This window comes from Geotrypetes seraphini, chromosome 8 (assembly GCF_902459505.1).
Source record: "Geotrypetes seraphini chromosome 8, aGeoSer1.1, whole genome shotgun sequence".
In the NCBI taxonomy this organism is placed as follows: domain Eukaryota; kingdom Metazoa; phylum Chordata; class Amphibia; order Gymnophiona; family Dermophiidae; genus Geotrypetes; species Geotrypetes seraphini.
In genome coordinates, this window is record NC_047091.1 from 30,552,106 (window position 1) to 30,679,295 (window position 127,190).

Here is a 127,190-nt window from a genome sequence, read left to right on the forward strand (position 1 = left end):
TGGAGCTGGGGGGCGTAGCTGAGGGCAGAGCTGGGGCATAACGGGCCAGGGATGGTTGGAACTGGACGGGCCTGGGGGCGGGTCTAGGGGGTCCAGATTTTGCTAAGCGCACGGAGAAAAGAGAGGCAAAGGTAGAATATAGGACCAGGTCTACAGCGGTCAAAATGGCAGTTAGGGAGGCAAAACTTCGAGTGGAAGAAATTCTGGCAAAAATCATTAAAAAGGGGGACAAATCCTTCTTCAGGTATATTAGTGAAAGAAAAAGGAACACAGGCGGAATAGTACGCCTTAAAAGACCGGACGGAAGTTACATGGAAGCAGATTCCGATAAAGCCGAACTACTGAATGAATACTTCTGCTCAGTCTTCACCTGTGAGGCACCTGGACACGGTCCGCAGTTGAAGGCAACACAAAGCACAGAAGACCCGTTTCAGAATTTTGAGTTCACACCAGGCGAAGTTTACAGTGAACTGGCAAGACTCAAGGTGAACAAAGCCATGGGACCAGACAATTTGCACCCAAGAGTGCTCAGAGAATTGAGCGATGTCCTGGCGAAACCGTTGGCTGAGCTATTCAATCTCTCCCTAAGTAAGGGGAAAGTTCCCCTGGACTGGAAATTAGCTAATGTCGTTCCTCTGCATAAAAAGGATTGGAGGGCAGAGGCTGCGAATTATAGACCGGTGAGTCTCACATCAATAGTGTGCAAACTCATGGAAACACTAATTAAAAGCAAATTGGACACGATCTTGAATGAAGGGAATCTTCGGGATCCTAGTCAGCATGGATTCACCAAGGGTAGGTCCTGCCAATCCAATCTCATCAGCTTCTTTGACTGGGTAACAAGAAAGTTGGACTTGGGAGAGTCTTTGGACGTCGTGTACCTGGACTTCAGTAAAGTTTTTGACAGTGTCCCACACCGCAGGCTGCTAAGCAAGATGGAATCAATGGGGTTAGGAGAGACACTAACTGCATGGGTCAATGATTGGCTGAGTGGCAGACTTCAGAGGGTGGTGGTTAATGGTACCCTCTCTAAAACATCGGAGGTGACCAGTGGAGTGCCGCAGGGCTCGGTCCTGGTCCACTCCTTTTCAACATATTCATAGGGGATCTGACTCAAGGGCTTCAAGGTAAAATAACACTATTCGCCGATGACGCCAAACTATGTAATATAGTAAGTGAATGCAGTTTACAGAATTATATGGCGCAGGACCTGCTTACATTGGAAAGTTGGTCCTCAACCTGGCAGCTAGGCTTCAATGCTAAGAAATGTAAGGTCATGCACCTCGGAAGCGGAAATCCATGCAGGACGTACTTCTTGAACGGAGAAACTTTAACTAGGACTTCAGCAGAATAAGATTTAGGAGTAATCATCAGTGCAGACATGAAAACTGCCAATCAAGTGGAAAAGGCTTCATCTAAGGCAAGGCAGATATTGGGTTGTATCAATAGAAGTTTCGTCAGCCGAAAGCCTGAAGTCATAATGCCGTTGTACAGGGCCATGGTGAGACCTCATCTGAGATACTGTGTGCAATTCTGGAGGCCATATTACAGTAAAGATGTGCTCAGAATTGAATCGGTTCAGCGGACGGCCACCAGGATGATCTCGGGGCTCAAGAGTCTCTCGTACGAAGAGAGACTGAACAAATTGCAGCTCTACACTCTCGAGGAACGTAGGGAGAGGGGAGACATGATCGAAACATTTAAGTACCTCACGGGACACGTCGAAGTGGAAGATGATATTTTCTTTCTCAAGGGACCCTCGGACACAAGAGGGCACCCGCTCAAACTCAGGGGCGGAAAATTTCATGGCGACACCAGAAAGTATTTCTTCACAGAGAGAGTGGTTGATCATTGGAACAAGCTTCCAGTGCAGGTGATCGAGGCAGACAGCGTGCCAGACTTTAAGAATAAATGGGATACCCATGTGGGATCCCTACGAGGGTCAAGATAAGGAAATTGGGTCATTAGGGCATAGACAGGGGGTGAGTAAGCAGACTGGGCAGACTTGATGGGCTGTAGCCCTTTTCTGCCGTCATCTTCTATGTTTCTATGTTAAGGGAACCAAAGAAGAATTCACACCCAAATCTGCTTCCAAGTGCAAGACCTACTGTGGATGTCATGTCAGTCGGTTCTGAAGATGTAAGAATAAACGTTTTCATTCAAAATAGCATCACAGTGGAGGAATATTTATTTATGATTTTATTTTTAGCATTTCTATACCACCTATAGCCTAAATGGTTTACATTCAAGTACTCAGGTATTTTCCCCTATCTGTTCTAGCGGGCTCATGGGAGATTAAGTGACTTGCCCAGGGTGACAAGGAGCAGCATGGGATTTGAACCCACAACTTCAGGGTGCTGGCGCTGTAGCTCTAGCCACTGTGCCACCCCCCCCCACCTTCTTAATGGATTTGATATGCAAAGTTACCTACTGTATTTAAATTCCACTACTGCTCCTAGAGATCTTGGGTAAGTCACTTAACCCTCCGGTGCCTCAGATACAAAAATTAGATTGTAAACCCTCCAGGGACAGGGAAAAATACCCAGTGTGCCTGAATGTAGCTCAGTAAAATCCAAATCCAAATAAATAAATAAATCCCCTTATGTAAGTAAATGAGATGCCCAGTTTATAGATATTGTAACAAGCAGCATAAATTAGAAACGTGGAAACATTGACAGCAGATAAAGGCCAAATGGCCCATCTAGTCTGCCCATCTGCAGCATCCTCTATCTCCTCCTCTTCCTATTGGCTGAGGCTCTTAACATTTGCAACTCCTCTTCCTATAGGCTAAGGCTCTTTACACCTTCATTGTGATGTCATAGAGCTTTATGGTTATAGAAACATGATGGCAGATAAAGGCCAAATGGCCCATCTGCAGCATCCACTATCTCCTCCTCTCCCTATTGGCTGAGGCTCTTAACATTTGCATCTCCTCTTCCTATAGGCTAAGGCTCTTTACACCTGTATTGTGAGGTCATAGAACATTATAGTTATAGAAACATTGTAACATGATGGCAGATAAAGGCCAAATGGCCCATCCAGTCTGCCCATCTGCAACATCCACTATCTCCTCTCTCCCCCTCTCCCTAAGAGATCCCACATGCCTGTCCCATGCTTTATTGAGTACACACACATTCTTTGTCTCCACCTCCTCTACTGGGAGACTATTCTACGCATTTACTGTAGATTACTTCCTGAGCCTGTCACCTCTTCACCTCATTCTATACCCTCTAATCTGGAGTTTCCTTTCAATTGAAAGAGACTTGCCTCAAATAAATTTATGCCACATAGGTATTTAAACGACTCTCCCGCCTTTCCTCCAAAGTATACATCTGTAAGTCTGTCCCCATAACGCCTTATGACGTATGCTTTTTCTACTCCTCCCATTCACCACCTGCATAATACCTGTCTTTCCAGGCACCTGTCTCCTTCCTTGGAAAACTGACTGCTAAAACACTTTAACACATTCATTCTACTGATAATCTGCATCTCATTAAGCCTATCTAGCCCCCTTGGAAACTCAGCTATCTTTCACCTGGAAAGCAGTTTCTTCAGAGACAAAACTTTTTTTTCTACTTCTGCCTGGGACATTTACTTCTGAAAATACATACTGACTTCTTGGACTCCTGTAGAAATAGTTTCCACAACCACTTTGTGCTCACCGACCTGAGGCCTATGCCCTTCCACCATACCCCTCATCCTACCCATCCATAGGATCTCATTACACTTATACACCCATCAATCACCCCTACATGAAGAAGGACATGGTACTACTCGAAAGGGTCCAGAGAAGAGCGACTAAAATAGTTAAGGGACTGGAGAAGTTGTCGTACAGTGAGAGGTTAGAGAAACTGGGCCTCTCCTCCCTTGAAAAGAGGAGGCTGAGAGGGGACATGATCGAAACATTCAAAATAATGAAGGGAATAGACTTAGTAGATAGAGACAGGTTGTTCACCCTCTCCAAGGTAGGGAGAATGAGAGGGCACTCTCTAAAGTTGAAAGGGGATAGATTCCATACGAACATAAGGAAGTTCTTCTTCACCCAGAGAGTGGTAGAGAACTGGAATATTCTTCTGGAGGCTGTTATAGGGGAAAACACCCTCCAGGGATTCAAGACAAAGTTGGACAAGTTTGTGCTAAACTGGAACGTACCAGGTGAGGCTGCTCACAGCTACAAACCAGCACTAATTAATGCCCCATCCACTACTCACATCTAGAAGACAACTGCTTAAATAGCAAACACACTGCCTTAGTACCCTGAAACTAAGAGCTCAAACCCACAGCACTAACTCCTATGATTCCAAGTTTATTTACATTTTAATATAACGACCGTCATCATGTATCTGGCTGGTTTACAAGGCTAAAAATGTTAAAATAATTTTAAGAATGGGGGTAAAAAGAAAAGGATGAACATAAAATAGACCAATACGTGAAAAAACATCAGGAGAGGGGGGTCGTTTCTTAAAAGCGGTTTGTTTTGTAGACTGGACTCCTGATGGAAAGGGGTATTTTCAAACATTATGATATGCGTCTTGAAATAAGAAAGTTTTTAGTTTAATTTTGAATTTATCAAGAGAATTCATATCTGACTATATGAATAAGCAACCAAAAACAAGGCTTTGCTAAAATCCAAATACATCACATCTAGCGTACATTCACAGAAATTGATCAGATTTGTCTGACAAGACCTACCTCTAGGGAATCCTTGTTGCCTTCCTCAGTATGCATTTTTTTTTTCTGTCCCCCTAGAGCTTATAATTTAAATTTGTACCTGAAGCAATGGAGGACTGCATGACTTTCTCTAAATAACATAGAGCAGCTATGGGATTTGGACTTAGTTTTGTTGGGTTGCATCCTATTGCTCTAATCGTTAGTTTAGTCCTCCATTCTTCTGTAGTGTGGAAACAGATGAAGAGGGAAGAAGATTTAAAAAACTGGCCTTAAAGTCACCTAGGGAGACTGAACCACTTGGGTATCCTTGAGTTTGGTCTTCATTATGCACTTTAATCATTACATGGCTCAAGTTTTGCTTTGATAGAACCCTTCCAATTAGAACAGAGATGGACAAGTTCACCATATCTTCTTGGCTTGGATCCTGTAACCAAATTCTTGTATTTTGACCATATCATGATGATTAAAGTCAACACAAAAGATCAAAGCAGTATTCATAAAGCCTGTAAAACTGAAAGAAGTTGCACAAACTTTGATAATGCCTCTGAAAACAATAAATACATTTAGAAAAATATTAGAAGGAAAAACATGTACAACCCAAATTGGCAATGAAATAATTTTGTTAGTAATGAATACTGACAGACCCTTAGATTTCTCCATGAACCCTAGTGCCAAGTGCTTAACAATAAAATATGTGTTTCTGTTCATAAAAAGAGATAAAACAATAGCTTTACCCAGAACATCATATTATCTCTTCTTAAGATCGCTATAAAAGTGACTTCAAAATCGTAACACAACACAAGGCTTGTCATGTCCTATTATAGCCAACTTTGAACTACTTTTCCACAAAGGCTGCAGTTAAAATGTTTACCTTATGAGATAAATGATCCTTGAAATTTTAAAAATTGATAAAAATAAAGTTGAAAAATAGCATTTGGTCTTGCTCTTTCTTCTTACGATGAGCCAAGAGAGAGGTTTTCATTAGAGCTCTGGCAGGGTTGGTTATCCTGATGGACATAGGAAAGGAGGATGGAAAAAGAAATCTCATTATCCAAACATGGATGAAGTCAACTTCCTTGCTTCTATATTTAAATAATTTTTCTATCAGTTCAAGGGCACATCGTCCTGAAATATACTGCAGAATCGTTAGTAAATTTTAACACTACAGTACTGTCCCTGTGGTCTCAACTATGTAAAGCGTGTTTTGGGTTTTTTTTTAAATTCTTTATTCATTTTTTATATCAAATACAAAGTGCAAACACATGAACATTCAAGTAACGTACTACCGTATATTGCACTCTATTCCAACAATAAAATATAAAAGTGTTTTATCCCCCCTTCCCACCTGGATATGTATAATGTTCATTCATGAAACAAAGGGAAATAATAGTAGCAATAATAATAATGATAATAGTTCATATTCATAAGAACATAAGAACATAAGAAGTTGCCTCCGCTGAGGCAGACCAGAGGTCCATCTCGCCCAGCGGTCCGCTCCCGCGGCGGCCCATCAGGCCCATTGCCTGAGCAATGGTCCCAGACTATCCCTATAACCTACCGCTACTCTTATCTGTACCCCTCAATTCCTTTATCCTCTAGGAACCTATCCAAACCTTCTTTGAAGCCTTGTAACGTGCTCCGGCCTATCACAGCCTCCGGAAGCGCGTTCCATGTGTCCACCACTCTCTGGGTGAAAAAGAACTTTCTGGCATTTGTTTTAAACCTGTCTCCTTTTAATTTTTCCGAGTGCCCCCTTGTACTTGTGGTTCCCCATAATCTGAAAAATCTGTCCCTGTCTACTTTTTCTATACCCTTCAGGATCTTGAAGGTTTCTATCATGTCTCCTCTAAGTCTCCGCTTTTCCAGGGAGAACAGCCCCAGCTTTTTCAGTCTGTCAGTATATGAGAGGTTTTCCATACCTCTTATCAGTTTAGTTGCTCTTCTCTGGACTCCCTCAAGTACCGCCATGTCCTTTTTGAGGTACGGCGACCAATATTGGACACAGTACTCCAGATGCGGTCGCACCATTGCACGATACAGTGGCAGGATGACCTCCTTCGTCCTGGTCGTGATACCCTTCTTAATGATACCCAACATTTTGTTTGCTTTTCTTGAGGCTGTGGCGCACTGTGCCGACGCCTTCAAAGACGTGTCCACCATCACTCCCAGGTCTCTTTCAAGGTTACTTACCCCTAGCAGTGATCCTCCCATTTTGTAGCTGAACATCGGGTTCTTTTTCCCTACATGCATGACCTTGCATTTCCCTACATTAAAGTTCATTTGCCATTTTTTGGCCCATTCTTCTAGCGTCGTTAGATCCCTTTGCAGATCTTCGCAGTCTTCCCTGGTATCAACCCTGCGGTAGAGTTTGGTGTCATCCGCAAATTTAATAACTTCGCAATTTGTTCCTGTCTCCAGGTCATTAATAAATATATTGAACAGGAGCGGTCCCAGCACCGACCCCTGCGGAACTCCGCTCGTGACCCCATGCCAGTCCGAGTAATGGCCCTTCACTCCAACCCTCTGTTTCCTGTCCGCCAGCCAGTTTTTGATCCATCGGTGGACCTCCCCTTGCACCCCGTGTCTCCACAGCTTTTTAAGCAGTCTTTCGTGCGGTACCTTGTCAAAGGCTTTTTGAAAGTCAAGGTAAATGATGTCAATGGATTCCCCTTTATCCACCTGTCTGTTTACCCCCTCAAAGAAGTACAATAAGTTTGTGAGGCATGACCTACCCTTGCAGAAGCCGTGCTGGCTCGACTTTAGCTGTCCATTGTTTTCTATGTGTTCACAGATACTGTCCTTAATCAGTGCTTCCATCATTTTTCCCGGGACCGAGGTCAAGCTCACCGGCCTGTAGTTCCCCGGGTCCCCCCTTGAACCCTTCTTGAAGATGGGTGTGACATTCGCAATTTTCCAATCCTCCGGGATCTCTCCAGTTTTTAAGGATAGGTTACATATTTGGCGAAGTGGCTCTGCTATTACGTTCCTTAGTTCCTTGAGTACCCTTGGGTGAATGCCGTCCGGACCTGGCGATGTGTCGCTCTTTAGTCTGTCTATCTGCCTGAGGACATCCTCTTGGCTTACCTCTAGTTGGACCAGCTTTTCATCCTGATCCCCATTTACAATGTCCTCCGGTTCCGGAATATTGGATGTGTCCTCCCTCGTGAAGACTGACGTGAAGAACTTATTTAACCTGTCTGCTATCTCTTTTTCCTCTTTTACCACTCCTTTTTTGTCTCCATCATCCAATGGCCCCACTTCTTCCCTTGCCGGTTGCTTCCCCTTCACATATCTGAAGAACGATTTGAAGTTTGTTGTTTCTTATAATATTTTGTTAACAGGCCCCAATTTTCCTTAAATTTACTACGATGTCCCAACTGTAAAGAATTAATATTTTCAAACTTATAAATCTGGCATAGGGATTCTCACCAGAAACTATAATTTAAGTTATCCCAACTTTTCCAGTTTTTCATTATCAATTGCATGGCTACTCCTGTCATGTTGAAGAGCAATTTGTTTTGATTTGCATAATTGTTTTTTTGGGTAATGAAATCGTTCCAAATAATGCTATATCATATGATAATGCTAATGGAACGACCAATATTGTGATAATTTGACCCCAAATGGATTTCCAGAATTTGATATCTTCTTTTTCAAGGGACCCACGGCAACAAGAGGGCATCTGTGGAAAATCAGGGGTGGGAAACTACGAGATGACACCAGGAAATTATTTTTCACTGAAAGGGTGGTTGATCGCTGGAATAGTCTTCCACTGCAGGTGATTGAGGCCAGCAGCGTGCCTGATTTTAAGGCCAAATGGGATCGGCACGTGGGATCTATTCACAAGGCAAAGGTAGGGGAGGTTCATTAGGGTGGGCAGATTAGATGGGCCGTGGCCCTTATCTGCCGTCTGTTTCTATGTTTCTATGAGTATCAAAGGAAAATGATAGAGCAAATGATCTAATGTCCGTACATCAAGATGACATTGCCAGCATCTATTAGATTTAGAACTGTCTAACCTTTGTAACCTGACAGGAGTCCAAAAAGATCTATGCAACAAGAAAAACCAGGTCTGTCTCATAGATGCTGAAGCTGTACATCTCATTCTCCAATTCCAAATTCGTGGCTATTGAGACGCAGAAATCTGCTGCTTTGTCTTAATGCTCCAAATGTCTTTAAGACTAAAGCATGTTTTCTAATAGATGAGAGATAGGAATGAAAATCAACTCAACAAACAAATGGTTGGTGATATCTTTTTAGTGGACCAGTTTTCACAAATTCTCTTCCCTTCCTCATCTTTATCCTATACATCCAATGGGCTAACACAATAACTGCCCTACTCAAGAAGGAAGACACTGAATATAGCCATGTGAAGAGGCAAGAGAACTTAGGTTGCCTTCAACTCTGAAACTCCACATCTTGAACTCAAAATATTCTAGAAATGGAAGAGCATTTGAGACATAAAAATGAGGCATAAAAATGACAAGTCTAGAAACTGTGAATGTACTTATAAACTGAAACAAATATCTTGTGGGGACCGTATCTGGCAAAGGACATAAGAAGACTTGAAGTGGTCCAGAAAAAGGTAACAAAAATAGTAGGAGGTTTACACCAAATGACTTATGAGGAGAGACTGGAAGCCCTGAATATGTATACGCTAGAGGAAAGGAGGGACAGGGGAGATATGATTCAGACGTTCAAATACTTGAAAGGTATCAACGTAGAACAAAATCTTTTCCAGGGAAAGGAAAATAGGAAAACCAGAGGACATGATTTGAGGTTGAGGGGTGGTAGACTCAAGAGTAATGTTAGGAAATTCTTCTATATGGAGAGGGCGGTGGATGCCTGGAATGCGCTCCCGAGGGAGGTAATGGAAAGATATTTTTAGTAGATGTACTGTGGGTTGGTGGGGAGGAGTTTGAAGAGATAATGTGAGTTTTTTTGTGATATGTCTGTATGTATTTGACTATGTGTGTTTTACTGTAATCCACTTAGCCTTTCAGTGGAGAAGACATTTTTTAAAATAAATAAATGTAAACCATTATATATGGTATCTTTTTTTATTATTACCAGAAAAATGGTACGAGGATGGTTTGAAAAGTTTGATAAAAAAGCAAGTTAAACAACGTAGTCTCCATCGAAGGCTATCCAGCGAGTTTCCGAGTTTTTGTATTGTAGGAAAAATAGCTTAGATAAAATCTGAAAACTCGCTGGATTAAGGCCCGGATTCTGTAAACAGTGCTGTTCTCGGCGGCTGCTTTAAAAGTGGCTGCTGATCGCATGTCAGTCATGTGATGGCACCAGATACAGACTCATGCCTCAGGCAAAGGTAGGCTTCCGTAGGTGCCTAACATCACTTCCGGCATTAGCCAAGCTCACAGTGGCATTAGGTGGCCGAAAGCACATAACGAGGAGCGATTCCAGTGCCGATTGTTTTAGGCACCTTGAAACTCAGTTAAAAATGTCATTTCAAGTGCATTTTTAAAAAAATTGGTGCTGGTTGCAGAATCTGGGCCTAAGTATATAGCCCTCTATGGAGATTAACATGCATGCATTAGTGTTTAGCACGTGCTAATTCAATTAGCGCACCTTAGTAAAAGAGGGTCTATGTTGTTTAACTTGATTTTTTACCAGACTTTTCAAACCACCCTCGAATACCGTGATATGGGGGGACGGTCCGCCCCGGGCGCCATCTTGCTCAGGGCACTGGCAACCTTCTTCCTCTCTGCCCCCATTCCCACATCTCCCCCTGCTGCACGTGTCCCCTTTTTAACGTCAGCGCAAGCAGTCACCAACTTGCTGCCCGCATTGGTTTCAGTGCTCTCTCTGACGTCACTTCCGGGACCCGCGCCTAGCAAGTGACATCAGAGAGAACACCAGAGCCGACGCAGGCAGTAAGTTGGTGGCTGCTCATGCCTGTTAAAAATGATACAGAGAAGGGATGTGCGCACGCAGCAGACGGCAGGGGAAGGGCGCCACTCAACTTGCTACGCCACTGCTTTTCTATAAATTTAAATAAAATGCACCTGCTGGTCAGCGCATGCAAAATTTCTTCCAAAATAAATGCATGCCCTTTCAGAGGTATATGTCTAACTGCAAAACTCTGCCCCCAGGAATTTCTCTGCTCGGTGCAGGTACAATTCCCCAAACCCTCCCCCCCTAATTTACCTGACTAGCCCCCCACCTTTACTAATGCATAGCGTGGGTTTTAGCGCCGGCAGTGGCGGTAACTGCTCCGTCACTCACAGGAATTCTATGCGTTAGTAAAGGAGGGGTTATGTCAGAGGTCTCAAAGTCCCTCCTTGAGGGCCGCAATCCAGTCGGGTTTTCAGGATTTCCCTAATGAATATGTATGAGATCTATTTGCATGCACTGCTTTCAATGCATATTCATTGTGGATATCCTGAAAATCTGACCTGGCTCCGGCTCTTGAGGACCGGAATTGCCTACCCCTGCCTTAGAGCATAAATTCAAGGGAGGCATAAAACTATATAAGCCAGGGGTCTCAAAGTCCCTCCTTGAGGGCCGCAATCCAGTCGGGTGTTCAGGATTTCCCCAATGAATATGCATGAGATCTATTTGCATGCACTGCTTTCAATGCAGATTCATTGGGGAAATCCTGAACTGGATTGCGGCCCTCAAGGAGGGACTTTGAGATCCCTGGGTTATGTCTATTTATGTGAAAAGTTACTTTTAAAATGACCCCTTATTTAAATAAAATAGTCTATCTGTTTTCTTCGATCAGGAATATCTACTGTATATGAAGCAAGAATTTCTATGTTGGAAAAATACAAGTAAATGATAGAAATGCCAGGGACCTCGGTAGTTCCGAAAATTACTGTAGGTGTAATGAAGCCACTTTGGGTAAAATCATGGAGACTAAGCAATAACTCAGAAGCAAGGGAGGCATTTGTGAAAACCAGTCTAAGGGGTAATGGACTCTGGGACTGCTGTAGTCACTTGAAATGGATTACCTGTAATTGCGGAGGCACACTGCCATTGACGACCAAGCATCGCAACAGCTTTTGTTTGAAGAGTTTGTATGCAAGCATTAAGTACTGATCAAAGGGGAAAAGCTCCTTCTGAAGGCCTAAGTATCACTGTGAAGCAAGACTCAGCAGGGAACGCTAATGGCTTCCTCCTGTCTTCCTTTGGGTTCTCCGTACTCCAGGCTCACTCTTAAAACGTCTTTGAACAATGAAGCAATAATGCTTGGGAGCTTTCCTCCACTCGGTGAACACGAGAGGACTTTTCTTGGTATCTTTGAGGCTTGGGCTTCGGAGAGTAAAAGGCAGCTCTTTCAGCATGAAGATCATAACAAAGAAACGCTAAATTTACCATCGGATAGCATTTCATGTACGTATTTCTGGGCGAACATAAGGTAGGATTCCGAAAACAGCTTCTAGATGTTTACCTAAAGGGCTTATTCAATGTACTTTTATGGAGCTAGTAAACTAAAATATATTGGGCATTTCATTCATGACAAATTAGGAGAACCTGCGACTCGACTAACAAATCAAATTATTTTTAATCTCTGTGAATGATTTCTTTATGTCATCTTTTAATCATCCTTATTCAGTATCTCGTTATCTCTTAGCAATCCATCTCTTCACATTTAACCCTCTTCTCCCCACAATCCCACATGCTTCCTGCTGATGGCAATAATAGTATTAAGCAGGATAGAAAGAGTGGGGACATAACCCAATATGTATGAGACACCCCCTGCTTGGGAAAACTGAAGACACCAATATATAGATAATAAAAGATGAAGCTCAAGTCATACTTTTCTAACCGTACCTCCACTGTCTCGTTTAATAACACCTCTTCTTCATCCTTCAATAATAACTGGTATCCATACTGTCACCCCTTCTCTTTAACATTTATCTTTCCCTTCTACTCACAATATGTCAATCTATTGGTCTCACTGCATTTGCCTACGCTGATGACATTCAGACCATCTTTCCCATTGACGCATCGGATCCCACAAGTATCAACCTTTTCAATTCAAAACTAGATATAATAAGTGATTGGCTATGTGAAAACATGCTCTCACTCAGCATCTCAAAAACCCACGGTCTTCTTTTCCCTTGGAAAGACAATATTCAACTTACAGCCCCTATCTTCATTAACGGCAAACCTATTGTCTCAGTCGATCCAGTCAAAATCTTAGGAGTAATAATTGATGGTAAATTATCTTACTTGCTCCTAATCAGTGCAGTGGTTAAAAACTGTTTCTTTAAACTCGGAATGATCAGATCATTAGCCAACATTCTGGGCCCTCAATCTCTTAACATTTTGATTCATTCTTTCATCATATCTTAGCTCGACTACTGCGACTCATTATACAAAGGCTTATTCCAAAAAGACATCCGGTGTCTTCAACTTATTCAAAACACTGCAATTAAAATCATCACAAACATGAAGAAATATGACCATGTTACTCCTTTGCTTAAGAATGCACATTGGCTACCAATTCCGCACAGAATTACTAGCTTTCATCAAGTTTCAAGTTTTATTTTAATTTGATGAATCACTTAATTTAATTTTTACTAAGTGAGTTACAACATTGAAAAAAATAACATTTATTTTAACGTGAATGTTTAAAAATTTTAAAACAGTAGTTAAGACCAACAGACTTACAGACCAACCGAGACACTAGGTAAAAAAAGGGAAGAACTACAATTCAATATTTTTAGAGTACAGGAGAGAACCATAAATGGAAATAATATTAGATGGGGAGAGGTGAAAACCGAGAAGACAATATTAAATTTTTGAACCTAATTTATAGATTAAAAGCATCTTGAAAAAGAAAGCTTTTTAAATTTCTTTTAAAATGACCCAAATTATTTTCCTCTCTCAATTGCTGAGGTAAAGTATTCCAAAGTTGTGGGATAAATCACCGAGAACATATCTTGTCGTCGAGTTCCAATAATTTTCAGGGAGGGAAACATAAAGGGGTCCTTTTATCAAGCTGCGGTAAGGGTTTAAGGTTCAGAATAAAATGTCAAGAACTCCCAAGGCCTTGAATGTTTAAACTACAAATTGTGTCTGGTAGTTTTTTCCTTGGTCTCCTTCAGAGATGGAAGAAAGAGCTGAGGGATGTAACACCTGTTCATGTAGGTATTCAGAGCAAACACTGTTAGCAGTACTGCTATAACTTCAGATCCATGTTACTCTTTCCTAAAAACATAAAGAATCACCATACCAGATCAGACTACAGGTCCATCTAGCTCAGCATCCTGTTTCTAACTGTAGCCAATCCAGGTCACAAATACCTGATAAAATTCCCCAAAATAGAAAGATTCCATGCTACCAATCCCAAGGGATATGTAGTGGCTTTCCCCAGGTCTACTTAGATAAAAAATGTGTAGACTTTTCCTCCAGGAATTTGTCCAGATCTTTTTAAAACCCAGCTATACCAACTGCTTTTAACACATTCTCCAGCAACAAGTTTCAGAACTTAACTATATGTTGAGAGAAAAGATATTCTATACCGGTAACTCCTTAGTAACTTCATGATGTGCCCCATATTAGTTGTACTGAAACTAAACATTTGATTTACCTTTTACACATTCCACTTTGCTCAAGATGTTATACACCTCTCTCTTGTCTCTTCTCCAACCTCCCTAGCTTTTCGTCTTAAGAGAATCCCCTAAATCATTTTGATCAATCTTCTCTGAACCTTTTCTAATTCCATGATATCTTTTTTGAGATGTGACAACCAGAATTACACACAATACTCAAAGTGCAGCTGCGCCATTAAGTGATAAAGAGGCATTATTGCTATTTTTTTTCTCTTTTATTCTCTGTTCCAGTGTCTCTCAAACTTTTTGGGCTCTGGCAAATGTTTCTCGTGGCTCATTATAATTGAAATTATAAAATTGGGAAACCCTGAAAAAATTAAATTTGAGAGCTATTTATTTAAAATTCTTTAAGCTATATGTGAGTAATTGTAACAACAGTGGAACCAAAGTAACATAGAAACATAGAAGATGACGGCAGATAAGGGCTATAGCCCATCAGGTCTGCCCACTCTACTGACCCACCCCCAAGTCTACTATCCTAGGGATCCCACTCCTGGTGACAGGTTCCCTTGGCTTAACCCTCTAAGGGATCCCACATGGGCATCCCATTTGCTCTTAAATTCTTGCACGTTGTTTGCCTCGAACACCTGCACCGGGAGCTTGTTCCAAGGATCAACCACTCTCTCGGTGAATAAATATTTCCTGGTGTCGCCATGAAATTTCCCGCCCCTGAGTTTGAGCAGATGTCCTCTTGTGGCTGAGGAGCCTTTGAAAAAGAGAATCTCTTCTTCCGTCTCGATACGGCCGGTAATATACTTAAACGTCTCGATCATGTCTCCTCTCTCCCTACGTTCCTCGAGTGAGTACAGCCGCAAATTTTTCAGCCTTTCCTCGTATGATAGATCCTTGAGGAAAGGCTGAAAGTAGATAGAATAGAATTTAAAAGAGAGGGATATGGTAACCAAACTATCTATCCTGTGGTTCCTTGCAAGAACGGAACTTGCAAGGAATGACAGGATAGAGAATTTTGTTACTATATATGTTTTATTTAGTAATATTTGGCTGTATCAAATAAATTTTGTTATATCACTGTCACTTTCCCACTTTCTTTTTGTTGCGTATTTACTGTGGGTTGTTTTGCCTTGCATTTTTGGGAATACATATTTTTTTTTTTTTAAATTGGAGACAGATCAGGAATTTCTCATTAATGCAAACGAATCCCAACCTCTTGCACAAAGTTTTGGGAAACGTGAATGGTGAAATAACAGGACCAGTGGCAAAGTGTGATGTGCTGCTGTCTGTTTCTTAGGGAGGAAAGCGAAGAGAGGCGAAATTCCACCTAGAAGAACATTTTCACTTATCAGGGCAGAGTACCAAAATATCATCAATTTTTCCTATTTGCAGTATCATTCTGCCTGCTAACATTTTATAAATGGTCTCCTGGATTCTTTTCTGGATATACTGGTCTCATGATTTTACACCAGGGTTGAAGGTAAAGGAAAAAGTGACCTAATGGTACAACAGCTGGTGAAAAAGCCTTCCAGCATTAAAAGAAACAAAGATTCTTGCCATGAAACAGCGTAGACAACATTTCTGGATGAACCAAAGCACAGCTTCCCAAGGCAGGCTGTGTGTCTCTGAGCTTCCTCTCCTACCCTGGGTTTCCAAAACTAACCCAGGAGAACGCAAGAGGAGGTAGAACCGAGCTAAGGCAGCCCGCAGGGAGAAACGCCAGCTCCAGTGTGAGACCCGGGAGCCCGGGCCTTCCTTGCAAGTCTACCTTTCCCTGAGATGCAGGTTATTGGGTAATGGATTCCAGGTGTCTGAACCTGAGACTCGTTCAGCAGCTTCCCAAACTGCTTAAAGGCGAGATGCCGGCTGAGAGAGGAAAGGCTGTTGGTCAATCCATGATTCGTTTAGTTATCAAATGTCTATCACGGTATGCTAGAGACAAATCTGCCAAATTTATAGAACATTGCGTCAAGTTTGAAATCTTTTTATTGAGATTTTTAACACATACAAAGAAAAGTAGATTATACTGTCAAAATGTTACAATCAGAAACAGAGGTGCGACCAGGGAGCAAGAAGCGCCCATGTATAATAAGTGAACGAGAACATTTATATGAAGTCATAAAAATGAAATAGGAAGTTCAGAGGAAGACCCATGAGCAAACAACATGAGACGGTAAACAAATAAAAAAATGAAAAATGAATGATTGGTATTTTTGAAACAGTTGGAATATATATCTTTAATGAGAAGAAAACAAGTTTAATAAGGGAGGGGCACATTTTTATTTGTAAGAGAGTTAGCTTTACATTCAAAATTATGTATCGCCATTACGGTGGCTCACTAAAGGGTAATATTTAGGCCCTCTTTAACGAAGGCGCGCTAAGCATTTTAGTGTGGATTTAGCATGTGCCGAATCAACGTGCGCTAACCGCTAATGCATCCATAGGATAACATGCACGCATTAGCGTTTAGATTGTGCTTAGGACGTGTTAAGATTTAGTGCGTGCTAAAAAGCATAGCACACCTTTGTAAAAGAGGGGTTTAATAAGTGGGCAGATTTCCGATGATGGCTATGAGAGCATCTAGTAATTTGGATTGCCAAATATGCAGGGCACCAGGCAGGGCGAGTGTTCTAAAAAGGATTACACCAAAGGATAATGAAGACGAGATGGGTAGGATGTTGCAAAGAAATTTCCAAATTGAAGTCCAGAACATTTGAATAATTGGACATTCTTCGATTGTGGGTTTCAGATCACCTAACTGGCTATTGCAATGCCAACCTTTATTGGAGTCAATGCGCAGCGGCAGAGAAAAGGGCGAACAGAATGCTAGGAATGATTAAGAAGGGGATCACGAACAGATCGGAGAAGGTTATCATGCCGCTGTACCGGGCTATGGTACGCCCCCACCTGGAATACTGCGTCTAGCACTGGTCGCCATACATGAAGAAGGACACGGTACTACTCGAAAGGGTCCAGAGAAGAGCGACTAAAATGGTTAAGGGGCTGGAGGAGTTGCCGTACAGTGAGAGATTAGAGAAACTAGGCCTCTTCTCCTTTGAAAAGAGGAGACTGAGAGGGGACATGATCAAAACATTCAAGATAATGAAGGGAATAGACTTAGTAGATAAGGACAGGTTGTTCACACTCTCCGAGGTAGGGAGAACAAGAGGGTACTCTCTAAAGTTGAAAGGGGATAGATTCCGTACAAACGTAAGGAAGTTCTTCTTCACCCAGAGAGTGGTGGAGAACTGGAACGCTCTTCCGGAGTCTGTTATAAGGGAAAACACTCTTCAGGGATTCAAGACAAGGTTGGACAAGTTCCTGCTGAACAGGAAACGCAGGTAGGGCTGGTCTCGGTTAGGGCACATGGGGGCCACCGCGTGAGCGGACTGCTGGGCGCAATGGACCACTGGTCTGACCCAGCAGCGGCAATTCTTATGTTCTTATGTTCTTATAATTTACTTGGGGTCCAGTAAGCTTTATAAAAGAGAAAATACAACGACCGGATCCAAGATGGCAGAAGGGATGGTTAGCTGAGCGTCCTGGCACAGGCGTTCGAGCGAGTATCTGCTTTTTTCGTTCCTAAGAAGAATTTTTATACCTTGCAATGCCGAAAAGAAGAGGCCGTAGCGTTGCTGCAGCCTCGCAGGGTCCCGGCCCAGCAAGATTCAACAATATCGACGAACTTCTTCGCCGGATGCAGGAAGTGTCGGTGGCAGCGTCGGCATCCCCATTGGAAGCAGTCGGTAGCGAGTCAGAGGTGGTTTCCCCGGGACTGGAGATCTCGCTGAGCCCCGATGCCAGAGCCCCTCCCCCTCTTCCTCAGACTGCCAGCTCCCCGCGGGTGGAGGAGCAATCGGAAGGCGGTGAGCTCTTCTCCCGGGAGGCTTTGGATATCAGAGGGGGGAGTTTGGAGCTGGATTCCCCTTTGGAGAGTCCGGTGGAGCCTGCGGTTCCCAGCAACAAGAGGGAGTACTGCGTACGGGAGAGTCACCAGCAGGAGGAGAGGTCAGTTGAACTGAATAAAAAAACCGAGCCTGAAAAACTTTCCATAATAGAGAAACCTCGAGAAGAAACTCTAGATGCAATTTGGGATCTTGTGGCGGATCTGGCTAAATCTATTAAGCCTCAGTCGTGTCAAACAGAACAAAAATTAAATACTCATGAAACCTATATTAAAAATCTTCAAACTGAATTACAAGATCTTAAAAACTCAAATGTTGCCTCTGAACAGATCACAGAAACATTAATGAGAGATAATATAAATCTGAGAAGGAAATTATAAGCATTAGATAATATTTCTTGTAACAATAATCTCAGATTAATTAACTTTCCTAGAGTTGCAACAATACCACCGAGAGAAAATATAATGATTGCATGAGACTAGTGGAGCATAGAGAGGATACTTTTTTTATTTTATAGAACATTGTATCAGATCCCTTGACAGGCTCCTGAATTTTAGGAGAGCAATACAAACTTATCTCTTCACCTAAATCGCTTATCTAATGCCATATGGGTAAAAAAGAAATGCACCCCCCCCCCTCCGTATTCACGAATTCCGTATCTACGGATTCGCTTATTCGCGGTTTTAAACCAAAAAAAAAATGCATTTTCATTTTTCAGGCTATTTTAAGCCCTGTAAGGCCCCTCCCCCTTAAGCCTTACTTGGTGGTCTAGCAGGTTTTCAGGCCAGGAGCGATTTTCCCATGCTATTGCCCCGTGCAAGATCACTCACAGGAAATGGCTGCCTTGAGCTCCCGGTCCTTCTGAAGCATAAAAACATAAGAGCATAAGTAGTGCCTCTGCTGGGTCAGACCAGAGGTCCATCATGCCCAGCAGTCCGCTCACACGGCGACCCAACAGGTCCAGGACCTGTATAGTATTCCTCTATCTATACCCTTCTATCCCCTTTTCCTTCAGGAAATCATCTAATCCCTTCTTGAACCCCAATATCATACTCTGTCCTATCACGCCCTCAGGAAGCGCATTGCAGGTGTCCACCACCCGTTGGGTGAAGAAGAACTTCCTAGCATTGGTTCTGAATCTGTCCCCTTTTAATTTTGCCGAATGCCCTCTCGTTCTTGTAGATTTTGAAAGTTTGAAGAATCTGTCCCTCTCCACTTTCTCTATGCCCCCCCCCGATCCTCCCCTCCCCCGCCATACCTGTGCACCACTTCCCTTCCCCCCATACCTCTTTAATTTTCCCGGCACCAGCAGTGAATTTCTGGTATTACTGCGGACTTCAGGAGATCACTGGTTATCTCCCACGGTCTGAATATCGGGGGGGGGGGGGGGATTGTGATCTATTTTTAAACTCCTGATCTGTGGAACAATTTGCCTTTATGTATTCGTAGTAAGCTGCCGAAGTGCCGATAAAGAACTTCAAGATCGTGTTGAAAACGTGGCTTTTTCAACAAAATTACTCTCCTTAGCTTGTGGCACGGCAAACTCTGTTGTTAAAGTTTGACACTTCTGTTCGGATTGCGTGAACTTTCTATCTAAAATGTGGATTTCTTTCTTTATTATGTTTTAAGCCCTCTTTTACAAAGGCGCACTAAAAACATAAGAATTGCTGCTGGGTCAGACCAGTGGTCCATCGGGTCCAGCAGTCCACTCACGCGGCGGCCCCCGGGTCAAAGACCAGTGCTCTAAATGAGTCCAGCCTCACCTGCATACGTTGCAGTTTAGCAGGAACTTGTCCAACTTTGTCTTGAATCCCTGGAGGGTATTTTCCCCTATATAAGACTCCGGAAGAGCGTTCCAGTTTTCCACCACTCTCCATAGGATAACATGCAAGTGTTAGCATTTACTAAATAGCACCTTTGTAAAAGAGGGAGTTAGTCTGTAAACTGCTTAGTTCTGCAATAGAGCAAATCTTAAATAAATAAAAATCAATCAATCTAGTAGTAATCTGTGAACTCCTACTTTTAAAAATTATTTATATTCAGTATAGCCTACAATTGTACGTGGATTACAAATTATTCAGGTACTCAAGCACTTTTCCCTATCTGTCCTGACTTGCCCAGGGTCACAAGGAGCAATGTGGGATTTGAACCCACAACCCTAGGGTGCTGGGGCTGTAGCTCTGACCGCTGCACCGCACACTCCCACAATGGAAGTAAAACCCAGATGTCTTAATCCATATCACAGAGGCATACCACGACTCGCACTGGCTTCCAATAGAAGCGAGAGGGCACTTCAAATTCTACTGCTTACTTTACAAGGCTCTCAACGGAGAGAGCCCAACCTACTGGAATAACCGACTAAATCAATCCTCCTCAACCAAACACAGAAGATCCCACTCACTATTCACTCGCCCATCATCCAAAGATGTCAAACGAAAAAAACTTTATGATAACCTAATAGCCTCCAAAGCAGCTAAACTGGACAGACAAATCACCACTGTTATCTTCGACTACAGACTACAAAGCCTTCAGGAGAGACATTAAAACCATACTCTTCAAAAAACACATAAAACCTATCCAGCACAACCAATCCCAACCCAATATCCAACACTCTATTTACCCATAGATCTCTCTAATACTCTTCTATTTACCAAACGTTATCTAAAACCCATAATTTCACCCTATTCTTATCTCCTAAAGACCTCCACTTCCCTTTGGTAACTCTTTACCCAATATATATTACCTTAAAAATTCTATGTCATCGCTTATTCTATTCCTTCAAATTTTGAATGTAATTTTGTTTTAGTTTGGATGTAATCCGCCTTGAACCGCAAGGTAATGGCGGAATAGAAATCACTAATGTAATGTAATCCTTTCTCCTTTTTCTAGAGCCATATGGCAACCCTAGTGTGGTAGACAGAAGTGGTGGAATGACTAAGGACCACAGACTATGTGCTTCTCAGCTTGACCCTAATCTAATGAGATCCAGTGAACAACAATAAAAAAAAAAGAAAATCTTTTCAAAAAGGGAGGTTTCAAATGTTCCATGAACATCATTTGCCCCCATCGCCCTCTGTTGGCTAGTGAGGGGAACTAGTCTAAAAAGATCTGCTTCAGGGTCAAAGTTCCTGGTTTTTTCCATCCTGTGAAAAGACAATTTGAGGCGTCTCTTCGTGACAAGCAATCCATTTCACCTCAACCGAGAGAGGCTTCAAGAAGCATTCCGTACACTGACAGCAAATTAGTCGCCTGCCACCATAGTAGACGGCATGTCTGTCTTCCAATTTTCAATTTATTGAACTCAGTGGTAACACGGGATTTCAATCCGATTTGCAACAACGCAATTGCTATCAGTCACACTTCAAAGCTAAAAAGGCCTCTGAGGGATGGGAAACCTCTGACAGGCTACCAAGCCAGGGTTGCCACTTTTCATCACTATTTACCTGCAGAAATAAACTACTTTTATTATATCAAATATTATTATATAGAACCAAATGTGGAATTGGCAAAGCCATAAGAAGTTCTAAACCAAAAACCTCTTCCCACAACCCAGTTTATGCCGATAGGCTAAGCTACAGGGTGACTTGTAAAAGATGCAGGAATAATGGATAGCAGAACCAGGACATATGAATTGCCATACTGAGACAGACCGAAGCTCCGTCAAGCCCAGGATCCTGTTTCCAACAGTGGCCAACCCAGGTCCCAAGTACCCAGCTAGATCCCAAGCAGTAAAGCAGTGGATTTCCCCAAGCCATCTCAATAATGGCCGATGGACTTCTCTTGTAGGAAATTATCCAACCTTTTTCTAAACCCTGCTAAGCTAACCGATTTCACCACATTCTCCAGCAACGAATCCCAGAGTTTAATTACATGTTGTGCGAAGAAATACTTTTGCCCGGTGTGTTTTAAATCTACTACTTAGTAGCTTCATCGCATGCCTCCTAGTCCTAGTAATTTTGGAGAGAGTGATCGAGCGATTCACATCTACCCTTTCCACTCCACTCAGTATTTTATAGACCTCCAAGCTGAAGAGCCCTAGCCGTTTTAGCCTTTCCTCATAGGGAATTCATCCCAAACCTTTTGGCATTTTCATCGCACTTCTCTGTATCTTTTCTAATTCCGGTATATCTTTTTTGAGATACTGTAACTAGAACTGCACACAGTATTCGAGGTGCGGCCATACCATAGAGCGATACAAGGTCATTATAACATTTTCATCTTTGTTTTCCATTCCTTTCCTGATAATTCCTAACATTCTGTTTGCTTCCTTAGCAGCCGCCGCACATTGAGTTGAGGGTTTCAACCTATCCTCAACACTGACACCTAGATTCTTTTCCTGGGCGGTGACTGGAACCTAAAGCAGGGTTTTGCAGACCTGACCTGATATTCCCACTACCAGCTGCAGTGAGGTTAAGGTGAATATATCAGCTCTCCAAGGTATGACAATTGTATGTCATGCACATTTCTGAGGATGTGCATAAAACCGAAACACGAGGTCGGACAATAATATTTGCGAGCTTGCCTCCGTGTGCTTATGTCGGCAGCATTGTACAAACAACTCGATAAGTTTTCATAACCTTGGCGTATCAGTGTCTCACAGATGTGTTTGTGTCGATGTGTGGCGGTGTCTTGCTGAGTGGTGTTCATTATTGTCGTTGCAAAATTGTGTGTGCCATCGTGAGAATGTCAGAGCTTGATTTAGAGCAATGAACAAACATTACCAAGAATGGATTTTTTTAGCGCCGGCCATGGCGGTAACAGCTCCAACGCTCATAGAATTCCTATGAGCATTGGAACTGTAACCGCTATGGCTGGACCTAAAAAAAACACTGTGGTTTTGTAAAAGGGAGCTGGCCGGGTAAATTTTTATGCTTGGCAAGAATGGAAGTGAAATAAATGACATATTAGCCCAAGTTTATGGGGATAATGCCATGAACATAATGGCAGTGTACTTATGGATTAAAGTTTTTTCTGAGGTGGGAGAAAGCGTCACTGATGAAGAAAGGTCAGGGCGGCCAGGAACAAGCAGAACTGATGAAAACATTGCAAAAAAAAAAAAAAAAAATCATCAAATGGTGTGTCAAAATCATCAGTTGACTGTGAGAAGCATAGCAGATCAGGTAAACCTAGATAGAGAAACAGTTAGGAAAATCTTTGCTGAAAATCTTGGCATGAGGAAATGGTCCAGAAGGAGCTCACCGATGAACAAAAGCAAAAGAGAGTCGAAGTTTGCCAAGACCTTTTGGAGAAGCAAGGCGATATCACCGATGATGAAACTTGGATGTGGACCCTTAAACAAAGTGTCAAAGTGCACAATGGAAGTCAACCAATTCTCCACGACCAAAAAAGTTCTGCCGGTCCAGATCAAGAGTCAAAACCGATGTTGCTAACCTTTTTTGTTATCAGAGGGACTGTTCATCATGAATTTGTACCAACTGAACAAGTTAACCAAGTTGACTATTTGGAAGTGCAGAAAAAAAGCTGCTTGATAAAGTTAGACGAAAACGACCTGAACTTTTTCCAACTGATGGCTCTTGCATCACGACAACGCGTCAGCTCACACGGCACTGTCTGTGAGGGAGTTTATAGCCAGAAAACAAATAAGTGTCTTGGAACACCCTCCCTACTCACATGATCTGGCTCCCAATGATTTTTTTCTTTACCCAAAGATAAAGGAAATACTGAAAGGAAGACATTTTGATGACATTCAGGACATCGAGGGTAATACGATGACAGCTCTGAGAGGCATTCCAGAAAAAGAGTTCCAAAATTGCTTTGAAGGGCGGACTAAGCGTTTGCATCGGTGCATAACTTCCCAAGGGCAGTACTTCAAAGGTGACCGTAGTGATAGTCAGCAATGAGGTACGTAGCACTTTTGCTAGGATGAGATCACGAATGTAATTTTCAGACCTTGTACAACAGGGTCAAAAAAAGCCCTGCCTACAGAATCCCTGCCACACTCACTGGACGGCAGCATACACATGAGGAGATGTAAGGTAGAAAATGACACAGGGACAAATTTTCCCCGTCCCCACGGGAACTTATTTTCCCGTCCTGTCCCCACAAGTTCTTTTCCTGCCCCTGGCCCATTCCTGCAAGCTCCATCCTCATCTGCACAAGCCTCAAACACTTGAAAATCCTAAGTAGCAACATTCTAGAGCTCAGACTGTGATGTCATAATGCCTCATTCCACCAATGCCTAAGCTCCGTCCTCATCTGCACAAGCCTCAAACACTTGAAAATCCTAAGTAGCAACATTCTAGAGCTCAGACTGTGATGTCATAATGCCTCATTCCACCAATGCCTAAGCTCCGTCCTCATCTGCACAAGCCTCAAACACTTGAAAATCACAAGTAGTAACATTCTAGAGCTGAGATTGTGATGTCATAATGCCTCATTCCACCAATGCCTAAGCTCCGTCCTCATCTGCACAAGCCTCAAACACTTTAAAATCCTAAGTAGCAACATTCTAGAGCTGAGATTGTGATGTCATAATGCCTCATTCCACCAATGCCTGAGCTCCGTCCTCATCTGCACAAGCCTCAAACACTTGAAAATCCTAAGTAGCAACATTCTAGAGCTCAGACTGTGATGTCATAATGCCTCCTTCCACCAATGCCTAAGCTCTATCCTCATCTGCACAAACCTCAAACACTTTTTAAAATCATAAATTTTCAAGGCTTGTGCAGTTTAGGCAGAGCTTACAGGAATGGGGAAGGGACAGAGACAGTGACAAAACTCACGAGGATGGGACAGGGAAATTGAGTTACTGTGGGGATGGGGAAAAATTGTCCCTGTGTCATTCTCTAATGTGAGCTCATCAAGAACCCCAACCGGGGCCACCTCGTCCAGGCTGGGAAAACAAAAACAGATTGCATAGAACCTGGAAAAGGAATCATGGTGCAGGTTATTCCCCTGTGCCTGAGCGAAAAAGTTGCCTCTCCTTGACCAAGCTTCTTGCTCAGATTTTTCTTAGACGTAGATTCTGAGTTCTTTTAATCTGATTTAGCATCTTTCTAACCCTTCTCCAGTGAGTGACACCTTTTGTATCCATTCCCCCAAGCACAGTTAGTCAATGCAACAGCTTTCGTGCTAATGCATCATGAGCACTGTGTTACTAACAGGGAGATGTCTTGTGTTCGAGGGTGTGGATCAGTTTTCCAAAGTCTGCAGTAATGGCACGGTTTCTTGCACGCCAATGAGGCAGGAGCAAGGAACCGAGAGACCAGGTGTATCTCATTCTGACCCCTGTTTAGCAATCAGAGCAAGTGCCTGAAGTCAATGTCTTACCGTCTGAATATTTACTGTAAAAGTCAACCTCAAGCTGCTGCATGAAGGTATGACGTATCGGAAGGCAAACGAACCCTGTGTCATCGGACTATTCTCAAAACTGTAACACTTCCCTCCTCTTAGGCCTCTCACCTTCCCCCTTTAAACCTAACTCTTTAATCTCTCCACTGTAGTTCCTCTCTCATCTTTCTTCCTGTAAACCGTGCCGAGCTCCGCATTCGTGGAGATGGTGCTGTATATAAACCCAAGGTTTAGTTTAGTTTAGTTTAGTTTCAATCTAACGCTGAGGTCCTAACTCTCGGATTTAATTGTGTGCATTTTACAAATCCAGGCTCAAAGGGCCGGATTCTATAAAGGACGCCTATGTCAGGCACTTATATCGGTGCCTATATTAATTACCTAATTGGGAAAAAATCATTGATTAAGGGGCACTTACCTACCTATCGCATGGTGCCTAGCACCGAACTGGGCATGTTTTGGGGTGGAGACAGACAGTGGTGTTGCGAGGGTAAGTAGCGCCCCTCCTCTCTGCCCCCCCTGCTCCTTCGGTGTCACCCCCTCACTGCCCTCCTGCCGCCCCTATATCTCTTCAAATCTTCACCAGTGCAAGCAGCTTCTCTAGCCTGCTTTTCACGGTGGCTTTCCCTCTGATGTCACTTCATGGCCCCATGACCTGGAAGTGATTTTAGAGGGAGCCAGGCCAGAGTAGTTGCTTGTGCTGGTGAAGATTTTAAAGAGGTACAAGGGGCGGGAGAAGGGAGGGCATGAACTTGGCATGGGGGGGAAACAGAGAGGTGCCAGCGCCTGGGGCTGTCTGCCCCTTCCCCCCCCCCTCCGTTTCCCTCTTACTATGCTACTGGAGACAGAGATACAATAGGTGCCATTAAGCAGGACTCTGAAAAGAACTTAGTCATTTGCAATGTGGGCTAGTAAAACCCTGCCCTATGTTACCAGCATCTATGTTTTACGATAGAATCTGTAAGGCGCAATTCTGTAAACGGTGCCTAATCAGAAGGTGGTGGTGAACGGTACCCCATCCGAAGCATCAGATGTGATCAGTGGAGTACCGCAGGGCTCGGTCCTGGGCCCGATTCTATTTAACTTATTCATAAGAGATATGACGCAAGGACTTAGAGGAAGGGTATCACTGTTCGCCGACGCCGCCAAACTTTGCAACATAGTAGGCAAAAGCTTATTACCTGATAATATGACACACGACCTACTGTTGTTGGAACAATGGTCAACTACTTGGCAGCTAGGCTTCAATGCTAAAAAATGCAAGATAATGCACCTGGGTAAGAGAAACCCGCGTAGAACTTATGTACTAAATGGTGAGACCTTGGTTAGGACCACGGCGGAACGCGACCTAGGGGTGATCATTAGTGAGGACATGAAGGTTGCCAATCAAGTGGAGAAGGCTTCCTCCAGGGCAAGACAAATGATGGGGTGTATCCGCAGAGGTTTCGTCAGCAGGAGACCTGAAGTTATGATGCCGTTGTACAGAGCCATAGTGAGGCCTCACTTCGAGTACTGTGTTCAGTTTTGGAGACCACACTACTGAAAGGATGTGCTGAGGATCGAGTCGGTTCAGCGAACGGCCACCAGGATGGTCTTGGGGCTCAAGGATCTCACGTATGAAGAAAGATTTTAAAAATTGCGGCTGTACTCACTTGAGGAAAGAAGAAAACGGGGAGATATGATTGAAACATATAAGTACATCATGGGACGCATCGAGTCAGAAGATGATATCTTCTGTCTCATGGGACCCTCGACCACCAGAGGGCATCCGCTGAAGATCAGGGGAGGGAAGTTTCATGGCGACTCCAGGAAGTACTTCTTCACCGAAAGAGTAGTGGATCATTGGAACAGACTGATAACAGGTGATAAAGGCCAGCAGCGTGACGGATTTTAAGAGAAAATGGGATACTCACGTGGGATCTTTAAGGGAGTAAATTCAGGGGAGGGGATACTTGGAATGGGCAGACTTGGTGGGCTATAGCCCTTTTCTGCTGCTTTTTTCTATGTTTCTAATCGTGATTGACATGTGACTGGCACCTTTTTTTCAGGGCCCCTGCTGATTTCGGTGCCACTTATAGAATCTGGCCCAAAGTAGAAACAGAAGCAACAGAACGTCGCTTCCTCGCCTGAGCTGGGTCAACAGGCACCCGGAAGTGATGTCAGCAGGAGAGCCAACGGGGGTCGCAAAGAGCACGGCGTTGACAGCCACGAACAATGACTTCAACTTGAGGTATCTGGGAAGGGGGCACGTGCGTGGAGGGGAGGAATGGGAAGGGGGGGAAGAGAGGAGGCACCCAGGGCGGACAGCACCCTTGCCAGCGAGTATAGTGACTGGTAGAATATGTCACCCTAATATGTTATTGGTGTTGTATATTTACAAAAACGAGGAAAAAAGGACCTTAAGCACCCAACCCCAACTCTCCAATGAAAGTCTTACTGGGGTATGATTTTTATCATCGGTCCAAAAAGAACCTTGATAATGTTTTTATTTTGTTATATTTAACTATTTTATCAATTTAATCTATGAGACAGACTTGGTTTTTCTTATTGCATAGATCTTTTTGGACCCCAGTTAGGTTGCAACGGTTGAATAGTTCTAAATCTAATAGATGCTGGCACTGTCATCTTGATATAGGGACGTTGGATCATTTGCTTTATTTTTGTCCTTTGATACTCAAATTCTGGAAATCTATCTGGGGTCAAATTATTACAATATTGGAAGTTCCTTTATCACTATCATATGATATAATATTATTTGGAACGATATTATTAACTAAGAAATCTAGAAATGCAAATCAGAATAAGTTGCTCCTTATCATGACAGGAGGGACCATGCAGATGATAATGAAAAATTGGAAAAGTTGGGATAACTTGAATTATAGTTTTTGGTGGGAGTCCATATGTCAAATTTATAAGTTTGAAAACATTTATTCTATACAGAGATGACTCCATAGTAAATTTAAGGAAATTTGGGACCCATTAACAAAATATTCCAAGTTATGAAATATTAATTTTATTTCCCTTTGATTTATGAAAGATTGTTATACACATCCAGGAGGGGGAGGAAGGGGAGGTGGGATTTAATAACTGTATATTATTTGTTGGAATAGAGTGCAGGTTGAGATATTACTTGATTGTTCATATGTTTGCACTTTGTATTTGAATTAAAAATGAATAAAGAATTTTTTTAAAAAAAATTTTAATTTATTAATTGCAAAAAAATCATGTGAATTTATCACCAAAATTTAAAACTGCATCCACATAGTCAGGGAAATCGAAAAAAGGCACTTAGCTTATGATGGTATGAGATCCTTGTTGGAATCAGCTGTGTAGTCCTTTTATAAGTCCGTAATTCCAATAAGGACCCCTGGGGGTTTTTTGTCCCATACCATCAATGTATAACACCTACAACATATTAACTTTCTCTCCTTTTCCGGGTGATATTTTTGTATATTTGAGAAAGTTTTTTTCTCTTCTCTTAGGGGTCCTTTTACTAAGGCGTGCTAGCCGATTTAGCGCATGCTAAATCGGCTAGCACGCCTTATGGCCTCTTTTACAAAGCCGCGCTAACGGCCCCGAAGCCCATAGAGATTTAAAGGGCTTCGGGGCTGTTGCCACGCGGCCTTGTAAAAGAGGGGGATAGTGTTGTCTTTGGGATATAAGAATTTGGGGATGGATTGAAGGGGAGAGAAGTGGTTACAAGGAAGACCTGTGCGAAGCAAGTTCCAATGGTCGAGGCGAGAAGTAATAAGGGCGTGGATGAGGCTTTTGGTGGTGTTCTCTGATAGGAAGAGTTGGGTTTTGGTAATATTATAGAGAAGAAAGCAACAGCTTTTGGTGGTCTGCTGGATTTGTGCAGTTTCTATAACTGCGCTTCCAGCTTCCCATATGGAACACCGACGAAAGCGTGCAGGACATTGGTGCGCCCACAATCGCGTGCTGATATCTGTGTGCAGGGCGAGTGCGCGCTGCCAGTTCTGCCGCTTTCACGCCTTACCGTTAGCATTTTGAGGGGAGTGGAGGGGAACCCCCCAGTACACTTAGAACTGGTTGGCGCTCCCATTGGGGGGGGGTAGTTTGGGAGGGGGAATCCGCCCAGTACACTGAAAACTTCCATTCTCCCGCTATTTGGGAGTTTTCAGTGTATTGGAGGGTTCCCCCACACCCCCCCCCCAGCAGAAGCATGAGCAGTTATAAGTGTAGTGGGGGGAGGTTTCCCCCACACCCCCTCAGAACGCTAATGGTAAAAGCGGCAGAATCAACAGCACGCAGAAGTCGGCGCACCAATGTCCGACACACTTTTGACGTGCCACCTTCCCGCTCGGTGGCATAGCAAGGGGGGCAGACTGCCCTGGGTGTTGTCCTAGTGGGGGGTGCTGGCACCTCTCTGCTCTCCCCCCAGCCACACTCACGCCCTCCCTTCCCCCCCCCCTCCCCAGTGCCTCTTTAAAATCTTCGTCAGTGCGAGCAACTACTGTACCCTGCTGCTCGCGCCAGCCTGGCTCCTCCGAAATCACTGCCGGGTCGTGGGGGCCAGGAAACGACATCAGAGGGAAAGCCCATGCCAGCACACGCAGCAGACCAGAGAAGCTGTTCGTGCATGTAAAGATTTTAAGAGGTACATGGGTGGGAAGGGAGGGGGTCGAGCGTGGCATGGGGGTGTGGAAGGAGTGAGGGGGGCGCAGAGGAAGACGTGGGGGGTTGGTGCAGAAGGAGCAGGGGGGGCAGAGAGGAGGGTATGGGGAGCGCCACTGCTCCGGGTGCCCTCCTACCCTCGCTACGCCATTCTACCCACTCCCGTATTGTCTTTTGACCTGACGCTGACCCTCTTCATATCTGGCCCCGTGCTGCCATTTTCCGCTTCCCCTAATAAGCCCTATCAAGCCTTCTTGTCTCAGCTTCTCTTACAAGACAAATACCGCAGCCGACTCTCAGGCCCCTTTCGACGTCTTATTAACAGGGTTTGTAATAATCCCCATACATCTCACTCCTATTGCATACGTTAGAGGTCTGCAGCCTAATCTCTTTGCTCAAATATGTTTTTAAACAGTAACATCTGTGTGTTTTGGTTTCTAAAATGTATTCTTTGTATTTAAATAGCTTTCAGAAATATAGCAAAGGTTCAGAAACCTTTTTGGAAAGCATTTCTGTATCAAGACGGAGACCAGACCCGGAAGCAACTGAAATGGTAGTTGTAAAAGCCCATTTCTAAACTGTCCTGTACAATTCCTGGGCCAAAGATGACCTACGTTAACTTGTAACTAGACCTCTGTAACTATGATCTAACTGAGGCGTCCTTTTATGAAAGTTCGCTAACTGATATAGTGTGCGCTATATTGGTTAGCACGCCTTAATAAAAGGACTCCTGTATTAATAACTGAACTGATCTACCTGTGTGGCGCAGTGGTTAAAGCTACAGCCTCAGCACCCTGAGGTTGTGGGTTCAAATCTCACACTGCTCCTTGTGACCCTGGGCAAGTCACTTAATCCCCCATTGCCCCAGGTACATTAGATAGATTGTGAGCCCACCAGGACAGACAGGGAAAATGCTTGAGTACCTGAACAAATCCATGTAAACCGTTCTAAGCTCCCCTGGAAGAACAGCATAGAAATTGACTAAATAGTGTGAAGAGTTTCAGCCTCTGATAACCAGAGTTGGTATTGTGACATCATAATGCCTCATTCCACCAATAAGAGCCAACCTCATCAGTGATGTCACAATGGCTTGATTGTCCTATACTAGACTCACTTTTGCTACATTTTGATTTCTAGAGTGGTGCAGTGGTTAAAGCTACAGCCTCAGCACCCTGAGGTTGTGAGTTCAAATCCCACGCTGCTCCTTGCTTAATCCCCCCATTGCCCCAGGTACATTAGATTGATTGTGAGCCCACTGGAACAGACAGGGAAAAATGCTTGAGTACCTGAATAAATTCATGTAAATCAGGGGTCCCCAAAGTCCCTCCTCGAAGGCCGAATCCAGTCGGGTTTTCAGGATTTCCCCAATGAATATGCATGAGATAGACTTGCATCTCAAGGAGGCAGTGCATGGAAATCCATCTCATACATATTCATTGTGGATATCCTGAAAACCTGACCTGCCTGTGGCTCTCGAGGACCAGAATTACCTACCCCTGGTGTAGAAATAAGAATATCTGTGTCATGATGGCTAAGACTCTTAACTCTTGCATTGTGACGTCGTAGAACTTTCTGATTATAGAAACATAGTAACATGATGGCAGATAAAGGCCAAATGGCCCATCCGCAGCATCCACTATCTCCTCCTCTCCTTATTGGCTAAGGCTCTTAACATTTGCATCTCCTCTTCCTATAGGCTAAGGCTCTTTACACCTTCATTGTGATGTCATAGAGCTTTATGGTTATAGAAGCATGATGGCAGATAGAGGCCAAATGGCCCATCCACAGCATCCACTATCTCCTCCTCTCCCTATTGGCTAAGGCTCTTAACATTTGCATCTCCTCTTCCTATTGGCTAAGGCTCTTTACACCTGCATTGTGATGTCATAAAACGTTCTGATTATAGAAACATAGTAACATGATGGCAGATAAAGGCCAAATGGCCCATCCAGTCTGCTCATCCACAGTAACCATTATCTCTAACTTCCTGGGTAACTGAGCCAACCTCATGTAATGTAATCCTACCTTGAACTGAATAGGTAAAGGCAGAATTGAAAACCTGATTAACATAACATGTATATCTAACTCTTGTATCCTGCAGTCTTTAAATAATGGTATCTTGTATGTAATCTTCGTTGTTAAATGGATTATACTTTTGCTTGGTAGGGGTTAAAAAAAAGAGAATATGTGTTTTTGCTCTTTTTCAAACAATGCGAAAGTAGTTTTCAACATTGAACCTTTCAGAGGAGGTTCAGAGCTTCTCAAATTCTGTTAATCCTAAGAGATCACATATGGAAATTGTTCAAATATTAGCACATACCAGCTGTATCATTTTTTTTTCTCTCTCAAAGCCCTTCCTGTCAGCACCAATCTTTTGGTAATATTTCTTTGTAGTTCTAATGCTAGGATGAGGCCCAGCATCAGTCTTTCATGATAAAAATTTACCCAAACAGAAGGATTTCATATTGTGACAGGATTAATAAAAGGTCTTTTGCCTCCTCTCCACAGCCCTTCTACTAGGGCAGGGGTGTCAAAGTCTCTCCTCGAGGGCCACAATCCAGTCGGATTTTCAGGATTTCCCCAATGAATATGCATGAGATCTATTTGCATGCACTGCTTTCATTGTATGCTAATAGATCTCATGCATATTCATTGGGGAAATCCTGAAACCCCGACTGGATTGCGGCCCTCGAGGAGGACTTTGACATCCCTGTACTAGGGACAAGAGATGGGATTTAATGCACTGCCCTTCTCATTTACAATCAATGCAGTTTGGATTAAGGCAGGGGTAGGCAATTCCAGTCTTCGAGAGCCGGAGCCAGGTCAGGTTTTCAGGATCTCCACCATGAATATGTATGAAATGGATTTGCATGCACTGCCTCCTTGAGATGCAAATATGCATATTTATTGTGGATATCCTGAAAATCTGACCTGGCTCCAGCTCTCGAGGACCGGAATTACCTACCCCTGGGTTAGGGTTACCAGATTTTCCAAACGGAAAACCCGGACCCATGGCCTTACCCACAGGCCCATCCCATTATGGCTGGCCATGCCCTGTTCTGCCCCCAAGCCTGCCCCCCTTGACCTGCATGAGCAATGAGCGAAGTCGGCTGGCATTCACGCATGCACTGGTGTGATGTGATGATGTCATGTCCATGCGCGTGACGTCACAGCTTTGCATGCGCAAATGCCATCCCCATGTCACTTGTTGCCAGAAGCAGGGCTTTGAAAAGCCATCCGTATTCCGGAACATGTCAGGGGAAATCCGGCCGTCTGGTAACCCCATGTATGGGTCCTTATTTTGGAGGGTTAATTGACTTGCCCAAGTCACTAGGAGCTGCAGTAGGAATTGAACCCAGTTCCTGTGGGTCTTGGACCGTTACATGAACAACTAGGCTACTCTTTCACTAACCCTCGTCGTTTCTATGTTACAAGATGTACGCAGCATTGTACAGAAACAGGAAAGGGACAGTTCCTGTTAGACGGTCTAGTCAAGACAGACAAACAGGACAAATAAGGAATTAGACTCAGTTACATTTACTAAGGGATTAATGAGAATAACAAGGGTATTGAACAGGTGAATAAGGACCCAAGAGTTAAAGGCAGCCTCAAAAGGCATTGCCTTCCCCTCCCCCCACACATGCACACATATGCGCCACATGACATGCTGGTTCGAGGTGGGGGTTTGGATCGAGGTGGAGTGCTGTTTTTAGCGGTGTGGGGGGCATTTCCCCCACCATCACATGAGCCACACGCTATGAAAATGAAAGTTTAACGAAGGCCCTCTTTTACAAAGGTGCGCTAAGCTTTTTAGCGTGTGATTATCGCGCCCTAAATCCACGCTAACGCATCCATAGGATAACATGCATGCGTTAGCACGTGTTTAGCACGCGGTAAAAAGCCTAGCGCTCCTTTGTAAAAGAGGGGGGTAAGTAGCAAAGGGGAGGGCGGTGCTGAACGTATCCTGCGATGAAAGGGCTGTGCTGAATTGCCGACTCGTTATCGGTGGCAATGGAAAAGCCGCTCTTGATGGGGTGCAATGAATTGTCCTAGACCTTTGCAGGGCCTTCCTAGAATTTGTGCGCAGTGTTACAAAATGCTGCATTAATGGACATTCCACATTATAGATAAAGGAGCGTCATTTATAGATTTTTTTTTTCAGCACCGAAATGTGGGTGCCCTTGGCAACTGAATTTCATTGCTGAATATGTATGTTTCTGACTCGCCTTCAGCCAGACACAATTCACTCCCCTGTTCCGATTGTATAATTTGGGCTGAAGTTATAGGTAGATCCTCTGCGGATCCTTTTAAAAGCATTTTTCAGAAATGCCAAGTTCCTCAGTTCCACTTTGGAGACATTTTGGCCGGTCCTGGTTTTGAACTTACATTCCAAAGCAGTGTGGGATTTGTAGTGCTTGACCCTGCGTGTTGAATTCAGTGCTGAGGGTCCCATAACGTACCAGGACTGGCCTAAAATCTGCAGACTGGAACCGGGTAGCTTGGCATCTCTGATATTTGAGCATGTGGGTTTGAATATTGACCTGATTATTTTTTGAAAATCAGATTTGTTACTGGAAAACAACAACAAAAAAAAGTTGCTTGGTGGATAATTAATTCTGAAGCTGTGGAATGTAAGACTTCCTTCTTTTCGTGCAGCTCCAGAAAAGCCTGGTAGGCTTGAACCCTTCACGGGGTAGTCCTATCCCATGCGTGATAGCGTCAGCAGTGACTTGAGAGCACATTCTAGGGATTCCCGTGCTACTTTTCCATATTCACAGCCATATCGGGAAGCAGGTTGTCATGGCAACCAAATAAACAGATGATTTTGTTTATAACTCCTGTAGTTTAAAATTAATACCTGTTGGATCAATAATTTTTTTAAAAAAAGAAGCTTCTTGGGTTTGTTTTTTTTCCCAACAGATCAGCAAGAGCACTCCAATGAAAGAGCTTCGTCAAAAGACTCAGCCTCGCATCGTCATTCCTCACCCTTTCTTAAGGCAGCCAACTGGATCCATATTTGAAGGACAGGGTTGTCCTAGTCCTGGGTTTACCCCCATTGCATGAAGGGACTTGTAGTTTTGATTTCTCCATTGCAAGACTACAAGTCCCAGCATGCAGTGCAGGTAAACCCAGGACTGGATCAACTCTATCCTGCAAATCTGTATCCAGTTGGCAGACTTTTACCCTTTCTTCTTCAGTCAACTGAGTCTTTGGGAGAAGCAGCTTCTTCAGAATGAACGTCAGAACTAAAGGTCCCTGCATGCAATGTGTAAAACCAGGACTGGATCCACCTGTCTTCCAGTCCTCACTACACACTAGGCCAGTCTGGTTTTCAAGATATCTGCAAAGAATATGTATGAGACAAATTTACATGCACTTCCTCGATTGTATGCTAATCTGTCTCGTGCATTATCTATGAGGGGCGGCTAAAAAGGCCTCAGCCCAACCAACAAAGTTGGGGCAGTCTCCATCGAGGGCTATACAATTAGTCCAACAATTTTCCACTTTTTTCATTCTGTATTTTTCCGATGGAACGAAAAAAGTAGAAAATCACTGGACTAAGTGTATAGCCTTCGATGAAGACTGCCCCAACTTTGTTGGTTGGGACGAGAACTTTTCAGCTGCCCTTTGTATTGTGGATATCCTGAAACGCTGACTGGCTGGGTGTATCCAGAAGACTGGGTTAAGAACCACTGACAGATATATCACATTCACACGGGTGGATTTGGGTCTTCCTGGCTTCACTGGACGAGTGCACAGGATTAACTCAGAGAGGGGCAACCAGATGTGAGCATGAAGATGGTTTGTCATCTTCATTGCTAAATCTGGGCCAAGTGCCTTCATTTTGCCTCAGAGTCAGAGCCTCAGGTTCAATGAAATTACATTTTGGATGTTATGTTTTCAAAAGCCAGATTCAGTAATGTTCTCATGAATTTGCTTTGCTTAGTAACGTTATAACAAACTGCAAAGTCATCTGAAAAATTGCAGGCAGCCTACATCATTCTGTGAATTATGCCATATCAGAAAGGCGAATTTCTGTGCTTTCTGAAGTGAAATCTCACATTGTAAACAAGAAGGCCACAGTTAAAGTTTGTACTGTCCCTAAGGGCTGGATGCACTAAAAATGGTCGTTAAGACTGTGTGGGTTGCTATGGGCCAATTTTTTGGCTGATTTCTAATCAGCAATCGATGTTCAAACGGCTTCCCATGCAAATGAGTTTTGCAGAGGGCAGTCATTATCCCATCCGGATCGCTCTCTTAGAAACCGGCTTTCAGACATACGCAGAGCCAGTTTGGGGAAGCCTGAACAGCTGAGCTGCAAGGGAAGCCCCAAAGCAGCCTCCTGCCACCCAGCTGTTCAGGGCTTTTTTCTTCTTTTTTTTATGCTACAGCTGTTGTGTGTCTGTTACACATGCACAACATCTGCCCCATTAAAAAAAAAAAAAAAAAAAAATGTGAGTCAGGCTGCCATCCTGCGACGACCCCTGGAAAAAAAATAAAAATGTATGTATGTTCCTGCATAATTCCGAAACACATGGACAGATTTCAACCAAACTTGGTATACATATCAATTACTATCTGGGAAAAAATACAGTGGGGCTGGTGAAGGGGGTTACATGTAAATAATCATCAAAAAAAGACAGATATTGCTTTGACCAATTGTGTGAAGCTTGGGGAATGATGTCGCACTGTGCTGTGCTAAATCAAAATACAAAAACCACCGATATAAACCATGAGTACACTGTTTTGAGTACACTGTGCTGTGCTGTCATTGCTGTAGCAATGCCTCCAAGGAAACGTAATGTAATTGGACAAGTGCAATCATAGCTACATCTAGAGCTTCAGAAACAGTCAAGCAGCATAAGGCCCGACTACAGGATATGAAAGAGAGAGCTGCTATATCTAGAGCTTCAGAGACAGTACAACAGCGTGAGGCCCGACTACAGGATATGAAGGATAAGTGTCTAATCCATAGTTTTTGGGCTCGCTGAGACACTCCCGCTGATGTTTAAGTCCAAGTTCAGCTCCATAGAGAGGGCCATTCTTGCTGATGAGATTTGGATATCCAAGATTGGGATATCTGGGATTGGGATTGGGAAATCCGGGTTTGGGATATCTGGGCAACGCCGGGTGATCAGCTAGTTGGTTATAAAGCACTATGGGGTATTTAGTCAATCGTAAGAACAGAAGAATTGCCATACTGGGACAGACCAAAGATCCATCAAGCCCAGTATCCTGTTTCCAACAGTGGCCAACCCAGATCCCAAGTACCTGGCAGAAACTCAAAGAGTAGCAACATCCTAGACTTCTTATTGTGATGTCATAATGCCTCGTTCCACCAATGCCTAAGAGCCAACCTCATCAGTGATGTCACAATGATTTGATTATTTCTATACTTGGCTCACATAGGAACATAAGAGCTGCCATACTGGGACAGACCAAAGGTCCATCAAGCCCAGTATTCTGTTTTCAACAGAGGCCAGCCCAAGTTCCAACTAGTAAAACAGATTTTATGCTGCTTACCCTAGGAATAAGCAGTGGATTTCCCCCCAAGCCATCTCAATAATGGCCTATGGACTCCTCTTTTAGGAAATTATCCAAACCTTTTTTTTCAACTATGGTTTTTATGGTTTATTTTATTTTATTTAATATACCGCCCTTCCTTATATAATAACAGAGCAGTTCACATAATCAATGAAATATGCAATAAAACTAACTATCTTGGAAAAGGTTTATTGATCCAAACCTTTTTTTAAACCCCGCTAAGCTAACTGATTTCACCACATTCTCTGGCAAAATTGGCACCCCTTTTTGTCTAATTTCTTCCCACTCCATTCAGCCATTGTCTGGCACAGTGGAGCACAAGTTGAGTTGGTCCAATGTGAATAAAGTTACAAATGTATCCCATGCACAGTAAAGGCTAAAGTGTCTGATATAAAACATCTTATTATATAGGCAGTGTTACTGCCTGCAAGTCTGTACAGGACAGAAATATTTACCTCTGCCAGGAGCAATCATAATTGTAGATGCACATCTCTAATTCAGGAAAAGAAAAATGGTTTCATGAGTTGTAGAGGTGGGGAAAATTAACCTTGGCTCAGGCTCCATCAAGTCCTTCTCACCACCCTATGTGTCATACCTGGTTAGTGGAATGGGATTTAGATTATGACCCATTTTCATACTGGCAGCACATCACCTTCATCCTTCAAGTCACACGGGGCTCATTGAAGGACAAAGTGTGGCTCATGCCCCCCCCCCCCCCGAACATGGAGCTTTTCAGCTGACCCATCTTCAGCTGCCGTTTGCTTTTATTTATTTATGTATTTAAACTTCTGTGCCAGATGTTATGTACCATTTGAGCAGCAATTAGGAAATGCCCCTCCACGAGTTTTAAAACTACTGCAATGGCATGCATCGCCTACCACTAGGTGACAAAGTAACATAGTACATGACAGCAGATAAAGACCCGAGTGGTCCAACCAGTCTGTCCAAACATACATGCTCCATAAATTAATTTAGATATTTCGGGGCCAGAAACTCAGAGCCCTGCCCGGTAGTGTGCTTAGGTGCCATCTACTGGAGTCTCCATTAAAGCTCACTCCAGCCCATCTTAACCATCCCAGCCAGTCATCAACTGAATGTCTATATACGAGACACAGGCCGTGCAAGCCTGCCCAGTACTGGCTTTAGTTCCTTCGATGTATACCCATTGTTTTCTGATTAGAGATCCTCTGTGCTCATCTCACGCTTATTTGAATGTTGTCACCGTCTTCTTCTCCACCACCTCCCTTGGGAGCGCATTCCACGCATCCACCACCCTCTCCGTAAAGAAGAATTTCCTAACATTACTCTTGAATCTACCACCCCTCAACCTCAAATTATGTCCTCTGGTTTTATCATTTTCCTTTCTCTGGAATCGATTTTGTTCTACATAAATACCTTTGAAGTATTTCAATGTCTGAATCATATCTCCCTTGTCCCTTCTTACCTCTTGGGTATACATATTCAGGGCTTCCAGTCTCTCCTCATACATTGTCTGGTGCAAGCCTCCTATCATTTTTGTCGCCCTCCTCTGGAATGCTTCAAGTCTTTTTATATCTTTCGCCAGTTACGGTCTCCAAAATTGAACACAATACTCCAAGTGGGGCCTCACCATCGACCTGCACAGGGGCAAGTGATCTAAGCATCCAAAGAGGGTGGAAGGCTTGAGGGAGGACAGCCCTATAAAGGCCCTGCTAGTGGCATACCTTTGACCATTGATGAAGTTGCAGGAAAATACTTATAAACCCAATAAGAGGAAATATATTTTCACTCCGAGAATAGTTAAGCTCTGGAACGCATTGTCAGAGGTTGTGGTATGAGCAGATAGCATAGCTGGTTTAAAAAAAAAAAAGGTTTGGACAAGTTCCTGGAGGAAAAGTCCATAGTCTGTTATTGGGACAGACATGGGGGAAGCCACTGCATGCCCTGGATCGGTAGCATGGAATGTTGCTACTCTTTAAGATTCCAGAATCTTGTTATTCTTTGAGATTCTGGAATGTTGCTACTCCTTGGGTTTTGACCAGGTACTAGTGACCTGGATTGGCCACCGTGAGAATGGGCTACTGGGCTTGATGGACCATTGGTCTGACATAGTAAGGCTATTTTGTCAAAGCATGCTGAATCCCATCCCTTCTGGCAGGGCATCAAAGACCCGCCACTGCGGTTTCTTTTCTGTTAATATGCAGTCTCCATTCTGATAGCAGTTTAGGTAGGTGTCATTGGCGGCATCACCAGCAGGGCCGACAGGGGAAAAAAAAGAGGGGTGAAATGCTGGAAACCCTGGGAGAAGGAAAGGAGGGAAGATAGATGCTTAATACTTTTATTTTTTCATATATATATATATTTTTATATTGTAAACCACTGAGATTTTACCTTCTGTTTTATATTTGCGGTATATCAAATAATTTGAACTTGAAGGGGAGAGATGCTGGACACCTGCAGGAAGAGGAGAGAGATGCTGGATGCCTGAAGGTGGGGTAAAGGAGAAGAAAGATGCTGGACACCTGTGGGGGGAGGGGGAGGGGAAGGAGAAAGATTCTGGACACCTTGAGGGAAGAGAAGGAGAGAGGTACTGGTGCCCTTGGAGGGGTGAGTTTGGGAAGGAGAGATGCTAGACACCTGCAGGAAGAGGAGAGAGATGCTGGATGCCTGAAGGTGGGGTAAAGGAGGAGAAAGATGCTGGACACCTGTGGGGGGAGGGGAAGGAGAAAGATTCTGGACACCTTGAGGGAAGAGAAGGAGAGAGGTACTGGTGCCCTTGGAAGGGTGAGTTTGAGAAGGAGAGATACTGGATACCATGGAGGTAGGAAAGGACAGATGCTGAGTTGAATGGGGAAGGGGGGTTGAATATGAATTTTTATTGTGAATTTTGTATTATAAGCTGCTTTGGCTCGAGTGGCATATAAATGATGTGAATAAATAAACTATGGGTGAGGCAGGACAGAGGCTCATGGCTGCCTATGGACCAGCGCTGCTCGGGACAGCTGATAGAGTCCACCTACTAGGCACAAAGGAAATGGAGGAGGAGGTCCAGGGCAACTGCTGGTCCCATATGCTAGCAACCAAAGACTGGAGAAGATCCGAGCAAGGTAAGAGATAGCCCGGGAGCAGGGGGGAGCTGAGAAACTGCAGAGAGAAGGAGAGAGGCATGTGTGGGAGAGCGAGAGGAGAGGCTGGGCTGGAGCAGAGAGGCTGCACAGTGTGGAGGGAAAGACCAACGAAGACAGGGCAGGGGATGATTTTGAGAGAGAAATTGGTGGGGATAAGGGGGAGCGAGCAGCCTTTAACCTTTTTCATACTGGTCTTCCTGGTTCTTGGTACATGAAAGGTTGGCTACAGGCTGCTCATCTCAGGAAAGCTGTACTGCCGATTAGAGGTTTATGCCCTTGTCTTCTTTTTTTCTTTTGCAATATCTGAATTGCAACTGGTATTGGATATTTTCATATGGTATAAAATCTGAGATTTAAGCAGCTTCCTAGTGGAGACAAAGACAGCATCTGAATTCAAGAAAACTTAGGACAAGCACAGGAAGAAAAAGACAAAATTTCAGAGTAGAGCATTTGGTAAAAATGGGCTTTATGGTCTCTTCCTATTCTATGCAGTATTTTCAGACTCCTCAGGACCCGCCACTCTAGAAGCATAAACACACCCTGGCCCACCAAATAGGTCTAATTGTCAGGATATCTACAATTAACAAGATGAGATATTATTACGCACAGTGGTTCGGAGAAACAAGGAAACATTCAGACATTAGTTAACCCTGAAACCCATTCCTGGTTGGAGTGCAGAAGGCGTTCGGAATTCTATTCCCATCACATCCTAAACAAATCGGCATGACATGTAATTTATACCATTTTAATGAAGGAAATAATTAAATAGAATATAATACAAATAGATTTCACTTCAAATAGATTCACAATTATAATATTTACATACATATTTCTATCATTCCTTCCAAATATGTTTCCATATGACCCAAATCAACCCCCCTACCAGCCCCCACCTCCCTTCCCTCCTTTACCCCCACATGGAAAATAATCCATTTATGCTCCGCCATCTGCCATTCTCGTGCATTCTCCAGAAAATCCAATTCTCCCATTAAAAGGGCACGAGGAATGAACCCACCAACTCGGCACTGGGAATGTGGCATTTGGCAAGTTCTGATTATTTTATTTTATTTTTGCATCTGAATGTTTCCTTATCAGCAGCAAGAGGAATCCCTTGTTTATAAAATAAAATAAAAGTTTGACCAGAAATGAATAACTTCAACACAGTTGCTATTTTGAGGAGGGGCCTTCAACATTCCTTTGGTGGAGGGTTGATGTCACAAGGAGGGCTTCCCTAACCTGCTGTGAGAATCCAAGGGCAAGAGCCAGTCCGGGTTTTTGCATCTCCACGATGACCACACTTTGTGGTCTGGGTACAGTGGAAATCCAGCATTTGGAAGTCTCAGCTCATGCATATTCATTGTGGAGATCCAGGTTTGGGAAGCCCTGCCTTAGATCTCTGTGGTCTTCGATTGCCCCTATAAAGGCAGGGTCCCGTGGCTGCTCCACTCCTGGTCTTGTAGGGAGCATTGATCCGGCAACTTCTGGGGTTGAGGAGGTGGTCCGTGAGGTGTGCAGAGCTCCCGCATGCTGCAGTCTTAGTACAGCTGGATGCCCAAAAAAATTGCAATCAAAAATAAATTCAATCAACAATTAACTCCAAAGCTGGATTTATGAACCTGCAACTTGCCCAGAAATGATGCCGCACTGTCTGAGGTGGAAGAGCTCCGGTCACCGTTGCAGCCTGAGCTCTACCTTCAAGGGAACTCATCCATCGCTGGATCCTTAAGCAGATCGGGTTGGGTTGGGTTGGGTTGGGGGGGGGTTTCCTGCGCGTTCTTCCAGGCTGCGGACTGAAAAGTCGAAGAAGCACTAGGGTGGGGGGGGATCATTTGGATAAAGCGGATTTTTTTTTTTTTTTTCCTTTTCCAAAAGAGAGAGGAAACCACAAAGCCCAAAGCACTCGGAAAGAATTAGAGCTTGGAAGTGCGACTAGCCCGGAGCCCCTGGATGTCAGCGACGAGGTAAGGACGTCCCAAAGACCGTTCGACTCCCGACGCTCGGAAAGCGATTCTTTTTAACGAGCAATTCTTAGAGCAAACGTTTCAGCTGCACTTTGGAAATTCTTCTCTGCTCACGCACCCCTTAAAGAAACTATTGAAATGGGGGGGGGGGGGAGTTCTCCAAACGGTTTGGAACAAATGGCCAAGCGGGTGGGGTCAGCCGCCGTAAGTGCGAGTTGGCTCCTCAGTGAGGGAGAGGGGGCTCACCCCCTCCCCCTCTTTTTTTTCTCTCTGCAATGCGAAACATTCGCAAAATACTTAAACAGGGGAAAGTGGGATGCACTGGGGATGTTTTGCAAGCTGAATGGTGGGAGGGTGAGTTTGTATTGGGAGACCCTGGAAATCCTCGGGGGCATCAGCTTCTTTTCTCTCTCTCTCTTCTTTTAAATAGAAGGGGATGGCACTGGAAACGGGGAGAGAGAATTTGTGACTTTGGTGGCGATTGCGATTTTCATATTTATATACCACTCGTAGTCTAAGTGGTTCACATTCAGGTACTCAAGCATATTTCCCTATCTGTCCCGGTGGGCTCACTCTCTTCCTAATGAATCAATCGCTTGGCTATTTTGCATGGGGTTTTACTAATTTGCATGAATGGATCGGATAAGGTCAGAAATTCATCGCCCAGTAGTTTAGTGAATTGGGTCGGGCAACGATCGCAAAACCAGTAAAACTGGTTTTGCGATCGTCGGTACAGGATCGGAAGCTTTAGACTTACCCAGGGTCACAAGGAGCAGCATGGGATTTGAACCCACAACCTCAGGGTGCTGAGGCCATAGTAATACTGGTTTTGCGATCGTCGGTACAAGATCGGAAGCTTTAGACTTACCGAGGGTCACAAGGAGCAACGTGGGATTTGAACCCACAACCTCAGGGTGCTGAGGCCGCAGTAAAACTGGTTTTGCGATCGTCGGTACAGGATCGGAAGCTTTAGACTTACCCAGGGTCACAAGGAGCAGCATGGGATTTGAACCCACAACCTCAGGGTGCTGAGGCCGTAGTAAAACTGGTTTTGCGATCGTCGGTACAGGATCGGAAGCTTTAGACTTACCCAGGGTCACAAGGAGCAGCATGGGATTTGAACCCACAACCTCAGGGTGCTGAGGCCATAGTAATACTGGTTTTGCGATCGTCGGTACAAGATCGGAAGCTTTAGACTTACCGAGGGTCACAAGGAGCAACGTGGGATTTGAACCCACAACCTCAGGGTGCTGAGGCCGCAGTAAAACTGGTTTTGCGATCGTCGGTACAGGATCGGAAGCTTTAGACTTACCCAGGGTCACAAGGAGCAGCATGGGATTTGAACCCACAACCTCAGGGTGCTGAGGCCGTAGTAAAACTGGTTTTGCGATCGTCGGTACAGGATCGGAAGCTTTAGACTTACACAGGGTCACAAGGAGCAGCATGGGATTTGAACCCACAACCTCAGGGTGCTGAGGCCGTAGTAAAACTGGTTTTGCGATCGTCGGTACAGGATCGGAAGCTTTAGACTTACACAGGGTCACAAGGAGCAGCATGGGATTTGAACCCACAACCTCAGGGTGCTGAGGCCGTAGTAAAACTGGTTTTGCGATCGTCGGTACAGGATCAGAAGCTTTAGACTTACCGAGGGTCACAAGGATCAGCGTGGGATTTGAACCCACAACCTCAGGGTGCTGAGGCCATAGTAAAACTGGTTTTGCGATCATCGGTACAAGATCAGAAGCTTTAGACTTATCGAGGGTCACAAGGAGCAGCGTGGGATTTGAACCCACAACCTCAGGGTGCTGAGGCCGTAGTAAAACTGGTTTTGCAATCGTCGGTACAGGATCGGAAGCTTTAGACTTACCCAGGGTCACAAGGAGCAGCATGGGATTTGAACCCACAACCTCAGGGTGCTGAGGCCATAGTAATACTGGTTTTGCGATCGTCGGTACAAGATCGGAAGCTTTAGACTTACCGAGGGTCACAAGGAGAAGCGTGGGATTTGAACCCACAACCTCAGGGTGCTGAGGCCGCAGTAAAACTGGTTTTGCGATCGTCGGTACAGGATCGGAAGCTTTAGACTTACCCAGGGTCACAAGGAGCAGCATGGGATTTGAACCCACAACCTCAGGGTGCTGAAGCCACTGTGCCGCACACTCCCTAATATAGTTCTAAGAAAATACAAATCTATAGTGCCCAGCTCAGGTACAATCCCAAAGTCTATACAGTACATTCCACGCACTTTCCAAACACTTCTCTCCCCACCCCCCCCACCCCCTCCCTCACAAACTTAGATGCACATCACGACTCGATTTTGAGACACAAAACCGAGCATGATGGTGACGTCTTTTTCACTGTTTCACAATTCCCAAAGTGTAAAACTTGGCAGAGTCCACGGCAGTGAATGTGCGCGCCTGTTTCTTCCGTTCCACTAGGGAGCTTTGCACGTTCATCTTGCGGCAAACGCTGATGTCAATTCGTTTTATGATCTTGGAGATGATGGCTCCTTTTTTTATTGATTTATTTTTAGCGCAAATAAACCTCAGAAGTCATGTCTGCTCAGGGCTTAGGTTCTAGCAGGATATATAGAGGCGATGGGTTGGTTTTAGTGGTTGAAGGGTAAGAAATGCTCCTCTGTTCAGGTTTTTGATGCTCTCTGGCGATGTGCTTATGGCAGATTAGGGAATTTTGGAGGAAACTGGCTGAGGGTCAAACAAGAACCCTCCAGCACATTTCCAGTAACACAGATGACCCTGTAGAAGGCTGGGATCTTCTTAGGTTCTGATCACTTTGGGGGAGGGGAGGGGGTAATGCGGGAACTTTTCAGAACCACACAGATCTGGACCCGTCCCAGCATAGGGAGGGAAAAGTATTAGGATCTGTCAGCGCTAAAATCTCATCGAGGTCTGTCAGAGACGGAAACTACAAGTGGCATGGACACGGACCTCAGATCTTTAAGGCCGTGCGGGTTTAGATCCGCAAGGTCCATCAGGTCCGTGAGGTCTGCGTTTTACCCCTTCCCCACAGATCCTTCAGATTTCATCCTTGGGGGGGGGGGGGGATGTTTCCCCTGCAGAGTTGGGATTTGAGAAGCAAACAAACTTTTGGACAGGAAAGTCAGTGGTTACTGCAAAGTCACCATCCCAGGATTAATAATGCCTCTGGATTGAGGGCAGAGGGTGTATTTTCCTGTGCATCATTGCAGAAACTTCCTGATCAGAGGGGTCGAGGGGGGCGTAATCGTTTATTTGTTTGTTTTTAGGCGAAGCTGCTTTAGGTCTTTGCCTGGGCTTTCTCGCTCTCTCTCTCACTGTCCTGGGCTTTGCTGCTAGAGGTTGCTTGCCAGGTTCCCCAAAAGATTTTTGAAATAAAAACAATATGATATTTTTAAAAATGGGCTGCACAGAGATGAAATGTAAACCGTTCCTAAGTTTAGGATTAGCAGATGCGTCACTTCTTTAGTTCTGTAGGGCAGCGGTGGTCGTGGGGGTGGGAATTACCAAAGTGCTGGCAGTGAGCAAAAAATGGCGTGTTTCCAGAGTGAGAGCAGCAAATGTTGAGGAATCTGAAATTCTGAACCCCTCTGGAACGAGTAACCTATGCATTCATTCCTGATTTAAAAAAAAAACCAAGAAAACACCCAACAATCTCCCTCCCCCCCTCCCCCCCCACACACCTGATAATGTTATTTATAAGATCTGTAGAAGTGGGTGCTGAAAAGTTCTCAGCCCAACCAAGAAGAGAATGACCTGGTTTCAGCTATAATGACAAAATAACATTCAGAATTTAGGAAGTTGGTTAGGTGAGCTGAGAACTTTTCAGCCTGGTATGTAATAAAAGTGAACCAAGTATAGGACAGTCAAGCCATTGTGACATTACTGATGAGGTTGGCTCTTATTGGTGGAATGAGGCATTATGACATCATAAGCTCAGCTCTGGTTACCAGAGACTGAAACTGAAAGTTCTCAGCCCAACCAAGAAGAGAATGACGTGGATATGATTCAATCAATGATCTGAAACAATGTCTAAAAACCCCCCAAACCTAAGAAATTTCATTTCTGAAAATTGTCACTTACCCCCTCGTTTACTAAGGTGCGCTAACCGATTAGCGCGCGTTAAATGCTAATGCATCCATAGACTAACATGCAAGCATTAGCGTTTAGCGTGCGTTAAATTGATTAGTGCGTGCTAATCGGTTAGTGCACCTTAGCAAAAGAGGGCCTTAATGAAATATGACAACCCTCTTTTCAGCTACGGTGGCAAAATAACGCTCAGAATTTAGGAAGTCGGTTGGTTGGGCTGAGAACTTTTCAGCACTGTTTGGTGACATGGGTTTTCTTAATCTTTCAGTTAGTGAAAAAGTATAAAATTGTCATTTCTGACTCCTGCAGATTAAACACAAGGATATGCAGGATGGAAAGATCTTATTGCGCCTGGGAAAACGTAGTTGGACTATTTTAACTATCAGATTGCCTGTCCTCATAGATTTCTTCTACATTGTATGAGCTCCCCTCATTTTCCAAGCAGGAACAGCTGTAAAGGGCAAACCTCTGTCACCATTATGGTCCTCACTGCAGTTTCTGCTGGGGGGGGTGGGGGGGGCGGTTCTCTTGGATAGAAGTTTTATACTAAGTAAATCCAGGGCAAATGAAAAGCCATGCGAGAGGGAGCAGGACACTAGCTGCCTGGTAAAGACATTTTGGCCCAGATTCTACGAATGATGTCTACAATTGGGCGCTGAGATCAGCGCGCCTTGCCAATCTAGGCAACCGATTTAATTTTCTTAATGGGCGCTGATAATTGAAAGTGCCATCACAAAGACCATTAAAATGATGTCAAAATTAATTAGCGGGTAGACACCTAACTTGGGAGGCACCCACCGCTTCGAGACAAGGCATCTACCTGCATGGTTAGGGGGCAGAATCGGGGCAGATTTTGGTTTGACATAGGTGCACTCGTCCTGGCCTAATGGCAGTCCGCCCACGCTTTCAACATCTACCGATGTTTAAGAGTGCTTACGAGCTGCTAGGCGCGATTCTGCTCAGTGGGGCCTAGGAGTTAGGCGATGTTGATAGAATTAGAGCCTTTGGCGCTAAAAAAAGATGCTACATATTAGAGAATGACACGGTGACAAAATTCATCACCGTTCCCGTCCCCGCGGATAACCGCGGGAAACCATCTTCATGTCATTCTTTAAAGAAAGAGGGAAGAATCAGAGTATGAATGGCCGCAACCACTGACCCGCAAGCTTTGCTCTGAACAATGCTGGTGTAGAAGGACTGAGGTTGAAATAGACACTACAGAATGACAGTCTCTGGTATCCAGAGCAGATATTGTGATGTCATAATGCCTCATTCCACCAGTGCCTAAGAGCCAATCACATCAGTGATGTCACAATGGCTTCATTATCCTTGGCTCACATAAGAATCAGAGCATGAATGGCCACAACCACTGACCCGCAAGCTTTGCTTTGAAGAATGCTGGTGTAGAAGAACAGAGGATGAAACAGACACTAGAAAATAACATGGGTTTATTTCCCACGGTTATCCGCGGGGATGGGAACGGTGATGAATTTTGTCACCGTGTCATACTCTACTACATATCAAACCTCTGGATTAACGGCTACAGGAAGCCATGTCATACGACTGAAGGTTTGGGTGCCGGAAGAGCAAGCAAAGACAAATTACTTCACCAGACTATCTGCAAAACAGTCATCAAAAGCAGAGCGGGTATATAATTTTCAACAATACGTTAAAAATCCTTATTAAATATGCCTAAAAAAATTTTTATAAAATTTTTTTAAATGTTGATTTAAAGTGCCCAGTGTTGGCATAAATAAAAAATCATAGATAAAGGTGGAAAGACCCCAGACACCCTTTCCCTCTTCACAATAGTGCAACGATTGCTGCTCTGTCAAGGGGTCTGTCTAATCGAGCATTGCTCCGCCACCTCCTCCATTAATTTAAGTGAACAAAGAAGCATAAATATGCAAAATGAACCTATAAATAATGTAAGGACTTAGCATAGGACCTTGGTATCGGGTCAACGTATATCTAATTGCTTATCCCGTCCGTTCCTGCCCATCCAACTTGGAGAGGGGGACGGAGCAAGTATTTTCCAAACAGAGATAATGTATAGCTGTTGAAATGAGGGGAACAGGGGTCCTCCAGCACTCCCCAGAGGTCATCACTTGCTGCTTTTCATATTCCATCTATTAAAAAGCATTCTTTTAAAATAGTCCATTCGGTTTACCTGCAGACATCATTCTTATCAAAAACCAATGCAGATGTCAGGTGGTAATGCTAAAGCATGAATACGGCACAGACAGATGCTTCCAACAAGTACAAACACCATGAATTGACTGAGTACATTTAAAATAAATAAGAGACGATATATATATTTTATTTCACTTAATGTACAGTTAAGTTGTAGACCTTATTGAAGGAACAAGTGATAAAAGCAGTTAACGTAGCTCTGTTTAAAAAGTTTTAGATCAGGGGTGTCCAACGTGTGGCCCGAGGGCCGCATGTGGCCCCGTGAAATATTTTGTGCGGCCCCCAGTCAAGGGCGATGCAGTGTTTTCCTCTGCTGCCCCCGGGTGTTTACCATCTTGCCGGCTCCCTCCTCTGTCTTGCTGCAGCGTTTGCGCGGCCCCAGAAACATTTTTTTGGGCCAATGCGGCCCAGGTAAGCCAAAAGGTTGGACACCCCTGGTTTAGATGAATTTGTGCAGGAAAAGTCCATAAACCATTGTTAAGGGGGAGGATGAATGGAATGTTGCTACCTGTTGGGATTCCAGAATCTTCTTACGCTTTGGGATTCTGCCAGATTGGCCATCGTTAAAAACAGGACGCTGGGTAGATGGACAATTGATCTAACCCAATAGGGCAACTCTTACATTCTGAGCAGATTTTCATCAGCGTTTCAGAGGGAATCGCATCAATACAGCTAAAGCGTGAACACAGCGCCAACAGCTAGGAGGGGCCACTGAAAACTATGGAACGGAGAAAGTGGAAAATCACTGGACTAAGGGCTCCTTCTACAAACTGCGATAGCGTTTATAGCGCCCGCAGAATTTTAGCGCGCGCTAAACCTGCGCTATGTGGCTAGCACTAACGCCAGCTCAATGCTGGTGTTAGCGTCTAGCGCGCGTGCTAAAACCGCTAGCTCAGCTTTGTAAAACAAGATCTAAGGGGTCCTTTTATCAAGGCGCGGTAGGGGTTTAATGCGCGAAACACCGCGCGTTAAACCGCCTGCCGCGCTAGTCGCTAACGCCTCCATTGACGAGGCGTTAGTGTTTCGGCTTGCCGCGGGGGTTAAGGCGTGATGAAATGTATGACGCGCTAACCCCCGTAGCGCACCTTGATAAAAGGAACCCTAAGTGTATAGTCTAGGGTTACCAGATTTTCAGTTCGGAAAATCCATACTCCTTCGACCCGCCCCCAGGCCCGCCCACTTCCACCCATCCCCGCCCCCAATCCTACCCTAGCCCGGCCCCCCTGCTCTGGTCGGGCCGGCGGGCATGCGTGTGTGTGATGTCATCGCGTTGCCCTTCTGCCCGACAGCGATTTTGAGGGAGGCTTTTCAAAACCCGGACGACTGGAAGCCCTAGTAGAGTCCTCAATGGAGACGGCCCCAACTTTCTTGGTTGGGCTGAGAACTTTTCAGTGGCCCTTCGTATAGCATAAATTTTCCTCTGAACCCCATAGAAGCTTCTTGCTGATACCAGTAAACCATGACTACAGCACCAGGGGCTGAAGCGTAGGTGAGCTCAGGAGTGTAAAGCTTAGTGCAATGAGATATTTTGAGCGCTGAGTGGCTCCGCTGAAGCTTTTAAAAAGTTATAAACTGCTGTGTGGCACTTAGAGGGCTTTGTTTGAAAGTGGACTTTACTAAGCAACGTGGGCCAGCGTTGTAAGTGCGCCGACACTGATAGGAATTCACTGAGCGTTGGCGCATATACCTCACCGGTCCGCAGTAAAATGCTCTCAACGCTGCTTAGCTAGCCTTGAGTAAGTGAGAGAGACCTGGGTCTGGGAAATGACCATCAGGATGGGAATATGAGCTCCAAGATGCAGCTAAATAATGAATAGCTGTAGGAGAATTGATTCTCCACCCCAACACAGTCTTCTAGCGACTGAATCTGGAGAAATGACTCCCAGGATGTAGGATCACCAACTCTACGGAATCCAGCCATTAGAATAATCTTCAGATTGAAGAAAAGTGATAAGATCACACTTTACCTATGAGAACTGCATTGGCTAAAATACTCGTATGCCTCAGCTCTTTCATTTTTCTAATAAACCATCTTGGAATCTGAGAAATAATGACACTTTTCGGCATCCAGTCCTTAAGAACATAAGATGCAATAGACCTTTTAACTGCACATGGGCTTATCAAGCCGCAAAACTTTGGAAAAATTTGCCGACTAATATTAACCGGCAATCTAATTTTTAAGATTTTCAAAAAAGACCTAAAGACCCATTTCAAGAATTTGTTATTAATAATTCCTAAATATTGTAATACTATTTAATAATTTGTATCTTCATAATTATGTATGTAAACTTCATGGAGGTATTGGCGGTATTTAAATAAAGATTGTATTGTATTATTTGCCCTGGAGAAAGGATCCCTGATTCTGTAAGAGAGAGCCTTCAATTAGGTAACCAGAGAATATCTGGTAGGAGCCTTGCTCTAATGTTCCTTTAAAGAATGGTAGGCTGAGTGAATATACACACCCCTACCTACCATCTAGATACAAGGCACTTACATCAGCCATAGGGCTCACAAGTCTTAAGCATCTCGAGGGTGGAAGGGATCATGATTGGGCAGACTAGTTGGGCCGTTGGCCCTTTTCTGCCATCATATTCTATGTTTCTATGTGCTGCAGACATGTGGAGGGACATTTTCAACCGTGCATCTAAGTCTGACTTTGGACGTATCCTGTAAGACGTTCAGATATCGGAGTGGGGAAACATTTATTTTTGAAACTGCTAGATGCCCAATTCTTTTTAATGACCTATGTGGGTATCTTGGCCTTTAGAACGTGTAACTTTTGGGGCCATTTTCAAATACAAAAATTTCCATCTTCAAAACGTCCTAATCCAGACCATTTGGACGTGGCAGGGGCCAGCATAGTAATGGAGCAGTGGGGAACCTTAGAGGGTGTCAGATGTATATACCCCCTTATACTTTATGGTGAGACCCCCCCCCAAAAAACTCTCCAAAATGGATCAGAAACCATAATAGAAAAATCCCTTGGACCTAGCCTAAAATCTCCATCCAGCAACTGGACCTCAGTGCAGGCCACAAATGTCTACACAGAAGCCTGAGTTAATCTGCTATACTCACCGCAGCATGTACTCTGTTGTGTGGTTAGGATACAAAGCCCTGCATTGTGTATCAGCAATCTTGGGGGGGGGGGGGAGTTGCAACGCAGCCACCGAACAAGACTGCAGCATCTCTGTTTATCCAGACTGCACGGGATCAGTAGAACTGAAGAGGGATTCATCAAGTGCTGATGCCTTTGTTAAAATATTACCTTCCACTCCACCTCGCTGTGCTGTCGGCACTTCTGCAGCCCAGACATCTGTCTCCCCTTTCCCTGATAGAATAATCCTTTTAGAGAATCCAGTTTACATTACGCATAACTTGTTTTGTGAAGCGAAGTGTAATATGTCAGTGATCGGGGTAGCACGGGATTATTTTTCAGATCTTTGTGGCATTATTACAATCTTTATTTTACACATGTGGGAGGACTAATGGGTGGTTAGCAGTCTGGTTTACATTGCATGCCCTGTGTCAGCGTTCTTCCAGGCAGATTTATCTTCTAGGATTTATGCTGACTATCTCTTATGTTAACACGGTGCGGCCACACAGAAATTTTCATAGAGGCATGCCTGCTCGTCCCGTCTTTTTTAAATTTGCAATCATATGGTATCTGTGGAAGAAGCGGTGAGTCTTGCACCCACTATTTCCTCTAAGCTGAGCATGAGTTCTCCACCTGCTTTGCTGCCAGTGGGGGGTGCTGCTTCAGAACTGTGTTTTCAATTGCTAAGAACAGTCAGGTTCCCTGGACTTTTGCAGATTTTGCCTGTCCCTCGCTATTGAAAATGTGATAGTGAAACAGCGCCACCCACTGTCAGGACTGGAGGTGGAGGACTGTCGCTCAGCTTAGAGCAGTGGTCTCAAACTCGCGGCCCGCCAGATACTATTTTGAGGCCCTCGGTATGTTTATCATAATCACAAAAGTAAAATAAAACAGTTTCTTGATCGTATGTCTCTTTAGCTATAAATGACAATATTATTATTAAGACTTAGCCAAAAGGAAAGATTGATAAACTATAAAGAGTTTTACCTCATGCAAAATTGTCATTTCTTTAATAAGACAACTCTTTTTTACTGAGGCCCTCCAAGTACCGTCAAATCCAAAATGTGGTCCTTCAAAGGGTTTGAGTTTGAGACCACTGGCTTAGAGGGAACATTACGTGCACCTGATCAAGGCATGTTGCCTGACAGAAGCATGTCTCAATGACACAGTAGCTGTCAGCGGCTAAGGGCCACTCAGTATACGTGGTGGCAATTCTATAAAGATTCCAAAAATGAATCACCGAGATGCAGCACGCTAGAGAATGTCACGGGGATAAATTTTCCCCGTCCCCATGGGATCACTCATGAGCTCCGTCCTCATCTGCACAAGCCTTAAGGACTTTCAAACCCTACGTAGCAACATTCTAGAGCTTAGATTGTGATATCATAATGCCTCATTCCACCAATGCCTAAGCTCCGTCCTCATCTGCACAAGCCTCAAACGCTTTAAAATCCTAAGTAGTAACATTCTAGAGCTCAGGTTGTGATGTCATAATGCCTCATTCCACCAATGCCTAAGCTCCGTCCTCATCTGCACAAGCCTCAAACGCTTTAAAATCCTAAGTAGCAACATTCTAGAGCTCAGATTGTGATATCATAATGACTCATTCCACCAATGCCTAAGATCCATCCTCATCCACACAAGCCTCAAACACTTTAAAATCATAAGTGTTTGAGGCTTGTGAGGTTAAGGCAGAGCTCGCAAGAATGGGACAGGGACACAACTCGCGGGGATGGGACAGGGATGCCTCAGAAAAGGTTTCACCAAATCCAACACATTAACTAAGGTCCTCAACTTCAAGGACACCAACTACGAGAACATGGGGGAATTCATCCATCAGTCGCTGCAAAACCAAGCAGAGACTGATAAGGTAGAGGAAATGTGATCAACACTGAAAGCTACCATACACGAAGCAACAAACCGATTTATAAAATCAGTAAGTAAACGACGAAGAAAAAACAAACCGCAGTGGTTCTCCACGGAGATCTCCAACCTCATAAAAGAGAAGAAAAGAGCATTCATCTCCTTCAAACATTCAGGGAAGAAGGACTCCAGGGAAGACTATCTGGCCAAGTCAAGAGCCGTCAAAACGGCAGTCAGAGAGGCCAAATTGCAGATGGAGGAGAATCTAGCAAAGAACATCAAAAAGGGCGATAAAGCATTCTTTAGGTATATTAGTGATAGAAACAGGAACACAGGAGGGATAGTACGCCTTAGGAAACCAGAAGGGAACTATGTAGAATCAGACTCCGAGAAGGCTAAACTGTTAAATGAATACTTTTGCTCAGTCTTCACCCGTGAGGCACCGGGATCCGGCCCTCAGCTACCAACAAGGGATAGCTCGATAGACCCGTTTTGCAACTTCGAGTTTACGCCCAGTAGTGTCTACAGTGAACTATCCAAACTCAAGGTTCACAAAGCTATGGGGCCGGACAACATACACCCCAGAGTACTCAGGGAGTTAAGAGACACCTTGGCGAAACCACTATCAACACTCTTTAATCTCTCCCTCAGCAAGGGAAGAGTCCCGCTAGACTGGAAAACGGCTAATGTCATCCCGCTCCACAAAAAAGGATGCAGGACGGAAGCTACAAACTACAGACCAGTGAGTCTCACATCAATAGTGAGCAAACTGATGGAAACTCTAATCAAACACCAATTGGATACGGTCCTGAACGAGGGGAATCTGCGAGATCCCCATCAACATGGGTTCACAAAGGGGAGGTCTTGTCAATCCAACCTGATCAGCTTCTTTGACTGGGTGACGAGGAAGCTGGATTTTGGGGAGTCCCTGGATGTCGTGTACTTAGATTTCAGCAAAGCATTCGATAGCGTACCACACCGCAGGTTGTTGAGCAAAATGAGCTCTATAGGTTTGGGCGATACCTCGACTACATGGGTGGGGGACTGGCTGGGAGGTAGACTTCAGAGGGTGGTGGTGAATGGCTCCCCCTCCGTAATGACAGAGGTGATCAGTGGAGTACCGCAGGGCTCGGTCTTGGGCCCAATCTTATTCAACATCTTCATAAGGGACTTGGCTGAGGGGCTTCAAGGTAAATTAACGTTATTCGCCGATGACGCCAAATTATGCAATATAGTAGACAAGAACACAACAGGACCTGACATCAAATCCAAGACCGATAGTATGGCACAAGACCTCCTCCTACTGGAGAATTGGTCCAGGACCTGGCAACTAAATTTCAATGCCAAAAAATGCAAGGTCATGCACCTTGGCAACAAAAATCCATGTAAAACTTACACTCTTAATGGTGAGATCCTAGAAAGAACTGTAGCGGAAAGAGACTTAGGGGTAATCATCAGTGAGGACATGAAGACTGCTACTCAACTGGAGAAAGCTTCATCTAAGGCCAGACAAATCATAGGTTGCATATGCAGAAGTTTCGTTAGCCGTAAGCCCGAAGTCATAATGCCATTATATAGGTCCATGGTGAGACCCCCATCTGGAGTACTGTGTACAATTCTGGAGATCACATTACCGCAAGGATGTGCTGAGACTTGAGTCGGTCCAACGAATGGCCACACGGATGGTCACAGGGCTCAGGGATCTCTCGTATGAGGAATGGCTGAATAAATTGCAGCTCTACTCCCTAGAGGAACGCAGGGAGAGAGGGGACATGATCGAAACATTCAAATACCACACGCGCCTCTGCCGTCACTTTCTATGTTTCTATGTTTTATATGGAATCGTACTTAGCAGCCGTTTGCGGCAGAATGTTTAGGTGTGCTGATTGGGCATTTTGTATAGCAATGCACTTAACTTCTAGGAACACCCATGATCCTCCTGTGCTCCTCCCCTGGCCATGCCCCCTTTTGAGATTCGCGCACTAGAAGTGATGCTCACCACTTTACAGAATGCGCCTACAAGGTTGTGCTTGGAACTTCTAATGAGTGTCAATTAGCATCAGTTATTACTGTTAATTGCCAATTATCAGTGGCGAGTGGCTTGTTGAGCCAAATTATCTATGTGCACTAATTTGCATGTGCAACTTAGGATGCCATATAAGGAATGTGGGCCTCATTCTGTCATGGCATCTGTGCATTTAAATTGGTGTTTACGTATCAATATTTAAGCGTGCACGCTTACGCCCTATCAATAGCAAGTATAAATCTGGGCACTTAAATGTGGCACTGTGATGTCTAATGTACAATATTCCGTAAGTCACACATGAAAATGTGAAACCTACCCATGCCCCACACCCCCGAATGCCCTCCCTTGCATTTGCATGCATTAATGTGGCATTTAAAACTTGGTATTCTGTCACTTGTGCACAAAGTGGCCCTAACTTTAGTGACCTAGTATAGATTGGGGGGGAGGGGGGGTCGTTATGACCAGCTTCCCTCCCCTGCTCCATTTTCATCATCTTCCTCCCTGGCTCTCACCAGTGAATGAAACGGGGACACAGTTTGTCCCCCTTCCTGCAAACTCAAACTCTATCCCCACCCCATTCCTGCAAGCTTTGACCCCCCCCCATCCCCGTGGTAATTGTGTAAAAATATTACCATTACTATGGATTACTGCACATCGCCATCCCTATGTCGTTCTCTGACCATTAAATATAATTGAATTCTACTACTTCTGCCATTAAGCAGTTCCACTACTCACGTTGAGATAAGGGTTCCTGCTGCTCACGTTAAAAATGCTGTCTAAATATAGCGCGCCCCGAAGCAGTATCGTGTATACGAAACATACATGTCGGCGCTGGTGCATTTATCATCTGGGTATTGGCTTAATACCTTGCCGAAACTCTTCAAATAAGTTGGATAACTTTGAAAATATAATATAAATTAATGAAAATTGCAAGAGATATATGAGTATTACAACTTAAGTACCCAAGATATGAGCCGACGAAGAAGCGCAACAGCGTTTAACTCCTTAAATTTTGGTACCTTGTATGCCTTGGTTTGCCGCTTCTGATGGCTCTTTAAAAGTTGCAATTGAATTAAATCTAACTTATGTTTAGAAGTGCACTGAAGGGATCCTTTTCCTACTCCCCCTCTTCTACGAAACTGCGCTAGCAGTTTCTAGCGCGGGGAGCCGTGCTGAATGGCCCGCACTGCTCCCGATGCTCATAGAGTTCCTGTGAGCGTCGAGAGCAGCGCGGGCCATTCAGCGCAGCTCTCTGGGCTAGAAACTGCGAGCGCAGTTTCATAGAAGAGGGGGGGGGTAAGGCACGCTAGTGTGTCTTAAATGCACGCTACTCGCTAACCCGTGGCAACGCGTCCAAAGGATCTAATGGACGTGTTGCCACGTGTTAGCATTTAGCGCACGCTAAGACGCACTAGCGCGCCTTAGTAAAAGGACCCCTAAGCTCTTCTTGAAAAATGCGATCTGTGAAATATTTTTGGTTTGGACAATCAACTACCCCATACAAACCACCCTAAAACTGCTAGGAATAACTATCGACAGATGCTGCACCATGCAACCGCAAATCAATAAAACAATACAAAAGTCATTCTTTGTCATGAGAAACTTAAGACAAGTTCGGAAATTCTTCGAGAAAACTCAATTCCAGCTCATAGTTCAGTCCTTAATACTAGGCCTACTTGACTACTGTAATATCCTCTACCTCCCATGCCCTACAACCATAACAAAACAACTACAAACTATCCAAAACACAGCACTAAGACTCATCTACTCATTAAAGAAACATGATCACATTACTGAAGCATATCTCCAATCGCACTGGCTTCCGATCCCAGCAAGAATACAATTTAAATTCTACTGCCTACTATTTAAGACTTTATACGGAGACAGTCCAAACTACCTGAATAACCGCCTCATCCACAACACCGCAACCAGACATAGGAAAACTCACACCCCATTCTCATACCCCCCAATTAAGGAGGTCAAACGGAAAAAACTATATGATGGCCTCCTGGCCACTCAAGCAGCCAAACTAGACAACCAAATCGCCAATCTACTGACGGCATCCCTCGTCTACAAGACTTTTAGAAAAGAAATAAAGACCATACTCTTCAAGAAAACTCTGAAAAAAGAAGTAATACCGCAAGTCTCAAACTCCACCTCTCACTAAAGCCAACTACCCCAAATAACCTTACCCATTTCTTACTCTTTTTGAAAATGACCAATTTTTTTTTTTTGTAAGTTCTTGTTGTAATACATCTTGGATAATTCTTTTGTAATCCGCCTTGAACTGCAAAGTAATGGCGGAATAGAAATCCCTAATGTAATGTAATGTAATTTATGTTTCTACAGATTAAGCAGTTCCACGCATGTTTTTTCTCGCATGTTCTCTGAGCTTCCTTCCTTCCATCTTGAAATTATGACCCCCCCTCTCCTTTGTGGTTTTCTTTTCTACTAATGCCTCCTTGTGGTGTTCTTTTCTACTAATGCCCCCTACGCAATTGAATATTTCTGTCCTATTTCCTTTTCTCTTCTGGAGAGTAACTTTTATGACACAATCTCTAAATCTTTCTGTAAGTGTCTTTAGTCTTAAGTGATCGATCGTAGAGAAACATGGAAACATGATGGCAGATAAAGGCCAAATGGCCCATCTAGTCCGCTCATGCATCAGGAAGGGGCAGTCCTGGCCTTTGGAGGAAGGCGGGACGGACGGACAGAAGAAGGACCCGGCCAGCTGGCCATCTTTTCAGGTTAGAGAGGGGGTCCGGGGGTTGGGGTTGGTTTGGGTTTACATTCGGGGGTTAGAGGATTCAGGGGGTGCTTTCTTTCCGGCAGGAGGGCTTGGGGATCCCTCCTGCTGGTCATCGCTGGTGTTGGGGGGGGGGAGGTACGTTGTGTCCTGCAGAATTTAGGATGTTGGAAGTAACCATTATATACCTCTAAAGCTCCAAAATTGGCTTTTAGGGTTCACCCACAGCCTGTTTCATCATTTCTAGACAATGATCATGCTGACCGCTCACAGCTATCCAGTTTTGGTGATGTTTTATTAAAACTTGTTATACTGCTTGTTCTTACGACAGGTTTACAAATATCTAATATATAGAAAAGAACTTCATTTTAAAATAGAAGAGACCTATATAAATACACTCAAAAAGATATATACACATTCATCCCCATATGCAAGCTATGAACTTCCTGTATAAATTCTACACCGCGGGATTCTCACTGAAAGACCCATTTCACCAATAAACATGGATTATTTCTGGCAAAATTGAATCTTGCCCAAATGCTTCACGGAAAGATAAAGTTTTTGGCATATTTTTGAATGCTTTAATATTTACTTGTACCCTCAATTCCCAAGCTAAGTGATCTTTGCAGAATAAGGATTTGTATTTCTCTTGGGAGCAGTTTCTCCAAATGGGTTCGTTTTCTCAAAACCGTGACAGCAATGAACTGCAGGGGGTGGAGTATGACCTCAGTCTCTCAGAGAAGAGCGACTAAAATGGTTAAAGGGCTGGAGGAGTTGCCATTCAGCGAGAGATTAGAGAAACTGGGCCTCTTCTCCCTTGAAAAGAAGAGTCTGAGAGGGGACGTGATCGAAAAATTCAAGATACTGAAGGGAATAGACTTAGTAGATAAGGACAGGTTGTTCACCCTCTCCAAGGTAGGGAGAACGAGAGGGCACTCTCTAAAGTTGAAAGGGGATAGATTCCGTACGAACGTAAGGAAGTTCTTCTTCACCCAGAGAGTGGTGGAAAACTGGAATGCTCTTCCGGAGGCTGTTATAGAGGAAAACACCCTCCAGGGATTCAAGACAAAGTTAGACAAGTTCCTGCTGAACCGGAACGTACGCAGGTAGGGCTGGTCTCAGTTAGGGCACTGGTCTTTGACCTGGGGGCTACCGTGGGAGCGGACTGCTGGGCATGATGAACCACCAGTCTGACCCAGCAGCGGCAATTCATATGTTCTTATGTGCCAAAAAGAGCTTCCTTCTGGACTTTGTAAGATGTAACGTCTACAGTATGGAGCAGTGGTCTGAAACTCAAACCCTTTGCAGGGCCACATTTTGGATTTGTAGGTACTTGGAGGGCCACAGAAAAATAGTTAATGTCTTATTGAAGAAATAACAACTTTGCATGAGGTAAAACTCATTATCTATATATATAAAATCGGAGGTATGTATGTGTGTATGTATGTGTGTGTGTGTGTATGTGCCGCGATCACGCAAAAACGGCTTGACCGATTTGAACGAAACTTGGTATGCAGATCCCTCACTACCTGGGATGATATGTTCTGGGGGTCTCGCGGCCCACCTGCACACGTGGGCGGAGCTACAAACATAAAATCTGATTTCACCCATTCATGTTAATGGAAAAAATGTAAAAAGCTGCCATTCTCACAGTAATTCAAAAACGGCTTGACCGATTTGAACGAACCTTGGTATGCAGATCCCTCACTACCTGGGGTGATATGTTCTGGGGGTCTCGCGGCCCACCTGCACATGTGGGCGGAGCTACAAACAGAACATCAGATTTCACCCATTCATGTCAATGGAAAAAATGTAAAAAGCTGCCATTCTCACAGTAATTCAAAAACGGCTTGACCGATTTGAACGAAACTTGGTATGCAGATCCCTCACTACCTGGGGTGATATGTTCTGGGGGTCTCGCGGCCCACCTGCATACGTGGGCGGAGCTACAAACAGAACATCAGAGTTCACCCATTCATGTCAATGGAAAAAATGTAAAAAGCTGCCATTCTCACAGTAATTCAAAAAGGCTTGACCGATTTGAACGAAACTTGGTATGCAGATCCCTCACTACCTGGGGTGATATGTTCTGGGGGTCTCGCGGCCCACCTGCATACATGGGCGGAGCTACAAACAGAACATCAGAGTTCACCCATTCATGTCAATGGAAAAAATGTAAAAAGCTGCCATTCTCACAGGAATTCCAACTACCTGGGGTGATATGTTCTGGGGGTCTCGCGGCCCACCTGCACACATGGGCGGAGCTACAAACAGAACATCAGATTTCACCCATTCATGTCAATGGAAAAAATGTAAAAAGCTGCCATTCTCACAGTAATTCCAACTACCTGGGGTGATATGTTCTGGGGGTCTCGCGGCCCACCTGCACACGTGGGCGGAGCTACAAACAGAACATCAGATTTCACCCATTCATGTCAATGGAAAAAAAGTAAAAAGCTGCCATTCTCACAGTAATTCAAAAAGGCTTGACCGATTTGAACGAAACTTGGTATGCAGATCCCTCACTACCTGGGGTGATATGTTCTGGGGGTCTCTCGGCCCACAACTCTATGTTGCTTGCTCAAGGGTGGGTTCACCCAACAATTTATATGTTCTTGCTCCTGGAGGTGAAACTAAAAATGTTGTTTATAATCACGTTTTGCGTTAGTTGTATTGCATTCATTTTGTCAAATATTTCACATTATAATTTGAATATTGTACTTTTTATTAAGCTGTAAAAAAATAATTTCATTCACCACTATAAAGTATCTTTATTTGAATCCATTTACAGTGTTATTGCTATAATTAAATACCCGTGCAACGCCGGGGCATCAGCTAGTAGTTTATAAATCTTTCCTTAATTGCTTCTGATAATTTCAGCTATACACAACTGGAAGCAGTGCAACATGCAGGAAAGCGCTTGCGTGAGGTTACAGCAGTGAGGTGGGCAACATTCCAGAACAATGGTAACATACCAAGGGCCTCAAAATAGTACCTGGCGGGGTGCGAGTTTTGAGACCACTGGTATAGAGTTATACAGAAAAACAAAAGCAAAAGAGACTCCAGATACTAGAAAACACAGCTGCAAGACTAATCCTAAAAAAAAGGCAAAAGGGCAAGAAACAACTGCATTGGCTACCTATGAACGAGAGAATCCATTTCAAGATAGATTCATAAAGTGATAAGAACATAAGAAGAGCCTTACTGGGTCAGACCAATGGTCCATCAAGCCCAGTAGCCCGTTCTCATGGTGGCCAATCCAGGTCCCTAGTACCTAGCCAAAACCCAAAGAGTAGCAACATTCCACGCTATCGATCCAGGGCAAGCAGTGGCTTCTCCCATGCCTTTCTCAATAATGGACTTTTCCTCCAGGAACTTGTCCAAACCTTTCTTAAAACCAGCTACGCTATCCGTTCTTACTACAACCTCTGGCAATACGTTCCAGAGCTTAACTATTCTCTGAGTGGAAAAATATTTCCTTATATTGGTTTTAAAAAGTATTTCCCTGTAACTTCATCGAGTGTCCCCTAGTCTTTGTCATTTTTGACGGTGTGAAAAATCGATCCACTTGTACCCGTTCTACTCCACTCTGGATTTTGTAGACTTGAATCATATCAGAGGGACTAACGTCTGATATCAAAGTCCCGCATTCCTTCTTCAATTCACGTGCAACGCAGCGCTCTAACTAACCCTCCCATCACCTCAAAAAAATATGGCAGAAGAAGATGTTTGAGGCTATCTTCGAATGCCAAGCTCCCAGCGTTTGGAACAAAGTACCAATACAACTAAGACAACCCACCACATACCTTGCCTTCAGGAAAAAAAACTAAAGACATACCTCTTCTCCTTATAACCTCTTTCTTATCTTCACCCCTTCCTCCCAACAACCTCCGCCACTCGAATAATGTAACTTCCAAAACCTGATCTAATTCTTATTATAAACTACATAGATTCCTTACAGAGAATTGCAGTATGTAAGACTCTGTATTGTATTGTAAATTATGAAGGTGTGTATGGAAAATCATTTTAATCAAGCCAGTGGCACTCAGAATGATGGGAAATATTTATTTATCTTTCTGCTACATTTGCTTAGTCTTGGACTGATGATCTTTGTTATATGTTGGTCACCTGTAACATCTGCTGAATACTGGACCTGTAGAAACTCATTACGTTTAAGCAAGACAGAGCAAAGATGACCAGTTTTATCACCTCCTTGTGGGGAGAAAACTTGAGGGCAAATTCTTTAAGAAGCGCCCAAAAGATAGGCGCCTACTTAGGTACCGTTCAGCGCGATTCAAGTAAAATTGGGCGCTGTTTAGTGAATCGCGCTGAGAGGCACCTATTTTGGAGACGCCCAAGAAATAGGCCAGCTCTAGGCACAACTATAAATTAGGCGCCCATGCGAGCGCTTAAGCACGCTTAAGAGCAGCGATTCTGTAAGAAGGCGCCTAACACGTAGCCACGCCCACGCCTAACATGCATAGCGCCTATTTTTTTGAAGGCCGCCTAAATTTTTAGAGGCGCCTTGTTACAGAATTGCGCTTTCTTGATAGGCGCCTCTGAAATAGGTATCTAACTTTAGGCGCTGGTTTCAGAATTTGGGCCTTGATATCTGGTTTCCAGACTCTTCATAATATTCAATAATGTACAGAAGTTGTAACTACTGTGGCCATGTGAGCAGTTTCAGGTATCAAATTGTTCCTCATTCTCTGCAATGGGAATAAAAACTTTTTATAAAACAAAGTTGATCACATCTACCTGCTAATCTATAATGAAAACTGCTAGTCTACTCGTTAACATGACCATGACATATTGTGTGGGTCAGACATTGGACAATCAAGCCATTGTGATATCACTGATGAGGTTGGCTCTTACTGGTGGAATGAGGCATGATGACATCACAGTCTCAGCTCGGGTTACCAGAGACTGAAACTCTTCACAGAACCAAGAAGGGAATGACGTGGATATGGTTCAATCAATGATCTGAACCAATGTCAAAATGTAGAATTTTGTTTCTGCAAATTAGCACTTCAGCTACAACGGCAAAATAAAGCTCAGAATGGTTGGGCTGAAAACCGTTGATACTCATATGTAATAAAAGTGAGTCTAGTATAGGACAATCAAGCCATTGTGACATCACTGATGAGGTTGGCTCTTATTGGTGGAATGAGGCATGATGACATCAGAATCTCAGACACTGAAATTCTTCACTCTACCAGGGGTCTGCTGAAAAGTTCTCAGCCCAACCAAGACGAGATTGACGTGGATATGGTCCAATGAATGATCTGAAATAATGTCAAAATAATACTCAGAATTTAGGAAGTTGGTTGGTTGGGATGAGGACTTTTCAGCACCCCCTAATACAAATTACAGTAATCAAGCTGAGAAATAAGTAACCTCTGGATTACCAATTGAAAAGACTGACAACTTAAGATATTTTGCAAATAGTGCGCCCGCTTTCAGCAGAGTGCAAACTCAACGACTTTGCTTCTGTGATGTTAAAAAAAACCCAGTCAAAATGAACATTCCTGGAAACAAAATAAAACACAAAATTTCTGGCTGCCCATGCATAATTTTAACCAGCTCTAGGACATATATCCTGCATTCTCGGTGCTCTAAAAATAGCATATGGACAGCAAGCACCTGCCAACCGTCACTGGCACCCTGAGATGGCAGCTTGGTTTATCTCGCTTCTCAGTTTAGAAGCTCCAACTTGTGTAATTACTATGAAAGATTTGGAAGGCTCATTTCAGACATAATTTGTCTTCACAAGGCTGTTTACACATCTCCAGCTTCAACACTTGCAAAATAAACATCGTTTAAGTGCTTAAGCCAGAACTTAGCAGTGTTTACAGAAGATGATCTGTGCCTTATGCTGTCCTGGAGTGCAGCGTCTTACCGTGTCCCGTGATAGGTTCTTGCTTAACCAGCCCAGCGAATAATCTCATTGGCTGCTGTCGTGAGTGTATTTCAGAAAATGAGGATTAGGGCAAAATAAATTAAAAGACTTTCCAGTCTACGGGCCTGTGCACATTTGAAATGGGACGTTTGCTTTCCCAGGGATTTCATGTCCTGCAAAAAACAATGTTCCACAGATAAATATGTACAATGGGGTTCTTTTTGATTTGAGAAGTAATAGAATAAGCTCTGAGCCTGTGTAGGAAGGGTGAAGTGGGCTCATTCTTCACACAGATATCCTCTATTTTATGTACTTATATAGATTTTACTTGCATATAATTTTATTGCATATCGAAGTGCAAGAACGTCTCTGTCGCCATCAAACAAAGACTGATCACTGCCATTGTGTTCCCAATCGCAACAAACAGCTACGAGACACAGACAGTCACTAAAGTAGATAGAAGAAAAATCGATGCCTTTGAGCTGTGGTGCTGGAGAAGACTTCTACGAATCCCATGGACAACTAGGATCACCAACTAAGATGTTCTTGATTGTATAAACCCAGAGTTGCCCCTGGAAGACAAGATTACCAGACAGAAACTGACCTATTTTGGACATGTGATGAGGGCGAATCCACTAGAAAAGGAGGTGCTACTCGGAATGGTCTGTGTAAAAGGAAGCAGGGGAGATCAAAGGCCCATTGGCTGGATACCCTCAAGAATGACACGGGAATGAACATCAAGCCTTAGAACTTCTTAATTGAAGCATATGTTGATAACTCTCCCCCACCCCTTAGAGTGAAGAGTTTGAGTCTCTGGTAACCAGAGCTGAGATTGTGACATCATAATGCCTCATTCCACCAATAAGAGCCAACCTCCATCAGTGATGTCACAATGGTTGGATTGTCCCATACTTGGCTCACTTTTATTATATGTAGCGTGTGGTGAGGGCGAATTCACTAGAAAAGGAGGTGCCTTAGAACAAGGGGTGTCCAACCTGTGGCCCGAGGGCCGCATGTGGGCCCGTGAAGTATTATGTGCAGCCCCGGTCGAGGGTGATGCAGTGTTTTCATCTGCTGCCCCCGGGTGTTTACTGTCTTGCTGGACCCTCCTCTGTCTTGCTGCAGCGTTTGTGCGTTTGTGTGGCCTAGAAAAATTTTTTGGGCCAATGCGGCCCAGGGAAGCCAAAAGGTTGAACACCCCTGCCTTAGAACATCTTAATTGAAGCATATGTTGATAACTCTCCCCCACCCCTTAGAGTGAAGAGTTTGAGTCTCTGATAACCAGAGCTGAGATTGTGATGTCATAATGCCTCATTCCACCAATAAGAACCAACCTCCATCAGTGATGTCACAATGGTTGGATTGTCTCATACTTGGCTCACTTTTATTATATGTAGCGTGTGGTGAGGGCGAATTCACTAGAAAAGGAGGTGCTACTCGGAATGGTCTGTGTAAAAGGAAACAGAGGAGATCAAAGGCCCATTGGCTGGATACCCTCAAGAATGACATGGGAATGAACATCAAGAAATTGCAAGAAGGCGTGGAAAACAGAGAGGCATGGCGAGGACTGGCATACAGAGTATCCAATGGTCGGACACCACTGAATGGATGTTTGAATTTATTCTGTGCTGATCTGAAAGAAACTCCCACCTGTGGCAGATAACAATAAAACCAAACCCCATAGAATTACAATCAATTAGCATTCAGCAAATATTTAAAACTCCCAACCTGTAGCTCTTCCAAGCCCTCTCTTGGCTCTCTGCTGTCGTGGACACGTGAGCCGTGCACTCCTCAAGTCCAACAGTTTGCCAGCAGGAGAAACCTTAAAACTGCCTGAGCTTTTTGATTTCCTTTTCCTGAGTGGGCAGTTTCCTTCCATCGCGGCTAGTGCTTGGCAGTGCCTGATATGCAGGTAATTTGTTTTAAGCCTGTTTATTTAGGACAATTCAGGGCTTCGGACAAATTGTTAATGTTTGCGATTGTGTAGGTCAAACGCATCCAGTTTATTAATTTCTTCTGCCAAGAACGATTTGTGTTTAAGTAGTGGAGTGTGGCACAAACAGAGACAGAAGGTTAGTCTTAGAAATGTGAGGGTTTTTTTTCATAAATACACCCTAACTTAGATGCTGGGAAAGTATGTGCATAGGGCACTCTGCATGGAGAGATTTTTATAGGATACTAGTTACATTACATTAATGGCTTTTATTCCATCAGTACCTTGTGGTTCAAGGCGGATTACATAAGAGGTTATCTGGATAATTCCAGAAGAGTTACATAGTTGAGCGGGTTACTTTGGGGGATTGAAATGATTCCTCCAACTTACTGACAACAACGAGCGACTTCAAATCATTTCGAAAGGGAATCAAAACTCTGCTATTCAAAAAATTTATCCAGATATCTTAACTCTTCCCTCTGTCCTTTTCCTCCCTTGTAATAGTCTCACCCCCTCTTGTAATTTTTTCTCTCTTAAGTATCAGCCATGTATTCCACTACCTAACTTGCAAATCTTTTGGAAATATCCAGTTAGCTTCATTGTAATCCGCCTAGAACTGCAAGGTACGAGCGGAATAGAATTCACTAATGTAATGTAATGGATTTCTTGAATAGCAGGGTTTTTTAATTTCTTTTTTGGAAAGTTTTGTAGTCTGGTGTCGTGATCAGTAGATTGGATAGTTGGTGGTCAAGTTGAGGGCGCATATTAGACCTTACTTTGGGTGTCACACGCTTGCTGAAGCCTGGCGTAAATGCTGGCACCCTACGACGAGGGGGTGCTGAAAAGTTCTCAGCCCAACCACAAAGAGAAAGAGGTGGATAGGGTTCAATCAATGATCTGAAGCAATGTCAAAACAGATAATTTTGTTTCTGGAAATTGGCACTTAATAAATCAAGATAACTCTCTTTTCAACTACGGTGGCAAAATAATGCTCGGAATTTAGGAAGTTGGTAGATTGGGCTGAGAACTTTTCGGCACCCCCTCGTATGTAATGAAGTATCGCTCCATGGTACAACCTCTCCTTGAGGACGGTGCCCAATTCTGGTCCCCATAGTTCAAGGAAGGTTTAGCGGAATCGGTGAAGGGACAAAAGCGCGCGAGACTTCGGCACGCGACAATTCGGCGCAAGACCCCAGTGCACCGCCTAAAAAGTTACTTTTAAAGAGCTACAACGGTGGGGTGTGGGGGGGGGAACCCCCTCACTTTACTTCATACTCTTCGCGCTGCCGTTGGGGCTGGGGGGGGTGCAACCCCCACATTATAGAGAAAACTTAACTTTATCCTAAAAAATCGGGAAAAAATTAAGTTTACTCTATAATGGAGGGTTCCAACTCCCTAACCCTTCCCCCAATGGCAGCGCAAAGAGTATGAAGTAAACACCCCGCGTCGGAGCTCTTTAAAAGTCTTTGTCTGCGCTGCAGTGTCGGCGCGCCGAAGTCCCGCACGCGAATGACTATGAACCGCGGAATCAGTAAAGTTTCAAAGAAGAGCAACCAAGATGATAAAGGAGATTGAACTCCTCTGGGATGAGGAAAGACTAAAGAGATTGGGCCTCTTCGGCTTGGATAAGAGATGTCTAAGGGGCATATGATAGAGGTCTACAAAAACCTGAGTAGGGTAGAATGGTTCCGAGTGAATCGATGTTTTACTCATTTCAGAAATACAAAGACTAGGAGTGAAATTGCACGGAAATCTTTTCTTGTCACTCAAAGAATAGTCAAGTTCTGGAATTCGTTGCCAGAGGACGTGGTAACAGTGGTTAGCGAATCTGGGTTTAAAATAGGTTTAAACAAGTTCCTGGAGGAAAAGTTCATAGTCTGCTACTGAGATAGGTATGGGGAAAGCCACTGCTTGTCCTGGGATTTATGGTGCCCAAATTTGGGGGCAGAAATTTGCAAATGGATCAGATATGTGCACACAAGCGCACAACTCAAAAGGTGGCATAGAATGGACATTCTAAAGCTTTGCACATAGAATTATAGAATACCGCTATTCCCACAGCCGGATATCATGAACTGAGCATAGCACTGGCAACCAGGTTTCAGTTGGTGGCCAGATGTGGACGCGGGAGTGGGCTTCACTCTGTGCCGATATTTTTCTGGCCCCCAGATTTGAATACCATAAAAAACGAAGCAAACTTTTATCACATAATGAAATATAAGTAAATACACATACAATATTAACTTAATATCAGAATAAGACCTATGAGATAAACCCGGAACCACCCACCCTTTGTTGAAAGTGCATAAGTTCCGGGTTTATCTTATAGGCCTTATTCTGATATCGGATTAATAATAATAATAACTTTTCTATACCGCCATAGTCTTGCGACTTCTAGGCGGTTCACAATGAAGAATCGCTGTACAGTCAGCGAATTACAGTGTATAAATAGATAAGAGGTCACTGAGCGGTCAGTGATTACAAGATGCAAATTGGTTAGAAGAAAAATATACATAGGTTACAGTATAAGAATTAACTTTTTACATATTACATTGAAAATGATTGGAAACCAGCGAATAGCTGGGTACAATTATAGCAGTCAGAGAATATAGGGTACCTATAATGAGGAAAATAAGAATTCAGGGAGATGTGTGATAGCTTTGATCGGGGGGAGAAAGTCTGGCTAGGACATGAATTTTTTAAATAAAGTGGTCTTTAATTCTTTCCGGAAGACGCTGTAGGTCAACCTAGCGACATCAATGAAGTAGCCTAGCCAAGATTGCTGTCTACCAGCTTGAAACTTGAATGTTCTGTCCAGGAAGGTTCGATATCTGCAGCCTGCGATTTTCGGGTATGCAAAGAGGTTACGGTTTCTGGTAGACCTAGTGGAGGAGTAGAATTCGAAATGAGGTAGAAGATAATCGGGGGCCATTCCCCAGATTAGTTTGTAGGAAAAGCAGGAGAATTTGAATAGAATTCGTGCCTCAATTGGTAACCAGTGCAGCAGTCTGTAGAAGGGACTAACGTGATCACTTTTCTTTGGTCCGAATATTAAGCGGACGGCCGTGTTTTGTACTATTCTCAATTTTCTCACGGTGTTTTTAGGTATCCCCACATATATGATGTTACAGTAGTCCAGGGTGGATAGAATCAATGACTGTACCAGTAATCTGAAGGATAGAGGGTCGAAGTATTTTTTTATGGTTTCCAAAGAATGGAGAAGCATTTTTTTGTCACCGAATTTGTATGATCGGTCAAGGTCAAGTGGGTATCTAAGGTGACTCCTAGTATTCTAATATTGTATGTGTATGTACTTATATTTCATTATGAGGTTCTTTTACTAAGGCGCGCTAGTGCATCTTAGGGCTCCTTTTACAAAGATGCGTTAGGGCCTTAATGCGCGGAATAGCGTGTGCTAAATTGCCCCGCGTGCTAGCCGCTACTGCCTCCTCTTGATCCGGCGGTAGTTTTTCGTGTGGCGCGCGCTAGAGCGCACGCTAATCCGGTGCGTGCGCTACAAACTCTAACACACCTTTGTAGCGTGCGCTACATGATAATGCGTGGCAACGCGTCCATAGGATATTATTGAATCGTTAGCACATGTTAACATTTAGCACGCGCTAAGACGCACTAGCGTGCCTTAGTAAAAGAACCCCTATATTTATTAAGTACAGTATATGTGATTTTTTATTGTATCTAGTCGACTATTGAAGCAACCAGTGATAGCTGGTTCCCGCGTACATATTTTTTGATAAACCCACATGTGGATGCCATTTACTGAATCCAGGCAGTTGCTTTAGGACAGAGCTCTGCAACCAGATTTGCCCACCAAACTGTCTAATCTGCCAATATTTAGCACTGGTCAAATAAAGTTTTTGCTAGGGCATGGAACATCTCTAACCAGCCTATTTTTATGCAGGGAGGAAGCGGGAGATAACGGATACAAGAGTGTTTGCTAAGCCACTCTGAGTCAGTCCGTGTTTCACGAAACCCAGCATCCTGTCTCCAATATCTACCCGTCTGGGTCTGAAGTTTGGGGCAGATCCCAAAAAGTAGATCAGTTTAAAAACTCAAGCTTTGCTTGACTCCAAAAGTTATACCGAAAAGCCCTTTGAATGTTGACCCTCGTACAGGGCAGGATTAATTTGTCGAGGGCCCCTAGGCACACAAGTACACTGGGCCCCTGCCATGCGCCCAGGTGGAAACAGGAAGCTGCGTCAGAGGGAAGCTTTGGGCAAGCAGCACCGCTTGCACAATTACTATTCCCGTTGCCTTTCTTACCCACGTTGCTTGCTTGTCTTACTTTCCGTCGATGGAAAGTGTTGCCGATCGGGGTGGGGCTCGCGTTGCTGATTGGGGGGGGGGGCCCACGTTGCCAATCGATGCTGGAGGGGTCCATCGCCGTTTGGAAAAAAAAATGTTGATGCCCTCCTTCATCGGGCCCCCCTAACCATTTCGGGTCCTACGCACATGCCTACTTGGCCTATTGGTTAATCCTGCCCTGCCCTCATAATGTATTTTGATAATGCTCCCTAGAACACACCTAACACTGCACAGTAGTGATAAGCATGCAGGTATGATAAGTCCATGCCCCGAACAGCTTACATTCTAAATGGGTATCTGAGGCCGTGAGAAAGAAACTCATTTCCCAAGGTCATAAGGAATGTTGGTGGATGTAGTGGGATCTGAGCCGTGATGGTGATCTTTGCTCTCACCAGCAAACAGTGCGTCTTCCTTAAGGGTACAGAAGAAAGATAAAACACACACACAAGCTTTAAATCTCTGCAGGATGGATCTGGATATCATCTGCCACCTTTCACCAACCTGAATATCTTTTGGGGTTCTTTGATTAAGGCACACTAACTGATTTAGCCCACGTTCAATGCTAAGGCATCCATTATATTCTTAGCATTTAGCGCACGAAAATAAATTAAAAAAAAGTCCAGATATTCAATTACTTCTATAACTTGGGAATTTTTTTGAGAATTGATCTGTTGCTATTGGAGACATGAGATAACCCTGAGGACATAGAAATAAAGCATAAAGGGAATAAGGTGATACCTTTTTTATTGGACTTGCTTAAGGCATTTACTTAGGGCTCCTTTTACTATGGTGCGCCAGCGTTTTTAGCGCACGCAGGAAATTACCATGCGCCATGCTTCTAGAACTAACGCCAGCTCAATACTGGCGATAAGGTCTAGCGCGCGCGGCAATGTAGATATTCCGCGCATTAAAGCCCTAACGTGGCTTATTAAAAGGAGCCCTTAATGCGTTCCTCAGTTAAGTCACTCATAGCGTTACCCTTCTCCTCCGCTGCCAGTTCCAGACTTCGTTCCTTTCATCTAGCTGCCCCCTATGCCGGGAATAAATTATCCGAGTTTGTCCGTCAAGCCCCTTTCCTTGTTTAAAAGTCGACTGAAAACCCACCTTTTTGATATAACCTTCAATGTTTAACCCTTTTCCTCTGCCCTCCAACCCAGCCAGCTGATTAACCCTTCCCCTTAACTGTATCCATGACATCCTGTTTGTCTTTGGGAAGCAGAGCTGAGATTGTGATGTCATAATGCCTCATCCCACCAATAAGAGCCAACCTCATCAGTGATGTCACAATGGCTTGATTGTCCTGTACTCCCCGCTGCCCTACAACCCAGCCAGCAGATGAACCGTTCCCCTTAACTGTATCCATGACATCCTGTTTGTCTATTTAGATTGTAAGCTCTTTCGAGCAGGGACTGCCTTCTTTGCGACTCTGTACAGCGCTGCGTGCATCTGGAAGCACTATACAAATAATTCATAGTAGTAGTGTGAAGAGTTTCAGCCTTTGGGAAGCAGAGCAGAGGTTGTGATGTCATAATGCCTCATTCCACCAATAAGAGCCAACCTCATCAGTGATGTCACAATGGCTTGATTGTCCTGTACTCCCCTCTGCCCTCCAACCCAGCCAGCTGATTAACCCTTCCCCCTAACTGTATCCATGACATCCTGTTTGTCTTTGGGAAGCAGAGCTGAGATTGTGATGTCATAATGCCTCATCCCACCAATAAGAGCCAACCTCATCAGTGATGTCACAATGGCTTGATTGTCCTGTACTCCCCGCTGCCCTACAACCCAGCCAGCAGATGAACCGTTCCCCTTAACTGTATCCATGACATCCTGTTTGTCTATTTAGATTGTAAGCTCTTTCGAGCAGGGACTGCCTTCTTTGCGACTCTGTACAGCGCTGCGTGCATCTGGAAGCACTATACAAATAATTCATAGTAGTAGTGTGAAGAGTTTCAGCCTTTGGGAAGCAGAGCAGAGGTTGTGATGTCATAATGCCTCATTCCACCAATAAGAGCCAACCTCATCAGTGATGTCACAATGGCTTGATTGTCCTGTACTCCCCTCTGCCCTCCAACCCAACCAGCTGATTAACTATTCCCCTTAACTGTATCCATGGCATCCTGTTTGTCTGTCTTGCCTGTTTCGATTGTAAGCTCATTGGAGCAGGGACTGTCTTCTTTGTGACTCTGCACAGCGCTGTGTACGTCTACTAGCACTATAGAAATAATTCATAGTAATAATAATAGTAGTGTGAAGAGTTTTAGTCTTTGGGAAGCAGAGCAGAGGTTGTGAAGTGTGATGTCATAATGCCTCATTCCACCAATAAGAGCCAACCTCATCAGTGATGTCACAATGGCTTGATTGTCCTGTACTCCCCTCTGCCCTCCAACCCAACCAGCTGATTAACTATTCCCCTTAATTGTATCCATGGCATCCTGTTTGTCTTGCCTGTTTCGATTGTAAGCTCATTGGAGCAGGGACTGTCTTCTTTGTGACTCTGCACAGCGCTGTGTACGTCTACTAGCACTATAGAAATAATTCATAGTAGTAGTGTGAAGAGTTTCAGTCTTTGGGAAGCAGAGCAGAGGTTGTGATGTCATAATGCCTCATTCCACCAATAAGAGCCAACCTCATCAGTGATGTCACAATGGCTTGATTGACCTGTACTGCCCTCCAACCCAACCAGCAGATTAACTGTTCCCCTTAACTGTATCTATGACATCCTGTTTGTCTTTGCTGTTTAGATTGTAAACTCTTTTGAGCAGGGACTGTTTTCTTATACTTTGTGACTCTGTGCAGCGCTGCGTGCGTCTGGTAGCGCTATAGAAATAATTCATAGTAGTATTTATGAAAAAGACATCGCCCTATTTCCATAAAGTTTGTGTTTTTATTTCTATATATTACCTTGAAAAGTGGACTAACACGGCCACCACACCATTTCACCCTTAGGATGTGAAATTCATGAAGCAAAAAGCATGTCCTGCACGTTTTTCATCTCTTCTTGGTATCTGATCATCCTTTTTTTCCCCACCCCACCCCCCTTTTAATTTTAGGTCTCTTGGAAGACAGAACCATTTCTTCTCTTGTAGCACCGTGTGCCGAGCTCAATGGGCCTGTGTAGAGACTCTTGCGGTCCTTACCGGGGCAGAACCTCAGTCATATTGCCTGCCACCTAACTCTTCAGCCGCTGTTATGGTTCTTAGCTGTGGTCCTAGACTGGGCATGTACGGACTTGCTTTATTGGTCAGCCACGGTGAGCACCAGCGGCCACTCGCATCCTGGAAGTGACTGCCCCCAATTGGCCCACTCTCGAAGGACCACAGCCCTGGGAAGTTACTATGCATTTTGGCGTGCTACTGGCCCTGCTTTTCCTGAGCCTGATGGATGTAACAGACTGCAACAAGGTTGTGAAGGGGAAGAGTCAAAAGCGGAGTACGTATGGGCTTTTTCTCTCTGCTTTACTTCCCTCACTTTCCACCGAGCTGTATCTTTTGATTTCTGCTTCTAATGGGTTGGTTTAATTCACAGTTTACGTAAAGGAAGATAACAGAGTTTTGCAAGTGTATAAATAAGTAATGACAGAGGCAGCTTTAATGTTTTTGTGAAATATTTACCGGACTGATTGGAAAGCGGAATAGAAAGCAAAGTGCACTGATTAACCGCTGAGAGAGGTTTTATGGGAGTGCTAAAATGGCATTTAGATTTTCTCATAAACGGCACTATGTTTTTTTTTTTAATCTTGTGCCGGTAAGTGGAAGGATCCGCAGTGCGTTCTTCGAAGCATAGGCTCTCTTTTACTAACCCCCCTCTTTTTCAAAGGCGCGTTAAACACGCGCTAAATGGTTAACGCATGGGTCGATATAGTGTGCGCTCAATCCGCGTGTGACTTTGTGAAAGAGGGCCTAAGGTGCGCTAACCGAGTAGCGTGTTCTCATCGAATTAGCACGCGCTAAACAGTAACGCGCGCATGTTAGTCTATGGACGCGTTAGCATTTAGTTCTCGCTAATTCGAATAGCACGCGCTAGTTGGGTGCCCTCCTGCCGTGATCGCTGGGGGGAGGGGAGACTTACAGCCGTAGCCGCGGTCACTATGCTAATCACGGCAGGGAGATCTTTGCCGCGATTACGTACAGCGGCCGCGTCTACTTACCATGTAGGCTAACATTGTAAGCATTAAAAGTACATGTCGTGTTTGTTTTTGTATAGTTATTAACTAATATTTAACTAAGTTTTAAAGTTTTAAAGAATGTTTCCTTTATACGTAAATAAAGAAAAGTATATAAAATTGTACCCGTTTGAGGCTTTTATGTATGCAGCGGTGACGGGGCGGTGAATGGGGTTGCAGTGGCGGTGAATGGGGTGGCAGTGGCGGTGACGGGGCGGTGAAGGGAATAGCGGTGACAGGGCGGTGCAGAGGATGGTGAGAAGGGGACAGGGCGGTGACGGGGACCAATTTTTTCACCGTGTCATTCTCTATTGGTTAGTTCACCTTCGTAAAGAGGACGATAGTATAAAACTACTTTTTTTTTTATAAGTCATTATTGATTTTCCATTACTAACAAAAAGTGCAACACAATATTCATATCAGTAACAGCTAAGCACTTAAATTTGATCAATAGCATTGCAACAATAAAAAAAACTACACAGCTCGAGTCATTTTCACAGCTCAGTGAAAGTCTTTTGATGGGGAAGCCCACTGTATGATATTTTCGAGAATGACACGGTGGTTGTTACCCGCGGCTAGACGCGGGTAACCCGCCAAAACGGTGACCCCCCCAAAAAAAATGTCACCGCGAGATCGGGGACAAGGCCATTCACCGCCCTGTGGAGCGGTGAATGGTTAGCACGCGCGGTGAATGAGCGTTCGATCCGGCAGCTCCCTCTCTCCCGCAGGCCATGCATCTCCCTCCCTCCCTCCTTTTCCCTTATCTTTTCTTGTTGAAACTGGCGATTTCTATAAGGCTATGAGCTGTATTACAGCCGGAGCCTTGAAGTTGAGTCGCGTTGCCTGCTGGAAAAATCTCCTCTGACGCAACTTCCTGTTTCCGGTTGCATCGGAGTTTCAAGTTTTCAAGTTTATTAAAATATTTTTTAGACCGCTTATTCTGGTTTCAAAGCGGTTAACAATATAAAATTACATAAAAACAAATAATAAATTGTATAAAAACGTATAAGAACAGGGAGGAGACTTTTCTAGCAGGCAACCCGATGCGACTTCAAGGCTTCAGCTGTAATACAGCTCATAGCTTTATACAAATTGCCAGTTTCGCCACAAGAGAAGGTAAGAGGGAGGGAGAGAAATGCACGGCTGGCTGGCAGGAGGGAGCTCCTGGACCGCGTGAAGAGTCCTGGGGGTGGGGGGATGGAGAGGAGAAGACGCTGAAGGCGGGGATGGGGCGGGGAAAGGGACAGCGGGGATGGTGAGGGGGACGGGGCGGTGAAGGGGACGGCATGGACGGGGCAATGAAGAGGATGGTGGTCCGGGGACCGGACAGTAATGGGGACAGAATTTTCCCCCGCGTCATTCTCTATGATATTTAATTAATTTTGCATACTGTTCTCCCAGGAGAGCTTAGAACAGTCTACACAAATTTATTCAGGTAATCCAGCATTTTTCCCCTATCTGCCCCAGCAGGCTCACAAGGAGCAGCATGGGTTTGAACCCGCACCCTCAGGGTACCGAGGCTGTAACGTGAACCACTGCGCCAAGAAACCCCCATCCCAACAAACTTTGATTGCATGAGGGGAAGCGCTGAGGTCTCAACACATTCAGGGGAAGAATCTCAAAACTAAAATGTGCCCTTAACGTGCTCGCTAAACCAGTTCCAGCTGGTTTAGCGTGCATGTATTTTAGCGATGGAGTATCAAAATGGCTTACCGTGGTCTTTTCCGAGTTTCTAAGCAGTCTCTAATATTGCCATGCAAATGTAGTATAACAAGGTCATTAATATTAAAATGCACACTCCAAGCGATTCTCTATCATTGGCGAGTAATTCCCTAACCTCGTTGTGCCAAATTTGAGGCCAAAATTTGTCGACAAAATTTGTTATAGCCTTACTTTCTGATCAGTGCCTGAGCACTGATTGGCTCAGGCACTGACAGGAAAGTAAGGTTTGACAGCTCAGATCCCCCTCCCCCACCAACACAAATTTTAAAAAAAACCACAAATTGAAGATTGACAGGAGAGATGCCCACTCTCTCCCGCCATGTTGCACAATCCACCAACATGTCTACCCACCCCACAGAGGGAGAGATGTCCACTTCTTCCTGCCACACAATCCCCCGAAACTACTACCCACCCATCCCACTCCACAGCGAGAGAGATGCCCACTCCCTCCCCCTGACAACTCTCCCTCCCCGTGTCCCCGACGACCCCCAGCCCTCCCCACCTTATTCACGAAGTCCGGCCGGAAGGATACTTACCCCTCTGGCTGGCAGGCCCACCTTTTACAAAATGGCGGGCTTTCCCCTTCCCAGTGCATCCTGGGATGTGCCGGGGAGGGGCCTAAGGCTCTGATTGGCCCAGGCGCTTAAGGTGCGGCCACAGAAGTGGGACAAATTTATCAGGTTAGCACTGAATATTGTGGTGAAGTGGCTAAATTAGAAATTTGTCATTTTCTCATCTCACTCACTCCTTTTTTTATTGCCTCGTTAAATCTGTGGACACACAGAATTTCCTAAATGTATCTTTCTCTGAGCTTCTTTTTTTTTTTTTTTTAAATCTTTATTCATTTTTAAACTTATAATAAGTGTGATAACATATCCATACAAATAACCATACAAATAACCATAAATATATCACTTAATAATCAACAATGATACATATAATATTCTCTTATCTCCCCCCTCCCCACCCTTATCTATCATATAATCAATACTTATACAACATGTAACAATAAAAATACCCTCCCTCCCACCCCATAATTGAACTTGTAAATTTAAGGGAAACAAGATTTTTCTAATCATTACAATACTTTGTTAATGGTTCCCAAATATCTTGAAATTTCCTGAAACAACCCTGTTGTATTGCAATAAGTCTCCCCATTTTATAAATATGACATAAGGAGTCCCACCAAAAATTATAATTTAATCTATTCCAATTTTTCCAATTATATGTAATTTGTTGAATGGCAACCCCAGTCATTATAAGTAATAATTTGTTATTATTTGTAGATATATGACTTTTTGCTCTCATTGCCATACCAAACAGCACAGTATCATATGATAATGCCACAGGGTTATCTAATAAACAGTTAATTTGGTCCCAAATTGATTTCCAAAAATTCATAATGAATGGACAATAGAATAATAAATGATCTAAAGTCCCTGCTTCGAGAAGTTCTCTGAGCTTCTAGTGAAATGTTGTGATCTAAATCCTAAATCCAAGCATCATTTTTTTTTTTTTAAACTGCAAACAGATTTTCGTCGAGTGTGGGGGGGAAAATCTGACCCGTCGGATTTATGCCATTTAAAACTGACTTTAACCACATCAACCTTTTGAATGTCAACCCTATAGTTTGCTCTTTTGAAGCAGTTTTTTTCTCGTGCGTTTTTAGGGCAATTAGCAAATAGCCCACCTACCTGCAAAGCGCAGCCACTTCGACCACATGCACTTATGGTTAAACTTGAAAGAGACGCTACCCTGGAAATTTCTCTTTGAAAATTAGTAACCATCAAGTGTGCAGTCTAAAAGTCCCCTCACACTTCCCCCCCCCACCCCTGTTTTTTCCCGCAGGTGGCCGAGCAGTTAAAATAATTTGTATTCTTTAGTAAAATCCCACAAACCCAGCCTGTTTTCCTCTTTCAACTTAAACCCATCCCAAGGAGGCAGCTTTTTTTATTTCTTTATTTCATATATTTAAAAACTGCCTAATTTCTAGGCGGTTTCCAGTAAGAAAACATTCATAAAATTTATCATAAAACAACATCACTTTCTTCTTATCCACAAATGGTAGCTGTATGCCTAGCGTCCGGATTTCCCCGGGTATGTTCTCCTTTTGAGGACATGTCCGGAGGACCGGATGGCTTTTCAAAACCCGGCACTTTGCCTGGGTTTTGAAAAGCTTTCCTTCGTGCAGGAGGGCATCCGCGTCGTTGCGTCTCAGGGGGCGGGATTGGAGGCGGGACCTGGGGCGGGTCTAGGGGTCCAGATTTTCCAGACAGAAAATCTGGTAACCCTATCTAGAGCAGCATGGATAATTTTCGCCCACGTGACATGTAAGCATCCAGAAAGAGCTGGGTCTTTAGCAGTTTCTTGAAACTAGTACAGTGTCTGTACATAATCTCAGATGTCCCGGTAAATTGTTCCATAAATGTACACCAGCAATGAGACATTTTTGATTTTGAAATCACATAACATACTCCTGTTTCCTTACTTGCTATTAATCTCATCCCTCTCTCAGATCTTAACGTCCTTCCAGGTCTATAGATCTCCCACAGAGCGTCAAAGCACGCTGGAGTCGATCTATATAAAACCTGGTGGACCAATGACAGGACTTTATACTGCACCCTCTGTTTTACAGGTAACCAATGAGATTCTGTGTCATTCTGGGCTGTCTGTGATCAACCTTGCTGCCAAGTGCATTACCAATGCAAGACCTTGCTCTTTACTTGTGTCAGTCCAAGATCAATTGAGTTACAGTAATTCAGTTTAGGAAAAATTAGGCCCTGTACCACTGTCCTAAAATCAAAAGGTGTTGACATCGATTTTAGTCTCTATAAGGTCCGTAATTGCGCATACCTTCCTCGGATAGTAAAAAGGAAAGCCAGTTGTTTCAATACTAATGAACCAGAGAAACTCAAACAAATCTCAAACAAAGGCGTAATGGGTCTTCTGCTCAACTATCTTGCTCCTCTTCAATCCGTCCAGAATTCTGCTGCACGGCTTTTATTCTCCTCTCCTCAAGTCTCCATTCATTGGTTCCCCATCCATTTCCAAATACAGTTCAAGCTCTTCTTATTCACTTGGCAGTCCCTCAATATCTCTTCTCACTTATCTTCCCGTCATCCATCGGGTAAGTCCCTCCTTTCCAAACCCTTCTCTCCCACTGCCAACTCCAGACTCTGCCCCTTCTATCTTGCAGCACCGTATGCCTGGAACAGACTGCCTGAGTCATTACATCGTGCTCCATCTCTAGCAATATTCAAATCCTAGCTAAAAGCTTAATTTTTTGAGGGTGCTTTTAACTCTTAACTTAACTATAACAGAATGGGACAATTCACCGCGGCCCTTTCGGCGCAGGCTGTTTCATCTCTTAATATTAAGACGCCCTCTTAAAGTCAACCTTATAGCCCGGAAGTCTTCCCGCTGGACAACTTCCTGTTCCAGTATAAAGGGAAACCTTATGATGCACCTGATTGATCTGTGATGATGCCCACTCCCCGTCAAACCGTGACGTCACCAGATGATGCAGGGGCAGGAGAAGGAGACCACGGGTGAGTGAAGGGAAAGGAAAGAAGCACCAATGGGGCGAGGGGGTTATTCCCCCCTCTCTTTCAAACCTCACAGCGTCACCATTATATTGGCCGCGATGAAACGGCTGCGGTTAATTGGCTATGCTGAATCGGGCTGGCCGAAATGGCCGTGCTGAACTGCCCTCACCACAAGATACCAAGTTTTAAGTTTCAAGTTTTATTTTAATTTGATGAATCCTACATTATGTTATCCGTACTTGCTGATTGTACCTTTCGCTGATTGTATCTGTATTCACTGATTGTACCTCTTCGCTGACTGTCCAGCCCTTCTTTGTTGTAAACCGCCTCAAACTAATACGGCTTTGGCGGTATATAAGTAATAAAATTATTATTATTATTATTACTAAGTGAGGTACAAAATTGATAAAAATATAAACATATAATTAGACATACAATTTAAAATTTAAAATAATGGGTTAGACAAATAGACTTACAGACCGACTAATACACAAGGTAAGAGGGAACAGAACTACAATTCAGTGTTTTAAAGTACAGAGGAGAACAATAGGGAGGAAAAAGTGCAATCAAAGAAGAAAACAAATACAAAGTTTAAACATAATTTAAGCCATTTTAATCCAATTTAATCCATTTTACCATTCTCTCTGAGAGAAACTTCCCAACCCCATCCAGTTTGCCTGTCCAAATTAGATTGTATGCTCTTCTGAACAGGGACCAGCTATTAAATGTTAAATGCACAGCACTGTATACATCTCTCAGTGCTTTAGAAATGATAAATAGGAGTAGAACAAAGGGCAGATTTAGTTAAACGGCAAAGCAAACAAAATATTTCTGCCTGGTTCTGTGAAAACACTCACAAATCAATGTTACCAAATAACAGCTGATGGACGTCAATATTTTCTTCTCTCCCTCTTGCACCAGTGTTCCACTCCCCTCCCAAGCTGTACCTTGACAGATGTATTTGTGACCTCCCACCCACCCCCGTGCCCTCCCCCTCTGCCCATTCTACGCTGATATCCAGCCTGCTTCCCCTTTCTGTCCTGTCCCTCTCCACTCGGATGATGGAATTAGGACTCTCATCCTAGCATCTTGGAAGAAAGTTATGCTGATCCGTGTTTGAGATTTCTCTAAAGGATCTCTTGAACTGTGGCTTGGAGATAAGTGAAAAATATCTATCTATCTATCTCCGATTCGGATGTATGGCGCTAGACACCCAAAGTCGGCAGTGGGAAAATGTCCATTCTTGAAAAATACGTCTAGATTTCCCCCCCCCCCTTCAAAAATCGTCTATCTGGATGTCCAGGCCATTCATCGTCCACACCGCCAGTACGTCTCCCTTTATTCCACATTTTCGACCAAATATTTATCCAAGTCCCAAACGCCCAGAACAAGACCATTTGGACGTGGGAGGGGCCAGCATTAGGATGGACTGGCCACCCAGATAGGGCAACAGAGCAGTGGGGCACCTGACAGGCCACTGCTGTGAACTTCACAAAAAGGGTGTCACAGAAATATCTCACCAGAGCTCCCTTATAGGTTATGGTGAGCCCCCCAAAACACACTATACCCTGTCTACAACCCCAATAGCCCTTATGGCAGATGACACCTATATGGCAGTATAGTAGTTTGGGTTTTTTTTTTGGGGGTGGGCTCAAATTTTCCACCATGAATGTAGTGGTTAGAGTGGCTTATGGTTCCGTAGCCTACCCACCTCCCTCCCCCCCAGGCTACTTAAGACACCTGTATGCGGCTCTACTAGGCTTTCCTATAGCAGGTGCTGATATTTGTAGCGGTGTGAGGGAGTCAGTGATCACTGGGGGAGTGTGGTGGGGGGGGTGTCTTTACATTGTCTCTGCATTGGTTATCTGGCCACTTTGGATACCTTTTCGGCACCTATGCCTACTTTTACATTGTCTAACTCACAACGTATACATTTCGTCCAGGAAGTCTCGTAAATCGTTCGATTATCCCTGCAGGACGACTAAGGCCCTCTTTTACTAAGGCGAGCTAATCGATTTAGCATGCGGTTAATTCGATTAGTGTGCGCTAATTAGTTAGCGCCCCTTAGTAGCACAGGGGGCAAGTCTAGGTTGGCCCACATCCCGCCCAAATAATGCCCTAATCACTCCTCCAGATGTGCCCCTTTTAGCTCTGGTCGCACAGCAGCATTCAGAGGCCTACAAAGTCCCTGGCTATGTCCAGAAAGTCGGTTTGATTATCAATACTTGGATGACCTGTCTTTTAGGTCGTCCAAGTGCCGACATGGGCGGGTTTTCGACATGTTTACGTTTTCATTATGAGCCCCATACTGTATGTAAATCTATACATGATTTTTGTCTTGGATGAATGAACTAGAATTATTTTTCCTTCAAATTGCAAGAGTTGTAATTACGTAGATTTTTTTTTTTTCAAAGACCAATGATTGAGTTTGACAACCCAGTTAGCCTAAGAGCTATCGGGTTTGGACTGATATCCTTTTTTTTCTTAATTCTGAATAAGCTCCTGAATGCGTGATCATTTGGTAATAATTAACCTTTTCTCTAGAATATTTGATGATTTTAACTCTGCTAATGACATTATTCTATTGATACTAGTAATATTTAATAACACCACTTCTGCAACTACTGTTCAGACTTTCCTTGATTTAGTGGAAATGTGGGCTATTCAATATTGCCTAAAATTAAACACTTGAAAAACTAAAATTTAATGGTTAGGACCAACCTCAACTTCTCTGAGTAAGGTATTAACTCTCAATACTATCTCTTTTCCCATTGAATCTACTCTAAAAGCTCTAGATATAATGACTGATTCCATATTATATAAGAACATAAGAATTGCTAGTGGGCCTTCGTGCCCAGCAGTCCGCTCCCATGGTGGCCCTTAGGTCAAAGATCAGTGCCCTGAGTCTAGCCATATCTGTGTACGATCTGGTTCTGCAGGAACTTGTCCAACCTTGTCTTGAATCCCTGGAGGGTGTTTTCCCCTATAACAGCCTCCAGAAGTTCCAGTTTTCCACCACTCTCTGGGTGAAGAAGAACTTCCTTATGTTTGTACAAAATCTATCTATCCCCTTTTAACTTCAGAGAGTGCCCTCTCGTTCTTCCTACCTTGGAGAGGGTGAACAACCTGTCTTTATCTACTAAGTCTATTCCCTTCATCATCTTGAATGTTTTGATCGTGTCCCTTCTCGGTCTCTTCTTTTCAAGGGAGAAGAGGCCCAGTTTATCTAATCTCTCACTGTATGGCAACTCCTATCTTTAGAAACCTATGTTAACTTCCTGAGTAAAAAGTAAACCTTTGGACATGCAAAGTTTCCAGAATTAGAAAATGTTTTCATTTGGAACATTTCAAAATAATTGTGCAAGCCTGTGTAATGGCCCAATTAGATTATTGTAATGTAATTTATACAGTCTGCTCCAAGAAGATCAGGAAGCAATTACAAACAATGCAAAACGTCTTAGCTAGGCTTATTTGCAAAGCTCAAAAATGGGAACTAGCTACCCCTCTTTTAAAATCTTTAAATGGGTTGCCTAAACAGGCTCAGATGCTGTTCAAAACCCGTTTTCTGAAATTTAGAATTATTCATGGCATCCTGTCTATAACCAGCAGCTCCTGCAGAGACAATCCATAATATAAACCACTTAAGTAAACACTTTCCATTGGCTAAGAACATAAAATTTAAATGATTCTGTTCTCTGCTTTCATACCAGGCTGCACAGATATGACATTCTCTGCCCCTATATCGTCAAATGAATCCAAATTATCTAAGCTTTAGATAACAGCTAAAAACATATTTGCCTGTAGCAGGTTTTCGGGTCTCACTGCGTCTTATCAGGTAGAAACTGACGTTTCAGCCACCATGCTGTGGCTTTCCTCAGGTAGAGTTGCCAGATTTTACCATAGTAAAATCCAGACTCCCTAGACCCCCCCCCCAGGCCCATCCAGTTCCACCCATCTCCGCCTCATTACGCCCCAGCTCCATCCGCAATCCCGCCCTAGCTCTGCCCCCTGCTGCCTGCTCTCGTCGGGCAGGAGGAAATCCGCGTAGATGGAGAACATCCCTAAACCTAGGGTTACCAGACGACCCGCGAAGAGCTAGAGGTATGGTGGGAGGGAAGCGAAGGCACGGGGGATGGGGTGTGTGTGGAGAAGGCACACATGGCGGGGTGTGTGGAGAGGAGGACAGGTGCCAGTTCCCCCACCAAGATGGCACCTGGGGCGGACCACTCCCCCGCCTCCCCCTTACCATGCCACTGGTCTAACCCAGGGTAGGCAATTCCGGTCCTCGAGAGCCGGAGCCAGGTCAGGTTTTCAGGATCTCCAAAATAAATATGCATGAAATAGATTTGCATCTCAAGGAGGCAGTGCATGCAAATCCATCTCATACATATTCATGGTGGAGATCCTGAAAATCTGACCTGGCTCCTGCTCTCGAGGACCGGAATTGCCTACCCCTGGTCTAACCCATGATATCTTCTTATCAATGTTTTCTTACCCCCTGTTTACTAAGGCAGGGGTAGGGAACTCCGGTCCTCGAGAGCCATATTCCAGTCGGGTTTTCAGGATTTCCCCAATGAATATGCAGGAGATCTATGTGCACGCACTGCTTTCAATGCATATGCATTGAGGAAATCCTGAAAACCTGACTGGAATACGGCTCTCGAGGACCGGAGTTCCCTACCCCTGTACTAAGGTGTTCTGATTAGCGCACACTAAACGCTAACATGCACGCGCGTTAGTAAAACAGAGCCTTAGTTTCTCTGTATTAAGTAATGCCAAAATAGTCCTGTAGCACACTTGCATGCCCAGTTATAGGACAGTGTTTATATTTATTCAAAGGGAGCATGCCCATGGGAGGGGGTTGGGCATTCTGGAAAATTGCGCTCATTATTATAGAATATTGTGGATGGGCACCCAACTTGTCAACCAAGATTTACTTCTGGTTTTAGCTGGTGCAAGTCTTCATTGGGCATGGAATTTAGTGACCACATTAGTCTATAAATGGCTCTCCTTATAGATCACCCTTTATAGAATGGCACTGGGGGCTGATTTTTTTCGGCGCCCATATCTGGGCACTATTTACTGAACCTAAGAATATAAGAGTTGCTTACTGGGACAGAGCGAAGGTCCATCAAGCCCAGTATCCTGTTTCCAACAGTGGCCAACCCAGGTCCCAAGTTCCTGGCAGAAACTAAACTAAACTAAACCTTAAGTTTATATAATGCATCATCTCCACGGATGTGGAGCTCGGCACGGTTTACAAGATCTTAAAATATAGGAAGAGAAGGAAAAAAAAAGGTTTACATGAACTTATATATAGAAGAGAAGAGTAAGGGGGGATAGAATTACATTTTAGTGAAAAGCCAGGTTTTCAGTTGCTTGCGGAATAATTGAAGGGAGCCCAGGTTCCGCAGCGGGGTAGTAAGGTTATTCCAAAGACCTGTGATTCTGAAGAGAAGGGATTTTCCCAGTTTGCCTACATAGCAAATACCGTGTAGAGAGGGGAAGGATAGTTTATACCTTTGGGCGGGTCTGGTAGAGTCAGGACTCGAGGAGTTATAAGATAGTGGGATTAAGGGAGTAAGGATGCCGTGAATGATCTTAAAAGCCAGGCAGGAGCATTTGAAATGGATTCTGGAAATCACTGGGAGCCAGAGAAGTTTGGCTAGGAGTGGGGAGACATGGTCAGACTTGCGTTTTGCAAAGATCAATTTGGATGCAGTATTCTGGATTAGCTGGAGTCTTTGAAGACTTTTTTTTTTGATAGGTTTAAGTAGATGGCATTGCAGTAGTCTAGTTTGGAGAGGATGATGGATTGGACAAGGACGGCGAAATGTTGTTGGCGAAAATAGGATCTTACTTTCCTCAGCATGTGGAGGCTGAGAAAGCCAAATAGAAGCAACATTCCAGACCTGAGATTATGATGTCATAGTGCCTCATTCCGCCAATGCCTAAGAGACAAATTCATCAGTGATGTCACAATGGCTGGACTGTCCTATGCTTGGCGCACCTAAGAATTTCCATACTGAAACAGACCAAAAGTCCATCAAGCCCAGTATCCTGTTTCCAACAATGGCCAATCCAGATCACAAGACCCCAAAGAGTAAAACAGATTTTATGCTGCTTATCCTGGGAATAAGCAGTAGATTTCCCCAAGCCATCTTAATAACGGCTTATGGCTTATAAGTAAATAGGAATTACTGTTTCAGCTTATAAAACTGAGATTTCCCTTGGGGGTCCTGTGAAACTGACAGGTGTTGCATAAGGAGATGCCCTTCCTATAAATTACACAGTAATGACAAGCAAATTAAAAAAATACTGTTGTAGCCACTTCACATTTATTTACGGATGTGTCACGTTAACTTGTGCTAATCAACCACAGTGTTGAGCCTTAAAAGAAATAGGTGCCAACTTCTGTGTTAATCAGTGCAGCATTTAATCGACAAAAAGTACATGAGTGCGCAAAAAACATACCCATAGGCGTCAATCTCCACAGGATAGAAGTAAATATCTCCTGCACTATCCAGTCCAAATATCCATTTTGGATGTGAGCTAAAACTGGAAGGGCAAAGGCTGGATGCGTGCAGGCATTTGGCTTTGTGCATGACCGAAAGGATTTCACAAGACTGAAGCCTGTGAACTTTAAAATCTTGGTTTCTTCTACTCAAATATTTTTTTCTTCCTTTCTGTCCTGGAAGTAACTGTGTCTGACAACTGAACTCTTTGGTCGGGACTGTTACAACTGCGGTTAACAGTTCCGATTTACCAGACTCCGAATCCTTTTATAGTTCCTGGGCGGGCGTCCAAAACACTGTGGGTAGACCTAAAAAACCACCTCACTACCCTGGCTGGTGCAAAGCCGTAATCACCTCAGCCACCCAAAGAGGAGATCTCCTCCCCCAGCTCCGGAACACGTTCCCTTCCTCTCGCGGTCAAGATCCATTCTGCTTAAATTTTCTATTTCCTGTAGATGGTGGCAGGTGGGCACTCTTTTCCTTTTGGATTATTTCAGCGATCTGAAATGCAGCCCCCACTGCTGCCGTGTTCAATACAGACTCAAGGTAACCAAAGGGAGAAACCTCTTCAGCTAATGCTCCGACCAGACGTCACTGCCGAAAGCAGGATTTCAGTTTTACTCTGTGAGGGCCACTCCGCAACCATCAGCTCCTGGTTGAAAATCATTGCGACGTGTTCAGCAGGAACTGCAACTGTGGAAATAGGTTATGAAACATAGGGCCAAATATTTAGAAAAAACGAGCTTCTTAATTTAGGGGGGAATTCATCAAACGGCACTAATGGCTTTAGCGTGCACTGAGGCCCAGATTGTAAAAAAACTGCTGTTAGGAAGGTGCCAGTAGGTGCTCTGCCGACGCCTAAGTTAATTGCTTTAATTGGCTATTAATGCCGTGGCAATGGACCGCGCTGTTAAAAAACAATTCAAAGAAAAAACTAGGCGCCACGAGACGCCTACAAAACACAGCGCCGGAATTGTGTCTATGCAGATGCCTAGCGATGCCGAACGTCAAAACAGGTGTGGTTGTGGGTGGGGTTGACGTTCGGTGCCGCTAAGTGTGATTCGAAGTCAAAGGTAGGTGCCGGAAACGTAGGCCTTTAAAACCCTGGATTACGTTTCCATCGCCTGCCTTCGACGCGGGCTGCGATTCTGAAAACAGTGCCGTAATCTGAGTGACACACGACCGGCGCTGTTTTTTCAGATTGTTTTTTTGCCTCGTGCACATTTACGCCACGTAGGTATTTAAACGTCTCTATCATATCTCCCCTCTCCTGCCTTTCCTCCAAAGTATACAGATTGAGATCTTTACGTCTGTCCCCATACGCCTTATCACGAAGACCACGCACCATTTTAGTAGCCTTCCTCTGGACAGACTCCATCCTTTTTATATCATTTTGAAGGTCCGGCCTCCAGCATCGTACACAATATTCTAAATGAGGCCTCACCAGAGTCTTATACAGGGACATCAATACCTCCTTTTTCCTACTGGCCATACCTCTCCCTATGCACCCTAGCATCCTTCTAGCTTTCACCGTCACCTTTTCAACTTGTTTGGCCACCGTAAGATCATCACATACAATCACACCCAAGTCCCGCTCTTCCGTCGTGCACATAAGTTCTTCACCCTCTAAACTGTACCGTTCCTTCTGGTTTGTGCAGCCCAATTGCATGACCTTGCATTTCTTAGCATCAAATTTTGGCTGCCAAATTTCAGATCATTCTTCAAGCTTTTCCAGGTCTTTCTTCATGTTATTCACACCATCCGGGGTGTCTACTCTATTGAAGGTCCGCAAAGAGACAAATTTTACCCGACAGCCCTTCGGCAATATCGCTTATAAAAATGTTACAAAGAACAGGCCCAGAAACAGAACCTTGAGCAACACCGCTGGTAACATCCCTTTCCTCTGAGCGATCTCCCTCTGTTGTCTACTACTCAGAGGTTATTGAGTTGAGAGTTTTGTATCAAATAACTGTCATCTTGTTCTGAAGTTGAAATCCGAAGCACAAACCAGTATCTTTCACACTTATGGGTCTAGTCCAATACAGCATCAAATTTTTTTGCCAAAAAAAGATTCTTTAGTATCACATTTCTTAGTCAGTAAACTATGATGACCTCTGGCCTCTTTTCTTTCATACTATGGTAGTCTTCCAGTTCTGAGATACTCGTTACTCGCTCCTAAAATGGAAAAATGACGACAAGCTTATCACAGAGCAGAACAGCTCCAGAAATTCCAAGTTAATGAAATTGGTTTTACAGTTGTAAACTGCAATCGTTGTAAAAAGTATGGCTTTCAAGATTTCTAGAGTATCCAGATATGGGTAACAACTTTTATTAAATATAACCAAGTTGGAATACTGCTTGGCACTAGATTTCCCAGGAACGCAGTTCTGGATCAACAGAGGGTCCCATGGCACAGCTGAGAGTATAATGTTTTATAAGAACAGAACAGAAGAAAAGATCTCAGTCTGAATATTTGGGAGGAAAGGCGGGAGAGGGGAGATATGATAGAGACGTTTAAATACCTACGTGGTGTAAATGCGCATGAGTCGAGTCTCTTTCATTTGAAAGGAAACTCTGCAATGAGAGGGCATAGGACGAAGTTAAGAGGTGATAGGCTCCGGAGTAATCTAAGGAAATACTTTTTTACGGAAAGGGTGGTAGATGCATGGAACAGTCTCCCAGAAGAGGTGGTGGAGACAGAGACTGTGTCTGAATTCAAGAGGGCCTGGGATAGGCACGTGGGATCTCTCGGAGAGAGGAAGAGATAATGGTTACTGCAGATGGGCAGCTCTATGACCTCACAATGCAGGTGCACAGAGCCTATAGGAAGAGAAGATGCAAATGTTAAGAGCCTTAGCCAATAGGGAGAGGGAAAATATGATAAGAGACGTTCAAATATCTACGTGGTGTAAATGCACATGAGTCGAGTCTCTCTTTCATTTGGAAGGAAGCTCCGGAATGAGAGGGCATAGGATGAAGTTAAGAGGTGATAGGCTCCGGAGTAATCTAAGGAAATACTTTTTTACAGAAAGGGTGGTAGATGCATGGAACATTCTCCCGGAAGAGGTGGTGGAGATGGAGACTGTGTCTAAATTCAAGAAGTTGTGGGATCTCTTAGAGAAAGGAAAAGATAATGGTTACCGCGGATGGACAGACTAGATGGGCCATTTGGCCTTTATCTGCCATCATGTTTCTAGGTCAAAAAAAAGATCCATGAAGCCCAGCATTCTCTCAGTGGCCAGTCTGGGTCGCAACCAAACCCAAAAAGTAGATGTATATCCCATAGTTCATTTTCAGGGATAAACGACGACTCCCCAAGTCAACCTGGCTAACAGTTTTTTAATGGACATTTCTTCTAGGAAATTCCTGAAGCCTGTTTTTAAATATCTGTATGCTGGTCACTTTGACACATCCTCTGCCAACAGATTCCATAGTTTAATTAGGGAATATGTGAAAACATTTTCTATGATTGATTTATTTTCAATCTCCTTGACCTTATTTTCAGTCTCCTTGACCTTGACTTTGTTCCTCTGTTTTCTGTTCATAAGAACATAAGAATAGCTTTACTGGGTCAGACCAATAGACCATCTAGCCCAGTAACCTGTTCTCATGGTGGCCAATCCAGATCACTAGTACCTGGCCAAAACCAAGAGTAGCAACATTCCATTCAGAATCTGAAAAAAATAGCAAGATTCCGGAATCTCAAAGAGTGCAACATTCCATGTGGAATACCCAACGAGTGGCAAAATTCCATGCTACCGATCCAGGGCAAGCAGAGGCTTCCCCATGTGTTAATAACAGACTATGGATTTTTCCTCCAGGAATTTGTCCAAACCTTTCTTAAAACCATCTACGCTATCTGCTTTTACCACAAGCTCTGGCAACGCCTTCCAGAGCTTAACTATGCTCCGAGTGAAAACAATATTTCCGCCTATTGTTTTTAAAAGTAGTTCCCTACAGTATCATTACTTAGCTGTTCCACTCCACCCAGTTCATAATTTTATCTACATCTATGATATGCCCTCCCCAGTCATCTTTTTCACCAGGCTGAAAAATACTGTATAATCTGTTTAGCCTCTTGTCATAAATATGCCTAATTGGCATCACTCTACTTCTATTACTATGCTTTTCTGTTGCATATGGAGAGAGCATAGTACAAATATACAAGCAACAATACCTTCCTAGCTGATAGTAGAGAGGGTATAAGATCTGAGGTAATTCAACCCACCAGACATCCTCCCAAGATTGAAAAGTGAGGAGAGCACAGAGAATAGTTAAGCTCTGGAACGCCTTTGCCAGAGGTTGTGGTACAAGCGAATAGCTTAGCTGGTTATATGAAAGGTTTTGAGAAGATCCTGGAGGAAAAGTCCATAGCCTGTTATTGAGAAAGATATGGGGGAAGCCACTGCTTGCCCTGGATCGGTAGCATGGAATGTTGCTACTCTTTGGGATTCTAGAATCTTGTTACTCTCTGGGATTCCGGAATCTTGCTATTCTTTGAGATTCTATATGGAATGTTGCTACTCTTTGGGATTCTAGAACCTTGTTATTCTGGGATTCTGGAATCTTGCTATTCTTTGAGATTCTGTATGGAATGTTGCTACTCTTTGGGATTCTAGAACCTTGTTATTCTCTGGGATTCCGGAATCTTGCTATTCTTTGAGATTCTGTATGGAATGTTGCTACTCTTTGGTTTTTGGCCAGTTACTAGGGACCTCAATTGGCCACCGTGAGAATGGGCTACTGGGCTTGATGGACCATTATCACCCACTTTGTTTAACATCTATGTTGCTTCCTTGGCCAATCTTTTACAAAGCTTAAATGTAATTTTTCACATGACATCACAATACTGATACCAGTTATTTCTTTAACTATTGAAATAAAAATCTAGATCATTTTTATCCTAAATCGGATTGAACAATGGACTATTGAATTGAAGTTGAAATTAAACACTGAAAAAGGGAACTTCCGGTGACGTCATGGGGGTGAGTGGTCGCTGAACAGCACTGCTCCCGTCCTCGCGAGCCCTGCCGTCTTTCTTCCCCAATTATAATCGGGGTCTGAGTGCTCCGGAGGAACCTTGTGGCTAGTTTTGCCGGGGGCTGTTTGTGCAGCGCGATTTCGCAGCGCTAATGGCTTCAAAACCGGCCCATCCCGCTCGTGATCGAGGCCGACTTCAGGATCCCAAGATGGCGTCGGACGCGGCTCCCTCTAGCCCGACAGCATGTCCCGCGCTGACTTCTGACCTCGTGGCGGAGGTCACGGTGGCGGTGGAAGCAGCCATCGATAAAAAATTGCAGCAGTTCTTGGATAAAATCACTGCTGCACATGAAAGGCTGGATAGCTTGGGGCTGGAGCTGGATGAAGTTCAGCATCGGGTTAGCACTTTGGAGGACCGGGTGCAGCCTGTGGAGCTGGGATCTTCCAGGATGGCCAAGGAGCTGGCAGCCCTAACTCAGAAGGTGGATGACCTGGAAAATCGGGCTCGCCGGAGTAATCTGCGTCTCGTCGGTCTCCCGGAGCATATCCTCGATGCGGAGTTGCCTGGCTTCTTGGAAAGTTGGATCCCTCAATCACTTGCCTTGGATGTCCGCTTGGGAAAGTTCCGGGTGGAGAGGGCGCATCGCCTGGGGCCTCGAGGACCGGAGGGTTCCAGGCCTCGTGTGGTTATATTCAAGATCTTGAACTTTGCTCACAAGACTGCTATCTTACAAGCCCTCCGAGCTGGCAAGGGTCTGCACCACGAAAATAAAACTATTCTTTGTTTTCAGGACTATTCTACTGCAGTGGCGACACGACGCCAGGAATTTACACCTATTTGCTCGGCTTTGTTTGCCAATAAAGTGAAGTTCGCCCTGCTCTATCCGGCCAAATTGAGGATTCAGAAGGATGGACGCACACAGACTTTTGATTCTCCGGCCACCGCCCTGCCTTTTGTCACCACTTTGGGTATTGAGGTGGTCCCTCCGGCTGTGCATAGGAGGCAGCCGGACATAGCGGTTGCGGCTGAGGGGACCCAGTAGGGTTTGTACTTGGGCTTAGTGGTCTGTTGGGCTTGTTGGTTGCTCTGTTTGGGGGCTGTGTGATGTGTTTCTGGGGAGGTTATTTTGTGGGTTCCCATGTGTGTCTGGCTGTGGGGATTGTCTGGGTCTGTGGGTTTCCCATACTTGGTTTTGTTTAGAAGGGGCGAGGATTAGGACGTCATGAGTGAGGTGGATTTGGGGGGAACAAGGGGGAGTTGGGGGATGGACAGGGGGAGTTTCCCTCGGGGGGTGGGGTTGGGCTTGGGAGGGAATTGCACTCCAGTGTCGGGGTTTTTTGACTATGTTGGGCCAAGGGGACCTGTCTCTTTGGTGGTGGACCTGGGGGGTCTTATGTGGGCTGGGCGTTCGACCCCTCTCTTTCTTTTTGGTAGTTTGGTGGTTGTTATCTTTTGTTCTGACTATGGGTGATTCCGCTCTGAAAGTGTGCTCCTGGAATGTGGCGGGTATAAACTCGCCGGTAAAAAGGTCTAAGATACTACAAACTCTTAGGCAGAAGGGGATGCATGTGGCCTGTCTCCAGGAGACGCATCTGTCTGATGCTGAACATGAGAAACTGGGTAGGGGTTGGGTTAAGGAGGTTTATTATTCCACGGGTACTACCCATAGTGCGGGGGTGGCCATTCTACTTAGTAAACACCTTCCCTATACAGTGCATAGAGTGGTTAAGGATCCTGGGGGGAGATATTTATTTCTTCATCTGGATATTCAGGGTCAAGAGCTGATATTAGCCAATGTTTATGCTCCGAATGTGTTTAACCTGGATTTCTTTCAGCAGCTTGTGGGTCTGTGCGCCACCTTTCCAGATGTCCCCTTGATGTTTATGGGGGATTTTAATGCAGTCCTGGATCCTGATATGGATAGATTGGGAGGGGCCTCTTCTGTGGATTTCAGAGCGGCCAGAGGGTTTGCTCAATTTTGTAGGGTTTTGGATCTTGTTGATGTGTGGCGTTTGTATCATCCTTTGGATAAGGATTTCACGCATGTGGCACGTGCTCATCCCACCATGTCCAGATTAGATTATATCTTGGTTGTTTCTTCTTTTTTATCACGGGTGACTAAAGCGGAAATAGATGTACCTACTCTCTGATCATGCGTTAATTTGGGTGGAGGTTCGGGGTCTACAATTCGGTGGTATGCCTGGTCCGTGGCGCTTTCCTCGCTATTTGTATTGGGATAAACATTTTCGGACACATATTGTTCAACGTTGGAAGCATTTTTATTCGACAATGCTTCTTCGGCCTCCAATCCTGTTTTGCTGTGGGAAACTGCGAAAGCGGTTCTTCGTGGTGAAACCATAGCGTATGTGGCCACACAGCGCAAGGCTCAAACGCGTGATCTTTTATATTTGCACCGGAAGGTGGAGGCCTGTAAACGTCAGTGGATTGCTTCTGGCTCTCAGAGGGACCATGATTCTCTTTTGGTGGCTCGGGTGGCCTTGCAGGTTAAGATTCATGAACATAGTCAACGGTCCCTTCATTCGTGCCGGTATCGGTTTTATAAATATGGTAATAGGTCTGGTAGACTGCTGGCTCGCTTGGTCCATCCTTGGCAGGGTCCTCATTTCTGTAAAGGTCTTCTTCATGGGGGTGTTTTTGTCACTGACCGAGACCGCTTGACGGAGATTTTTTATGACCACTTTCGGGACTTTTATGTCAAGCGCCAGTCAGTCCCGGAAACTTTACATTCTTATTTTCGGGATCTCCACATGCCATGGTTCTCGGAGGAATCCACTCAGTTTTTACATGAACCCATCACTGCCTTGGAGATCGGCCAGGTGATTAAGAATTCGCGTTTGTCTAAGGCCCCAGGGCCTGATGGTCTCTCTTCCGAGTTTTATAAGATTTTGCAGGACCATGTGGTTCCACATTTGGAGGCTTACTTTGCTCGGGTACTGTTGGATGGACATTTTCCGGCCCATGCCAATCGTGCCCATGTGGTGTTGCTCCCCAAACCGTCTACGAATCTGGCGTCGGTGGATTCTTATCGTCCTATTTCATTAATTAACTATGAGCTTAAATTGTTCGCAAAAATCTTAGCTATGCGTTTGTCTTCCATCTTGCCTGAGGTTGTGCATCCGGATCAGGTTGGTTTCGTTCAGGGGCGGCAGGCGGTGTGGAACGTGCGTAAAGTTATGGCTGCTTTGGGGCATAGTGTGACTTCTTCTATCCCGGCCCTCTTGATTAGTTTAGATGCCCGGAAGGCGTTTGATTGTGTAGATTGGGACTACTTGTTTTTGGCCTTGGGTAACCTTGAGCTGGGGGGTCTATTTCTGGACATGGTGCGGATTCTCTATGTTAATCCTAGTGCGGCGGTGCTGGTCAATGGTGCTATCTCTGCTGGGTTCCGGGTGGAGCGGGGCACCCGTCAGGTGTGTCCGCTCTCTCCTTTACTTTTTATTTTAGCCCTGGAGCCCTTGTTGTATCGCATTCGGACGGACGGCTCTATTTTGGGCCTTCCGGTGGGACAGGATGAAGTGCGGTGCCTGGCTTTTGCAGATGACATTTTGTTACTCTTGACTCAGCCCCGCCGTTCTTTTCAAAGGGTTTTACGATTAGTTCAGTGCCATGGGGAGGTTTCTGGTTTTGAATTGAACTTGGACAAGTCGGAGGCCCTGCCCTTTAGTGGGTATGCTTATGAGGATTGGACATCCCCTTTTCCATTACGAAAGGTGGCGCACAGACTTAAATATTTGGGGATCTATATTACTGGTGATCTTAAAAGGGCTTATGGGGAAAACTTCAAGGTATTATTGCACAAATCCCGGGATTTATTGGCTCTCTGGACCAATTTTCCTTTAACTTTGCGGGGGAGGATAGCATTGTTTAAAATGGTCCTGTTTCCGAAATGGCTATATGTGATGCAAACTTTTCCTATGTATATTACGAATAAGGACATTGGTCTGTATCATAAAGTGTTACGTAAATTTCTTTGGAATAATAAGAAGCCCAGATTGACTTTAGCACAACTTTCCTTACCACTGGGGAGCGGCGGTTTGGCTTTGCCGGACCTGCGGAAATATAATGTTGCCTGTCTCCTTCGTCATCTGGTGGACTGGATCAAGAATACTACCTATTATACTCCTGTAGCCCTGGAACAGCAACTGATGGCGCCTACGCACTTGTTGTATTATCTTCATGCGAAACGACCCCATCGGATTTTTCCGACTCGTTCTCATCCTCTGTTGAAATCTATGCGCCAATGTTGGCAATGGTTATGCAAACGGGTGCAGGTGCCTTTTACTTCTACAGTGCTTTTACCCTTGTGGGGAAATCGGGACTTGGATCCGGATGCCTCTAAGACTTACTTGAGGACTTGGGCGACCAATGGCCTTTGTTATGTGCGGGACGTGGTGACAGCACAGGGCCTTCCGGTTTCCTTCCCTGCTCTCCAGGCTCGGGGTGTTGTACAGGCTCGGGATTGGCTTTCCTATGGTCAAGTCAGTCACTATCTGCACTCCCTGGATTGCTCTACTTTGCATGAAGATACGGCAGACATGGTTTGGGAGACTTTGACCCTGTCCCGTTCGACCAGTATGAGTATCTCCTTTCATCAGATCAGCTTGGGCAGTTTTTCGGCACCTTGGAATTATGATGCAGTGGCTGTTGTTTGGAATCTGGACCTTGCCTCTACAGAGCAGATCACTGGTGAGGATTTGCGTATCCTCATGCGACATCTTCCGAGACTGACTCGCTCGGTGGTGTTGCAGGAACAGCACTATAAATTCTTGTTGAGACTTTACATTTCCCCATATAAGGCCTTGGTGGCCGGTATTGCTACTCATGCTGAATGCCCTAAATGCCGTTCTGCCCCTGCGGGTTTGTTTCATATGTTTTGGTCCTGTGACAGAATACAAACCTTCTGGTCTTTTGTTGGGCTTCATCTACAGACGATCTTAAAGACAAGACTTCCCCTTGGAGCGAAGGTTTTTCTTTTTTATCACTTTACTTCTTTGGGACTTTCTAGGGGTAATTCCCTGTTGCTGCAGAAGGCCTTTTTGTTATCTCGTAAATGTATCCTCTTGTTATGGAGGCAGGCTGAGGTGCCTACCCTCACAATGTGGAAAAATGAACTGTTTACTTTGCTGAAGTATGAATATTTGGATACTAAGAAAAGTGGCCCTGGTCAATGGAGGAAATTCCGAGCGATTTGGGCTCCGGTCTGGGACAATTTGTCTCCGGGTGCCCGAAGTGCTCTTCTGAATTTCTGACACTGGAGTGCTTGGGGGGGGTGAGGGGTGGAGGGGGGTTTGGAGGGTGGGTTGTTCTTGGCTTTTGATGAGTATCTTTTGTCTCCGCGCAGAAACAACGCGGTAGACCCTTTTTGTCTTGGGTTTTGCTTTGTTTCTGGTTCTTTGTATTCAGATTGTGGTTTACTTCTTTTCTTAATAAAAGAAAAATTTAAAAAAAAAAAAAAAACCACTGAAAAAGACAGATTTTTCCTGGCTAGTCCTAACGATAAAATTACGGATAAAACTCTTTTTTTAAGAGGACAAGAATATCCAATAGTCTCTTCTTTTAAAATTTTAGGAGTTATACTTGACCGCCATTTAACCCTGGGGGAACATCCAGATATGCTTGTTAAGAAATGTTTCTTTGCATTATGGAAATTGCGTTCCATTAAAAAATACTTTGACCATACTTCTGATTATTAGTTCAAGCATTAATCTTATCTATTCTTGACTACTGCAATATATTCTATTTGAGAGCTTATAAAACCGTTTTAGGAAGATTAAGGCTAATCCCAAATACAGCGGTCCGTTTAATTTTTGAATTAAAAAAACAGGAGCATGTCAGCCCTTATTACCGTCAGCTACACTGGTTGCCAATGGAAGCAAGAGTACTTTTCAAATTTGCTTGTATTTGCTATAAGATGTTGCTTGGATTAGCTCCGTTATATCTCTTCTCTCATGTCTAGATCTACACACGCACTGGTTTATTTACTTTCCTAATCCCAAAAATTGCCGTTATAAAAAGTATTTTGATCGATCTTTGGCTTATCGAGCAGGTAAAGTTCAAGTATGGTTAGACGACCTGATTCAACAATCTGCATCTTATTGCACCTTTAGAAAACTGGTTAAGACCTATTTGTTCAAAAAAGTTTTTACTTGATTGATGACTATATGTCATCGTTTCATTCTGTATTTTTCATTATTGAAATATTGTACTGCCTTTCTGTGTGCTTTGTATCATCGCTGGAATGTTCAGTCCTTTTTATTCTGTGAATCACCTAGAACTCTTTGGGTGTTGGCGGTATAAAAAAATTAAGTTATTATTGGTCTGACCCAGTAAGACTGTTCTTATGTCACTAGTTCTCCAAAGGATGTCCCCGAGTCCCTGCTTTATGTGGCTTACAATCTAGTCAGTGCACATATTTGTGTCTAAGATCAGGGCCAGATTTTAAGACTTCAAAACACTGAAAGAGGTGAGTTTGTAGGTGGGATTTTGATGATGGATAGAGAGGGAGCAAGAAGGCTGCTGCAAGCACATGATCCTTATCGCAATGTGCAAGATGGAATTAGGAGTTGGTGTGTAGGAGAAGATAAGAGGTGAGCACCCAATCCAATCAAGATTTTCAACCTTTGGAAACCTTGATGTGCCCTTAGAGTTTGCCAGCCACAATGAGTACCCAAGGGGGCCTGGTCCTTTTCAGGAGATGCAAAGTGGAAGAAGGTCACAGACTAGAGAGAAACGGTGATGGCGGGAAGCTGGAGCCTGATGTCATGTGAAAAGAGACCTCCATGTGTCCAGCATTTCTGGCATTCACGGGAAGGATTTCCTGGTATGTTCATTTCCTGTAATCCACTGAATGCAACTGAGGGCTCCTTTTACTAAGGTGCGCTCGGGCTTTAACGCATGAAATAGCGCACGCCGCATTCCCATACATGCTAGACCTTAATGTCAGCGTTGAGCCGGCATTAGTTCTAGAAGCGTAGCGCACGGTGTAGCGCGTAGTAATTTACTGCGTGCGCTAAAAACGCAAGCGCACCTTAGGAAAAGGAGCCCTGAGTGTGAGGCAACGCCAGCAGATGCCAAGTCTGGAAAAAAAAAATCTGTGAAAATTCTCCAGCATAGCCTGGAAGGTCATTGTGGATGACTTGGGAAAAGACTCAAAAAATATATAATTTGGTTTTGGTTTTAAATAATCAGGTAATAATGGCAGACTGAGACTTATATGACCCTTCCATTGTGTCCAGTTGTGATACTTTCATCTTGGGTTAATGAGCCTTTAGATTACGGAAATATTAATTGAACTCCATGGTGGACGTAGGAGACTTCAGGAGAGCAGAGAGGTACCTCAGAAGAATTATAGGGATTCGATTTCTGCTCTGCTGCTAGATAGTAACTGGAGTTCGCCGTACATGAAGAAGGACATGAAGAGCGACTAAGATGGTTAAGGGGCTGGAGGGGCTGCCGTACAGTGAAAGATTAGAGAAACTGGGCCTCTTCTCTCTCGAACAGAAGAGATTGAGAGGGGACATGATCGAAACATTAATGGTACTGAAGGGGAGAGACTTAGTAGATAAGGGCAGGTTGTTCACCCTCTCCAAGGTAGGGAGAACGAGAGGGCACTCTCTAAAGTTGAAAGGGGATAGATTCCGTACAAACGAAAAGGAAGTTCTTCTTCACCCAGAGAGTGGTGGAAAACTGGAACGCTCTTTCGGAGGATGTTATAGGGGAACGCACCCTCCAGGGATTCAAGACAAAGTTAGACAAGTTCCTGCTGAACAAGAACGTGCGCTGGTAGGGCTAGTCTCAGTTAGGGTGCTGGTCTTAGGCCAGAGGGCCCCCGCGTGAGCGGACTGCTGGGCGCGATGGACCACTGGTCTGACCCAGCAGCAGCATCATTTCTTATGTTCAGTACCCAGCAAGGTAGTCACTGCATAAAGACAGATGATTGTGTGCACATTTTCAAACACATGATCCATAGAAGTTGAACTATGGTATATGTGGTCCTAAACTTGTATGAATATCTTATGCATCTAGTTAGGAGCTTCTGTTGCATAATGCTTGGCGTGAAATATTCCATCCCCACTTGAACTTGATAAATTTTGGATGTACAGGGACTTATTCAGACAAAAATATATGGGGGTTGTCGGTAGGAAATTTTGAAGACGACACATTTCCGTGGTCAGCTCTTACTGGGCACTTTTCAGATATAACTAGAGAGGAAGTGGAAGTGAAGGATGGCATTCCTCCGACTGCTGCAGACACCACCGGACCTCAGAAATCCTCCGTTCCTCCCTACTAATTCCCTGCATCTGTCCTAGACTTTCTTGAATTCTAAACTAAACTAAAGCTTAATTTTATATACCGGGTCTTCAACCAAAGGAAGCTCGACATGGTTTACAACAATTAAGTAAAAACTGGAGAAAATAAAAAAACAAAAGTTTGAAAAGAAATTAATTTTCAAAATGTTGTTGTTTTTTTTTATCTTTATTGATTTTCAAATCTAGAACCATGCTTTCAAATTATACATACAATTATCATCAGAGATAGCACTTACAATCAATCAGAAATTAATACAAAATAATTATCCCCTCCCTCCCTCCCACCCTTGTTTGAGAACAAAAAGAAATGTTTGGCATTCTCTCCACTCCTTCCACTGGGAAAGATCCATATTGTACATCCCTCATCCTTTCTTTGAGAAAATGTTCCCTTGTGTTACAGTTTGACAGCTCCCAACTTCCCTCTACATTTCTTATCCAAAAATAATTTTTTTTTTTTTCCCATGCAACTTCCAAGAAAGCCAGTGTTGAATGTTGTTTTAACAAAACAGTTTAGAAATTGGATGGTTGGAAAGAGCGCAAGGAGATGTGTTAATAACGAATATGGTAGAAATCTCCCAAAGCTCGTTTGAAACCCATTGATCTTCATTTATTTCTTATTTGGTTTAATTAAAGTGAAGAAAATTCCCTATCATTAAAATGAAATATTCGCCATACATCATGCAAAACACACTAGCTGTCCAAAAAGGAAATTATAACAAATTTCTAGATGTGTGGAGGCCATTAATAGAATATTGTAAAGATTAAAAATTATTCTTCCCTGAATAAAAATTTTAAGACATTAAGGGATGGGGGGGGGGGGGGAGGGAATTTGGTTTTGATTATTAATAAAATAAATCATTTTCATAATTGAATAAGGGAGGGGATATTGTTCTATAATATGAGGACCAATTGTAAGATTTCAAGTGTATTTGAAAGTTAAATTGATAAATGTAATTATTGTACTTGTTTTAAGATTTGAAATGAATAAAGATTTTAAAAAATAATAATAATGAAAGTGAAGAACTATCCCTTCAAATACAGCCACCCTCTTTCCATGCAGAAAGTTCTCTGGCTCTAAAGCTTCCAGGGGGAGATGATCGAGGCAGGTCTTCATTCTTTCTCTTGTTCATTCTTCCCATATGAGATTTCACCAGCAGGCATGTGACATTCTCTCTCTCTCATATATACACGTGGAGGGGCATAATCAAAAGATGGCGTATGGCGCTAGACGCCCAAAGTTGGCAGTAGGAAAATGCCCATTTTCAAAAAATATGTCTAGACTATTTTCTTTTTTTTAATCGTCTACCAGGACGTCTATCTTTATACCCCATTTTCGACTAAAATTTAGTCCACATCCCAAATGCCAGAACAACACCATTTGGACGTGGGAGGGGCCAATCTTGTAATGGACTAGCCACCCAGACATGGCAACAGAGCAGAGGGGCACCTTAGAGGGCACTGCTGTGAACTTCACAAAAAGGGTGCCAGAGAAACATCTCACCAGAACTCCCTTATAGGTTATGGTGAGCCCCCCCCCAACCCTCCAAACTCACCTGTCTACAACCCCAATAGCCCTTATAGCTGCAGGTAGCACCTATATGGCAGTATAATAGGGTTTTGGTGGGTGCACATGTTCCACCATAAATCTAGTGGTTAGAGTGGCTTATGGGCCTGGGTCCTTCTCTCTATGGTTCACTAGCACACCCCACAGGCTCTACTAGGCTTTCTTATAGCAGGAGCTGATGTTCTGGAGACAGGTATGTACATTTTTATTCTGATCTTTGGGGGGGGGGAGTGTATGTGGGTCTTTGTCTCTGCGGTGGTTATCTGGTCACCTTTTTGGCACTTATACCTGTTTTTACATCATCTAACTCTCAACATTTAAGTTTCATCCAGGGTTTCTAGTAAAATATTTGATTATCCCCGCAGGACATCTAAGTCTAAGTTGACCCCTATCTCACCCACATACTGCCCTAACCACTCCTCCAGATATGCCCCTTTCAGCTCTGGGCGCACAGCGGCATTCAGAGGCATAAAAAAGTCCCTCGACACATCCAGAAAGTTGGTTTGATTATCGGCACTTGGACGACCTGTCTTTTAGGTTGTCCATGCGCCAACTTGGGCGGGTTTTTAAGACGTGTGTAAGTTTTGAATATGAGCCCCATAGAATCATTTGAGCACATAACATTTTGTATTTCCAGGAAGTACAGAAGTGAGCCCAGTGTGCACCAAGGGCTGCATAAAGTGTTCAGAGTCCAACGGGTGCCTCCAGTGCTCCTCTAAGCTCTTCATACTCCTGGAGAGGAATGACATTCGACAAATTGGGATCTGCTTGCCATCCTGTCCGGAAGGCTACTTCGGAATACGCAATCCAGATATGATGAACAAGTGCATCAGTAAGTGAGGAAGAGGTAGGGTTACCAGCCGTCTGGACTTCCCTAGACATGTTCTCCTTTTTCGATTACATGTCCGGGGGGTCTGGATGGCTTTCCAAAACCCGGCACGTTGAGATGGATGAGGAGAAAAATGATAAGTGGTCTAAATAAAAATACTGTATAGAGTGGTATGGTAGGGTAGAAATGCAAGGACATAAGTAGTACGTGCGAAGCAAAAATCAAGGAAAAAATTTCTTCACGCAGCGTGCAATTGAACACTGGAATTTGTTGCCAGAGAATGTGGTGAAAGCAGTTAGCTTAGCAGGGTTTATAAAAGATATGACAAATTCCTAAAGAAAAGTCCATAAGCCAAATTTTAAGCTGGACTTGGGAAAATCCACTGCTTATTTCTAGGATAAACAGCAAAAAAATCTAGGCCCCTGTCACAGAACTGCCTTCATACTCTTAGGCCTTCTTTTACTAAGGTGCGCTAACCGATTAGCGGGCACGAAACGCTAATGCATGCATGTTAGCGTTTAGTGTGTGCTAATTCAATTGGCACGCGCTAATCGGTTAGCGCACCTTAGTAAAAGAGGGGGTTAGTGGCTATTTCCACTAAATCGATCATTGGTATATCTGCCCAGACCCCTGTCCTATCCCAGGCTATAATTATACAGTATATACTATCCCTTTAGCAATTTTAAGCCTGATACTGTCCCACTGGCATAGTAAGGGGATGCAGGGGGAGGGGGCACCCATCTCCTCTCCACTACCCTCCTTCCCGCCACCCCTGCCATGCGCCTGCGCCCCTTCCCTTGTACATCTTTCATTTTTTCTGTGCGAGCAGCATTACGAATTTGCTGCCTGCATCAATATGTCGCCTCTCTCTGACATCACTTCCGGGCCCGCGCCTAGGAAGAGATGGCAGAGCGATAGCCAACATGACATGGGCAGCAGATTTGTGCTGTCGCTCTCACATGAAAAATAAAAAAGGTACGGGGGAAGGGAAAGGGGAATGTGTACGACGGAAGAGCAGGACTTGGGCGGGACTGTATGGGATGATCTTAAGGTGGCTAAACAGGTTGAAAAAGTGACGGTGAAAGCTAGAAGAATGCTAGGCTGTATAGAGAGAGGTATGGCCAGTAGGAAGAAGGAGGTATTGATGCCCCTATATAAGACTCTGTTGAGACCTGATTTAGAATATTGTGTACAATTCTGGAGACCACCTTCAAAAAGATATAAAAAGGATGGAGTCGGTCCAGAGGAAGGCTACTAAAATGGTGGATGGTCTCCGTCATAAGGCATATGGGGACAGACTTAAAGATCTCAATCTGTATACTTTGGAGGAAAGGCAGGAGAGGGGAGATATGGTAGAGACGTTTAAATACCTACGTGGTGTAAACAGTGGCGTATCTAGCATATGTGACACCCGGGGCCCATCATTTTTTGACCCCCCCCCCAATCTATATCAAAAATATGATTTTTAGTAACAATCCACATATCGCACAAGAGGAAAAGGCAGCATCTTAAACACTGCAGTGAGCACTAGAACACCAACACATGCATTGTGAAACTAAACAAGCCAGATCCCATACAGTCAATTGATCCTTTAGTCAATGCCACCTGAAAACTACCGGTATGTCCTTTTCATATACACAGAACAGAGATACACCCTCGCCCAACATGGAATAATCACAAACTAAAAATAGAAGAAATATGTAGACAAAAGTTAAACTGAACCGCCAAGAAACCAGACTCTGCATACAATGCAACGCCACAACACCACAAAAACAGTTGATTGGGTCCCCTAATACTGTGTAAAATATAAAGACAATAGATATAAATTTGAAAAAACTGATACATAACAATCACCACTTTACAAATTAACAAATAAAAATAAAACAAATAATGAGAAATAAGAAAATACCATTTTATTGGACTAATTCATTTTTCAATTAGCTTTCAGAGGCCACATCTTTCTTTAGAACAGTACAGTTTACTGCTGTTATGGTATCCTGTCTTGAGGAAAGGGGTTTAGTCCAAAAAATTGCCTTATTTCCATTTCCTATTTATAAACTTTGATTCTAAGTAAAGCAACAAAAAAAAATCTTTCTACCTTTTGTCATTTCTGCTTTAATCATCTTCTCTTTGCTCTCTTCTTTCTATACAGCGTTTGTCCTCTCTCCCTTCCATGCAACATCTGCCCTCTCTTTGCCCCTTCCACCCAGCTTCTGCCCTCTCTCTCTACCCCTTCCATCTACTGCCCACACTCTCTTTTCCCCTTCCATCTACTGTCCACCCTCTCTCTCTTCCATATGGCATCTTCCCTCTTTCTAAGTCCCTTCAATAAACTGTATATCCGGGGTCCCTTCTCTCCTTTGCACATGATTCGTTTCAGCTTCACCCCCTATCCATTTTCCTTCCTACCTTCCCACTCCACACCATGGTGTGGTAGCTCTATCTCCTCCCCTTCCCTTCCCCCATGCCATGGTATCTCTTCCTCCCCCTCCATGGTCTGGTATCTCCTTTCTTTTTTTCCTTTCCCTCCCTCCCATGGACTTGGCATCTCTGGTTCCTCTCCCTTGTCTTCCTTTTCCCCTCCTTCCCTCTCTCTCCCCAATTGGGTATTACAGCAGCAGCATTTCTCTCACCCCCTTCCCTGTGCAGCAGTAGCATTTCTCCCCCCTTCCCTGTGCAGCAGCAGCATTTCTCCCCTTTCCCCTGTGCAGCAGCAGCATTTCTTCCCCTTGCCTATGCAGCATTTCTCCCCCCCCCCTACCCTGTGCAGCAGCAATATCTCTTCTCTGCCCAGCATGACTGGCCAGTTCCCCTGCTCAAACCAGCGGGCATCTACACCTCACATGATCCACGGCTGCGTCGGAAGCCTTCTCTCTGACATCGTGATGTCGGAGGTAACGCTTCCAACGCAGCCGCGGATTGCGCAAGGAACCGACGCCCACGGCTTTGAGCAGGGGAACCGGCCAGAAGTGAAACAACCGCCGGAGGGAGCACAAGCTGGGATGGACACCACTGTTTACAGCAGGGATGCCCACACTTTTTGGGCTTGCGAACTACTTTTAAAATGACCAACATTAAAATGATCTACCAACAATAAAATTTTAAAAAAACACAAAGCACACTGTACGCAGAGAAAATGTTAATTATCATTTATATTCGGGGGGAGGTTTCAAAGAGGTCAAGGCAGATGACTCTATGCAATGTCACCTCAGTAACAACTATACAAAATTAGACAAATACCCCCACCCTTTTTACTAAACCGTGATAGTGGTTTTTAGTGCAGGGAGTTGCGCTGAATGCCCTGCGCTGTTCTCGACGCTCATAGGCTTCCCGCGCTAAAAACCGCAATTGCGGTTTAGTAAAAGGGGGCCATAGTGCAAAATATAGACAGCAGATATAAATTCTCAAAACAGGCACATTTTGATCACTAAATTGAAAATAAAATCATTTTTCCTACCTTTTTGTCTGGTGATTTCATGAGTCTCTGGTCCTTCTTCTGTAAAGCCAATATTTCTTTCTTTCTGCCTTTCCTCCTCCTGCCCCCCGCCTTCTCTTTCTTTCTATCTTTCTTTCTCTCTCCCCCTGGCCCCCTCTTTATTTCTGCCTTTCTTTCTCTCTCCTTCTGCTTGCCTGTCTTTTTGCCTTTCTTTCTCTCTCCCCCCTGGCCCTCCTCTTTATTTCTGCCTTTCTTTCTCTCTCCTTCTGCTTGCCTGTCTTTTTGCCTTTCTTTCTCTCTCCCCCCTGGCCCTCCTCTTTATTTCTGCCTTTCTTTCTCTCTCCCCCCTGGCCCTCCTCTTTATTTCTGCCTTTCTTTCTCTCTCCCCCCTGGCCCCCCCCCCCTCTTTATTTCTGCCTTTCTTTCTCTCTCCCCCTGGCCCCCCTCTTTATTTCTGCCTTTCTTTCTCTCTCCCCCCCTGGCCCCCCTCTTTATTTCTGCCTTTCTTTCCCTCTCCTTCTGCTTGCCTGTCTTTCTTTCTTTCTCTCTCTCTCCCCCCTGGCCCCCCCTCTTTTTATTTCTGCCTTTTTTTCTCTTTCTCCCTGGCCCCCCCTCTTTATTTCTGCCTTTCTTTCTCTCTCCCCCACTGGCACCCCTCTTTATTTCTGCCTTTCTTTCTCTCTCCCCCTGGCCCCCTCTTTATTTCTGCCTTTCTTTCTCTCTCCCCTGCTTGCCTGTCTTTCATTCTTTCTCTCTCTCTCTCCCCCTGCCCCCACCAAGCCATCCTGCCATTTCTCCACTTCCCCGATTCTTTCCCTACCCCCAACCCCAAGCCAGCAGCCGATTTCTCCCTGCTCCTTCCCCGAGCCAGGCCTGGCGCGTACATGAGCCGGGCCCACAAGACTTAACCTCCGGGGTCAGTTCTAACAGGGAGGAAGTTCCAGGCCAGCCAGACAGCATTGGCAGGCCCAGAACTCCCTCTCCGACGTTAGAATTGATGCCGGAGGTGAAGTCTTGTGGGCCCTGAACTTTTCCCCGCCTACCAGCCCGCCTCACCTTTTGCCTCCACCTACCATGTAGCGGGCCGGCAAAGGCAACCAATGAGAGGAGACTTAGCTCCTCGCCCACCAGTGAGCTCGCGCGATGGATGGAAGTCAAGTTGCCGGCCGGGTTAAGTTCGCCCTGGGGTTTGGAGATCGCCTTGCTGGAGTGACTCTGTGGGGGAGCTGGTGCCGGGATGCAGTGGTTAGACTGAGCACTTTTTCATAGGGAGGGTGGCCGGCTGTGCACCCCCTTGGGGCGTGCACCCAGGGAGGACCTCCCCTCCCGCCCCCCCCCCCCCATTGGTACGCCACTGGGTGTAAATGCGCGTGAGTCGAGTCTCTTTCATTTGAAAGGAAACTCTGCAATGAGAGGGCATAGGACAAAGTTAAGAGGTGATAGGCTCCGGAGTAATCTAAGGAAGTACTTTTTTACAGAAATGGTGCTAGATGCATGGAACAGTCTCCTGGAAACGGTGGTGGAGACAGAGACTGTGTCTGAAATCAATAGGACCTGGGATTGGCACGAGGGATCTCTCGGAGAGAGACAGAGATAATGGTTACTACGGATGGAACGAGTGGACAGGCCATTTGGCCTTTATCTGTCATCAGGGGCAGCGGGTCAGGAGGGAGAGGGGGATGGCGAAGAGGGCGGAGAGGGGCCCCACCGCCCTGGGTACCACTTACCTGTGCTACGCCACTGTACTGTCCATATACATTTTTTAAATATACAGTTAAGCTAGTTATACATTCAGGAGTCCCTGACAAGTGTATTTTCTCTTTCTCTTCAGAAAATACCGCAGAAGAGAATCCTCAAAAGAAATAGTCCCAGTGCCTTTCACAAAGTCACTAAAAAGCATAACCCTGCTAGTGGGGTTGACAGTTTCTACAGACACTCCTTCACTGTTTGTCTGCTTCAGAAAGTCATTGAGGGACGTTAAACGCTCCCCCTCGTTTCCTAGATATATGAGTTTATTTTATGAGCCCAGAACCCAAAGTCAGTGCTAAACTCCTAACATTTTCCTCTGCGCTAAATCTGCCCTGGCGGGCACCCAGTTCTTAGACTTTTAAATGTAGCAGACTAATGAAACTAGGAACGTCTACTTGAGGCACTCGCCTCTAGCAAATTTTCAAAGAGATCAGGCTAGGAGCGCTCAAAGTTAAGAGCTGAAACCCTTTGGAAATTGACCCCGGCTGATATATCCGAGTATTGTCAGGCATTAGATTGACTTATTTTTGTGATCACAAGAATTTCTCAATATACGAAAGAAGGGTAATATGTAGAAATAATAATAATAATTTAAAAAAAGATTGTAAGCCCACTGGGTCAGACAGGGAAAAAAATGCTTGAATCCCTGCATAAATCCACCTAGGGGAAGTGTGGGGCACAGGGGTTAGAGCTACACTTCTCCCTCTGTATTCGCGGTTTTCAGTATTCACAGTTTTGATTATTCACAGTATTTAGCTTGCTGGCTCCTCCCCCCAAATTACATCAGCTTGCATAGAGAAATCGCTGATTCCAAGCGTTTACAGAGAAAATTGCCGATTCCCAGCACTTTCTTCACCGTGTTTTGCCTCTCCTTCAGGAACAGGCCGGGTCTCCCACCATGTTGTTCGCGGTTTCACCATATTCACGATGGTTTTTAATAGAACACAGTGATTAACATATGAAAAAGTTATTTGCGGTTTTTCTATATTTGCGGTCAGGGCTGGATTTAGATGAAAAGAGGCCTTAGGCTATTCCACTTATGAGGCCCTTTCACCTCCCATTTTTAAGTTTGTAAATTACATGAGAGATAATAAAATACATCATTATTGTGATATATATCAATATGTTAAATGAAACATGTTGTTATTGGTACTAACCTTTATAAAAAATGTGACACGGATAATAAATAAAAAAAAGTCGAGAACACTTATTTGGACATTTATTCTCAGCACCATATATAGTACTTGTAACAATAACAACAAACATAACACACAACATTGCCCCTTCCTATGTCCATAGTGCCCCCAGTGCGTCCTTCCTCACCTCACCCCCCCCCCCCTCTGATGCCCGCCTGCCTCCCATCCCCCTTCCATTGAACACCCCCATGCCATCCTGCCTGCCTGCCTTCCATTAAACCCCCCAACCCCCCCTTCGATGCCAGCCTGCCTGCCTCCCATCCCCCTTCCACTGAAACCCCCCACCCCACCCCCACCCCTCGATGCCAGTCTGGGCCGCCCTGTCCTGACGGATCCACGTTTTGCCTCTCTCCCCGCAGGGCTGGGCTTTGCCCAGCTGTTTCCGGACTGACGTCTTTCCCTCCCCGATCCTCCTCCCAGGGCGAGAAAAAGAAAGGGAGAAGCCGATTCGGCGCCCCGTTGCAGCCAGAGCCGGTTCCGATCCCGAAGCGTAGAATTTCTTCTTATTTTCGGTTCAGTGTTTTAGTGTTCACTGTTTTTAGAATAGTGTAATTTTAATTTTGCTAACAATTTGAATGTAGGCCCCTCTTGATCTTGAGGCCCTAGGCTGAAGCCTAGTTAGCCTATAGGAAAATCCGGCCCTGTTTGCGGTTCTGTTAATCCCCTATCCCAGCGAATATGGAGGGAGAAGTGTACATCTAAGGCTGTGGGTTCAGATCCCTCGCTGCTCCTTGTGACCCTGGGCAAGTCACTTAATCCCCTCATTATCCCACGTACACTACATAGAGTTTGAGCCCGCTGGGACAGATAGAGAAATATGATAAAGTACCTGAATGTAAATCACGTGATACGTGGTATATAAATAATTAAATAAATAAACAAACCGTTCTGAGGTCCCTTGGGAGAACGTTCTAGAAAATTAAATAAGTAAATAAATAAATAAACATAAAGGAAAAAAACTAACCCCCTCTTTTATTAAGGCGTGCTAATCGAATTAGCGCATGTTAAATGCTAATGCGTCAATAGACTAACATTGGCGCGCGATAACTAGAGAGTTGCGCGGGGACAGAAATCCCACCCGTCCCCACCCGTCCCCGCCAAAATCCCACCCGTCCCCACCCGTCCCCGTGAGGAATCCCTCCATCCCCACCCGTCCCCGCAAGGAATCCCCTCCGTCCCCACCCGTCCCTGCGAGGAATCCCCTCCATCACCATCCTTCCCTATAAACTTCAGAAATAGTTATTTTATTTAATTATGCTACTGAATTAAAGGCTCTGGTAGAGACCCATTTACAAATAAGCAAAGAGACTTTATTAATTTGGAAATATTAATTGGGAAGAATACATACTTTGTAAATGGGTTTCTACCAGAGCCTCTAATGTAAATATAAATACTCAGCTGATGAGAACCCACAAACTGTCAGCTGAGGACTTCCTTTGCAGTTGGCCGGGGGTCCCTTTTGCCAAGCTTGGCAGGCAGCAGTAGCGTCCCTGAGTCACAGATGCTGGCACCTCAGTGGCTCATGGATGCTGCCAGCGACTGCTGCGCTTGGTGGAGGGGAGTTCTGGCCATCTCTAGAGGAGGTCCTCTGCTGGCAGTGCTTGGGGATCCCCACCAGTCACAGCAAGGGTCAACAAGTACTTCAACACTGTAGAAATAAAACCAGAAATGCATTTCCTTTTCTTTTGAACACAAAACAAAGACATCTGCCATATACATTTCCCAAAGCTAACATATTTTAGTCAATAAATTCCGTTTTTTACCTTCGTTGTCTGGAGACTTATTTTTCCATAAAGTTGGTCCCAGTTTCTTTTTTCCGCTTTCCCATCTTCTGTAAATTCTTCTGTTGCTGTCCATTGGTTTCCCCTACCATGGTCCAGCATTTATCTCTTTCTCATCTTTCGTGCCTGCCCACCAGCCCCATGCCCAACATTTCTCCTTCTATCACCCCTCTCCAACACTATGCCACATCTCTCCCTCCATTCCCTTCACCACTGTCCAATATTCCTCCCTCTTGCATCCCTTTCAATCTGTCCCATTGTTCCCTTGCCACATTTCTCACTCTCATCTTTTTCTTCCCTATCACATTCTGTACCTTCCTCCCTACGACCAAAAATTCTCCTCTTTCTTCCATTTGCCGTGTGTGCCGTGAGGGAGGTCTGGTGCCCCAGAGTAAGAGCAGGGGTGATCACACTTTATGGGCTTGCGAGCTACTTTATAATGACTAAGTCAAAATGATCTATCAACAATAAAATTTTAAAAAAACACAAAGCACAATGAAAGGCAGAGAAAATGTTAATTATTCATATTCCGGGTTTTTTCAAAGAGGTCACGGCAGATGACTCTATGCAATATCACCTCGGTAACAAAATACAAAAATAGACAAATACCCCCCCTCCCTTTTTACTAAACCACAATAGTAGGTTTTAGCACAGGGAGTTACGCTGAATGCCTCGCGCTGCTCTCAATGCTCATAGGCTCCCTGCGCTAAAAAACGATATTGCGGTTTAGTAAAAGGGAGCCATAGTGCAAAATATAGACAGCAGATATAAATTCTCAAAACAGACACATTTTGATCACTAAATTGAAAATAAAACCATTTTTCCTACCTTTGCTGTTTGGTGATTTCATGAGTCTCTGGTTGCACTTTCTTCTTCTGACTGTGCATCCAATCTTTCTTCCTTTCTTTCAGCCTCCTGTATGTTTCCTCTCCTCCAGACCTCATTCTCTCCCCCAACTTTTTCTTTCTGTCTCCCTGTTCCCCCTTCTTTCTGTCTCCCTGTCTGCCCCCTTTCTTTCTTTCTCCGTGCCCTCCCCCAAGCCACTCGGTTTGCTGCCACTGCCATCGGGGAATAGCCCCCAAGCCACCGCTGTCCCAAGCTTTCCCTGCAGAAGCGTCGCGCTGACCAGCATTCCACTCCCTGACGTCAATTCTGACGTAGGAGAGGAAGTTCCGGGCCAACAAGGCATTTCTCCTCATTCCATCCAGCCTGAGCCCCATCTCTCCTTGATCCAGCATTTCCCTTCTGTGTTTGTCAGAATTACCATTCCACCTATTTTCCAGCATCACCCTTCTTTGTGTCCATCTCACCTATATCCCTATCTCACCACTTTTTCAGAATCTTCATTTGTCTCTGTCCTTGTCTTTACCCCATGTTCACCATTTACCCTTTCAATGTCTTTATCTACCCCCCCCACACTTTTTCAGCTGTACTTCTATGTCTCTATTTCACCTCCTCTTCATGTCCCCTCTGTATCTCTATCCTTATTCAGTAGGTCCTGCTTACCCTTTCTCTTCTTTGTGTCACTATCTCCATTTTCAGCTTTCCCCCCTTTTCCTTTGTTACTGCACCCGGTAGCCAGAATCTTTCCACCCTCCCTTCACTCCGGCCCAGCCCAGTATGAAATATTTCCTTTTGTTTCCCTCCCCTCTCTCTCTCTCTTCTCCTCCCTCACCCACGAGTCCTGTATCTGGCCCTCTCTCTTCTACCTGCACCTGGCAACACCCCCCTGCTCCGCGGCTCTCTTCAGCAACTCGTCAGCAGCGGTGATCAAGACAAGCTGCCGACATCGAGGCCTTCCCTCTACGAGTCCCGCCTTTGTGGAAAAAGGAAGTTGAAACAAGCGGGACTCGTAGAGGGTAAGCCCCGACGTCAGAAGCTTGTGTCGATCGCTGCTGCTGAGTTGCCGAAGAGAGCCGCGGAGCAGGGGGTGTGGCCGGAAGCAGGTAGAAGGGAGAGGGAGATAGGAAGGCTGTAGAAGCTCCGGAGCATGACACCGACCCCGGCCAGGATGATTTCTTTTTCAGGCGTGCAGCTTACAAGTCTGGCGTCGCGGCGGGAAATAGCCATGCTGAGCAGTGAGCTCAGCACGTACACAGATGAAAGCCTTGCTTGCTGATTGGTCCGGCGGCACGGCGGGGCGGGGCCGCCCGACCAATCACTGCTCAGCATGGCTATTTCCCACCGCGACGCCGGACTTGTAAGCTGCACGCCTGCATCGCCAGAATTTAGGTAGGCTGTTTTCATCCCCGTGGGCCAGGGGGCGTCCCCGTGAGAGTCCCATGGGTCAGGGGGGCATCCCCGTGGGAGTCCCGTGGGCCAGGGGGCGTCTCCGTGGGAGTCCCGTGGGCCAGGGGGGGAACCCGCGGGATCCCCGCGATCCCCGTTCCCGTGCAGACCTCTAGCGCTAACTGGTTAGCACACCTTAGTAAAAGAAGGCCTAACCTTTTTTTTCTCATTTTCAATCTTTTTGATATTGTATTTTTGATAAAATAATAAAAAGGAATACAAGTTCTGGTACAATATTCCAAAAAAAAAATAAAAAATAAAAAAAAAAAGTCATATAAGATAAACAGTGAAACAACAAGTAAAGGCTATAATACCTTTTTTGGGACTAACTTACTCCTCCCCTCCTTTTTATATAACCGGGTATTTAAGAGGAAATGTGTTGTGCCCACTCATTCTATCCTTTGGCCAGTCCAAAAATTGTCCTCTGGCTATGTCACTGCAGGGGGCATTAATCAAGCTATCGTCATCCCAAAGCATTCTGGGATTAGTGCATTCTTGCCAACCTCACTTCATGGCGTCCTGCGATACAGGCTCGATATTTCTGGTGCTCATTCACGCTTTTAATGAATATTTTTATAATGGTCCTTCATCATTTTGGGTTTAACTTATTCACTCTGTGCTTAATTTTTTAATTTCTCCAATGCAGGATGCAAAATTGATAACTGTGAGGCCTGTTTTAGCAGGAGCTTTTGCACAAAATGTAAGGACGGTCTGTACTTGCACAAGGGGAGATGCTATTCCTCCTGCCCCGAAGATTTTGCCTCTGTCAACGGCACCATGGAGTGCAGCAGCTCTGGTGAGTGGTAACGCGCCAACTGCTGGCCGGGTGTGGGGGTAGCAAGTTCCTCTGCTAAGGGATATCCAAGCAGAAAGAAATTCCAATTGCTTCACGAGAGGGAGGGTGCAAATCAACCCACCCTTTTACGGAAGCGCAGAAGAGGTTTTTAGCGCTGGCGCACTGAATGCTCTGCGCTGCTCCGAAGGTCATAGAGTTCCTATGAGCGCCAGCAGCGATGAACATTCGGCATACTGGCCGGCGTTAAAAACCTGGGAGGGGGGTATTAGAAGCAATTGGGGCAAGGGGGAGGAGCTTGCACACTTTTAACAATAATTCCATTGCCTGGGTCTTGCTTAACTGGTTCCATTTATAATATGGAGCAGGTGTTGACTACACTTAGGGGTCCTTTTACTAAGGCGCATTAGTGCGTCTTAGCTTGCGCTATATACTAACGCGTGCTAATGCATCCGTTATGTCCTATTCACGGGTTAGCATTTAGCGCATGCTAAGACGCACTAACATGCCTTAGTAAAAGGACCCCTTACCCCCTGTTTTACTAAGGTGCGCTAACCGATTAGCACGCGCTAAATGCTAACATGTGCGTGCTAACACATTAGTGCTTAGTGCGCACTAATTCAATTAGCGCGCACTAAGCGGTTAGTGCACCTTAGTAAAACATGGGGTAAGGGGTCCTTTTACTAAGGCGCCTATGGACTTCTCTTAGAGGAAACTAGACAAACTTTTTTTTAAACCCCTTTAAACTACTGGACAAACTACCAGGTTTTGGAAAGTCCCTCCGGGCACCCAGACAATCCTCTAAAAAGAGAACGTGTCCAGGTTTTCCAAGATGTCTGGTAACCCTACGCATGAGGAGCTTAGTGTAGAGCAGTGTTCTTCAACCGCCGGTCCACGGTGTGATCAATGCAGCGTTATCTTCGAGCCAGCTCCCTCTTCCTAACTGATTCAGTGCACAAAGCCACGGGCAGTGGCTCCTACGGGCATCCTGCGCCTGAACCGGAAGCCTTCTCTCTGATGTTGCAATGTCAGATGAGGCAAGATGCAATTAGTACTATTAAGGGGGCGGGGTCTGGGGTGGACATTGGGTAGAGATGGGCGGGGTCTGGCCCACGACTTAGCCCAGTGTTCTTCGACCGCCGGTCCATGGACCAATGCCGGTCCACAGAATAATTTTTTTATTTCTACCGTTCCATAGGTGTAAAAAGATTGAAAAACACTGGTGTAGAGAATACCTTGCATTTATTTGAAGACCACTAGAAGATACATGGGGAAGGGGGTCTGAGCAAATGTTACATTTATCTCTGCAAAGAAACCAGATACATGTATATCGTTGAACAAATGAAAAGTGGAGGTTTGTTTTGTCTTTGGCAGCACAATGTGAAATGAGTGAATGGGGCCCCTGGGGTCCCTGCTCAAAGAAACAAAAGACATGTGGCTTCAAGAAAGGCACAGAGGAGAGAAACCGGACAATCCTGCAAGCACCCTTAGGAGACACGTCCATGTGCCCTACCACCACGGAGAGCAGGAAGTGCACGGTGCAGAAAGTGCCATGTCATGGAGGTAGGTGATGCTGGGTATCTGAATCCCCCACCCTGGCATCCCATTTGTCTGTCTTGTCTGTTTCGATTGTAAGCACTGTGTACGTCTGATAGCACTCTATATCTTAGACCAGGGGTGTCCAACCTGCGGCCCCGGTCGAGGGCGATGCAGTGTTTTCCTCTGCTGCCTCCAGGTGTTTACCGTCTTGCTGGATCCCTCCTCTGTCTTGCTGCAGCTGCAGTCCCAGAAACATTTTCTTCGGCCAATGCGGCCCAGGAAAGCCAAAAGGATGGACACCCCTGTCCTAGACCCAGCGCCTCCTTCTAGAATTTCCAGTTCTTGAACTTGCAGCTTTAGCTCTGAGACCAAGAAATGGATCTAAGTTGCTAGGAAAAAAAAAAAAGAAAAGAAAATACAGTAAACCTTGGTTTGCGAGCATAATTCATTCCGGAAACATGCTCATAATCCAAAGCACTTGTATATCAAAGCGAATTTCCCCATAGGAAATAATGGAAACTCAGACGATTCGTTCCACAATCCAAAAACTTTAATACAAAATACAGTACTTGTATTGCAAGACCTTGCTTGTTTCAAACAGTCACTACACTGCGGGTGAATTGGGTGTGATGCTTTTATTACATTCAGCCGCGCTCGGCGTGAGATGTGCGTATGTTGTGTGCACTTGAACTGCGGGTGCTTGCATTATGTTCGGCCGCGATCAGCGATGGCGACGCGCGTATAATGTGCATACTTGACGTGACTCGCGCATATGTGCGCGTACTGCGAGACGACGCTCGCTTATCGAGTTAAAATTTAATCAAATGTTTTGCCCGTCTTGCAAAACACTCGCAAACCACGTTACTCGCTATCTAAGGTTTGACTGTATATATATATAAATAAACCAAGTGGAAGCAGTGAGCCCCTAGCACTGTTAGCAGAACATAATATTTGCATGGTGTGTTTATTTCCCCCTGATTTTTCCTTCTTCTCCCTCTTTCTGAATTTATGGGCGTCAAAGGTGCATTAAATTAATAAAGTCAACTGGTTTCCTGACAATTAACACCTTGTGGTCCAAACTTAACTTAAATTCAGCTTTGTGCTTTTAAATTTATATATCACTATCCTATATAATAAAACCCTAGTCGCGCATGCGCACTCAACTGCGTGCTTCCGTGATCTCTGATCTGTGAGATGTAGGTCCGTGGCCGCAGGAGTGCGCATGCGTGAGTCCTCAGCCTTACTGCTTCCCAGCCGCCAGCGTTGGACTCCCTGCTCTCCAGATCGCGGTGTCGGCTCCTCTCATGAACCGCACCAGCATCGGAGAAGGCTTCCGACGCTGGCGGGGATCGAGAGGAGCCGCTGCGACACTCGCCCAGAGCAGGCCAGACCGCGGGCCGGGCAGGGAAACGCCGAAAGAGACTCCAGCTGCGAGCCGCTCAGTGGGACCAGGCAGGCAGCCATGCGAGGGAGGGAAACAGGAACAAAAAAGGGTACGTGAAGGGAGAAGCTGGGCCTGCCTGCGTGAAACACGATAAGGGAAGGGGGGTGCCCTTGGAGCAGGCTACACCGCGGGAGGGAAGGGGGAGGGGCCAAAAGGAGCAGGCCACATCGTGCTAAGAGTAGGGAAGGGGGGTGGGGGAAAATGCTGATACTGCTGCACAGGGACTTGGAGGGGAAGGGAAATACCTGCTGCTGCTGCACAGGGAAATGGAGGGGGAGGGAAATGCTGTTGCAGCTGCACAGGGAAATGCAGGGAATGAATGACACACAGACAGCAGGAGGGAGGGAGACAGAAAGAAAGGAGGAAAGACACAGGGGCAGGGAGAGGGACAGAAAGACAGAGGAAGGGGGCCAGGGAGAGAGAGAGACAGTGGGAGGGAGAGAGACAGAAAGACAGACATACATATATTCTAGCACCCGTTTATGTAACGGAATTAATGACTAGTGTAAAAATAAACAAGTAGAACCCATGCAGCAAAGTCCTGGGAGGCATCCAGTCTGCTTTATCCCTTCCTCCACATCTCCTTCTCTCATCCCCTCAGGCGCTGGTGATATGCTGTTAACAAATTAGCTATTTTTCATAACAGCGACTCCTGCTAGGGAACTGGCAGCAGCCTCTGGCAAAAAAAAACTTTACACAATCAGACGCCTTCCTTCTGGAAAAGACCCATGAATAAAAGTTCAATAACAGTGAATTATTACAGGGCACTCATAAAACTGTAAAACTGTTAGGCACTAGATATATGGAACTAGAGCTATTAACATAGTCACACTGGCAATGGAAAGGGCTGGTTTAGCAAAGAGACTCACACTGCATGAAGGAGGTCAGGGCAGCAGGCTGTGATCCAGAGAGATCAGCGTTCCAATCCCACCAAAACTCCTTGTAGCCTCAGGAAAGTCACTCTATATTCTGTTGGCCTCAGTACAAACTTAGATACACGTGGCCACTGAAAAGTTCTCAGCCCACCAAGAAGAAAATAATGTGGAGCCATGAAACTCACAAGTTATTCCACACTTTTCTTAACACTTTGTTTCAATGAGGCGAATGCATCTAGTAAATGGGCAGAAGTAGAGGGGAACCAAGCCATTGTGACATCACCGATGAGGTTGGCTCTTAGGCATTGGTGGAATGAGGCATCATGACATCACAATATGAGGGGCCAATGAAAAGTTCTCAGCCCAGCCAAGAGGAGAATGAGGTGGAGCCATGAAACTTACAAGTTATTCCACACTTTTCTTGACACTTTTTGTTTCACTTCATATCATTGCACCGATAACAGTGAAAGAGGTTCTGATTTACCAAAGGGACACACAATCCTGAGAAGGTACAGTCAGTGCTGAAAGCCTTTTACCCCCCACTATGTTTTGGCCAGGGCGTTCACTCTTGGTAAGACAGGAGTGACATCCTCGGTGTAGTTAATTCTTTCCATCAATTTTCTTTCCTCATGTCCAAGTTGCAGCTATCTCCAGGCAATTTTCTGACCTCCCAGAAGAGCTGGGACATGACTGGCAGGGGGGAGAGGAAGAGAGCCATCAGCAGAACTTTCCTCTTAAAGAAGCCCTTTAGCCTCGGTTACTTGAATCAATTGGCAGGGCTGGGGCACGTGGAATGGGTTTGTGACACTAGGAAAACGCAATCTAGTTTAGAGCTAGAGATCCACTGACACAAAGCCCTGTGCTTTCTATTCACAAGACCAGAAGGGCCTTTTGTTGTAAAATGGGGCAAGCTGTTACACGCATTGCATTTTAAAGGCAAATATATACACGAAAGGCAGGGCAGGATTCACTTTTATGCAAACATGTACATCGGCCCCAGCACCTTGATTAAAATACATTTTTAAACCTCCTCAAATATGTGAACATCATATTAGACTCTATGGGCTCCTTTTACGAAGGTGCACTAGTATTTTTAGCACGCACACAAAATTACCATGCGCTACGCTTCTAGAATAACGCCAGCTCAATGCTGGCGTTAAGGTCTAGCACAGCAATCATTAAGGCCCTAATGCGGCTTAATAAAAGGAGCCCTATATCTAATTATGTCACATTAATGTAGGGTTTAAAATAACTCCAGACTGTAGTTAGCAATCACCCTCCCTGTACCTCCCAGATCTCAGGAAGCGTTCCTGTCCACTCCCTCTCAGAAAGGACATTCACTCGCTCCGTCTCGGATCCTAGAAAGCACACTCACCCATTCTGAATTAAAAGGCTGCTTACTTTACCTCACTGGGGATCCGTAGTGAAGAAAAAAAACAAAAAAATAAAAATAAAACCACAAGATTACATTGTATATTCCAAAGCAAATAACTTTTTATTCTAGTAATAAGTATTATAGTAGCATTTGTCAAATCAGAAATAAATCAATTTGGACATTTACAATGGAGAGAAAAAATCTCATACAAACAGAGCCAGCATATTTCTGTAAGTATGGCACAGCTTCTCTATAAAAAACTGCCACCGCATGGGGTTTTATACAGAAAGTATCTTTGTCTTAGATCATTCCCCTGGCTGTGAACATGTATCACCCTATTGGAGCAGACCAACTGCCTATCTAACCCTCTCCCAGTCCACGCCTCCATTCTTCCCTGGGGGGGGTCCTGGACAGGCATAGCTACTGAAACTTTCTTCTTCTTGAAGTTTCCATTCTTCACACGGGTACATCAGTATCAGTGCATTAACCTGGCATCACTTTATCAGTTCTTAGGTTCCCGGATGGAGTGTCCTGCTGACTTGCATTTGCTTTCAGCACTGTCAAATAGCTCATTGTCTTTCCAGCACTGGTTGGTGTCCTCCTTGAGAAACTTCACAGCAAGAAATCCACACAATCACATGCCAAACATTTGCATCTCAGCATCTGAACTGAAACCAGTTTGTACGAGCCTGTGACTTCAGCAACTCCAGCAAAATGCAGGAATAGGTCTCAACCTGTAAAAGTCTCCCATAGGCCCTGTCATCTATCTTGGTTCCCTCTCACTTTCTGTTTTATAAAGGTCAGTGGAATGGAACAATGCAATTTTTTCCACAGTTTTTTGTTTTTCGTGTTCTACAGCCTAAACCAGTGTCTCGCAAACTTTCCAGCCAGTGGCACACTAAGTCCAGTGCCCCGGTCGGAAAGCACCCAGAAGTGTGCAGACGTCATCACGTCGACATCCCATCTGGCCACAACCCGCTTTGGAGGAGGGATTCAGGAGGTGCGGGGAGAGGACAAGAGACACTGGCAGGAGGAGATTTACCTGCGCCAGCTGACTCCCTATAGGACATGCTTCTCGAGACACGTCCTGTAGGCAGTCAGCCGGCGTGGATGATTCTCCTCTTTGCCAGTGTGTCGTGGCAAACCTGAAATCTCAGGAGGCACACACTTTGCAATACACTGGCTTAAACACTGCAAGTAACTAAAATGAGGTGTCTGATTTCTGGGGTTAATTACTTTTATTAAAATAAATGTTTCACTTTTTTTTTTTTAAGTTTAATTATAATTTACAAACATTATACTTGATACAATAACACGGTATGAAAATTCTAACAGGAAACACATTTAAATACATTCCTCACAATCAGAAGAAAGAAAATAGAAACGCAATTAATTTGTTTTTAATGATGTAATTATTAACTTTCCCCTCCCCTTTCCCCTCCAGCTCATGTTCATATTTGTAATTTGTCTATTTAATGTTCACATTTCCTCCCCCCTACAAACATTTATTTTAACCTTTCATTTTTAGCATTGTAAATTGACCAGGTGCACGTCAGTGGTCAGTATATTAAAATTAATTAAACTTGAATAACCCTCCTTAGACCTCTATAAAGAAGAGGGGGTCATTAATTACATGGAAGATATTAAGGAAAAAACATATTTCTCATTTTTTATAGATGTCATTAGCCCATACCCAAGGCTGAAATTTTGCAGGATTATGCAGTTGATATCTAATCTAATCTTCAATTTCTGTCTCGTGCTACCAATTAAGGTTCTAGGCAATTTACAATAAAAAGAGTCCATCCAATCAATATGGGAATTTACAACAACTTAGGGCCTCTTCTATTAAACTGCGCTAGCAGCTTTCTAGCGTGGGGAGCCGCGCTGAATGGCCCGTGCAGCTCCCGACGCTCATAGAGAATTTCTGCACCAGTAGGGGTCGCCATGCCTGCGTTTGGGCATTTCTCATAGATTCCCTGGAATAAACTTATTTGTCTGTCTTGTGGATGTACCTCAGCTACTATGTCACCTAACTGCGGTGCTGTTTCTCTGCAGGACCCAAAGAACGTAACCGAAATGAAAAGAAAGATGACCACGGGAAGCAAGAGAAGAACCGTAACAAAGGCAACAGAGATTCCAAAGAGGGCAGGAGAAAACAGAAAGGCAAGCAGCGAGGGACTGTGGCGCCGGAGACGACGGCAAGTCCCATGAAATGACTGTGCGGGATGGCCACAGGACGGCCAGAGATCAATGCTGCTACGTGCGTGAAAACTTTACCAAACTGTGGCACTGCTGCGATGCCCAGCTGACCTGCCAAGGCTCTGAACTGTGCAGAGAACAGCAATCATACCGGGCCTGGCGAGAAGCAAAGACAAACGAAGGCCCCACACGGGGCGTAGAATATGCCGTCTCCTGCAGAGAGGAGATTGCCGGCCAGATGTGGGGAGTGGATAGAGGAAAAGGCTGAAAGAAATATTCTACAATGATGTGTACCGAGAGAACTTTTCTGAGGAAGAGCTAGGCAGGGGGCGAGAGGGTTCTCAAAGCCTACAGTACTCCCACACCAGCACCCTACTCCTCCTGCTCCTCCGTGCTGTCTGTTTCACCCATCAGTTCTGTGTTTTCAGCTGTACAACTTAATCATTGAAGAGTATATGTTAAACATTTGTGATATGGTGTCCAAGATAACTGCTTCAAATTTTATTTCAGATTAAAAAAGGAAAGAGAAAACCAAGAGCTGCCTTTAATCTCAGTGTGTTAGGTGGCACGGTTGGAGCTGCCAGTATTTGACTAGCGTAGCTGGTTTTAAGAAAGGTTTGGGCAAGTTCCTGGAAGAAAAGTCCATAGTCTGTTATTGAGAAAGACATGGGGGAAGCCACTGCTTGCCCTGGATAGGTAGCATGGAATATTGCTATTCCTTGGGTTTTGGCTAGGGACCTAGATTGGCCACCATGAGAACGGGCTACTGGGCTTGATGGACCATTGGTCTGACCCAGTAAGGCTATTCTTATGTTCTTATATAGAAAGAAGCCAAAAGGGCCACACCACAGCCCCCATAGCAGATAACCTTTCACTGTCATCATCTTCTGTATGTTAGAGAGAAATATGGCTGGGATTTAGAATTTATTATATGGAAACCTTCCTCTCTCTCCTGTTGCACCTGTTTCCTATTTAGTCCACATGGATCACTTTTCCCCACAGCAGTATTGTCTAGGTCAGGGGAGGCAATTCCGGTCCTCGAGAGCCACCGGCAGGTCAGGTTTTCAGGATAGCCACAATAAATATGCATGAGATGGATTTGCATCTCAAGGAGGCTGTGCATGCAAATCCACCTCATACCTATTCATTGTGGATATCATGAAAACCTGACCTGGCTCCGGCTCTCGAGGACTGGAATTGCCTACCCCTGGTCTAGGTCAGTGGGGTCTCTAGACTCACCTCTAGTGATACCACTAATTTGCCAGCACCCTGCCCTCCAGTTTCCTCACTGCAGTTAAATAACAGTGGAGTAGCAGACAGCAGATATGGGCAATATATAACCAGGTCACCTGCCTTTGCACACCCCTTGTTTGCGTTAATGTACAGCATATCAGAGCTTACTCCTACTTGCAAAAGTGCCTGCAGAATTCCTAAGTGTTATTCTCTAAGGGTGCATGCATATAGCAAATAGCAGGGGTAGGCAATTCCGGTCCTTGAGAGCCACAGGCAGGTCAGGTTTTCAGGATATCCACAGTTAATATGTATGAGATGGATTTGCATGCACTGCCTCCTTGAGATGCAAATCTATCTCATGCATATTTTTTGTGGATATCCTGAAAACCTGACCTGCCTGTGGCTCTCAAGGACCGGAATTGCCTGCCCCTGGGCAATAGTATACAGAGAGATGTGAGGGGGCGTGTACATGGGCGGAGCTCCCCTTATACTTGGAACTTCCAGAATACTCCGAGTTCCGTGTGCTCTTGCTGCATTTATCATAGGTACCCACAGTTTTTGTTAGGTCTATGGCTGGCATAAATGTAATAGTTCACCGCAATTCTTCGATCCAGCTATTTATGGCTTTTACAATTTCTTAATAATTTGCACATCTTAAGTATGCTAAGTCTACAGTATATAATACATCAAAAATTCTAGGGTTAAAGAGGCTGCCTGTTTTATGTCCCGTATGAAATAAGTTTGTTTTGAAATTTCTAAGCATTAAATAGACTTGGAGGGCCAGATTCTGTAAACGGCACCTACATCGGCACTGGCCACGTGTCAATCATTCTTAAGCGCTATTTAAAGAATCGCAACTAATAGCTCCTACAATGTAGCTCAGGGTTTTACTGGCCTATATTGTAGATGCCTAAGTTCTTTTGAGAATTATATCTAATGGTGCCTAAGGTCATCTCTGCCCCGATCCACGCTTACTTTGACCTTAGGTGCCTAACTTAAAGTGCCGTTTGTAGAGTCGGTCCCTTTACATTTAAGTAAACAGAACACAGTTGTCTTCTTCCTTGCTTAGATAACAGAGACCTCTAGTGGTTCTGTTAGTGTATTGTATGGTGACCTGTTTATACTAGGGTTACCAGATGTCCAGATTAACCCGGACATGTTCTCTTTTTAGAGGACTGTTCAGGAGTCCGGACGGCTTTTGAAAACCTGGCACTTTGTCCGGGTTTTGAAAAGTTTTGAGCGCGGGACCACATCTGGAGGACATCTGAGCATGCGCAGATGCAATGCGGTGACATCATATAATAATAATAATAATTTTATTCTTATATACCGCCAAAGCCGTAGTAGTTCGAGGCGGTTTACATCAAAGAAGGGCTGGACAATCAGCGAATATAGGTACAATCAGCAAATATTGGTACAATTTATATAGGTGAGCAGGATATAGAGGTAGGGCATAAGAGGTCTTAGGTTACAAATCGGTTAAACAGGTTTATTTTTACTAATTTTCTGAAATTTAGGTAGGATGAGGAGTGCGAGATAATATTGCCCAGCCAATCATTCATTTGACCTGCTTGGAAGTTCTGTTCAGGTATCTTTTGTAACGGCAGGCCTTTAGTGCTGGATGGTTAAACAGATGAACTCTGCATGTGGGTCTGGATGAACAATCTAAGATAAAATGGGGAACCAAGTATATAGGGGTCGAACCAAGAATGGATTTGAAACAGAGACAGGCAAACTTGAACAGCACTCTTGCTTCCAGTGTGGAGCATGCATGTGATGTCATCGCGTCACACCCAAACATGCTTGGAGGCCCTTCAAACATGGCTCCGAGTTTGAGAAGAAGAGGTTTGGGGCGGGACCCCTTTAACCCTAGTTTATACCCTTACAGTTTTCAGAACAAGGAAGGATCTCCTGATCACTGAGATAATGATAGGAGAAGACCTCATTTTCAGGATTATGATTTAGGTTTTTTATTTATATCCCACTTTATACAAAGCGGGTTCCCAAAAGCACATACATAGTATTGGTTTAAATACCAGCCCCAAAGGTAATATGAGACTATGGCTAGCTAAACCTTTTCACCATAAGCAGTCGCTAGCTGGTTAGTCCCACAAGAGGGATATGGGCAGGTTAGGCCTGTGTCCCACCTCAGCACTGCTGTTCTGACTGCACTAGCCCAAACACCTACTGCTTGAAAGAGGAGTAGACCACTGGTGAAGACGTCAGGGGTGCTTAGAGGGGCAGTTCTTCCACAGAAAGAAAGAGTGAGCATATTTGCACAGTCTCTTAACCTACTAAGAGCAGACGTTTCATTGTTATGGCTGCCTTCCACTTAATTATTTAAGTCAAGTCTGATTCAGAACAAACTCAGGCCTGGACCTTTTTTTTTTTTTGAGAAAGGGGAGGTGCGTACGGAGAATGAATCCAGCTGCCAAAGGCCTCTTAGTGTTATTGGTGTCAACCTGAACCCCTGAAAATCCCAGGGAGCTAGGCCTGCCAACTATAGCCATATCTCCCTGAAGCTGTGCCCCCAGTTTGCCATGCAGCAATTAAAAAAGCTGCTGATAGGGACCCCAGATCGGATTCTATTTCACGAAGACGAAAAATGATTCATGCAACAGGCAGAGGGGGAAAGAAGAATATGGCTCAGAAATAAAATTATTCTCAAAACTGTGTACAGTGTGAAGTTTTATCCATGGCCTTTCATTTACTGCATATATCAACAATATTTTAAAAACCGAACCTTTTAACACAATGTCAGCTTAATCTTTTCCTCCCTAATGCTGCGTCAGATTTGACCATCTACATTTTACAGAATCAGAAGCAAATAAGCTTTCAAAGTTTGCAAATTCCAAGACATTTTAGTGAACCAAGGGAAGAATATCTTTTAATGAAACTGAACATGAGCTTCAGAGACTACAAAAGTTCCTTAAATGGTCTCAAAAGACAGATGAAAAATTGATTTTCCATCTTTAGCAATCAATAGAACAGCTGAAGCACATTGCCAGCCCCCTTTTTTACGAATGCATTGCACGGGTTTTAGCGCCGGCAGCGGCAGTAACTGCTCCGACGCTCACAGAATTCTTATGAGCGCTGGCGCTAAAACCCACGCTATGCGTTCGTACAAGAGGGGATAGGTTTCTTTAAAAATGCAATAAACAATCAGATTTTTTTTTAAAACCCAAAACATTACAGCCCCCCAAAAGGTCTCTACAGCATACGGTCTAAATATGTTTGTTTTCAAGCCACTGTGTAAGCCATATAATTTTCTGCCACTTTTAACTCCACAGGTGATTCTTATGCTGGCTTAACAAGTGTTATTGAAACCTGTAAAGTGTAGTTACTTACCTGTAACGTAGGTTCTCCGTGGAGAGCAGGATAGTCAGCCACATATGGTTGTGTGTCTGACTCATCCTGCTTGTCCTTGGAGAACAAATTTACCCCCACTTTTACTAAACTACGATAGCGGTTATTAGCGCAGGGAGCCGCGCTAAATGCTCCGCACTGCTCCCGACACTCATAGAGTTCCTACGAGCGTTGGGAGCAGTGCGGAGCAGTCAGCGCAGCTCCCTGCGCTAATAACCGCGATCGTGGTTTAGTAATAGGAGTGGTTAGGAGTAATAGGAGTAATTAGGAGTAATAGGAGTGGTTATTTCATTTTCTATAGTGTTCTCCCAGAGGAGCTCAGAATGGTTTACACTCAATGGTTTATACTCAAGCATTTTTCCATGTCTGTCCTGGTGGGCTAACAATCTATCTAATGTACCTGGGGCAATGGGGGGGGGATTAAGTGACTTGCCCAGGGTCACAAGGAGCAGCGTGGATTTGAACCCACAACCTCAGGATGCTGAGGCTGTAGCTTTAACCACTGCACCTCTAGAAATCAAAATGTAGCAAAAGTGAGCCAAGTCTAGGACAATGAAGCCATTGTGACATCACTGATGAGGTTGGCTCTTATTGATGGAATGAGGCATTATGATGTCATAGTACCAGCTCTGGTTATCAGAGGCTGAGACTTTTCACTCTATTTATATATTCAGTTTTCTAATCCATACCATTCTCCCAGGGGATCTCAGAATGGTTTACATGAATTTATTCAGGTACTCAAGCATTTTTCCCTGTCTGTCCTGGTGGGCTCACAATCTATCTAATGTACCTGGGGCAATGGGGGGGATTAAGTGACTTGCCCAGGGTCACAAGGAGCAGCATGGATTTGAACCCACAACCTCAGGATGCTGAGGCTGTAGCAATAACTATTGCACCACACTCTGTGATAACTCTCCTCTCTCCCATCCAGCCCCCCTTCCTCTGTCCAACATCTGTCCCTCACACCCTCTTCCCAATGCAGGATTCTCTCCCACTGCCATATCTAACATTTATTTTGTAGTTTTTCCAAGACTGATGCAGTTGCCACATTTCTTTACCTCTTCTGCAAACTCGTATGTTGTAGCTCGCTGACTTTGGTCCGTTATACCTCTTTTGTAAACAGCATAGAACCGAAAGGGTTATGAGATATATAAATAAAAACTTATGTTATTTCTGTACTCCTAAAATACTCGTGCAATTGTGTGACAGAGACCTGAAATTCAGTTTGACAAACCTCCCCCGTGAAAAAAAGGCGTCATGTATAGGATTACCAGATTTTCCTTCGGGAAAATCAGAACCCATGACCACGCCCCCAGGACCGCCCATTTACGCCTCTTTCCCAGCCTGTTCTGCCCCAACAGCCCCGCCCCAAGTTGTCATTCACACATGCGCGGACACAACACAATGACATCACACGCATTCGTGCGTGTGATG

At 44.5% G+C, this 127,190-nt stretch overlaps 1 protein-coding gene across 2 annotated transcripts; it reads left to right on the forward strand.

Moving 5' to 3' along the window:
- The first annotated feature begins 42,533 nt into the window (after positions 1 to 42,533).
- On the forward strand, positions 42,534 to 121,692 carry RSPO1 (R-spondin 1). 2 transcript variants are annotated; one of them, XM_033956290.1, is made up of 6 exons: positions 42,534 to 42,668; positions 73,884 to 74,262; positions 102,290 to 102,484; positions 113,579 to 113,728; positions 115,100 to 115,288; positions 121,014 to 121,692. In XM_033956290.1, exons 2-6 carry the CDS (start codon positions 74,169 to 74,171, stop codon positions 121,172 to 121,174), a joined length of 789 nt encoding a protein of 262 aa, XP_033812181.1. In that variant the 5' UTR covers positions 42,534 to 42,668; positions 73,884 to 74,168; the 3' UTR covers positions 121,175 to 121,692. The 2 variants fall into 2 exon arrangements, with proteins under 2 accessions (XP_033812181.1, XP_033812182.1); XM_033956291.1 differs by lacking the exon at positions 42,534 to 42,668 and adding an exon at positions 66,365 to 66,486.
- Positions 121,693 to 127,190: the final 5,498 nt, after the last annotated feature.

Excerpts from the sequence above, each read along its gene's own strand:
- RSPO1 (XM_033956290.1), top strand. The coding sequence starts at position 74,169 with ATGCATTTTGGCGTGCTACTGGCCCTGCTTTTCCTGAGCCTGATGGAT. Across the intron at positions 102,485-113,578 it reads TATGATGAACAAGTGCATCA|GATGCAAAATTGATAACTGT; the intron begins GTAAGTGAGGAA and ends TCTCCAATGCAG. Across the intron at positions 115,289-121,013 it reads GAAAGTGCCATGTCATGGAG|GACCCAAAGAACGTAACCGA; the intron begins GTAGGTGATGCT and ends GTTTCTCTGCAG.